We start from the raw sequence: 144,179 nt of genomic DNA, 5'->3' as shown, positions 1-144,179 counted from the left end.
ACATACAAGTGTCATTTTTAAAATCCATATTGTCACTCCTTGTCTTTGAAAATTTGCATTTAGAGTATTATTAATAGGTATATACTTATTGACATTTGTTAATATGTATGTTAATATGTTAATTGCTTTCTGGTGATTTTGTAGTTCTTCTCTGCTCCTTTCTTTTTCTCTTGCTTTCTTTCTTTGTGGCTTAGTGAGTTTTGACATTGTTATGCATACATCTCTTTTGCATTATCTTCTGTGTGTTTCCTATAGGTTTTTGTTTTTGTGTTTACTGTAAGAATCATATATAATGCACACATACATACACATTGATATCAGGTTACGCTTGAATGTATTATATTTTCTTTTAAAGAAAACTTGTATAATATACATTTTTATTTTTATGTATTTTTTAAATTTTATTTTATTTTTAAACTTTAAAAAGTTGTATTAGTTTTGCCAAATATCGAAATGAATCTGCCACAGGTATACATGTGTTCCCCATCCTGAACCCTCCTCCCTCCTCCCTCCCCATACCATCCCTCTGGGTCGTCCCAGTGCACCAGCACCAAGCATCCAGTATCGTGCATCGAACCTGGACTGGCGACTCGTTTCATACATGATATTATACATGTTTCAATGTCACTCTCCCAAATCTTCCCACCCTCTCCCTCTCCAACAGAGTCCATAAGACTGTTCTATACATCAGTGTCTCTTTTGCTGTCTCGTACACAGGGTTATTGTTACCATCTTTCTAAATTCCATATATATGCATTAGTATACTGTATTGGTGTTTTTCTTTCTGGCTTACTTCACTCTGTATAATAGGCTCCAGTTTCATCCACCTCATTAGAACTGATTCAAATGTATTCTTTTTAATGGCTAAGTAATACTTCATTGTGTATATGTACCATAGCTTTCTTATCCATTCATCTGCTGACGGGCATCTTGGTTGCTTCCATGTCCTGGCTATAGTTCTCATAGTCATAAACCCCATTGGTTTTCAAAGTCAGGTGTTCTGAGGGCTTCTCTATGGTCCCGGTCATAAGAATTGGGGTCCCTGATGGGGACACAAACCTCTTGCTCCTCAGGGGTAATTTCCATGCTTACATTTGATTCCATCCAATTGTGGGTCACCCTGTTGGGATTAGGGTATTTGGTGAAACCTTGTCTCAGCCTCTCCTACCTGACTTCATGTAGTGCTTTTATCTTTTGCTGTACAGCAGCTGTTCAGCAGACTCTTAGGTCTTTTTCAGAGTGAGTTCCATATGAAGCTGTAGATTTCTTATGCTTATGGGAGGCTGTGTGTTTTCAGGATCTTTCTACACTGATATCTGGAACTGCCCGTCCCTGACTGAAATGCTTTAAAAAAAAAAAAAAAAAAAAAGTGAATCAAGTGTTACCTAAGCAGGCAACAGATGGAGGAAAAGACATTTGCGGTCAGATCAGTACCAATGTGCCCAGCACACAATGTGATGCACAGTGTTTATCAGGAATAGCCATGAAGTTGGAAAATGAAAACTTGGAAGAAAGCTATTGAGTTCCAAACCCTTGCCAATGCCATATTGTAAACAGCCAGGACAGCCTCCAATGAGTAGCATGAATACCTGATTCTATTACAGTTTTCTAGTATTAGAGGATGCTCTGAAGTCCTTGTGCTCAGCACTAAAACCACAAGTCATAGATATCTTTTTTAAAATCTCTGAACAATATTTCCAATTAATGTACTTTTGTGAGAATTTTTTTTCCTTTTCTCTTTCCCAAGTGCCTTTTTTGAGTTTTACATTCAACATATGATTTTATCTCTCATACCTTATATGATGAGAGTCTGAACTGAATATCACAGTCCTTTCAAAAATGTACAGTTTGAAACATTGAAGTGTCTTGGGTATCTTATATTAAACTTACCCTATGGAGAACCATTTTATTTCCCCTGAATTGATGTAAGGTGGTGTTATTCATTTGCTTTTTATTGATGAGATAACATTTTCTATTTCAACTTCTTTAGAGACAGTTTTTCTCTCAGCAAAGAGGAAAAAAAAATATTTGAGTGGGTTGTCATATGATCCCATGGTGATTAATGAAATTATCTACTCAAAATGGGATTTCTAAATTTGGACAGACCTACCTCTAATATTTGTAAGGGGTGGGGAAAAAAAAGCAAATGGAGAGTATTCCATCTAATCTCTACCTCTTCAACTCTCTTTCCTGATTCCAACCTGTACTGTGGAAAGCCAAGAAAATATCTGTAGGCCACTCAGATCATAAGTCCCAGTTTTGTCCCAGACAATGGCTTCTTGAAAAGATCAACCCCTTGAATAATTCCTAGGACTTAAAGTTATGTACATTAGTGAAACACTTTGCCTTTAGGAAGACAGATGGAAGGAAAGGGACTACATGCCACAGGAAGCAGGCTTGGGACTATTTGGGTACGGAGCTATGCAGACTGAAGTATCCAGGGGACGGCATGAAAAAGGAAATAATGGGCTCCAGTTGGGCTATTCCTTTGACCCCATAGACCCCTTTTCCTATGTGGAGGTATGCAGCTAGAGAAGTGTCATGTAGAGGAAGGACCTCTACAGCATAAGGCCTGGGACACTGACTCATTTGCCCAAGTCTAAAGTTGTACTCTATATAAAGTTTACTCCTTTTTAAATGTTAGGAAAAGGAAATGAATTATCATAATTCATACTTGGACAAAGATAAGTGCCCAGGTGGTGCTGGTTGATTAATATGCTAGTTCCATTATTCTATTTGCATTATTTCCATCGAAGGGGTGGATACCCTAAGATTACCCACAATGATCCACACCCTTGTAAAATCTCCTCTCCTTGAAGATGGATGAATTCTGTACTTTATTTCTCCCCAGTAGGATATTTCATGTATGGATGTAAGAGTTGGACTATAAGGAAAGCTGAGCGCAGAATTGATGCTTTTGAACTGTGGTGTTGGAGAAGACTCTTGAGAGTCCCTTGGACTGCAAGGAGATCCAACCAGTCCATCCTAAAGGAGATCAGCCCTGGGTGTTCATTGAAGGGATGTTGAAGCTGAAACTCCAATACTTTGGCCACCTGATGCAGAGAGCTGACTCATTTGAAAAGACCCTGATGCTGGGAAATGTTGAGGGCAGGAGGAAAAAGGGACGGCAGAGGATGAGATGGTTGGATGGCATCACTGACACAATGGACATGGGTTTGGGTGGACTCCAGGAGTTGGTGATGGACAGGGGGACCTGGCGTACTGTGGTTCATGGGGTCGCAGAGTCGGATACGACTGAGCGACTGAACTGAACTGAACTGAATAGGATATTTCAAAGGTGAATGGTTTTATCACTGGTTATGTTATATGGCTGAGATGCTAGAATGTTTATTTAAAATAGATTTGGGAGGCTGAAGAGAGAGAATCTCCAGTCTTGAAGAAGCAAGCTATTATGCTATCAATTGCCTGTAGGCTGAATCACATGGCAAGGAACTGGCTAAGCCCTTTGAGGGTCACATTCTTACAACTGCAAGAAAATAAATTTTCTCAGTAACTACAGAAGTTGGAAGGTGACCTCCAACTTCAAAAAAAGATCTCAGATTTGCTGGCATCTTGACTGCAGCCTTGTAAGGCCCTGAGTAGATAATGCATTTACACTGAACCCAGCATCCTGATACTGTGAGAAAATTGTGTGTTGGTTGAAGCTACTAGATTTGTAATAACTTCTTATACAGCATAAAGAAACTAGTACTCCATTTCTTTGGAGTTCAGGCATTTGTTTTCCCTTGTCTGATTTTATGGTCTGTTAGTCACTCTCTTCCTGTGCACAGACACTTGTTTTGCTTACATTGGGTGTTGTCATTTAGAAATGCCAAATAGTCTGTATTGCTTGAGAAAATCTTTTCTTTTTTTAATTTACTTATTTGATTTACTATAACTGAACAGAGATCATCATGTTCAATGACACTCCAAAATTTTTGAAGACTTTGCTCATAATTTGTCCCATTTCCTTTCCTTTTAAATTTATTCTTCATGCGAATATTCACTCCCTTGATAGCTTCCTGATTTCTTACTTTGGCCCTTGACACAGGCAGAAATATTTCCTATTCTTCCTTTGATGTATAAACCACTTTCTTTGTCCTTTAAAGTTTTCTTTTTACTTAATCCTTTACTTAGCAATTGTATATGAGCCCTTCCTTTCTAATTAAATTATATTTTCCTAGGGCAGAAGGAGAGGCAAGGGTAAAAATAAAGTTATTTATGTCTGTATAGCCTGTCCTTAAATCCAACAGTGCCTCACTCTGCCTTAGATAGTGTGGGCACGCCTTAGCTACTTGAATATGTAAATGAAGGTGATGTTAAACAGCATAGTTTTCAGGCCAATATTCCTCAGGAAGCTAACTCACTATTTTTTGGGAATCTAGCAAAACATATCAGATGATGCATGTCTCATTAATGCTTTGGTGATCTTTTACATCCTGAAACTGACAACACCTTATTGACAAATGGGAACTTTGATTCAGCAAATCCTTGTTTACTTGGATATTCGGGTGCAATTAAAAATAGTAGCCTTATAGGGTAATTGAAGTGAATGATATAAGTTGATTTTTATAATGCACATATGAAAAATATCTACAGGCATTTTTAGAACGACAGATAAAGGCTGAAATCAACTGGGAGTCTGCGCAGGAGCTCATTTTCTGCTCCAGTTCTCTCCTTGGCTAGCAAGAGCCAAATGGAACCTCCCATGGGTTCTTGTCATTCTTGGTTGAAGCCCTAAATGTTGGCAGACTGTCCCCACAGGCAAGGTAAAAGGAAGAATTGAGACGATAATCAGGGTAATTCAGGCAGTGTGTGCACTCATAAAGAAAACAGGTGTTTGGGGCTTGGTTGACCCACACTGGAATGAATGCTCTAGATAAACGGCCTCATGCTGCTTTCTTTTTTATGGCTAGAGGCAGCTTAAAGTCTCTGCCCCGTTGATATATCTGAAAGAAAAGCCCATGTCTCCTTAGGAAAAGAATCTAGATTGCTATAAAGTTCAACCTATTCATAAAGATAATATAAACCTCAGCCATAATTGTAATATTTCCCATTAAAATTCAGACATTTGCTTTGATTTGAGCAGTTATACAAGAAATGGTTTGAGACTCAAATGTCTTGTCACAATGGGGAAAAATTATTGGAGATGCCATGTGCACATGAAACAGTGTTATAATCAATTTGACTTGAAGTTTTAAGAGCTTTCTTACTTTGGATTAAGTGTACCATTAATGCTTTGGAGAAAAAGGTGTCTTGCTTTAGGTTTCTGTGCAAAAGAAGTGGGAGAAAGGGTGGCTGATTCCAGATACCACTGTCTCCTCTTATATAGTAGATTACCCTTTGTGATGATGATTGCAACATCCACCCTGGGCTTAATGGAGATAATTTAACCAAGTTTTCTCTGCAGTAGTTCCTTAGATGTTAAAGAGGATATTCAGAAAGACCTATTGTGATATCTGCATTCGATTTTAATATACATCTGCCCTAAGTCTGGTCAACAAAACAACTTGCAATGACAGAGACCTTTCATTTATTGAGCCAGCAAATGGAAAAACCTCTCTGCTGAACTTTTTATCAAATGTAGGAGGGAGGGAGAGGTCACCCAAGATCTGTTTACAACTAGCACTTACTAATTCTAGCAGAATTCCTGGAGATTAACTCAATGTCTAGACTAGCAACAGATAACAATAAATAAATCAGGCAGACCCATCTCAGAATCACTGTGGATTTCTTTACCCTCACTAATTTTGAATGTAATTGTTGATTAAATTTGAGACCACAGTACAAAAATTTTAGTTTTCTAATTTTCTTTTAATGTAAGAATGGATTCTCTTTGGTTATGTAACTTTCATGTCTTCTTACAGTTAAATTTCAGGAAATTTCTCTTTTTTCTTAAAAAAATGTATTACTTCATTACAAGCCAAAACATTTAAAAGAATATAAAGACTTTAACAATAGCCATCCCCTGACTCCAACAGTTCTTTTTCTTAAAAGTTACAGAGGTTTGGGTGCCACTTGCCTATGATAAAAATGATACTAAAAGTCTTCATTCCTTCCCAAAGCGTAATGGCACTATCTTCATTAAAAATATAGTAAAATCTTTTTTAACATTTTTTATTCTCAGTTACAGTTATGTCCCTTTATCCTCCAAATGGCAACCCACTCCAGTATACTCTTGCCTGGAAAATTCCATGGACAGAGGAGCCTGGTGCAAGCTATAGTCCATGGGGTCACAAAGAGTCGGACATGACTGAGCAACTTCACTCACATGCTCCAAATTAAAAAAAAAAAAAATCCTATTTAACTCTATTAAAATGGATTATAGTTTGCTTCTAAAAGTGCATTGAATAGTTAAAAAATTAAATGGGGCAAAACATAGGAATTGAATTAGGAGGTGAGTTGTTGAAGTTCCAGTGTGAAAACATTGGTAACCATTGATTGGTCAATTGGTTGATTGATTCATCTTGGAATGTATATATTGAGTATCTATGTCCTAAGCATGAAGCCAAGCACTAAGGATACACTCATGCCCATATTAGACTTGGTCAGTCCCTACTTTTATCAACTTTTGGTCTAATAGACTAGAAAACATTCATCAATCAGTAAAGTGCATTTTTAGAAAATGAATAGGTAATTATGAACTGAGATAAATTCTGTGAAGAAATACCACTCTAACAAAAGAACTTGGCTTTCCTGAGAAAAATATACTTGTGATCTTAGTAAGTGATAAGCAAATTAGGAAGAGAGTGATGAAAGGGCACTGGTTGTTCCCAGAACACTATGTACAAAGGAGTGTCTGTAGAAGTTAATAGTGGTTGAGATAAAGGTGTGGGGAGATGATAGGAAAGATGAGCAGAAATTGGATTATACTATTTTGTAGGACTCCTTAAGGATCTTGTGCCACACAAAGTCTTGGAACTGTTTTAAGCAAACATTACCATAAAATAGATTGAAGCTTTGACAGTTAAACTTTGAGATGAAAACTCCAGTAAGTATTACAGATTCTACTTTTGATTTCTTGGCTATTTATTAATTAGAGACAAGGCTTAATTTCATATTCAGTAAATGTATATGTTATTGTCTGAAATTTGTTTGTGCAAAAATTGAACTGTGCCCTTACAGTTTATAGGAAGAGTTTGAAGAGAGAACAAATTATAAATATCCTAATTTTCTTTTAGATACTGTCTTTGCCAATATATTTGGAATTTTATACTTGTTATTTTATTTCATTTTTTCTTCACTTCATTTTAATGTTTAATAGCATTTTACAGATACTAAATATTTATGTAATAATATCTCTAGCTTTGTATTGAATTGATAAACCTAAAGTTGTTATCAGTAACATCAGCACACTTATTTTTTATTTTCTTTTTATTATTTTTATTTTTATTTAATTTATTTCTTTTTCATTTTTATTTATTTCTTATTTTTCATAAGAAAGACAAAGTACAATTAATTATTTATATCATTGCATACATTGACAATGATTGTGGAGAATAGACTCTTAAGGTAGCCCTAAAACTCTGGTTGCTGGTATTCATGCTATTATGTGATCCCTGAGCCCTGAGGCTCAGGGCATATACCTCTGATGTTCTTTTAACTAAAAAATATGGCAAAAACAATAGAATGTGCATGATTACTTGTATGGGATTATATAATTCAATTACATAGGATTATAGTGGTACTCTTGTTGGCGTTTCTCCCTCCCTTGCTTGGTTTGAGGAAACAAGTGGCTGTGTTGGGGAATCCTACATGGCAATGAACTGTGGGTGACCTCTAGGAGCTAATACTGACCTCCAGTCAATAGTCAGCAAAAAATCAGAAGCCCTCAGTTCTGCAACTGCAAGAGACTCAATTCTGCCAACAACAGGAGTGGGCTTGGAAAGTAAAAACTTTCACAGTTGAGCCAGAGCTGAGATTCAACCCCAATTCAATTAGCCTTTAACACAGCTTTGTGAAACCCTGAGGAGATCTAGTTTAACCATTTCTAGGTTCTTAACCCACAGACACTGTAAGATAATATATGTTGTTTTAAGCTGCTAAGTTTGTGGTAATAGTGTCACACAGCAGTGGCTCACTAATACAGAGATGTGGAAAACTGTACTGTGTGTGGCAGAAAAGATTGCCACTTGGCAGGTAAAATATTACCAGTTAGTAAATACATGAAAGATTAAATTCAACCTGAGAAACTTGACTTGGAATATATGTGTATTTCTGAGTTTGTTCCCCTAAAATAGGTTGTATGAATGCAGAAGACTAGCTGCCTTTTAACTTGTGCAAGTCATAGTTTTCCTGATCTTAGTTTTCTCATTTCTAGAAAGAGAATATTTGCTCTACTTACATAAGAATTTGTATGATTATATTGATATCGTTTAATTAAATAATTATTAAGTTTGTGCTTGTATAATCCTTTCACATATAGTACATGAAAGCCAGTGACAACTGTAAAATGAAGTATTAATATAGTGTTAATGAGTTCTCCTTTATTCTCTGTGACCTGCCATTAATTATATATCCAACTTGGATAGATTCATCACTTACTGTTTTTGATTTTCTTTCTTTGAGTTAAAAAGAGATTGGTTGTTAATGTCTTCAGTAACATTAACACTGTGATTTGTGGCCCTTCATTTTAGCAAGAGCAGGTGTATTATTTCAGTTTCATGTTAGAGGAATTCGTGTGGATGAATTACCTGCTTACTCTTAAACTCTGTTCTTGGATGCAGTACCACTGGAAATTCTCTTTTGTGAAAATTCAGTATGTTCCATTTGTTCACGCCTTGCCATTAATATTCGACTTCATATTTGCAAGCTTGTCACAAAAAATGAATTTATTTTCAATCCTTTGCAAATGTTGCTGTCACTGAAGGGTGAAGCTATAGACAGAATTTAAATGTGGAATATCTCAAATGTTTTTAAAACTCTTTTATTAATGCAGTTCACAGCACAATTAACATAAATAATAGTGTTTTTAGTCCACTGGTTCCCAAAAGCATTAAGATGCAAAAGCAGATCATTGGGAGAAGGGATTCTCAAGATGGTTAGGAAAAAATAAATAAAGATGTCAGCAACTGGGTACAAAATGTGTTCAACTGCTCCTCTAAAGTTAATAATAATAATCTGAAAAAGAAAATGTGAATTATGGGAGACCTTTTTATTGTCGTTGTGTGATTTCCATACAGGCTGATATTTCAGCTCATAAAGTAGCCTTACTGTCTGGGTGAGCCATCTGTGGTATCATTTTGGCTGATTTTCTTTCTATGTCAGTGACAAACCCACATGGGGAAGGACTTCGCATCATGAACAAAAGATCAGCTTACCGGGTATCATCATTTCATGAAAGCAAGGAGAATTGGAAAGCACTTTATTTAAATTAAGAAGTTTCTTTAGAATTGTGGTGCTTAGAAAATTGGTTATTTTAGATTTTATATTTACAGAATACAAAATGTATCCATTGTCTAGCCAATCAAGAATAGGAAAGAACATCATCACACAATTAGTGGGTTAAACATCTTAACCAAATTTTGAAGGTGCAGCTGCCTCAATAAATAGAAATTAATCGCAAAAGACTTACATCTTTATTTAATGCAAATTTCTTATTTTTGTAGAGGTAAAAACTTTTAATAAATACAGTTACAAAAATTATGGAAAAGTAATACAAAGGAAAATGCAACCTTGGCTGACATTTATTAGGTACTTACTATGTACCCATCTAGTCTCAGTTTCTACAGTTTATATAGTTTATTCCTTACTGCTAATCCTATTAGGTGTGTACTATTATTATCTCCAATTTACAGATGACAAATGTGAAATGAAACAATGAGAGATTAAGCAGTTTAACCAAGGCTCAGAGGGTTGGGATCCAAATTCAGGTTCAGATCACTTCAGTCACTGAGTTGTGTACAACACGTTGTGACCACATTGACCGCAGCACGCCAGGCCTCCCTGTCCATCACCAGCTCCCGGAGATTGCTCAGACTCATGTAGATGGAGTCCGTGATGCCATCCAACCATCTCATCCTCTGTCGTCCCCTTCTCCTCTTGCCTTCAACCTTTCCCAGCATCAGGGTCTTTTCCAAAGAGTCAGTTCTTCGCACCAGGTGGCCAAAGTATTGGAGCTTCTGCTTCAGCATCAGTCCTTCCAATGAATATTCAGGACTGATTTCCTTTAGGATGGACTGGTTGTATCTCCTTGCAGTCCAAGGGACTCTCAAGAATTTTCTCCACCACCGCAGTTCAAAAGCATGAATTCTTCAGCACTCAGCTTTGTTTATGGTCCAACTCTCACATCCATACATGACTACTGGAAAAACCATAGCTTTGACTAGATGGACCTTTGTTGGCAAAGTAATGTCTCTGCTTTTTAATATATATTGTCTAGGATTGTCATAGCTTTTCTTCCAAGGAGCAAGTGTCTTAATTTCAAGGCTTTAGTCACCATCTGCAGTGATTTTGGAGCCCAAGAAATAAAGTCTGTCCCTGTTTCCCATGTATTTGGCATAAAGTGATGGAAACGGATGCCATGATCTTTGTTTTTTGAATGCTGAGTTTTAAGCCAACTTTTTCACTCTCCTCTTTCACTTTCATCAAGAGGGTCTTTAGTTCTTCTTTACTTTCTTCCATAAGGGTGGTGTCATCTGCATATCTGAGGTTATTGATATTTCTCCTGGCAATCTTGATTCCAGCTTGTGCTTCATTCAGTTGGGTATTTAGCATGAGGACTCTGCATATAAGTTAACTAAGCAAGGTGAAAATATACAGCCTTGATGTACTCCTTTTCCAAATTGGAACTAGTCCACTGTTCCATGTCTGGTTCTAACTGTTGCTTCTTGGCCTACATATAGATTTCTCAGAAGGCAAGTTAAGTGGTCTGGTATTCCCATCTCTAAGAATTTTCCAGTTTGCTGTGATCCACACAGTCAAAGGCTTTAGCATAGTCAATGAAGCAGAAGTAGATGTCTTTCTGGAACTCTCTTGCTTTTTCTCTGATCCAGTGAATATTAGCAATTTGATCTCTGGTTCCTCTGCCTTTTCTAAATCCAGCTTGAACCTGGAAGTTCTTGGTTCAAGTACTGTTGAAGCCTAGCTTGGAGAATTTTGAGCATTACTTTGCTAGCGTGTGAGATGAGTGCAATTGAGTGGTAGTTTGAACATTCTTTCACATTGTCTTTCTTTGGAATTGTAAAGAAAACTGACCTTTTTTTCAGTCCTGTGGCCATTGCTGAGTTTTCCAAATTTGTAGGCATATTGAGTGCAGCACTTTTACAACATCATCTTTTAGGATTTGAAATAGCTCAGCTGGAATCCCATCACCTCTACTAGCTTTGTTGTAGTGATGCTCCCTAATGCCCACTTGATTTTGTACTCCAGGATGTCTGGCTCTAGATGAGTGATCACACTATCATGGTTATCTGTGTCATTAAAATCCTTTTGAATAGTTCTTCAGTGTATCCTTACCCTCTCAATATCTTCTCCTTCTGTTAGGTCCATACGGTTTATATCTTTTATTGTGCCCATCTTCTCATGAACTATTTCCTTGGTGTCTCTGATTTTCTTGATGAGATCTCTAGTCTTTCCCACTCTATTGTTTTCCTCTATTTCTTTGCATTGCTCACTGAGGAAGGCTTTCTTATCTCTCCTTGCTATTCTTTGGAACTCTGCATTCAGATGGATATATCTTTCCTTTTCTCCTTTGCCTTTAGCTTCTCTTCTTTTCTCAGCTATTTGTAAGGCCTCCTCAGACAACCATTTTGCCTCTTTGCATTTCTTTTTCTTGAGGATGGTTTTATCACCACCTCCTGTGTAATGTTATGGAAACCCAGGATAGCGTGGAATGGACTCAAGTTCTTTCCTGTATTTAGGAATACCACTAGGAAAAATGTGTACATTGCAACAATAGTTTCCTAAAGCCCTTCCCAGGAATCTCCTGTCTTTCTTTTTTCTTCAATTCTTGAAGTGTGAGTAATTAGGGAAGTGACAAGGATATTGAGAGAGTAAAGCAAAAATTCTTACTGGGCCAAGGGAGAGAGCTATCTTGTAGCATTCATCCCTTACTAGTTCTGTTTAGTTACAACATCACTGTTATCTGTTTAAAGATTTTAATGAGTATTTTGGAGACTCCTAAGTTTTAAAATGTTAGATGTTAGAGCTTGGCCTTTAAGTGGCTTTATGTTTTTTTTTTTTTTTCATATTATATAAATCTTTCAGACTGAGTTAATGCTATTCTAATTACCTCTGTGAGTAGGCATGAATGAAAGTAAATAAGGACAAGATTTCTCATATATTCACTGATGATTGTCCACCCAACTTTCAAAATGGGATTGTTGGTTTAAACAGTAAAACTGACTCTCTTATACTGTATTGATGTCATTTATGAGAAATATCAATAACCTCAGATATGCAGATGACCTGACCCTTATGGCAGAAAGTGAAGAAGAACTAAAGAGCCTCTTGATGAAAGTGAAAGAGGAGAGTAAAAAAGTTGGCTTAAAGCTCAACATTCAGAAAACCAAGATCATGGCAACCAGTCCAATCACTTCATGGCAAATACATGGGGAAACAGTGGCAGACTTTGTTTTTGTTTTCTTAGGCTCCAAAATCACTGCAAATGGTGACTGCAACCATGAAATTAAAAGATGCTTGCTCCTGGGAAGAAAAGCTATGACCAACCTAGACAGCATATTAAAAAGCAGAGACATTACTTTGCCAATAGAGGTCCATCTAGTCAAGGCTATGGTTTTTCCAATGGTCATGTATGGATGTGAGAGTTGGACTATAAAGAAACTGGAGTGCCAAAGAATTGATGCTTTTGAACTGTGGTGTTGGCGAAGCCTCTTGAGAACCCCTTGGACTGCAAGGAAATCCAACCAGTCCATTCTAAAGGAAATTAGTCCTGAATATTCATTGGAAGGACTGATGTTGAATCTGAAACTTCAATCTTTTGGCCACCTGATGCAAACTGTGTCATTTGAAAAGATCCTGATGCTGGGAAAGTTTGAAGGCAGGAGAAGGGGACGACAGAGGATGAGATGGTTGGATGGCATCACCGACTCAATGGACATGAGTTTGAGAAGGCTCCAGGGGTTGGTGGTGGACAGGGAAGCCTGGCGTGCTGTAGTCCATGGGGCTGCAAAGAGTCGGACACGACTGAGTGACTGAACTGAACTGAACTTTACTGGGTACTGGCACTTCAGTAATTTCAGAAATGAGGTACAGTTCTATTTTACCCATAAGTGATTCAAATGAAATCTCAGGGCAGGCATTTTCATTTTATCTATTGGTCTCATGATATCATCATTTTAATCCACACATCTTGAGGAGCTGTAGCCAGTAGTTAAAGTGTATGAGGCAACTTGTTTTTGTATTTTATCCAAGAATTTAACTTCCAACCAATCTCTCACTTTCACCAATATGAAATTTATATTTGGTTAAATCCATATCAAGATGAAATACAGTTTGGAAAGTTAAGCTTTCAAATAATTACTGTTTGTTTTTTTTTTGTATCATGCTTTTAATTATTTGACTTTTATAGATCTGAAAATGTGTCCATAAAGACGGAATAAAACCAACATTTAGTAAGTTCCAGAATCTCTAAGACATTATGTTAGAATTTAGCATGTAGACCATTTATATATGTTATAGTATTTGATCCTCATAGCAGTTCTTCTAGACCAAGAATAATCCCTATTATAAAGTTAAGAAATTGAACACTTGCCAATCACATATAAAGAAGGGATGGGATAGGGTTCAAACTCAGAAAGACTTAGACATTGGGTTTATTTCTTCTGTAGTTTTTATTTCACAATAATATATAATAGATTTCCTTATTCCCACATCCAGATTTCCCTATTTTTAAAATCTTACATTGGGATATTGCATTTGTCACTTTTAACAAACCAGTACTGAAGCATTATTATTAATACCATACTTTATTTCAGATTTCCTAATGCTTTCTTTAATATCTTTATGACAGCCCACACTTAAGGAGTGGGGGATTATGCTCCATGTTTTTAAGAATTCATACATTATTTGGACAAATTATTTATCCATATTTGAATGATTATATCTAGATACATTTTTAGAATTCTTCTGCATGGAAACTTGTATTCTCCCATTTGTTTTACCATTTACTTATTTATGTCAGTATTACTTACAGATATTTATTTTACAGTTTGGGTTATTCAATACTTCTTTCTTTTTGTTGTGGTTGTTGCTATTAGTCTGAAATCCATGTGTTGACAAGACCATGCTCTCTCAAAAGTCTCTAGGGGAACATTCTTCCTTGCCCAGCTTCTAAAAATCTTGTGTTCATTAATTTGTGGCAGTGTAACTCCAGTCAGACTGGACGTTTGTTCCCCTTCATTTCCTTCATCTGTTTTACCCATAACTCCAACCTGCCTTCTCTCTGGCAAACACCAGTTTGTTCTCTGTATCTATGAATCTGTTTCTTGTCATTTTTAACAGAGTAAGATTGTTTCTTCATATTCCTCATTCCATACTCAGACGTGCCAACCTCATAAATATATATTTTTTAGATTTTGCATACATACCTAAGATTCATTCTTTGGGATGTAGAGTTCTATAGATCTTGTTGAAAGCATACTGTTTTATATCCAGAAAATTTTCACTAAGAAAAGTAATCCATGACTCACCTTTTCAAACTTTCTCCCCCAACCTTTGCCCACCACTTATCTGTTCATCATCTCTATATTTTTACCATTTCCAAAAGCTCATCTAAATGGAATCAAACAGCATGTAATCCTTTCAGACCAACTTCTTCTACTTAGCAATATGCAGGCGGCATTCATTCATGTATTTGGTGGCTTGAGAGCTTGTTCCTTTTTATCACTGAATAATATTCCTTTGGCTGGATTGCACCATAGTTTGTCTATCCATTTATCTAATGTCACTTTGTTTGCCTCCAGTTTTTGGTAATTTTAAATAAAGCTAATGTATACCTTCATGTTCAAGGAACTGGCAACCCGCTACAGTGTGTTCTTGCCTGGAGAATCCCAGGGATGGGGGAGCCTGGTGGGCTGCCGTCTATGGGGTCGCACAGAGTCGGACACAACTGAAGCGACTTAGCAGTAGCAGCAGCATACCTTCATGTTCAGGGTTTTTTGTAGACACAAGTTTTCAAATTAGCTAAAATAATTAGCTAGTGAATAACTAGAAGTACAATTTCTGGATTATATGGTAAGACTATGTTTAGCTTTGTAAGAAGCTGGCAAGCTGTCCTCCAAACCTGATGTACAGTTTTGTGTTCTCATCAATTAATGAGAGATCTTGTTACTCTGCACACTCATTAGCAGCTGATGTCATATTTTGGATTTGAGCTATACTAATAGGTATACAGTGATGTCTCATTGTTTTAATTTTTATTTCCCTAATGACAAATGAGAGTCCCTTGGACTGCAAGGAGATCCAACCAGTCCATCCTAAAGGAGATCGGTCCTGGGTATTTATTGGAAGGACTGATGTTGAAGCTGAAACTCCAATACTGTGGCCACCTGATGCGAAGAGCTGACTCATTTGAAAAGACCCTGATGCTGGGAAAGCTTGAGGGGAGGAGGAGAAGGGGACGACAGAGCATGAGGTGGTTGGATGGCAGCACAGACTCAATGGACATGGTTTGGGTAGACTCTGGCAGTTGGTGATAAACAGGGAGGCCTGGTGTGCTGTGGTTTGTGGGGTCACAAAGAGTGGGACATGACTGAGCGACTGAATTGAATGACAAATGATGTTGAGCATCTTCTCATACACTTATCTTCCGTTTGTGTAACTTCTTTGGGAAGGTGCGTGTTTAAATCTCTTGCTCATTTAAAAAACTGAGCTGTGTTCTTGTTTTGGAGTGAACATCTGCTTTGAATGTATTATTTGAAATTATATTGTAGGTAGGATGATCTATATGGGCCAGGCATTCTGACACTCATTATTTAATTTCAGTCTAAACCTGTTCCTAAGAGGAAGATATTATGCTTCCATTTTCACACAGAAATTACCTAAGGGTAAGAGATAAAACATAATATTTAGAAGCCACACGGCCAGTAAAAGGTAAGGTAATGTTTTATAATGGAGTTTAAAAAGTGGTTTTCACATCTAGCATATCTAATAGCACCCTTTTAAAAGTATTTTTATATCTCATTTACTATAACAAAATAATATTTATAAATATGACCTACTTATAAACATAAAACAATATAAAACTCTGAATGTAGTATGAAGAAAAATTAGGAATAACAGTAAAATAATATCATGAATATATACATATAAATATTTATGCAGGATTATATTAGATTATAATTGTTATTTGGTTGTTCAGTTGTGTCCAAATCTTTGCAACCCCATGGACTGCAGCATGCCAGGCTTACCTATCCTTCACCATCTCCCATAGTTTGCTCAAGCACATGTCCACTGAGTCAGTGATGCCATCCAACCATCTCATCCTCTGTCATCCCCTTCTCCTCCTGCCTTCAATCTTTCCCGGCATCGGTGTCTTTTCCAATGAGTCGGCCCTTTGCATCAGGTGGCCAGAGGTAGTTGATGGGACCCATCAAGGGAAAGGAAATGCCCTCTAGGTGGCAGTAACACAGAAGCTTTATGTGGGAGACCCTCTGAATCCCTCACAGCAGGATACCATCTAGAGGTTATAGGGAACCCACGGTGCCATCTAGAAGGCAAAGAGAGTGAAGAAAGCCCAGGGAGAGATGGAGCAGTATGATATGTGCTCAGACACTCAGTTGTGTCCGACTTTTTGCGAACCCATGGTCTGTAGCCTGCCAGACAACTCTGTCCGTGAAATTTTAATACTAGACGTGAAATGAAAGTCGTTCAGTCGTGTCCGACTCTTTGTGACTCCATGGGCTGTCCATGAAATTTTGCAGGCAGGAATACTGGCATGGGTTGCCATTCCCTTCTCCAGGGGATCTTCCCGTTGCAAGGATTGAACCTGGGTCTCCTGAATTGCAGGCAGATTCTTTACTATCTTAGTACCAGGGAAGCAGGAATACTAGAGTGGGTTGCTGTTTCCTACTTAGAGATGGAGCAGAGTGGAGGCTTAATGTCTGGGTGATGTTGCTCAGCAACGTGTTAGGAAGTCTCTGGGTCAGAAAGTGCCAAAGGGCAGCATCAGCTTGGGATGTGCATGGCCCCAGGGCTTATCTTATCTTTGGTGAGCATATGCAGGGCAACTTGTCATGGGGTATGCAAAACAGGCAGGCTATACTAAAAAATATGCTTATCTGGGTTATGTTTAAGACTGAATGGGTTAAAATTTGAGTCCAGTGCCAGCTGTATTTTGAACAGCTTACAATGAAGAAACAAATAACCTAGGAGCATATGGGGGCTGACACTGGCTCGTTTATATAACAGGGATACTTTGTATGGTGAAAAGGAAGTGAGTTTGGAATCAGAGATCAGTATTTGAAGTCCTTATTTTATCTCTTATTAACTATATAACACTTTAAAATTTCATTACCTAAAGAATATCAGTTATTTCTTATAGAACAGTGGTCATAATAACCAGTTAACATGACGGAGATGAAGGTTAAATGACATAATACACACTAAACACCAGGTATATTGTACATGTTTGGTAAATATTAGCTGCCTTCACGCTCCTTTCCTGTACACTGGAGTTTGTCTTAATTTGAGTGCTCTTACATAATGGAGCTTCATCCAAAAGTCCACATGCAGGTAGTTTATTTTAGGAAATGATCTCAGGTGACAAAAATCGGGGTCTGAAGAGGAAATGCTCATGTAAAGACGTGCTCCGCAAGAGTGGCCAGCTGTTCTCTGAGGAGCATATTGAATGTGCCTCAGGACTGCTCACCAGAGGAAAAGTCAGGAGAATTTATCTGGGGTCACTTTCCTTCACCTCATCCAGCTAGAATGTCAACTCAGCTCACTTCTGGTTTGCATGCCTACAAGTGCTGGTTTCCAGCAGCTATCAAGATACTATTGTTACAGAGTCAGAGGTAAAAGGGCAAAAAGTCAGAGCAGTGATGCCCCTGGGGTGAGAGGCTTTGCAGGTATACATTCGGAGAAGGCAATGGCACCCCACTGCAGTACTCTTGCCTGGAAAATCCCATGGACGGAGGAGCCTGGTAGGCTGCAGTCCATGGGGTCGCTAAGAGTTGGACATGACTGAGTGACTTCCCTTTCACTTTCATGCATTGGAGAAGGAAGTGGCAACCCACTCCAGTGTTCTTGCCTGGAGAATCCCAGGGACGGGGGAGCCTGGTGGGCTACCATGTATGGGGTCACACAGAGTCGGACACGACTGAAGTGACTTAGCATAGCATAGCATAGCATGGGTGAAGCTAATTCTTGCAGCCATATTTGGAACACAAGGTGGGCCAAAAGAATGATGACTGGCGAGCAAGCACATGGAGTGTGCAGTCAGTGAAGGATGCTAACTAAACAGAAGAGACAGAACTACCCAGTGATGGGCAAATCTGTCTTGGAAAGAAAGGGTTATTTTTAATAAAATCATGAGCTAGCTTACTAATTTTTCGGCGCTGAAGTAGAATATTTTTGTTGATGACATACACTATTCTTTTTGAGAATTTTTGAACTGGGCTAATTTTAGATTATCTGTTTCTATGTATGAAGATAAAATGATAAAACACATGATTTCCTCATTCTTTTAGGTTCTTGTGGTTGCCAGGCACTGTGGCTTTCTTATTTAAAGCATCAGTGGTTATTTAAGAGAACCTATCATACACATGTATGATAATCCCGGACACATCTTGAGATAGGTATAGTTAACTCATGCAAATTGCATTTCACTGGCTTTTCTGAGCAAGGAGAGGAATGGAACACTTAAAATGTGTAGGGCATTCTTGTCACAATTAGATTTAATAAACATGTATCCAGGAGGGAGCCTAAACTGGAAGATAGGCATTTTCTGTTTCTTTGGTCATTTTCTCTCATGGTGACAACATCGCGTGAAGTCTTGGGGGATTCAGAGTTTAAAGAAGTATATTGTTTTCACACAAAATTTCTTCCAAAAGCAAGACAGGTACTTCATCTGGTACTCAATGAAAGAAACTGTGATTTGCTCCAAACCTAGAAGAAAGAAAATGATATTTCAGTCTCCATATTGGTACTCTCTAAAATGATTTCCAAGGGAATTTTGACTATCGTGAGTTTTTGTCTTATGCCCTCACTGCGGAATCTATATTCTGAGTAAATGTATGATACGAGTGACGAGCTGGGCTGAAAGAAGGGAAGGGAGACTAGTAACGCCAGTGCCTCTGAAATTATTTTTTTTTCTTTTTTGATGTGTTTCCCCTTCTTTACTATTGATCTTTCTTTTGCTATATGCTTCTTCTTTCTCATAATTTTAGTTTACTGATAGCTTTTACATTCAGGACCTGTCATAGATCACATTCTGGGTCAAGGCATCCTTTGACCATTCTCCTGCCAATGGCCTAATTTTGTATGGTGTCTGTGTATGTGTTTGGCTTGAATTCCTGAGACTCTATTTGACAAAACTCATCACTTATAGACTTTAATATCTCAACTGTTGCTGTCACACCCAAGAGTATCATTTTGGGGTATCAGTGTCCTAGAATTCCAAATTTCATTTAGGGATAAGTCCGCATTATGGAGTCTCCACAGACCTTTATGGGGAAAAAAACAAAAACAAAAAAACAGGCAGTTGCTAAGATGATGTTCACAGAAGGGAGCTGTGGCTCTGGCAGGTAGTCAAGGAAGTGGTCTGTTTACTGCTGCTGCTGCTGCTAAGTCACTTCAGTCGTGTCCAACTCTGTGCGACCCCAGAGACAGCAGCCCACCAGGCTCCCCAGTCCCTGGGATTCTCCAGGCAAGAACACTGGAGTGGGTTGCCATTTCCTTCTCCAATGCAGCAAAGTGAAAAGTGAAAATGAAGTCGCTCAGTCGTGTCCGACTCTTCGCGACCCCATGGACTGCCGCCTACCAGGCTCCTCCATCCATGGGATTTTCCAGGCAAGAGTACTGGAGTGGGGTGCCATCGCCTTCTCCGGGTCTGTTTACTAGTTGTCCATAAACAAAACAAAGAGTATTCTCTGCTTAGTTACCAATAGTCAGCTAATATCCAATGTTGATGAAAACACAACCAGAATGGAAGAGTCTTTATCAAGAATTCTGAATCCAAGGTTCCTTGCATTTGTCTTCTCCTCTTGCTTTTAAATTTTTACAGTTGCCTTCAGCTTAATCGACCTATTATATTTGTTCTCGGATGTTCTTATTTAACTTTTTCTTGATTAATAGTAATAAACCAACAGCAGCAAACTCTTGTTCTGAACTTCCTCAGTGGACGTACATGGAGTCAGAATAACTTAAACGTTGTAAGTAGCACAATTAACGTTCCTTCTAAAATTGAGAACATCCTAAGCTGATAAGGACAAGGGCTTAGCCTCAGCCAGATCGAGGAGGAAATATGTGGTGACATGGCCACTGAAGTCTGATCCTAGCCAGTGTGGACAATGCTTGCTTAGCTTCAGTAAAAGCTGATTATTCGAGCTATTACATCAAAGTTTAAAGTATTGTCTCTTTAAAACATTATTCCTAAATAGTGAAAGAGTATCACTTATTATTAAAAATTAACCAATTTCGTAAGGAAATTAGGTGTTTGAAAGTGAACCATGTATAAAAGAAAAGGGATAAATGAGATGGTATGTTGCATGAAAGAAGAGAGATAAAAGTCATCAAAACTTAATTTCTATGATTTTTTTTTACTCATTAGGCATGACTGAGCACGTTTTTATAGAACAGAAAATATACCTTAGGATTAAGTTACGAGGTTTTGGAATCTGTATAAATTCTTCTGCTGTGCAGGTGCTTCAGTACACAACTCATTCTCTGTGAGAGGTGGTCTCATTTTGCTCTCAAATGAACTATATCTTAATTAAATTTCACATCTCTTTCCAATGCATGCTATACTATATAAGCTCTGTTAAAGTGTTCTCAATGTCATTACAAAGTTTAATGATGCCAAATTTGAATCACTGAGACAAAATTTAAAATGTTTTCATCCAACTGTCCTCTCAGCCTTAAACAATTAGTAAATGTCCTCACTTGGCAGAAGACATATTTATGTTTAAAATTTTTGTTGTGGAGATGAGTAAAACAAATAAAAAGAAAATCATGTTTAAACAATTATAATACAAAATGCTGCTGCTGCTAAGTTGCGTCAGTCATGTCCAACTCTGTGCGACCCCATAGACGGCAGCCCAACAGGCTCCTCTGTCCCTGGGATTCTCCAGGCAAGAGTACTGGAGTGGGTTGCCATCGCCTTCTCCATAATACAAAATAGTATGTATTAAATATAATAACAAAAGAAGAAATAAATGATTTCTGAGTTAGATATGACAAATTAAATGGATGCATCACATTAGCTGGATGAATCAGCACAGACCATGATAGAATGGGTAGTTAGATGATCCTCAAGGAAGGGGTAGAAGTTTATACGTATTGGGCAAGAAGGAAGATGAATAAAGGCATGAAAAATGAGGCATTGGAGGGTGAGTCACAGAAAACTGTTTGGGGAAAGTTTATGATGAATGTGAATTTGATAAAAGAAAATTCCAAACAATAGGGCTAAAAAGGAAGACTGAGGTAAGCACATTTCATGCATTCAGTGCCATGCTAAAGAGTTTTTGGTCCTTTCCTTTCATCAGCAGACGGGGCATAAATAGGTTACAAGAAGTATCAGCAATTAATCTGCTGACATGTAAGTCCTCTTTGGTCCCTGAGACAGCATAATACAATTCAGCTATTTATTCAATCACATCTTAAAGACAGACAAAATCTTCCTCTATGAATCCAGAACTGTCTTTGAGACATTCAGTATATCCTGTCATTGGAGAGATGGGCTATTCTAAGTTCCCCCTTATTTTATGTTTTTATTATTCTTCTCAAATTAGCTGGAATAGAAATGTTTCCTTATTTGATACGATGAATCACTAAAGAGCAAATGCACACTTCATTTCCAATGCTGTCTATCTGGTTTATCTAAAAGGAGCATCTCAGTGAAGCTGAAAGTGATTATTTCCAGATCTTGATTCTCAGGAGAACAGATGTAGCTCAGAGAAAAAAATGATTGTTCCATGGGCAGTGCCTACCTGCCACCTGATAGATGCTCAGAGATTTTTGATGCTTGATAACAGGAGAAAAATCTTCACTGCCACTAACCAGGGGATATGCCATCATTAATGGGCTGTAGTCATTAGTCGTCTGGGTCTCCTAATAAAAAAGGATAGAGAAAGGCATGTAAGGAATATTTAGAAGACTGAATAAAAGAAAATTAAACACAATCAAACTTGGATACTAAAAGCTGAAAAAATTAGAGCTTGAATAGCTTTGGCAAGAAAAAAAGACAAAACAGTACAATGAAGGTAAGCTAGCCAAAGAGATACTTTGCAAGGCAAATGCAATTTACAGAACGTTTGCATGGGAGATAGTCAGCAAATGTCCATAGATGATGGTGATAATCAGAGGATGGTTGAAAACTTTCAAATCAAGTAAATGTGTTTTTAATTATTGGATTTTTAAAATAAATCTAGATCGTGGCATCCACTATTTTTAGGTTCTCATGGGAAAGTATACTGTACTGTTTTCTGGGCCTCAGTTTTCTCGTAAAATGAAAGGTTTGGACAGGGTCATAAAGCTATAGTTAAGGAGCCAAGTCCAGCTGGTTGAACGTGTTTAGAGAGAAAGTGTTACTAAACACAGTCATGTCTATTTGCTTACATATTGTCTATGGCCATTCATGTGACCACAGCAGAATAATGTAGTAGTAACAGAGATTGAAAATATAATTTTGCCCTCTTGACTGAATCTCTCAAGTTAGTTAAAACAACACCCAAGTCTAGTAGTGTATCCTGATATTAATTGGAGCTGCTATTTACTATGCAATTCATCAGTGAAGGTCTTGCCAAATATGAAACATTTGTATTCCTGACAAACACTGGATAAAGGAGTTCGGCTGTGCACATTTCACAGTCACTTAGCAAGTACCTTGAAGGCTGCGGTCTCTTCTTACAAAGCAAAACAGAGCCTAAATTACACTTGTTCTTTCTCTCCCTGGGACTGCTGAATCATTGCTGCATTAAACTTGATTAGTTCAGACTTCATTAACTTGTAGTTTGTTACAATTCAGGATGACTGGGCTGCGATATACCATTACTGCCTTTTTTTTTCTTCCTTTAAGGGTTTGCTGAAAATGTGCATAATGAAAGAAGGTTATAGAGAAATATTTCGCCTTACAAACTGAACCCTCTTGAATTACAAATTAAGCTGTTGATCACAGTGTTCCTCCCCACCCCCACTTTCTCTGTTCATTGTTGAAAGGGATCCCAAAGAATCTCTCTGAAAGCCATTTGGATTAGAGACAGAATGACTAGCGCTTTGGATTCAAATGAGCCAGGTTCCAATTCCAGGTCTGAAACTTTGTCAAGTTCCTTATTCTCTTTAAGTCTCATAGCCCCCAAATAGAAACTATGGGTGACACTTCATAGGCACCCATTTAGAAACGATGGGTTTAAAAACAGCAAGCTTGGGGGATTTCCTGGTGCTCCAGTATTTAGGACTCCACACTCTCAGTGCTGAGGACTCAGTTTCAATTTCTGGTGAGAAAACTAACACTGAACAACCTGTGAGGAAGAGCCAACAAAAATAAATAAATTAGCAAGCTTGGATGTTCAGCAAAACAGACTGTTGGTAATACTTATGTATACTATTTAAGAAAAAAGTTCAAAGAAAAATTGATATCAGTTATTTGTTTATTTGCCATAAACTCAAACAAACATTTATTAAATGTCTACTGTGTATTGGAGGGGCTTCCCGGGTGGCACTAGTGGTAAAGAAGCTGCCTGCCAATGCAGGAAACTTAAAAGATTCAGGTTCGATCCATGCGTTGGGAAGATCCCCTGGAGGAGGGCATGGCAACACACTCCAGTATTATTGCCTGAAGAATTTCATGACAGAGGAGCCTGGCAGGCTGCAGTCCATAGGGTTACAAAGACTCAGACAAGACTGAAGCAACTTAGCAAGCATGTACATGCGTTATAACCTGATATAGCCCAAGATAGCCAGCCTTGGGGACAAAAAAAGCCTGGTTTGCTTTTGGTCCAGCCAAATAATCGCTGCCTTCCCTGATTGAATAACACTACCTTTTCTAGCAAGCAATCTGTGATACAACTTGCATCTTCTCAGATCAGAAACGTATTTTCCTATATGATAAGACGGGAAACATGCACTGAATGTCATGATTTCCTCATTGAGGAGTTAGGTCCAAATGATTCCTCCAAGTTTTATCCTGCTCCTTTGGTCTGTCAGTGAACAAAGAGTTGTAGCATCTGTGTGGCAGACCTCAAGTGAACAGCAGAAGATTTAAATGCATGGTGAATGGAAGTGGTATTCTCTTATTATTATTATTTTTTAATCCAAAGCAATTCCATTTAAAGCCACATCTTTGGAGAAGGGTGCCAGTCTTGATGAGGTCAACTGTGCCTTCAGACCATTCTGTATAGACAAACTGTCTTGCACTTAAGCCTGAAAACAAGCCCTCTGGTAAATAATTCTTTGCTTTGGGATTATAATTCAACACACTATTCCTTTGGAAGACACACCAGCTTTGTGTCTTTGACATTAATGCTTCCATATGTGGTGTCATCCCAATGGTTATGATCTTTTGCAGAATTCCTAACAGATTAGAGTGGTATGGGGATGCAGAGATGTGCTGGAAACTTGAAGGAAGGTTGAATTCTGCAGCAATTTTTTTTTCTGTGAAAGCCACCTTCTTCTGCAGGCATTAGTGGGGAGAAAGGAAAATGTTGTATTTGGGGGAGTGATGGTGACTTGGGTTGATTAAGTGCCAAGCATTGTTATAGACAGCCCATGTACATTTTCCTACTTAATCCTCATGACAAATTTACAAGAGAAATATTTATAGTACATTATCCAGAAGGGGAAAGTAAGGTGTAAGTTAAGTAACTTGCTTACTGTCAAGCAGTTTGAGACCTTCTGAAGTGTGAGGATGCAGCTCTCTCTCAGGGGGAGCTGTTTAAGCCCATACATCAAGTGGCTGAATAGTGGGTGGAAATCTCTCTACAATATTCTTTTAAGAGTATTTATATGTGGTTTCAAACATTTTAAAAGTAATTTTAAAAGAAAGCATGCTCAAGTAGAAAATTTGGAGAACACTAGCTGATAGAGCGGAAAAGGCAATGGCACCCCACTCCAGTACTCTTGCCTGGAAAATCCCGTGGACAGAGGAGCCTGGTTGGCTGCAGTCCATGGGGTCGCTAAGAGTCGGACACAACTGAGCGACTTCACTTTCACTTTTCACTTTCCTGCATTGGAGAAGGAAATGGCAACCCACTCCAGTGTTCTTGCCTGGAGAATCCCAGGGATGGCGGAGCCTGGTGGGCTGCAGTCTATGGGGTCGGCACAGAGTCGGACACGACTGAAGCGACTTTAGCAGCAGCTGATAGAGAGCAAAATGAACACTGTTTTTAATTCACCACCTAGAAATAACCATTGCTGAGTTACTGAAGGACTATAATTCCTTACAATCTTTTTGCTATGCCTTTTATTGACTTAAAAGTCTCCCTCTTAACCTAGAAGTAGTACACACTTATCTCTAAATGATATAAATTTATGAAGAAAAGGTTGAAATCACCAATAATCCCACAATCCAGATATGTTAACATTTGGGGCAATTTTCATATGTGTGCATAGATTTTCATTTATATAGATTTATACATTCATGTATATATAAGCATATACTTTAAATATATTATTAGTATATATTTTCTAACAATTTGACATTATACCTAGTATAGAATTTTATATCTTTATAAATGCATTAGTATTATCTTGTTATAGAAGTCATTCATTCAAATCAGATTTATTAAGAGAAAAAAAAGAAGGGAGGGATATAGAAAAGAGAATGTGGAGGGAAGGTAAAGGATGGGAAGATATAGGAGAAACAGAGTAGGGGGGAGAGAGAGAGAGCAAACCTAATCATATTAATCATATGACTTGTAGCTTTATTAGCCCTAATTATCACTCAGTCATTTATCTTCATCTGTATCTTCAACCAGTCCATCCTAAGGGAGACCAGTCCTGGGCATTCATTGGAAGGACTGATGCTGAGGCTGAAACTCCAATACTTTGGCCACCTCACGCGAAGAGTTGACTCATTGGAAAAGACTCTGATGCTGGGAGGGATTGGGGGCAGGAGGAGAAGGGGACAACAGAGGATGAAATGGCTGGATGGCATCACTGACTCAATGGTCGTGAGTTTGAGTGAACTCTGGGAGTTGGTGATGGACAGGGAGGCCTGGCGTGTTGCGATTAATGGGGTCGCAGAGTCAGACACGACTGAGCAACTGAACTGAACTGATATCTTCATCTGTCTATGTATATAAAGATTATATATTCTATTTAATACATAGGTATGTATATATATATACACACTATAAAGTATATGGAAAGAATATATCTATATATTTAATAATACAATAGAATATATATATTCTATTTAAATTTTTGTGATCCATCAATAACAAAGATTATATACACAATGGGAATAAATTTATGTTGTACTTAATAACACAGAAACAGACTTGTAAGTCTTAGAATCATGGTACATAACCCCAAATCATGATCACTACCATGGTCATCACTCTCTGCCACTTGTTGAGTGCTTCACCTTGCCAAGTCTTCTGAATTTATATAAGGCATCTCATTTCATCTTCACCATTTATATGGTGACTCAATGGACATGAGTATGAGCAAACTCCGGGAGATGGTGAAGGTCAGGGAAGCCTGGTGTGCCACAGTTCATGAGGTCATAAAGAGTCAGACACAACTGAGCGACTGACCAACAGCTTGTAGGGAGACTTTTAAAATGTATACCTGTGGCAGATTCATTTTGATATATGGTAAAACCAATACAATATTGTAAAGTTAAATAAAATAAAATTAAAAAAATAAAAAATAAAACAAAAAATAAGTAAAATAAATTTAATTTTACAGATGGGACATTTGACATTCAGCACTATTAATTAAATTCCTCATGTTCTCATAACTACAAAATGATGCTGGGTTTTAAATCTAGGTTTCCCAACTCTTTAGACCATGCTGACAGTTCTGGAAATCAGTCTATATTGAACCTCTTGATCAAAAGGTAGAATTGTAGCTTAGGTGTTTGGTAAATAGGCTGACAATAGCATCAGAGGCCACAAGAACATAGAAATGTCACAATTTAGAAATGGAAAAAGTCTTGGTTGATAGTGTAATGTTCTTAAACTAAGTGAAGTCGCTCTCAGTCATGTCCGACTCTTTGCAAACCCATGGACTGTAGCCTATCAGGCTCCTCCATCCATGGGATTTTCCAGGCAAGAGTGCTGGAGTGGATTGCCATTTCCTTCTCCAGGGGATCTTGCTGACCCAGGAATCGAACCTGGACTCCCACATTGCAGGCAGACGCTTTACCGTCCGAGCCACCGGGGAAGCCCTCTTATACTAAACATGAGGTAAATGAAATACAGAAAAATGGAATGACTTAAACTCCTACCAAGCTATAGGCTTATGCAACTTGATTTTCAGGCCAGTATATCCTTTAAACTAAAAATAAATCATGACTAGAACGGCAGGAAGGACAGTGCTCTGAAGTAGCAGCACTGAGGCTAATTTTCAGGTTCAAATCTCATGAACTTGTCTTGCGACCTTAGTCAATTTACCTAATCTTTCAAATCCTTAGTTTTAGGGAAAAAAAAAAAGAAAAGCTTTTATTTTGTTTGTGAAAAGAATGGGATTTGGAAAAAGTGATACCTGAAAGACAAAGGTTAAAAATGCAGACCTTCCAACCTAAATGTGGAGTTCAACTCCACCAGTCAGAGATAGGTCTTCCCTTGAGTAAGTCATGTGACCTCGCTAAGCCTCATTTATCTTGCCCTTAAAATAGAGATAGTAAAAGTCCCTACTCAGGGGTTGATGTGAAGATAAAAAAATAATCTAAATAAAATGCCTGGCACATCATATGTGTTCAATAAATGATAATTATCTAAAGTCCCTTCAGTGTTCTGAAATTAAGCATTATAAATCAGGAAATAGTGAATATCTACTCTATCCCCAAGGTCACCTACCAAAATCAACTCTGAAATGCATACCGCTTCCAAAAACTCTTCAGCTTCCCTGTTAGGCCTTTAATCTGAGAAAGTAATTTTTAGTTCATGTTTTTGTAGAATCATGGAGACAGAGGGAGAGGGAACTTAAACAGAGATCATTTTGGTATCTGCCCTTCACAAGGGTAAATCCCTTGATTACGTGTGTACTAGCTCTTCTGTCTCTTTAGAATTTCTATTTGAAGCCTCTTCATTTTAAGTGCTGATCTAGATTTATGGATTGCTTTACTTCCCTGGATCTTTTCTAGTTTGACTCTTCCTTTTTCAAGGTAAAAACAAACCAGCTCTGCTATTGTTTTCATCACTGTTATCAGAGGCCAGCATTGTAATGTGATGCCCTTATCTGATATTTTTATGACCTTCTGCAGTTTGGACACATTTTGTAATAGAGTACTGCCTTCAGATAGCATTGTCCACAACTGTGGGCATATGCTGAGGCATTGTCTTAATACGTTTTTGCTTGCAGCTTTGCCCACAAACAGCAAAAGGAAAGAGAAACAATGTGGCAGTCATCATGAAGTCCGTCCTTAAGAGACCTGTCAATTCTTAAGTTTTGAGTTTTTATAAGGGTTAAGTTTTCTCTCAAAATACTCCTTGGTGATTCAGACACATTGGAAAAGTGACAGGTGCATGAGCTTATATAGTCTCCTTAAATAAGGCAGACTGTGTATTTAAAGGATGAAAAGATATCTGTTTGTTTCTCTTCTATTAAAGTGATTAATATCCTCACTAAACAAGGTTAAGGGACAGAGAGTAGACAGTGTAGGAGTATTCCCCTGCCAAGACTGTCAAATATCTTTTATTACATATGAGAAAATATTCAAGATGCCTAATTTGTAGCCAGTTCTATGAATTAAGCTCTTTCACGTGGTAGGAGGATAGAGACTTACGGGCTTTCCTGGTGGCTTAGTGATAAAGAATCTGCCCGCCAATGCATGAGACATTGGTTAAATCCTGGGTCTGGAAGATCCCCTGAAGAAGGAAATGGCACTCCACTCCAGTGCCCTTGCCTGGAGAATCCCATGGGCAGAGGAGCCTGGCAGACTACAGTCCATGGGGTTGTAGAGAGTCAGACATAACTGAGCGACTGACAGCAACAATCATTTGTAGCCAGTTCTATAGAGTTAGACTCTTTCAGGCGGTGAGAATAGACACTTATGGGAAGTAGAAATAAGGCGATATGCTCAGGAAGCTACCCCAGGAACTCACCAACGATTTCTTATTGAGAAGTAATACTTACCCAGAATACCCCTACTATAGTCTGAAGGGCATTCTAACAGTGTCATTCTCATCGCTGGGCTTGTCTTTGTCTCTGCGCTGCCTAGACTGTTTCTACAGCAACACCTAATGCTAGCTGCATTCACTAGTGTGCACTTTGTATTAGGGACCATGTGATACGTGCTGTGTGCAAGGTGCAATCTTGCCATCAAATACCCTAAGAAGTAGCATCTCATGAGGTTGGGTTAAATGTTCAACATGCAATGTGGAATGCCTTTTGGGCTGTGTTCTTATCCCAGGAAATCTCTTAAGTTAATGTCTTATCTCTAGTGACTTCCTTTATCTCAGGATTTTAACTGGTAGGTGACTGCATGATTGTGCCACAAGTACAATATAAAACACTCCATCCTTTAAGTTAAGGAAACTCTTCAATTGCTTCATTGTGTAAGAGTCATGTAACAAGTGGTTATATTGAAGTTTCTTTCAATTTAGGGCAAAATGCAAAAATTGAAGCTATTATGGCTGGTAGTACTAGCGTTATTATTACCACAATTTGCTAACAGTAGAGATTATATCAATCACCTCCCCTTATATTAAAAACTTGCTCCTTTATGTAGACAAAACTTGCTGATGTACATTTATGTCTCTGTGTATCTGTAAAAGAAATGTTATTTGTTCAAAATTCAAGGGTGGGGGGGTGGTTTGCTTGCTTTATACATGTTAATAAAGAGATTTGGGCTTTAGGAACTACCTTGATGGTTTATTCTAAATACGTGTACTCATTTCAGGAGAACAGAAAGCAGGGATGGCTAAAACTGTACTTTAAGATAAAGTATTAACAAATAGTCTCAGGGCATCTATTTGCAATTTGTGTATTCTGGCTTGGCACAAAAATCTTACATTTTGAAAAAAAAATATGTGAATGTTCTTTAAACATGTAGAATTGTCTTTTTTTTTAATTTCTTGAAAACTTCTATTCCTTTCATGTCAAATGTGCTTAATTAGCATAAGATGATGTGTGAATTTTATTCAGCTTCTTAATACAAGAGAGGAAAACTCTCAGTTGCATGATATTTAGAGTTGCAAATGTTAAAGAATGTTAAAACAAATTATCATGCATCTTAATTAACCTAGGAAATTTATTTGTAAAATGATAGAATTGAAGTTTTTTTTCTTAAATACAATTATTTGAAATGTAATGAAAATTATCTTTGAATATGAGTCAGTATATCTGGATGCTTGTTTATACTAAGCTACTGTTTTCTGTGATACTGGGAAAGTTATTTAACACTTCTTGTTTTGATTTAAGTTTCCTTATCTGCTAAATATTTTGAAATTTATTGTTTCCTCCAAGAATTTAGAAACACAATATTTTACACACATATATGTGTAAAGATACATATCTATATATCTTTGTATATATATATAGACATATGTCTTTATCTTTGAGTTGATTTCCCTCTCATCTTCACCAAATGCTGTGAGAAATGATTAACATTTAGTGAAAACACTTAGCTAATAAAAATATTAATATTTAACTTATGATTATATAAATTTAGACATGCATAGGGATTTGAGGATATATTCAGCCTCAACACGTGTTAGTGTCTTCTGGTACTTTCATCTTTCTTTCTAGAGGACCATCTTTAAAATTGGGCCTTTTAATTGAGTTTAGGACTAAAGATACCATCAGTCCACTTAATCAAGAAATAATATTTTCAGGGAAACCCTCCTACACTATCGGAAGAAATGTAAATTGATGTATCCACAGTAGAAAACAGTATGGAAGTTCCTCAGAAAACTCAAAGTAGACCTACCACATGACCCAGCAATTCTATTCCTAGGTATATATCAAAAAAATTCCAAAATGCTAGTTTGAAAAGATACATCAAATCCTCTATGTATATACAATAGAGGTGATGAACAGATTCAAGGGATTAGATCTAGTAAACAGAGTGCCTGAAGAATTATGGACAGAGATCTATAATATTTATTGGCAGGAGGTAGTGAACAGAACTAACCCAAGGAAAAGAAAAGAAGGCAAAGTGGTTGTCTGAGGAGGCTTTACAAATAGCCAAGGAAAGGAGAGAAGTAAAAAGCAAGGGAGAAAGGGAACAGTACACCCAACTAAATGCAGAGTTTCAGAAAATAGCAAGGTGAGACAAGAAGGCCTTTTTCAAGGAATGATGTAAAGAAATAGAGAATAATAACAGAAAGGGTAAGACTAGATATATCTTCAAGAAAATTGGAAATATCAAAGGAATATTTCATCCAAAAATGGGCACAATAAAGGGCAAAAGAGTAAAGACCTAACAGAAGCAGAAGAGATCAAGAAGAGTTAGAATACACAGAAGAACTGTACAAAAAAGATCTTAATGGCCTGGATAACCATGATGGTGTATCTCTCACTCAGAGCCAGACATTCTGGAGTGTGAAGTCAAGTGGGCCTTAGGAAGCACTGCTGCCAAGAAAGCTAGTGGAGGTGATGGAATTCCAGCAGAGCTATTTAAAATCCTAAAAGATGATGCTATTAAAGTGCTGAACTCAATGTGTCAGCAAATATGGAAAAGCTAGCAGTGGCAACAGGACTGGAAAAGGTCAATCCTCATCCCAATTCCCAAGAAGGGCAGTTCTGCAGAATGTTCAAACCACCAGACAATTGCACTGATTTTCCATGCTAGTAAGATTATGCTCAAAATCCTCCAAGCTAGGCATTAGCATTGTTTGAACGAGAACCTCCAGACATTCAAACTGAGTTTAGAAAAGGCAGAGGAACCAGAGATAAAATTGTCAACATTTGCTGGATCATAGAGAAAGCAAGGGAATTCCAGGGTAACATTTACCTCTGTATAATTGACTATGCTAAAGTCTTTGACTGTGTGGATTGTAACAAACTGTGGAAAACTCTTCAAGAGAAGGGGATACCAGACCATCTTACTTGTCTCCTGAGAAACCTGTATGTGGGTCAAGAAGGAGCAGTTAGAACTCTGTATGGAACTACTGACTAGTTCAGGATTGAGAAAGGAGTATGACAAGAGTGTTTATTGTCACCTGTTTGTTTAACTTATTTGCAGAGCACATCATGTAAAATGCCAGGCTGGATGAGTTACAAGCTGGAATCAAGATTGCTGGGAGAAATATCAACAACCTCAAATATGCAGTTGGTATCACTCTAATGGCAGAAAGTGAAGAGGAACTAAAGGGCTTCTTGATAAGGGTGAAGGAGGAGAGTGAAAAAGCTGGCTGAAAACTCAGTATTAAAAATACAAAGATCATGGCTTCTGATCCTATCGCTTCATGCCAAATAGAAGGGGAAAAGGGGGAAGCAGTGACAGATTCCCTCTTCTTGGACTCTAAAATCACTTTGGCCACCTGATGCAAACAGCTGACTCTTTGGAAAAGACCCTGATGCTGGGAAAGATTGAAGGCAGAAGGAGAAGAGGGTGACAGAGGACGAGATGATTGGATGGCATCACCAGTTCAATGGACATGAACTTGGGCAAACTCCAGGAGATGGTGAGGGACAGGGATGCCTGGTGTGCTGCAATTCATGGGATCGTGAAGAGTCGGACACAACTTGATGACTGAACAACAACAATGCATGCATACACATACAAGCCCAACAGAATATTACTCAACCTTAAAAGAACAGAATTTTGCCATTTGCAGCAATATGGATGTGTGGATAGACTTGGAGGGCATTATGCTAAGTGAAATAAGTCAGACAGAAGCAGACAAGTACTGTATAATATCACATATATGTAGAATCTAAAAAATACAGCAAACTAGTGAACATAACCAAAAGGAAGTGGATTCACAGACACAGAGTTGTTACCAGTTGGCGGGGCAATAAAGGAGTGGGAAATGAGGGGTGCATGTTATGGTATGTAAAGTAGGTTACAAGGATGTATTATACAAACAGGGAATATAGCCAATATTTTATCACTGTGGATGGAGTTCAGTTCAGTTCAGTCACTCAGCCGTGTCCGACTCTTTGTGACCCCATGAATCGCAGCATGCCAGGCCTCCCTGTCCATCACCAACTCCCGGAGTTCACTCAAACTCACGTCCATCGAGTTGGTGATGCCATCCAGCCATCTCATCCTCTGTCGTCCCCTTCTCCTCCTGCCCCCAATCCCTCCCAACATCAGAGTCTTTTCCAATGAGTCAACTCTTCGCATGAGGTGGCCAAAGTACTGGAGTTTCAGCTTTAGCATCATTCCTTCCAAAGAACACCCAGGACTGATCTCCTTTAGAATGGACTGGTTGGATCTCCTTGCAGTCCAAAGAACTCTCAAGAGTCTTCTCCAACACCACAGTTCAAAAGCATCAATTCTTTGGCGCTCAGCTTTCTTCACAGTCCAACTCTCACATCCATACATGACTACTGGAAAAATGATAGCCTTGATTAGATGGACCTTTGTTGGCAAAGTAACATCTCTGCTTTTGAATATGCTATCTAGGTTGGTCATAACTTTCCTTCCAAGGAGTAGGCGTCTTTTAATTGCATGGCTGCAATCACCATCTGCAGTGATTTTGTAGCCGCAAAAAATAAAGCCTGACACTGTTTCCACTGTTTCCTCATCTAATTCCCATGAAGTGATGGGGCCGTAGATGGAGTATAACCTTCTAAATTATGTGTAAAATGGAAGCACACTTTAAAGATACAAATAGATTAGAGGGAAGGGAAAAAAAAAAAAAAAAAAACACTTTCCTCTATCAATCCTATCCCCAATTCATTTATAACTTTTCTACCTTTGCTCCACAGTTGCCCTATACTTACATGACTTACAAACACATAGGAAGCTTTGTAGCAACTCTGAATTCTGAAGATCAGCTCTTACAGGGCAGAGTTTCCAAACGTTTTGTAAATTTCACCCAGAAGGAAACAAATGAAAACTTTAGCAATTGCTATAATCCCTTAGGGCTGAACATGACAGCTGTTTTAACATCTGGAAAGTCATGTCTTTCATCAGCTCAGCAAAAGAGCTGCAGACTGCCAAACATTCCATAAAGAAAGTGTGGATGAGCAAACTGTCTTAGAACTTCTGCAAGACAAATTGATCTAACAGCTTTGCTGCTCTGAATAGTTTATAGCCATGAGTTGTCAGCAGATTGAACCTAAGACCTGGGAATATTTCCAGCTCATCTTTATTCTGAAGTCCCTGCTAGAGTCTTAGATTAGGAGTGATAGAGGATATTAGGGTAATAAAAGCTCCTACTTCATAATTAGTATTCAGTTCAATTTAGTTCAGTCGCTCAGTCATGTCTGACTCTTTGCAACCCCATGGACTGCAGCATGCCAGGCTTCCCTGTCCATCACCAACTCTCAGAGCTTATTCAAACTCATGTCCATTGCATTAGTGATCTGAAAAAAAATTGCCCAGTCAATTGTGATGAGAGTTGATTGAAATACTACATGGTCACCAAGAGGGAGAGGGAGTCATAGATGGTTTTATAGAAAAAGTTATAGACTACGAAGCAATAATATACATACAGTGAACTCTTGATAAAAGCAATATGAATGGTTTTGCCTTGTTTCCTTCTCATGACCACATGTCTAAATATACCTTGTAAGATCTCATTACTTAATTAAATAATTCACATGTATTTATTCAGCACTTCTTACTATATGTCAACCCTGGGTTAAGTGCTGAAATATCCATTACCTCCTCCCTTCATCAAACCTGGTGGGGCGATAATTATTAACCACAGAATTCCAAGCAAAATGAACAGTATGTGCAGATGTCCTTAAGCAAAAGAAATGTGATGACTTGGAAGAGAGGACAGTAGTCATGCCAAAGTGAATAGGCAAAGTCAAGCCAAGACTTTGCAGGCTGCCTTAACTTTAGATTTTATCCTCAACATATCTAGAAGCTTTGGAAGCTTTAAAAGTGAAAGAAAAGGAGATATGATTAGATGTTCACTTATTACACTGGCAACCGAATGGAGATTGAGATGGGGACCTGGGGGACAAGGTGGAGGATTGACTTAGAAATACACATGAGGAAGCTTGTTGCCATGGTCAAGAAAAGAGATGATCCTGGTGGTACGCCCAGGTGTGGGGATGGAGAGAAATGAAGACTAAAGAAGCAGAATGTATGGGACTTGGATGTCTATTTGGGTGGTTGTGCATAAGGAGCAATATAAAGTATTAAATTTCTCAAATTTGGATACTTTGGAAGCAGTACTATTGCTGAGTGATAGTGTAAATAGCTACACTATATTACTAATTCCCTTGACACCTACTTTCATATGCATATTAAATCTCTCTCTCTCTGTCTTTCTCTATGTGCTTAGTCTCTCAGCTGTGTCTGACTCTTTGTGACCCCATGGACTGTAGCCTGCCAGGCTCCTCTGTCCATAGGAATTCTCCAGGCAAGAATACTGAAGTGGGTTGCCATGCCCTCTTCCAGGGGATCTTCCGAACCCAGGGATCAAACCCAGGTCTTTCACATTGCAGGCAGATTCTTTACCATCTAAGCCACCAGGGAAGCCCAAGAATACTGGAGTGGGTACCCTATCTCTTCTCCAGGGGATCTTCCTGACCCAGGAATTGAACCAGGGTCTCCTGCATTGCAGGTTGATTCTTTACCAGCTGAGTTACCAATGACTAGAGAAACTCAACTGGCCTCAGGCATTTTCTTCAAAAAGTGGATCTAGGTGTCAAATTTGTAAACAGAAAGTTGCCCACATTAGCAGATGCAAAAACTAGTATATATAGAATGGATAAATAAGGTCTGACAGAATAGCACAGGGAACTATATTCAATACCCTGGGATAAACCATGATGGAAAGAATATGAAAAAATGTAAGTACATGCATAACTGAATCACTTTGCTGGACAGCAGGAATTAATATAATATGGTGAATCAACTATACTTCAATAAAATAAAAAAAAAAGAAAGCTCCCCATGGGTTTCCCCTTCCCTGCATACAATGTGCCCTTCACAACTGCACTCATTCTAGTTGCTTTTTTGGTTCCTATGGGCACCTGTGCTTGTGTTTAAGATGCCTGCTGCATCCCCTTTTCCATTGCATCAAGTGTCAGGGCCTCCTGGAACAGGTCTGTGGGTCAGAATACGCTGATTTGTGATTCTGTAAAGATTTAGGACTGCTGGAGGGAATATACCTCTTACGGCTGCTCTCCACAAAGCCCTGTTCTTTGCATATTTAAGGGTTATCTCTTGAGATTGTTATCTGTTACATCATTATACCTGCACAATATTTACTTCTGTCCCAGTCTACCCGGTCCCTGGAGTGTAAGCCCTGTTCATTGTACTATCTACCCTTTACTCGATCTTTCCCCTAATCATACTCTATTGTTGCGCGCGCGCTCTCGCTCTCTCTCTCTCTCTCTCTCTCTCTCTCTCTCTCTATATATATATATATGAAATCTTACATATAGGGAATCTGACTCTTTCTTAAAGCTTGAATAAAAGCTGATGGTTTCAACATAATAAAAATTATATTTAAAACATAAATAGCATGTTCAGTTCATCAGTTCAGTCGCTCAGTCGTGTCCTACTCTTTGCGACCCCATGGATCGCAGCACGCCAGGCCTCCCTGTCCATCACCAACTCCCGGAGTTCACTCAAATTCACGTCCATCGAGTCGGTGATGCCATCCAGCCATCTCATCCTCTGTCATCCCCTTCTCCTCCTGCCCCCAATCCCTCCCAACTTCAGAGTCTTTTCCAATGAGTCAACTCTTCACATGAGGTGGCCAAAGTATTGGAGTTTCAGCTTCAGCATCATTCCTTCCAAAGAAATCCCAGGACTGATCTCCTTCAGAATGGACTGGTTGGATCTCCCTGCAGTCCAAAGAACTCTCAAGAGTCTTCTCCAACACCACAGTTCAAAAGCATCAATTCTTCGGTGCTCAGCTTTCTTCACAGTACAACTCTCACATCCATACATGACCACAGGAAAAACCATAGCCTTGACTAGACGGACCTTTGTTGGCAAAGTAATGTCTCTGCTTTTCAATATGCTATCTAGGTTGGTCATAACTTTTCTTCCAAGGAGTAAGCATCTTTTAATTTCATGGCTGCTGTGACCATCTGCAGTGATTTTGGCATAAACCACTTCTTATTCCTGTATAGTAGAAATAAGCAAAATATTGCCTGTGGACTAAATTCAACTTATGTCATGCTTTTGTAGGTTACTTTTTATTGCAACATAGACACACCCCTTTGTTATGATGAAGACTATGTGGCCCACAGAGACTAAAATATTTGCTGTCTGACCCTTTTCAAAAAATGTTTTCTGATTCATGCTCCGTTAGTACATGAACTGATCTTATAACATTTTTTTACTCAGTTGATTAAAACACTCTTCACTGGACATTTTACAACATGCAAAATGAATCACATTATAGAATTGGGAATTTTCTTTATTATCCATCAAAATCCTCATTGCATTAAAGGATTTAAAAAGATCCATTTACTATTGAGTAATAGTTTCTACAAAGGAGAGAAGACTTACATTCACCAGATCTATTTTAAAGGTATAATTCCATTTAAGACTCTCAAGAAGTGGAGAATTGCATAAATTTTGATACTACTCTGGATGGGAAATTCTGTCATGGTTCATCTATCTCACATTTAGGAATATCAAAGACTGTCTTAAATGTGGTGAAATAAAAGGTTAAAATACAAATTTTATATCAAATATTTATAGGTGCATTGCTTGTGGAACACTGAAAATGTTTAAATAAATCTACAGGCTTCTTTTTCACACACCCACCCCATAGCTGAGATTGGGGTATATACTTTTAATATATGTTTATACTTGGTAAAGTCTTTCTGATGATACCTAGATATCATTTACCAAAAAAGAGGGATTTAAAAAATTTGCCATAAAGGCCTCTTGTCTTGATTGCTTGTTATAAAACCATTAGCCAATGTCAAATCAATTTTACTGGTTTCCTACAAAAATAAAGTTTAGATTTGAATTAACTTTTCACCAAATGATTTTCACAAAGCATGAAATTATCTCAGTGCTGAGAATCACCAATTGAAATTATACCCTTGTCAAAATGTTCCTAATTAGTCATTACTCATGGCAACTGGCTCTTTTTTCCTTTGAACAACTGGAGTTATCTGTATTGAGGGAGCGTGATGCTTCTGCTCACCAATTATTAATGGAAACTAGTCCTATGAAAAATCCTCTGTGGCTGAGAAACTCCTTGTGGAGTGTGTTAAGCATATCCTTGACAATGACAGTAGCAATAGCCATTTTCCATTGCTAATATGTGCCATGACTTCGATGGTATACCTTAGATGGTTGCATGTATCCTGTATGTTACACCCTATATATCACCCTATATATATAGGGTATGTTACACCCTATATACCTCATTAATAATTAAAGGAGCAGTCATCTTCATATCTGAGAGACATATCTGAGTGCTCACCGTAATTTTATCTTCATTAGTATTGCCCTTCAATATCTTAAGGCAAAATTGGTCATTTTTTCATACTATGAAACTAAAAAAGATATTTTGCAAAAGTGATGTGATAAGCAAGACCAAAATAGTATTGATTTTAAAATACCAAGAGCAAATAGTAAAGAAACTTCAGTAATTCTAAAGGAGACAGGTTGATTCCCTCCTCAAACTTGAATTCATTATCTTCAGTTGCATCAGATTCTAGTGTTATTTGCTATGTTCTCATTGAAATTTAGAAAAAAAAATTATACAAGGGACCAAAAGTCTTATTAAACAAAAGGATGATCTCCATATTTCTGTTCTGTTTTTTTTTTTTTTTTTTTTGATTCTCAAATGTCTAATAAATATAAGCCATCCCTGAGAATGTAAAAGTGAATTCAGACCTGGTCTCTGACATCAATGACTAACCAACAGTTAGCCAGGAGAAGAAGGCAGATGGATAGGTCAGGCAGAGGGTACCCTGTGGGTAAAAGCTGGCTGTGAGAAAGAGAGTATGGTATGTTTTATTTGTGCATTGAATAAAATCCATGCTCTTTGTCGGCACATGCAAAACCCTTTTTCACTGAGCCCCTTCCTTCCTTATGATACTATTATTTTTTCTGGATGCAATAAATTAATTTTCATCTCCTAACCTTTGCATCAACAGTTACCCAAGCCTGGAAAGAATTTTTCAAGTATTAGCAGGCAAGTTCCTTTTTAAACTTCAGGTATTTGCTTAAATAGTGCTTCTTCAGTGAGCCATATCTTCATCCCTGGACTAACTTCCTCTTCATTGTTCTGTTAACACACCTTCTTTATTGATTTTATCACTCCTACTATACGCCATAATTATTTGGTTATTAGTTCACTTGCTCATTATCTTTCTCCCTCACTAGACTTTCAGTGCCATGATGGTAGGGAGTAGGTATATTTGATTCATAATTGTGCTTCTAGGGCTTAACACAATGCTTGATTCAAGGCGAAAGCAAAGCAAGTACTTTAAAATGCATAATTTAGAAATCTGATGGATAAAATTCAGTGATGATGCTGGATAGTTCCTCTGAAGTTGAATCATCCACACCATTTCATTCTCGGTACTTCATGTATTGTCTGCTATAGAGTAGGTAATCAGTAAATATTTATAAAATGAGGATTGAGTAGCAAGAATTTTGATACGTTATGAAGGCAGGAGGAGAAGGAGATGGCAGAGAATGAGATGGTTGGATGGCATCACTGACTCAATGGACATGAGTCTGAGTAAACTCCGGGAGTTGTTGATGGACAGGGAGGCCTGGCGAGCTGCAGTCCATGGGATCACAAAGAGTCGGACACGACTGAGCGACTGAACTGAACTGATTCTAGAGGAGTATATGAGCAGAAAGAGCTACACATTTTGGCTAAGTTGCTTTGGACAATAGATTTTAGAACTTTTACTACTGGCATGGCATATCTTTAACCCTTTGTATACTGCTGACTTGGTGAAGATTAGCTCAAGGGACAAGTTCATTGCCAAGGAAGTCAAGGTTTTGTAGTAAAGGCAAATATTACCTTATAAGCTACATATACAGGTAGATATAATTAAAAGAAAACAACAAAAAACAGAATCTATTTCCTTTATCTTACTCTGCCGATAACTCTGCCCTGACTCTTACCAACATGTGCTGATATTTATAAGATCTTTGGTGGAGAGGATCTGGTTCACCCAGTCCACTGCTAGTATTATAGACTGTGGTTTCTTATCTCTGTATTGAAGAGGATAATGGCCTCTTTATTTCTTGGATATCTGTGATATAGCTTACTTGTGTGCTGCAATAGCATAACCAGAAACCAGTCCAATTTTGAGTGTGCCAGGGTAACCTAGACTCCTGAAAATGGCCTCTTAAAGCAAAGATTAGGGATCTGTAGGCTATGGCTAACTCAGAATAATCTGCACTTTTCATCATATAGTCTGAGTATTGCACAAAGACAAACTTTATTGTTGATGTTTATGGTACATATATATATATTTATATGTATATGCATAAAACTTTGGCCAAATCAAATCATTTGAATGTGGGTTAAATCTTAAATGCCACAGAAAACACATTAGAAACTACATATTTCAATTCTGCTCTAACATTTTAAAACTCTACCGAACTATTTATTTTCAATTCCATTATTTAATCAGGAAGCCATCAGAAGATTGCCAGATTTCTTCTTAGGAGAAGTTCTTTCAATGAGCTATTCTGCTTAATAATCCAAAAAAGAAATGCTTTTAAAAATAACATCATTCCCTCCATAGTCAGAAAACACAATCTTTTAAGGAAGGAGGGTTATTTTATTTCCTTTTTGTTTGTTTGTTTTCTTAGAGTACATTTAAAACATTCAGCCCCAGGGTAATTATGGTCATACAAACCTTAAAGACAGTTTCAGCTTGACTTTTTAGGACAAATTCTATCCATTTTCATTATAGAATCTAAACAGTATTCCTCCTCCTTTAAATTGGACTTAGGGGGAAAAAACATGTTTCTATTGTGAGTTTTGTAACATAACTTGCAAAATGTTAGTATTTTGGATTGAGGAAACAATTATGTCTTGCCTTTAATTATGTTAAAGTAATGTCTGTGTAACTCTAGTCTCAGATCCATAATGATTAGAATGGTGAAATAACTTACATTTCATTTAAAGAGTTTAAATCATTAAATCCACCTTTCCCCAAAATAAACACACCATTTCTGGTCTTAGAGATGAGCAATGATGAACTAAATTAAAAAAGTACTAAATTCCTCTGGGCACAAAGAAGAAGGTTTTGGTAATGTGGGTGATACAAAGATAAAGGTGTTTTTTTGCCACTCAGGAGATTAATATCAGGTTGGAAAACAGCAAAGACATAATTAATTCTAAAGTAAAGACTGCTCTGATCAGTTTTTTTTTAACTAGAGATAGAAAAATTTTATATGTATATTGGTATATGAGTCAGAAAGCATAAGGCTACCTATATGAACTTGTGGTACTAGTTGCATAGAGAATTCTAAAGAGTGAAATCAAAATAAAGCCCAGGTGCCATGGAATATAGAACTTCACTTCCTGCTCACAGAAGGCACCAAGTATAGTTTAAATACTTCTTTTTCCAAATGGACATCATGAGATATCTGTGGCCACCAAAGTGTTAGGATGTGTCATGTATCCATTTGAATTCAGCTGCACAGAAGCTTGGAAAACTTCCTGATGTCCTCTTTTTTCTCATAACAGGATAGGTGAAGTCTATTGTAGAATCTCAGAAAATATCCTAGGAAGTTTGGGGGTAGAAACAATTTTATTCTTGACCTTTACAACTTTATTATTCCTGTGACTCTATAATAACAAGGAAGAAAAATATATAGAAGATGCCCTATTTGTGTGAACTAAGTTATTTCACAGATACTGGTAGTCATGTGGCATATTTTCCTCTCATCAATAATTGACAGGGATTTTGAAGTTGGCAAACTGAACCTCTGATTAGAAAACTAAGTAATGTTACCAAAAACTAAAATGGACTATGAAATGTTTAAAGGACCATCACCTTAATATAAAGATTTGAACCAAGATTTCTTTTCTGAAACTCAGTCTTCTTTACAGGAATATTCACTGAAAAAGGGAAAATGTCTATGTTTCAAAGTAAATACCAGGAATTGTTTTAAAATACACTTTCCTTACGTAAGCCCTAAAAAATGATCCAGCAAGATAAAACATCATTGATGATCTTTAGAGCACCTGAGAACTCATTAGTAATCTCCATGGATGACAAGAAAAAGAAGATATTTTGAGCTGCTTTAGAGGACTTCATGTTAACATAAGAATCTTCAAAGCTGCTTTCATGCAGTTATATCAAGTATAGGATGTTGAATGCTGCTGCTGCTGCTGTCGCTTCAGTCGTGTCCGACTCTGTGTGACCCCATAGACGGCAGCCCACCAGGCTCCCCCGTCCCTGGGATTCTCCAGGCAAGAACACTGGAGTGGGTTGCCATTTTCTTCTCCAATGCATGAAAGTGACAAGTGAAAGGGAAGTCGCTCAGTCGTGTCCGACTCTAGCGACCCCATGGACTGCAGCCCACCAGGCTCCTCTGTCCATGGGATTTTCCAGGCAAGAATACCGGAGTGGGGTGCCAGTGTCTTCTCTGAGGATATTGAATACCTGTCCCCAAATTTCTTTCCTGTCTTATCCTAATCCAGTTGCATTAACTCAATTATTAACCCAGTCTGTGTGGGATTGAGTGAGACTTTACATTTGTTTTTGTTCAGTCACTCAGTTGTGTTTGACTCTTTGCAACCCCATGGACTGCAGCATGCCAGGCTTCCCTATTCTTCACCATCTCCAGAGCATGCTGAAACTCATTTCCATTGAGTCAGTCAGTGGTGCCATCCAACCATCTTGTCCTCTGTTTTTCCCTTCTCCTCCTGCCTTCAATTTTTTCCCAACATCACAGCCTTTTCTAATGAGTCAGCTCTTTGCATCAGGTGGTCAAAGTATTGGAGCTTCGCCTTCAGCATCAGTCCTTAAAGTTGAATACTCAGGATAGATCTCCTTTAGGATTGATTGGTTTGATTTCCTTGCAGTCCAAGGGACTCTCAAGAGTCTTCTCCAACACCACAGTTCAAAAGCATCAGTTCTTTGGCACTCAGCCTTCTTTATGGTTCAACTCTCATATCTATACATGACTATTGGAAAAACCAAAGCTTTGACTATACAGACCTTTCTTGGCAAAGTAATGTTTCTTACACTGTCTAGGGAGTTAGCATCCTTTAATTTCATGGCTGTAGTGACCATCTGCAGTGATTTTGAAGCCCAAGCAAATAAAGTTTGTCCCTGTTTCCATTGCTTCCCCATATGTTTGCCATGAAGTGATGGGACTGGATGTCATGATCTTTGTTTTTTGAATGTGGAGTTTTAAGCCAGGCTTTTCACACTCCTCTTTCACTTTCATCAAGAAGCTCTTTAGTTCCTCTTCATTTCTGCCATAAGAGTGGTTTCATCTGCATATCTGAGGTTATTGATATTTTTCCCAGCAATCTTGATTTCAGTTTGTGCTTCATCCAGTCTGGTATTTCACATGATGTACTCTGCATATAAGTTAAATAAGCAGGGTGACAATATACAGCCTTGACGTACTCCTTTCCCAATTTGGAACCAGTTTGTTGCTCCATTCCAGTTCTAACCATTGCTTCTTGGCCTGCATACAGGTTTCTCAGGAGACAGGAGAGGTGATCTGATATTCCTGTCTCTTCAAGAATTTTTCACAGTTTGTTGTGATCCACATAGTCAAAGGCTTTAGAGTAGTCATTTACAGGTAGATAACAATAAAAAAAAGAAAATGTAGTTTTCCAAGTGGTAAAAAATAGCTTAAAGACAATTATCAAGAGTAAAAACTAATAACCTGCAAAGATACCCTATAGTTTTCTGTTGAAACATGAAATATATCCTTATATACACCCCCATTTTTGACCAAAGATAAAGATGATTCAGATAATTTTTATTTACAAGATATCTGATCATATTTGATGTGGTCTGATCATACAGACCTCATTAGATGTGGATTGATAAGTAAGTGCCATAAGAATGGTAACTGACCACATTGCCTGCTTTGTTGAAACTTTTCATAAAGAATCTCAGATTAAAATTAAAAGTGTCTGGAGTCTAGGAAACACAATCAAAACTCATTCACCTGCAGTAGCTATGGATTTTGGTGAATTTCCCTATTCTGAAGATCCCCAAAATATCCTGATTCCTTTGTCTAATTAGGCAGAGATTTTCTTTGCTCACTTGTAAAGTTAGGAACCCAGTAAGGCAGTCTCTCAACCAGGTTTCCTAAGAACATTTGTAAGCACTGGCTCCACAAAGTCGAGCCTTAATTCCTTAAAACTGGCTGGTCATATTTGAGTATATGCATCACCATTTCTAAGATGACATTCCAGTCAAAGCCTTGGCTAAATAACCAATTTTTCTAATTATGTTCTGCTACAAGGAGGACATACCCTTGTTGAACTTATACAAATCGTTATATTGCCATAAAATTAAAACACTCAGTAGGAATTTCTGGATTCTGAGAAATCAGTCAGGGAGGAAAAAGAAGTTTCATTTATTTTGACAAAAGTATAATCTACTTGTAAACTGTCGATAGTTAAGGGAAATGAGAAAGGGGTTACTTATATAGAGAAAATAGAACAAAAAACAGAAATGTCCCAAAGAAAAGCCATGAGTAAATTGTAGCCATTTTTATCCGTTTGAAGAGTGAAAGTGATAGTCACTCAGTTGTGTCTCTTTGCAACCCCATGGACTGTAACCCACCATGCTCCTCTGTCCATGGGATTTTCCAGGCAAGAATGCTGGAGTGGGTTGGGTTGCCATTTCCTTCTTCAGGGGATCTTCCCCACCCAGGGATCAAACCTGGGTCTCCTGCATTGCAGGCAGATTCTTTACTGTTTAAGCCATCAGGGATTTGGTCTCATATAATTCAGTTTTTCTTTTTTTCCTGCATGATCTTGGGCTATGAACCCATTTGACTTCTCTACTAGAGTTATAATAATTCTTATTAAATTATATGGTTTCAAAGTTATGAAGGTGTTCCATTAGAAGCCTATACCCTGAGTACCTGTCATAGTTTTATTGAACAAACAATATTAAACTAGTCTTATTTGCCAAAGATTTATTCAAATTACATAAATTTAAAAAGCATTTGTGTTGGTTTGTTGTTATATTTCTTGGGATTTTAGTAATATTTAACCTACATAAAGGACAAGGCGATGGCACCCCACTCCAGTACTCTTGCCTGGAAAATCCCTTGGATGGAGGAACCTGGTAGGCTGCAGTCCATGGGGTCGAGAAGGGTCGGACATGACTGAGCGACTTCACTTTCACTTTTCACTTTTATGCATTGGAGAAGGAAATGGCAACCCACTCCAGCATTCTTGCCTGGAGAATCCCAGAGACCGGGGAGCCTGGTGGGCTGCCGTCTATGGGGTCGCGTAGAGTTGGACACGACTGAAGTGACTTAGCAGCAGCAGCAGCAGCAGCAACCTACATAAGTGCTGATTTATCTCCAAGCCAATCAGGATAGAACTCCTTTATAGGATTTTATGAATTAATATAGTATTGCCATCCAAAGTTAGACAAATGTCACATATACACAGCATATATGCATACATACATAGAGATATAAATAGCGATCTAATAGTTTCTATTGTAAAATTTTAGCCATGAGTCAGGTAAACACAATAATATAAAACTTACTAGTGAAATAATTTAAAAAAAAAGCAATGCAATACAATAAAAACTTGGCTGTCATCTTTGTGCCAATTCCTATTTTTATCAAACTTTTGTTTCTGGCAGGTGAAACAAGGTTACCTGCTCAGTGTTAAAACTTTTTATCAATATTTGTGGAGGGGGCCTTAATATTTTCTTTTGTCCTGATATGTAGTCACTTTAGGTATTCCTGAGTCCCCTGAAAGCTCCTGGTAGAGACAGCCACCTAAAATCCAAGTTACTGTAGGGAGCTGAGGGCTGGAGTATGAAGGAAAAGGTCTGGCTGGGTGGATGGAAGCGTGTAGAAGGTAGAAGCTTGAAGGTGGACATATCGAAGGATTCAGGGCAGCTGGAGGGATGGTCAAAGGTGATAAAAGGAGGAATGAGGAGCAGAGCAAGGAATAAGGAGAGGTCTTAGAGGAGCCAGTTTGGGGAACACATTGAAGTTTCAAGATATCCTTAGTAAAATCACTCCAACAGAAAAGGAAGCAGGCGAAGTTTGTGCCTTAATGGCAGAGCATAGAGTTCTCAGAGGTCTGTGTAAATGGTGGTTTCAGTCTAAAAGAAGCTCGCATGTTCTTAAGTAACTATATCTTGCGAATAAAGGAGCTTGGGACCCACTCTAACCCAGCCTTCAGAGTATAGTCAGATTCTTAAGAATTAAAATTTAACTTTTTTGTTCTTTAACAGGCTGTCATCCAGAGCACTGTCTAAGGAGTTGGAGTCACCAGTCAATTTCTGATTAATCAGACATGATCAAAGACAGAGGTTTCAAAGATGCACACTTGGAGTTCTGGGTGAGAGACCCAGGGGTCCACTGATGAATCTGATCCTGTCTAAATCACGGTACTCTTGGAACACTTATCAAAATGGTAAGGAAGTCTTCAAGACTTTTGAAATAGAGGCATTACAGTATGGTAGAGAAACCAGGCTCACTTCTGACTATAGCAAAGACAAGTAGTTATTTAGAGCCAAGGAACAGGGGGAGAGATCGGTGGATAGAAAATTACTAAGAGGAGGCATCAAAGGCAGGGAAATTCTTGCTAAACTGACCCAATGGGATTTTGCTAAAGGCAGGTCAAGAACTTAAACATTAGATGCTGAGGATGAAGAACTTGATTGTATACCAAGTGTATCAGATATCAAAGGTAAGGGGGCTCTAACTTAACTGACTTAGCAGGATTCCTGTTAAGAGGGGGTCTTAGTTTCTTCACCTGTTTAATGGGGCTAAAATTTATAAAGACTTCAGAGGACTGTTGTGGGAATTAAGCAAAATAATATATAAGAATAATTTAGCACAATACCTCACATATAGTGAGTATTCCATAGCCCTTAACCATTGTCATTAATATCTTCCTCATGACCAGTGAGCAGTATATTAGTGGGGCTTGGTAGGTGTTCCTCAGATGAGTGTTAGTCTGAAAACTATTACTGGCCCATGATGAAATAAGTACCCAGATTGAGAAAAAGCATTTAAATAATTTTATAGCAATTTACCAGAGTAATTTTATGCCAGTTGAATCTGATGATTAAAAGGGCTTTTGTTATATATGATTTTTTATTTTAATTTTTCTAGAAATCCATCGTTACTGTATTTTATAAAAATAACTGACTGTAGTGGATTTGAAAGGGAAAAAAAAGGAATGTTTCTTTACTATGAATGCTTTGAGGATTGTTGGTCTAGACTTGAGATAGAAATTAGGGACCTGTTTGCATACTGATTTCTGATTGGCTAAGAATGTGACGGTCTGTGTTTAAAAGCTGCAATAACACAGATAAAATCTAGCCTTTCCATGTCCACTATGGGTTTCTCTTCTCTCTTTACAGTGGTTATCTACAATGTCTCTGTATACCCAGGGTAGACTATAAGCAGCGTTCCTTAATTTTTAAAATTAATTCACTTATTCATAAACTTAAGAGTTTGCTGTACATGCATGCAATCATACTGATAATAGTAATAATCGCAGACTATTTGGTGAGGTAGTACATACAGGGTATGTTTTAATTTTGACCTGTCTTATGCTATAGCATATTTGCAAACTTAAACTTGCTTGTACATTTGTGGCAAAGAAATGGTAGCTTTCCCTATCTTAAGCAGGTGAGTGAACATCATTGAGAAATGACTTAAACTCTACCTACACAATCATTGAAAATGAAATTGAGTCAAGCTCCTGTTGCTGCTTTAGCGCATGAACTGAGTTTGCCTATTCCCCCTTCATCAAGCAGTGGTTACGGCATCCGGTATGCACAGTCTTGGCTTCCCAGGTGGCTCAGTGGAAAGAATCTGCCTGCAATGCAGGAGATGCAGCTTTGATCCCTCAGTCGGGAAGATCCCCTGGAGGAGGGCATGGCAACCCACTCCAGTATTCTTGCCTGCAGAATCCCTATGGACAGAGGAGCCTGGCAGGCTGTAGTCCATATGGTCACAAAAAGTTGGACACGACCGAAGTGAATGAGCACGCATGCACAGTCTTAGTAACTTGTTCATGGACATAAGCAACCAGAACTGCATATTGGTTAAATTTCTATTATAAAATAATATTTTAAGAAATCTAAGGAGAGGGTATTCTGAGTTATACCAATTCAGGATTTAAGTTTATGATATGTAAAATATTCTGCCCTGCTTCTTGTCTCCTGAATGATTGATGTCACTTGTAATTTAGAAGGGAAACAAAGGTAAAATGCTTTTTTTCAGTGTACAATAAACTACAATTTTCCTTATACTAAATTATCTCCTTTCAAGAAAGTCTTTTTCTTTCTTCCTACCAGGAGCTCATGCTTTTTCCTAGGTGGTATTTTAATGTTTTTACGGTTTGCATTTTCTTAACAGATCTTTTCTGTAACCAACTTAAAAACACCTTTTGATCTCAGATTCATAATTATCTATGGAATTTTCTTTGTCCCCTTTTCACAGCACAGCAGTTTCTTACAGGAAACAGTAAAGAGCAGTATATTAATAGAAAGATCCAAAGTCCTTGATGAATTTAGTGTGATCGTGTGCATTATATAAAGCTTTTGTGTTTGACTGTCCTTTCTTGCCACATGGAAGCAAGGCTGGTCATATTGATTTCACTAGTGGCTTTATGTATCTCATTATCACATGAGATAATGTCTATGAAATCAATTTAGACATGCATTAAATGTATGCAAAATGCAGAATATTAATATTACATCATCAAAGAGACCCTGCAAGGTACCTTTCTGTATTTCTTGTAAGAAATTTATATAAATCAGTGCTGAGCAAGCAGTATGTTTGGATGACCTTGTGCTCTATAAGCAATGCATTAGTATTGAGAGTCTGTTCAAAGGTTGGATCTTTGCTTTATTTACACTTTTACAACCTAGAAACTTCTGTCCTATAAGCTGTAATCTGGAACCTCTCTTAAAATAAACCCTCCTCCTCCCCCACACCCTCTACCTATCTGGGGAGGTGGGTATAATATTCTTATTTATTATAAAAACCAGCTTAACTAAAAGGGAAAAAAACATTTAGGGATCTATGATTATTGAAATTTTCCTTCCATTTGTCCAGTGAGTGCCAGTTCTTATCTTCTCAGGAGTATTAGTGGTTCAACTTGGAGTAAAAATATTATTTCAGAGAGCCACTTATTTGAGGACAGAAGGAAACATTTGTGGGTGTAGAAAATAGAATCCTGTGGAAGTTTCTTTCAAATGCAAATCATCCTTTCTAATTTGGTCTCAAATGCATTTTCATTGTTTCTTGTTCTAGACCCCAGGGAACATAGCGCTGAAAAAAATCCCATGCCCTCTCGCAGTCCATGTGATAGTTGAAGGATATAGTTGTTAAATAAGATACATAAGAAGGTGATGATGCAGTGTAGAAAAAAATCGAGCAAAGTAGAGGGCACAGAATATGGGACTGGGGCATTAGAAGGAGGGTCACAATTTTAAATTAGAAAAGAGTAGACTTTGGACATGGAGAGCTGAGGAATGTGTAGAAAGAATAGTCTATCCCTGGGCAGTTTAGAAGTGAATGCTCTGAGCTGGGAGTATGCCTCATGTCTCCCCTGAAAGGGCAGAAGCCCAGTGGGCTGGAGCAGAGGGAGCGAGGGGAGAGTAAAAGATATAAATGGGTAGAAGGAAAGCAAACTGTGCAGGGAATATAGGCAGAGATTTGCAGGAGGTTGATTGGGGAGGAGGAGAGGGAAATGGCAACCCACTCCAGCATTCTTGCCTGGAGAAATCTCAGTAACAAAATGTTAGGAAGTGAGGGAAGTAGAATTGAGCAAAGGGAAATGTTAAGCCAGGATGTAATTGCAGCAGAAATTCTGCAAGTTCTAGAGGAGCTCCAGAACTAAGTTAATCCTTTAGAGTTGGCCCAGACTGAGATGAGGAGCCTGGACCCTTGAACTCCTGAATTAACTAGTCATTGGATGAGAGCTGCTTCTGGGAAGAGAGGCCAATCAAGCAGGAGGCCATATCCTTTGACCAAGGGTGATTGCTACAAAAGGACTCACATGTACAGTATTAGCAGCCCATATTCCCAGAAGCTGAGAAAATAAGCACCCTTTTCCTGTAGATCTTCTGAATGATACCCAATAGCATTCACCTCAGTGAGGTATAGGGGATTTTCAAGCCAAGTGCTGAAATTAGCTTACTTGTTGCATAAGCATCATCTGGCTTAAAACTCAACATTCAAAAAACTAAGATCATGGCATCCTGTCACATCACTTCATGGCACAAAGATGGGGAAACAATGGAAACAGTGACAGACTTTATTCTCTTGGGCTCCAGAATATGCAGGGGGTGACTGCAGCCATGGAATTAAAAGACACTTGCTCCTTGGAAGAAAAGCTATGACAAACCTAGACAGCATATTAAAAAGCAGAGACATTGCCAACAAAGGTCCATCTAGTCAAAGCTATGGTTTTTCCAGTAATCATGTATGGACGTGAGAGTTGGGCTATAACGAAAACTGAGCACCAAAGAATTGATGCTTTTGAACTGTGGTGTTGGAGAAGACTCTTGAAAGTCCCTTGGACTGCAAGGAGATCAAGCCAGTTGATAGTAAAGGAAATCAGTCCTGAATATTCATTGGAAGGACTGATGCTGAAACTGAAGCTCCAATACTTTGGCAATCTGATGAGAAGACCTGACTCATTGGAAAACACCCTGATGCTGGGAAATATTGAAATCAGGAGGATAAGGGAATGACAGAGGATGAGATAGCTGGATGGCACCACTGACTCAATGGACATGAGTTTGAGCAAGGTCTGGGAAATGATGAAGGAAAGGGAAGCCTGGCATGATGCAGCTGTGGGGTTGCAAAGAGTCAGACACGACCAAGTGACTCAAATGAACTGAACTGAAGCATCCTTCTGGGTTGATATCAAGAATAGAAATAGAGACCTTCAGTGATTATTTCAGAAATCAAGGCAAGAGATGTGATGGTTTGGATGAATATACTACTGGAACATTTCATGGACTGAGGAGCCTGCAGGGCTTCAGTCCATGGGATCCCAAAATATCGTACAGGACTGAGTGACTGAATGCATGCGCGCACACACACACGTAATAGAAGTGATGAATATTAAGAATCTGGTTGCACTTTGATGTAGACACAGTAGGATTTGAAGACAGAGCAAGTGAACAAAACTGTCATGCATGATTCTGACAAAGGACGGAGTTACCATTCTTTGCAAAGACAATAGGAGCAGCCCACTTTAGATGGAAGTTCAGGAATCCTGTTTTACACCAAGAGTATAATATTTAAGTGGAGATGTAAAGAAATCAACCCTACATATGCATTTGAAAAATAGGTCAGAATGGTCATATTTATTTGTGGCAGATGAAGCCTTCTTGCTGCTAACCTGAAGAAAGTGAGATCTTTTATTTGTCAATGATTTAAAAATCTTCAGCAATTTCCCATTAAGTGGTTCAATTTCTGCCGGGAGCCAGCACGGGAGTGCCCACCCCATGACAAGATCATGTGGGAGAGATCTGGTGGGCAAGGCGAGCCAGAACTCGAGGGGTGCCCCTCTGGGCCTGCCTGAGTGTCTACCCTGAAACCAAAATTTGTCTGTTTTACTATTTCACCACTTTCACCAACTCTTCTGACATTAACGGGGGGCTATCCCCAACCACCTTTCTCTGTAAGAAAATCAACTTAAAACTCTAATTAATAAGTTTCCTGGGCATAATAGGAATGTTTCAATTCAAACCCCTCTGATGACTTTCTAGCTTGCCTGACAGGTTTGTTCAGATTCACAGACAGGTTTGTTCAGAGACACAGGAAGCTTAAGATATTCGAACAATGCAGAGCTTCTCAGAGAGTTAAAGTTGTTAAATAGAGCTAGTAGAGGATTTCTTTGTTGAGCTAATGCTTGCTGCCAAGTTTCCATATCCCTTACCTACTGTGTCTCTGGGAGTGTATTGATTAATATAGTTGGTGTATAGAAATGTAAGTAGTAGCTTTAATGTTTGTAACCTTGGACCCTTGAGTTAATTCTTTTCTTGTTATAGCCCAACACTTTTGCCCTATAGGAATGCAACTTTAATGCTTTTGGAGGGTGAGGCCTGACTTTAGAATTACCACCTTTAGAAAAAAAAAAAAGTTTTCTGAGGAAAAGGGTCATAATATGTTAACAGGCCTACTGGCCAGAAGATGATGTAAATCACCTAAAACTTTTGCATATGATAAGTTTGCAGAAAGAAAGCCTGGCTTCGATAAAGATTAAGGACTGCTGACCTTGCGTGACTCTACCCCTTCCCCCATTATCCTCTATGCACAACTTAAGGTATAAAAAGTACTTTGGAAAATAAAGTGCGGGCCTTATTCACTGAAGCTTGGTCTCCCCACGTCATTCTTTCTTGCTTTCTGTTCTCTCCTTTTGTCTCTACTCTTCCTTCGGCCAAAATCATTGGAGCGCGGGCATCCTCTGGGACCACTTACTTGCCTGGGCTTCTAAGACCCACTGGAGAAGGTGCCTAAGGTGGGGCACCTTCCGCGATTCGAGAGAGCGCCTGCGGCCTACGTGGTCAGTTCAAGTCCCATGCTGGGGCTCTATTGATTTCCCGCGTAAACCAGTTATAATGAGCCTCTAATAAATCTCTTTATTCTAATCACCAACGCTGTCCTCCTGAGGGAATCCCTGGATCCAACCGGGGCTGGACCTGGTAAATTTCAAATATTTTAGTTTAGACCTTCTTAATAACTTGAGTATTCATATAATTTTAGTGAATTGCTTCAAATAAAAGGAAAAGTATGCAGGATATTACAGATACCTATGTCTACCACGTAATTATAACAAATCTTTTGTTTTGCCTTTTTACATTTAAATTGAACTTTTGTTCTTATTCTTGCTCTCTCTACACAGTTATACTTGCTTCTGCCTTTGTACGTTCTCTCAATATCTCTATACGTGTAGGTATAGATACAGCTCCAAGTTATTTGTATTGACACATATGGTAGTCCATTATATGGCTTTACCACAATATATTTATTCTTTCACCTGTGATAGATGCTCGGGCTGTTTCTATCTTTTCACTATAGCAAACAATGATATAATAAAGTATTATTTTCCATGTTTCCCTGAATATTCTTCATAAATTTTCAGGAGTGTGTACTTAAGAGAGGCATTACTTAATAGAAGGAAGTTACATATCTTCTACTGTACACAATATTGCCACAATACTTTTAAATAATAGGCTAAATTGCACTGTCCTCAATAGGGTGTGAAAATTCCAGTTCCTCTGTATTTTTGCCAGTACTTGGCATCAGTTCAGTTCAGTCACTCAGTCGTGTCCGACTCTTTGCGACCCCATGAATCGCAGCACGCCAGGCCTCCTTGTCCATCACCAACTCACTTAGACTTAAAAAAAAAGTCAAAGAGCTTATGGTCATGATGTATTATATTTTATTGTTTATATTTTTATTTCACAGACCTCTAGTGAAATTGAGCATATGTTAATTTTTCATTGGCTATTTGTCTTTTTTCTTCTGTGGATTGTCTAATCAGAACTTTGTTCATTGTATTTATTGATTGATTCATGTGTGTAAGGCAGAGAGATGTATATATTTTGAAATCCAAACATTGTCATTTTAGTTCATTGCTAATAGCATATCTTTAATGTGGTTTTAGGCCTTTTACTTATATAAAGGTTTGATTTTACATAGTCTTCTTTAATGCATCACTCTGCTCTTACAGTTTGTACTTTTTCTAATAGTAATATATTCTCAATATTTTGGTTATCAAATAATAGTGATCTTTTATTTTGAAAATTTTGTTTAAAGTTTACTTTTTACACTTAGATGTTTAATATCTGGAAATAATATGGAAATTATTTTTGTGAACTATTTAAACTATGGATAAGTATGAATAATTATTTCAATATTATTCATTAAATAATTCTGCCTCTAAATAATAAATAATGCAATATTTGTTATTGAATAATATTATCAAGTTTTAATATATTTGTAGTCTTTTTTTTTTCTGTGATTGCTAGTTGAATTATTGGTGAATCTGTCTATTTCTATGTAAAGCTGTTTTATTTTGATTACAATTATGTGGTGAGTTTTGATATATCTTAGGGCAAATTTCCTCCCTCCACTCTGATTCTTCAAAGTTACCTTATTATTTTTGGTTTTGTGGTGCTAGATAAGCCAGATAAATAATTAGATAAGTAGCAAAATAGATAAACTAATCAAATTCCATGAAATGCCCTGATTGGATTTTAATATAGTTTGCATTGATTTGATTCAATAATTTAATTTGGAAATCATTGGTAACTTTAACATTTTGCTATTTTCTCTATAAAGACTTGTGCATATTTTGTTAGTTTATTTCTGGGTTCCTTCTTTTTTATTGTGTTTGGTTCTAATTTAAATGTGACTTTTTAAAATCAAAAACCATAGCACGGCCCTGCTGCTGCTTCTGCTAAGTCGCTTCAGTCATGTCCGACTTTTTGCGACCCCATAGACAGCAGCCCACCAGGATCCGCCGTCCCTGGGATTCTCCAGGCAAGAACACTGGAGTGGGTTGCCATTTCCTTCTCCAACGCATGAAAGTGAAAAGTGAAAGTGAAGTTGCTCAGTCGTGTCCAACTCTTTGGGACCCCATGGACTGCAGCCCACCAGGCTCCTCCGTCCATGGGATTTTCCAGGCAAGAGTATTGGAGTGGGGTGCCATTGCCTTAGCAGTTAATATCCACACTTTAAAAATCTTTATTACATTATGACTCAGTTCAGTTCAGTTGCTCGGTAGTGTCTGACTCTGAGACCCCATGGACTACAGCACGCCAGTCTTCTCTGTCCATCACCAACTCCCAGAGCTTGCTCAAACTCATGTCCATTATGTCAATGATGCCATCCAACCATCTCATTCTCTGTGATCCCTGTCTGCTCCTACCCTCAATCTTTCCCAGCATCACAGTCTTTTCCAATGAGTCAGTTCTTCTCATCATGTGGCCAAAATATCGGAGCTTCAGTTTCAGCATCAACCCCTCCAATGAAGATCCAGAACTGGTTTCCATTAGGATTGACTGGTTTGATCTCCTTGCAGTCCAAGAGACTCTCAATAATCTTCTCCAACACCATAATTCAAAAGTATCAATTCTTTGGTGCTCTGCCTTCTTTATGGTCCAACTGTCACATCCATACATGACCACTGGAAAAACCATAGCTTTGACTAGACGGACCTTTCTGGGAAAAGTAATGTCTCTGCTTTCTAATATGCTGTGTAGGTTTGTCATAACTTTTCTTCCAAGGAGCAAGCATCTTTTAATTTTGTGGGCTGCAGTCACTACCTGCAGTGATTTTGGAGCCCAAGGAAAAAAAATCTGTCACTGTTTCCATTGTTTCCCCATCTCTGTGCCATGAAGTGATGGGACTGGATGCCATGATCTTCATTTTTTGAATGTTGATTTTTAAGCCAGCATAATCTAACATTATGATTAGATGTATACAAGTCTTTCCTTTAGTAGATTATGAACTCTTTGGATGCCATACGTGTCATGTCTTCAATAAATGTCAGATGGTTTAAAGGAATGACTGAATGACTGTATTTCAATTACTCTTGCTTAAGCCCTTTGTGGTCCATTTCTCTCTGTTGTTACCTATTCTGTCAAATTAAGTTGGTGAAAAACTAAAGATCTCAGAGTCTGTGATGGGCTATAGATTCTTTTGCCTCTTAGTGTGGACTTGACTGGCTGATCTAGAGAGTGGTAGTATAAGGATCTCTTCCACAGCACTTAGGATTTACTGCTTGAACCTGACTCAGGTCTCCAGTTCTGAGGCAGTAATGGTAACTGCTGCTTTGATGGATTCTTTATTGTGACTTATCCTTTCCTGAGATGAAAATATTTAGAGATTACCACACTGTGCATCAAGGGAAGCTGTTGAAATGGAAATGGTCTGAAGTTGAACATGGAAACACTAAATCTTTAGATGTTTCTCCAAATCTGTTCCATAAGTGGATTATTTCCAGATTTATTCTGCACTATCTCTGTTACAAATAACCTCTGGGGTGGTCTGTCTTCCTGTCAGGCGGAGTGTTTGACACATGAATTCTCCTTCCAGAGCAAGGAAAACATTAACAAATAGAAGAAAAATGCAATAGTGAAAAGAGATTTGAATCTGCAATTTAAATAAATTTGCAAATAGAGGTATTGATTTATTCTGAATGTCCTTTCAAGGTTGGGCAAAGACCTCAAGATTGAGGACTTTTGATTTTTACAGTGTTTTGTATTATGGATAAAATATTCTTTGGAGTACTAGCAATAATGCACTAAGTTTATAAAGAAACTACTTAAAAGACTTTTTTTTTTTCTTTTTATTTCCCCTGTAAGAGCCTTTCATGTTTATCTGTGTCCCCTGTCTCGGGAAGGTCAAGTTTCCACCCCCATGTTTGTAGTCTATATCTTTGGTCTGAGTGTTTTTCACTAATCCTGTCTCTAATGAATTTGATTAGTATATTTCTCATTTTATTCTTCCATTTCACTGCAAGAGATAATTAAAAGTGCTCTCATGCAGATAAGGAAAGGCAGTCATAGTATAGAAATTCTCTCCCTCAAAGTAAATGTTCTCTTTTCTCACCAAGGTGTAAGGGAAACATATTAAGGTGGTTGTGGCATGTGAGCCTGAAGCGAAGAATGGCTCTGTTCTCTTTAAATAGTCCCACATACTTTTCCCTATGGCTTCCCAGGTGGCTCAGTGGTAAAGAATCCACCTGCCTATGTAGGAGATGAGGTTTAAATACCTGGGTCGGGAAAATCACCTGGAGAAGAGAATGGCAACCCACTCCAGCAAAATTCTTGCCTGGGAAATCCCACGGACAGAGGGAACTTGGTGGGCTACAGTTCATGGAGTCACCAAAAAAAAGTCGGATGCAACCTAGCGACTAAACAACAAATACCCCATGGAGAAGGATCAGTTTCTTGTGGTAATGTAAATAATTTTCAGCAACAGTGATAAAGATCCTAGTATTAACACTATAAATAAAGAATTCCAGGTAGCATTGAACACATCCATTCTAGGAACTACATTATCTCATTATCTACTATACTACATTAACTACAGTATCTCACTAAATACAACTTTTTTTTTAGATAAATATTGTTCTCATTATTTTACAGATGAGAAAACTGAGAAACAAGTAAAATCGCCTTTCTAATGTCACACAGCTAGAAATAGCTGATGCTCTTCTGACCTTCAAACCAGTACTTCTAGTTACTGTACTTTTCCCTCGTAGCTCAGTCAGGAAAGAATCTACCTGCAATGCAGGAGACCCGGGTTTGATTCCTGGGTCAGGAAGATCTCCTGGAGAAGGAAATGGCAACCCACTTCAGTATTCTTGCCTGGAGAATCGCATGGACAGAGGAGCCTGGCAGGCTGCAGTCCATGGGGTCGCAAGAGTCGGACACGACTTAGTGACTAAAACACCACCACCACCTTCCTCATTAAAATAGTGGTAAGACTGTAGAAAAGGAACACATAGGATGCTACTATATATTTGCCCTTATGGATGCCATGAAATATCATAGAAATAAGGATTTTTTTCTATAAATTTAGGACAACTTGACTCGTTTTAACTTTTATTTCTTTGCAGAACTTAAGATTTAATTATATGTTAAGCACAAGTTAAACCATATGTAGAAGTTTTAATGGCCAGAATGGAATTTCTCATCGAGAGTGTCCCAAAGTCTACTTTGAAAAAAAAGATATTCTCTGTTAATCATTTGCAACTTTTTTGACCAGTGTGCCTTCTTTTGAATACCTCCCCTCTCTTTCTTCTTTCCTTCATTCCATCCATGCATCCATTCTTCATGACTAGAGCTATTGGATGTATACCTACCAAACGGTGGTTATTCTTGTTATGAACCCTGTTCCCTAAAGGGGTGCCATTCTACTCTTAATCTACCATAGGCAAATTCATCCTGGTTACTGAAGTACTTTCTTTGTCTCCTATGTTGGCTATATACAAATCTTTTCATGTTTACTAATTGCAAAGCTTTTAACTTACTGAGCTGGCTTGGCTGTGTACTGAGCTAGAGGCTCACCCAGGCTCATTCAGAGGGCTTAAAATAAAGCGCACTGCCAAAAGCAGTCATGCAAGAAGGGATCAGTGTGTCTGGAGTGCAGGAACCATCCACTAAGACTTTCCTCTTTCTATCTATCTCTTCTTTTCCTCTCCACGGGATGATTGTTTACTGTAGCTGAGAAAGATGTTCTAGGATGAAAAACTTGATTTAATGTAAAGGTTTAGCAAAAATCTTCCCTTTGGTAGGATTAGTTACACTTGTAACATTGGCAGAAAAATCACTCTGAAATAACTACACTATAGGTAAAAGGGCTCAGAGAAGAGGTGGGAAGCTACATATTTCAACCAAGTGTCTGAAAAGGATACCTTCAGTTTTAATTCATGTTTAGAAGCATCTTCAAAGCAAGGACATACTTTTAGTGTTTCCAGATATGAACTGGTGGTGAACTCAAGTTACAAACTGAATCACTGGGACATTGATAACTCAGAACGATTTTCTCTTATTTAATTGGTTTCAGTTGTTTTATTAAGGGCCATTATAAGGAATTAATAGAACCATCACATCCAGTGTTCAATATTCAGAGACAGAATGAATACTGAAATGTATGTATATGCTTCTTTGTTATTAGGCTGTCTATGACTTACTAATAGTTTTTCTTAATTTCTAAAGTCCAATTACAAGGAGACCAGCCTCTCTTTTTATTTTTTATATTTTTGGGGTTTCCAAAATATATGTACTTTATATGTTTTTCCTGTTTTAATTTATTTTTTTATTGAAGGATAATTGCTTTACAGAATTTTGTTGTTTTCCGTCAAATTCAACATGAATCAGCCATACGTATACATACACGCCCTCCCTTTTGAACCGCTCTCCCATCTCCTGTCCCATCCTACCCCTCTAGTCCAATACAAAGCAACTGTTTGAGTTTCCTGAGCCATGCAGCAAATTCCCATTGGCTATCTATTTTACATATGGTAATGTAAATTTCCATGTTACTCATTCCATACATCTCACCCTCTCCTCCCCTCCCCATGTCCATAAGTCTATTCATTATGTCTGTTTCTCCATTGTTGCCCTGTAAATAAATTCTTCAGAACCATTTTTTCTAGATTCTGTATATATGCGTTAAAGTACGATATTTATCTTTCTCTTTCTGACTCACTTCACTCTGTATAATAGGTTCTAGGTTCATTCACCTTAACAGAACTGGCTCAGATGTGTTCCTTCTTATGGCTGAGTGATATTCCATTGTGTATATAAACCACAACTTCTTGATCCATTCATCTGCCAGTGGACATCTACGTTGCTTCCTTGTTCTAGTATTGTAAATAGTGCTGCAATGAACAATGGGATACGTGTCTTTTTCAATTTTGGTTTCCTCAAGGTACATGCCTAGGAGTGGGATTGCTGGGTCATATGGTGGTTTTATTTCTAGTTTTTTAAGGAATCTCCATACCATCTTCCATAGTGGCTGTATCAATTTACATTCCCTCCAACAGTGCAAAAGTGTTCCCTTTTCTCCACATCCTCTCCAGCATTTATTGTTTGTAGACTTTTTGATGATGGCCATTCTGAATGGTGTGAGGTGATATCTCATTGTAGCTTTGATATACATTTTTCTAATAATGAGCTATGTTGAACATCTTTTCATGTGTTTGTTAGCCATCTGTATGTCTTCTTTGGGAAAATGTCTGTTTAGGCTTTTTTCCCACTTTTTGATTGGGTTATTTTTCTGGTATTGAGTTGTATGAGCTGCTTGTACATTTTGGAAATTAATCCTTTGTCAGTTGTTTCATTTGCTATTATTTTCTCCCATTTTGAAGGTTGTCTTTTCACCTTTCTTATAGTTTCCTTTGCTGTGAAAAATCATTTAAGTTTAATTAGGTCCCACTTGTTTATTTTTGGTTTTATTTCCATTACTCTAGGAGGTGAGTTATAGAGGATATGCTTTGATTTGTGTCATCCAGTGTTCTGCCTATGTTTTCCTCTAAGAGTTTAATAGTTTCTGGTCTAACATTTAGGTCTTTAATGTATTTTGAGTTTATCTTTGTGTATGGTGTTAAGAAGTGTTCTAATTTCATTCTTTTAAATATAGCTGTCCAGTATTCTCAGCACCATTTATTGAAGGGGCAGTCTTTGTTCCATTTATATTCTTGCTTCCTTTGTCAAAAATAAGTTACCCAGAGGTGCATGGGTTAATTTCTGGGTTTTCTATCTTGTTCCATTGGTCTATATTTCTGTTTCTGCGCCAGTACCATACTGTCTTGATGACTATGGCTTTGTACTATAATCTGAAGTCATGAAAGTTGATTCCTCCAGCTCCATTCTTCTTTCTCAAGACTGCTTTGGCTATTTGGGGTCATATGTGTTTCCATATGAATTGTGAAATTTTTTGTTCTAGTTCTGTGAAAAATGCCCTTGTTAATTTGATAGGAATTGCACTGAATCTGTAGATTGCATTTGATAGCTGCTACTGCTAAGTTGCTTCAGTCGTGTCCGACTCTGTGCGACCCCATAGACGGCAGCCCACCAGGCTCTGCCGTCCCTGGGATTCTCCAGGCAAGAACACTGGAGTGGGTTGCCATTTCCTTCTCCAATGCATGAAAGAGAAAAGTGAAAGTGAAGTCGCTGAGTCATGTCCAACTCTTAGCGACCCCATGGACTGCAGCCTACCAGGCTCCTCCGTCTACGGGATTTTCCAGGCAAGAGTACTGGAGTGGGTTGCCATTGCCTTCTCCTTCATTTGATAGCTAGCATAGCCATTTTTATAATATTGATTCTTAACATGGAGTATCTCTCCATCTGTTTATGTCAGCTTTGATTTATTTCATTAGTGTCTTACAACTTCCTGTGTACAGTTCTTTTGTCTTCTAAGGTATGTTTATTCCTAGATATTTAATTCTTTTGATTGAAATGGTGAATGGGATTGATTCCTTAATTTCTCTCTCTGATTTTTCATTGTTAGTATATGGAAATGCAAGTGATTTCTATGTATTGATTTTGTATCTTGCAACTTTGCTAAATTCACTGATTAGCTCTAGTAATTTTCTGATACTATCTTTAGGGTTTTTAGATGTACAGTATCAAGTCATCTGCAAACAGTGAGAGCTTCACTACTTCTTTTACAGTCTGGATTCTTTTTATTGCTTTTTCTTCTCTGATTGCTGTGGCTAGGACTTTCAGAACTATGTTGAATAATAGTGGTGAAAGTGGACACCCTTGCCTTGTTCCTGATGTTAGGGGGAATGCTTTTAGTTTTTCACCATTGAGAATAATGTTTGCTGTAGGCTTATCATATATGGCCTTTACTATGTTGAGGTAGGTTGTGTCTATGCCCATTGTTTGAAGAGTTTTAATCATAAATGGGTGCTGAATTTTGTCAAAGGCTTTTTCTGCAGATATTTATATGATCATATGGTTTTTATCTTTCAGTTTGTTAGTATGGTATATTACATTGGTTGATTTGCATGTATGGAAGAATCCTTGCATTCCTGGAATAAACTCAATTTGATCATGTTGTTTGAGCTTTTTGATGCATTGCTGAATTCTGTTCACTAAAATTTTGTTGAGGATTTTTGCATTGATGTTCATCAGTGATATTGGCCTGTAGTTTTATATTTTAGTGTTGTTTTTGTCTGGTTTTGGTATCAGGGTGATTGTGGCCTTATAAAATGAGTTTGGAAATATTCCTTCCTCTGCAGTTTTTTTGAAAGAGTTTTAGAAGAATGGGCTTTAGCTCTTCTCTAAATGTTTGATAGAATTCTCCTGTAAAGCCATCTGGTCCTGGGCTTTTGTTTTTAGGGAGATTTTTGATCACAGCTTCAATTTCAGTGCTTGTAATTGGGTTGTTCATAATTTCTATTTCTTCCTGATTCAGTCTTGAAAGGTTGAACATTTTTAAGAATCTGTCCATTTCTTCCAGATTATCCATTTTATTGCCATATAGTTGTTCATAATAGTCTCTTTTAATCCTTTGTAGTTCTGCATTGTCTGTTGTAACCTCTCCTTTTTCATTTCTAATTTCATTGATTTGATTCTTTTCTCTTTTTTCCTTGATGAGTCTGGCTAAAGGCTTGTCAATTTTGTTTATCTTCTCAAAGAAACAGCTTTTAGTTTTAATTAATATTTACTATTGTTTCTTTCATTGCTTTTTCATTTATTTCTGCTCAGATCTTTATGATTTCTTTCCTTCCACTAATTTTGGATTTTTTTTTGTTCTTCTTTTTCCAGTTGTTTTAGGTGTAAAGTTAGGTTGTGTCTTCAGTGTTTTTCTTGTTTCTTGAGATAGGGTTGTATTGCTATAAACTTTCCTCTTAGGACTGTTTTTGCTGCATCCCATAGGTTTTGAGTTGTAGTATTTTCATTGTCATTTGTTTCTAGAAGTTTTTTTATTTCTCTTTTGATTTCTTCAGTAACTTGTTGATTATTTAAAATGTATTGTTTAATCTCCATGTGTTTGTGTTTCTTACAGTTTTTTTCTTGTAATTGATATCTAGTCTCATAGCATCGTGGTTGGAGAAGATGCTTGATATGATTTCACTTTTCTTAGATTTACTGAAGTTTCATTTGTGATCCAAGATGTGGTCTATCCTGGAGAATGCTCCATGTGCACTTGAGAAGAAGGTGTACTCTTCTGCATTTGGATCGAATGCCCTGAAGTAATCAATAAGATCCATCTTATCTAATATATCACTTAAGACCTGTATTTCCTTATTAATTTTCTGTTTTGATGATCTGTCCATTGGTGTGAGTGGGGTGTGAATGTCTCCTAGTATTATTGTATTACTGGCAATTTCTCCTTTTATGTCTGTTAGTGTTTGTCTTGTGTATTAATGTGCTCCTAAGTTGGGTGCATTGATATTTACAATTGTTATGCTTTCCTCTTGGACTGATCCCTTGACCATTATGTAGTATCCTTCCTTATCTCTTGTAATCTTCTTTATTTTAAGGTCTATTTTGTCTGATATGAGGATTGCTACTCCAGCTTTCTTTTGTTTCCCATTTGCATGGAATATATTTTTCTATCCTCTCACTTCTAGTATTTAGGTGTCTTGAGGTCTTAAGTGGGTTTCTTATAGACAGCATATATATGGGTCTTGTTTTTGTATTCTTTTGGCAATGCCAAAGAATGCTTAAACTACCACACAGTTGCACTCATCTCACACGCTAGTAAAATAATGCTCAAAATTCTCCAAGCCAGGCTTCAGCAATATGTGAACCGTGAACTTCCTGATATTCAAGCTGGTTTTAGAAAAGACAGAGGAACCAGAGATCAAATTGCCAACATCTGCTGGATCATGGAAAAAGCAAGAGAGTTCCAGAAAAACATCTATTTCTGCTTTATTGACTATGCCAAAGCCTTTGACTGTGTGGATCACAATAAACTGTGGAAAATTCTGAAAGAGATGGGAATACCAGACCACCTGATCTACCTCTTGAGAAATTCGTATGCAAGTCAGGAAGCAACAGTTAGAACTGGACATGGAACAACAGACCGGTTCTGAATAGGAAAAGGAGTACATCAAGGCTGTATATTGTCACCCTGCTTATTTAACTTATACGCAGAGTACATCATGAGAAACTCTGGGCTGGAAGAAGCACAAGCTGGAATCGAGATTGCTGGGAGAAATATCAATAACCTCAGATATGCAGATGGCACCACCCTTATGGCAGAAAGTGAAGAGGAACTCAAAAGCCTCTTGATGAAAGTGAAAGAGGAGAGTGAAAAAGTTGGCTTAAAGCTCAACATTCAGAAAATTAAGATCATGGCATCTGGTCCCATCACTTCATGGGAAATAGATGGGGAAACAGTGGAAACAGTGTCAGACTTTATTTTTTGGGGCTCCAAAATCACTGCAGATGATGACTGCAGCCATGAAATTAAAAGACACTTACTCCTTGGAAGGAAAGTTATGACCAACCTAGATAGCATATTTAAAAGCCGAGAAATTACTTTGCCAACAAAGGTCCGTCTAGTCAAGGCTATGGTTTTTCCTGTGGTCATGTATGGATGTGAGAGTTGAACTATGAAGAAAGCTGAGTGCTGAAGAATTGATGCCTTTGAACTTGGTGTTGGAGAAGACTCTTAAGAGTCCCTTGGACTGCAAGGAGATCCAGCCAGTCCATTCTGAAGGAGATCAGCCCTGGGAGTTCTTTGGAAGGAATGATGCTAAAGCTGAAACTCCAATACTTTGGCCACCTCATGTGAAGAGTTGACTCATTGGAAAAGACTCTGATGCTGGGAGGGATTGGGAGCAGGAGGAGAAGGGGACGACAGAGGATGAGATGTCTGGATGGCATCACTGACTCAATGGACGTGAGTCTGGGTGAACTCCGGGAGTTGTTGATGGACAGTTAGGCCTGGCATGCTGCGATTCATGGGGTCACAAAGTGTCGGACATGACTGAGCGACTGAACTGAACTGTTTTTGTATCCATTCAGCCAGTCTGTGTCTTTTGGTTGGAGCATTTAATCCATTTACATTTAAAGTAATTATTGATGTATATGTTCCTATTGCCATTTTCTTAATTTTTGGGGGTTGATTTTGTAGATCCTTTTTCTTCTCTTGTATTTCTTGACTAAAACAGTCCCTTTAATATTTATTGTAAAGCTGCTTTGGTGGTACTGAATTCTCTTAACTTTTGCTTCTCTGAAAGCTTTTTATTTCTCCATCAATTTTGAATGAGATCCTTGCCTGGTACTGTAATCTTGGTTGTAGATTTTTCCCTTTCAACACTTTAAATATATCCTGCCAGTCCCTTCTGGCCTGCAGAGTTTCTGCTGAAAAATCAGGTGTTAAGCATATGAGGTTTCCCTTGTATGTTACTTGTTGCTTCTCCCTTGCTGCGTTTAATATTCTTTCTTTGTGTTTAGTCTTTGTTAGTTTGATTAGCATATATCTTGGCATGTTTCTCCTTGGGTTTATCCTGTATGGGATTCTTTGTGCCTCTTGGACTTGATTGACTATTTCCTTTTCTGTGTTGGGGAAATTTTCAACTATAATCTCTTCAAAAATTTTCTCATACCCTTTCTTTTTTTCTTCTTCTGCTGCTGCTAAGTCACTTCAGTTGTGTCCGACTTTGTGTGACCCCATAGATGGCAGCCCACCAGGCTCCCCCATCCCTGGGATTCTCCAGGCAAGAATACTGGAGTGGGTTGCCATTTCCTTCTCCAATGCATGAAAGTGAAACATAAAAGTGACGTTGCTCAGTCATGTCTGACTTTTAGCGACCCCGTGGACTGCAGCCTACCAGCCTCCTCCATCCATGGGATTTTCCAGGCAAGAGTACTGGAGTGGGGTGCCATTGCCTTCTCTGTTCTTCTTCTGGGACCCCTATAATTCAAATGTTGGTGAGTCTGATATTGTCCCAGAGGTCTCTGAGACTTCCTCAGTTCTTGTCATTCTTTTTACTTTATTCTGCTCTTCAGAAGTTATTTCCACCATTTTATCTTCCTGCTCACTGAGTCGTTCTTCTGCTTCAGATATTCTGCTATTGTTTCCTTCTAGAGTATTTTTAATTTCAGTAATTGTGTTGTTTTTCTCTGTATGTTTATTCTTTAATTCTTCTAGGTCTTTATTAATTGATCCTTGCATTTTCTCCATTTTGTTTTCAAGGCTTTTGATCATCTTTACTATCATTATTCTGCATTCTTTTTCAGGTAGTTTGCGTATTTCCTTTTAATTTATTTGGACTTCTGTGTTTCTAGTTTGTTCCTTCATTTGTGTAGTATTTCTCTGCCTTTTCATTATTATTATTTTTTAATTATTGTGTTTGAGGTCTCCTTTTCCCAGGCTTCACGGTTGAGTTCTTTCTTCCTTTAGGTTTCTGCTCTCCTAAGGTTGATTCAGTGGTTTGTGTAAGCTTGTATAGGATGAGATTTCTGCTGAGTTTTTGTTTGTTTGTTTGTTTTCCTCTGATGGCCAAGTCTGAGTGAGGTGGTAATCCTGTCTGCTGATGATTGGGCTTGTATTTTTGTTTTGTTTGTTGTTTAGATGAGGCTTCCTGCACAGGGTGCTACTAGTGGTTGGGTGATGCTGGGTCTTGAATTCAAGTGGTTTCCTTTGTGTGCGTTCTCACTATTTGATTTTCTCTAGGGTTAGTTCTCTGGTAGTCTAAGGTCTTGGAGTCAGTGCTTCTACTCTGAAGGCCCAAAGCTTGATCTCAACAAGAGGCTGAGAGCATTTTGTCAAAAATATCTTAACTTTGCTAGATCTCTATACTCTGTCCTCCAGTGAGTACTTTCCCACCCCAAAGCGGTATTTAGACAACCAGAGGACACTCCACTGTCTTTGCTGATCTTCTCTGAGGCTGCAGGCGCTGCTGAGGCTTTGAAAACTTCCCAATTGCCAAGCTCAGGACCCCCAGGGAAAAGGACATGGTCAGGGATGCCTGCAACTGCTTGTGGGGAGCACGACCTCCCTGGTAGATAACCACAGCTCTCCAGTCCCTTCTGCCAGCCAGGTCCTCAGGGACAAAACTCCAGCCTGTCTTTTTAAACCAAGCAAGAATTTACAATGCTGGCTAATAGTTCCAAAGTTTATACCACATTCTCATTCTGTATCTTTGTTTGTTCAAAGACCTATTCTTGACATCACATTCTCTGTTTATTAGAGTGGGCTTCCCTGGTGGCTCAGATGGTAAAGAATCCTCCTGCAGTGCAGGAGACCTGGGTTCAGTCCCTGGATTGGGAAGATCCCCTGGAGAAGGGAACAGCTAATCACTCCAGTTTCTGGTCTGGAGAATTCCATGGACTGAGGAGTCTGGGGGGCTACACTCTATGAGGTTGCAAAGACTTGGACATGACTGAGTGACTTTTACTTCACTTCATTTCTTAGAAATATTTCATAAAGGATGAAGAATCACCATTTCATTTTCAGGGTCCTGTTTTATTAAGTATATGATTTAAACAAAAGATAAGAATTTTGAAAGCCTCAATAATTAAAGAATAAAATTATTGTCTCAAATAATTGCTTGTCAGAATTTTAAAGAAATTGAGAATTTTCAAAGAGTTGAAAATTTTTAAGAAATTGGTTTCCACAATGCCAGGAATGAAAAATGTCATGACATAAAGGGTTGTAACAATCTCTACATTCTTTTTGACATCTCATTATAAAACTATCCTTGCCCAGTTGAAAATGAATTCTAAAACTGTTGCTTCTATAACTATTATTGACTATCCCCACCCCCAAAAATCTACCATTAACTTTCGAATTTATGTTGATTTTTCCTGGATTTGAATTATGATGTGTCTTTAGGATCTTAGGTCAGGAAGGATGTGCCACTGTGAGTGTGCGCTCAGTCACTTTAGTCGTGTCCTACTCTTTGCGACCCTGTGGACTGCAGCCCACTGTGGGGCCTTTTTAATTGGGAAAGCAAAGACTTCCTAACCCTTTCTCTCCTTTTGTACCTTTCCTCCCCTTCCCTTTCAATCCTTGGGTGAGAAGAAGTTTGCATGACCACCAAAGTCTATTATTTTCCCTTTCACCCAGTTCTTGATCTTCTTAGGCTTATAGGTCATTAATTCCTAATTCGATAACAAAAGAATTACAATGGGCATTATTGATAACTTGTTTTAACATCTTATCTTCCTTCTGGAGAAGTCCCTGATTCTGGGAAAGATTGAAGGCAGGAGGAGAAAGGGACGACAGAGGACTAGATGGTTGGATGGCATCATTGACACAATGGACATGAGTTTGAGCAAACTCCAGGAGATAGTGAAGGACAGGGAAGCCTGGCGTGATGCAGTCCATGAGGTTGCAAAGAGTCAGACATGAGTTAGTGACTGAACACTTCCTTCTGCAGAAGTTTCCTGATATTTACCTAGATATTTTTTCCATTTCAGAGATCTCTCATTTTCTTATGGAATGCTTGACAGAACTCATAGATACTTAGAACTCATTAATGCAATGCTTATTTGACAAAAACAGTAAGAAAACCTTAGATATAGAAGACATTTGTTTTTATCAAGATTGTTTTTGCATTTTCAGAAACATCATCAGTTATTTCATCTTTGCAGCATTTGCAGTGTTTGGCTGTAAAACAATCCTCTTTTAATTGCTATAAACAGTTCTTTAGAAGACCAGTGAATTTTAAAATATATATATCTATATTACAATACAGACACACACCACAAAACAAATATATACATTTGTATTATGGCTCATGTTAATCTTTAATGTACTTCTTATAAGAAAAATAATAACCCAAATTAATTTTTTATAGTTAGTCACTGAGCATTAAAGTACTCAATTATTTACAGTTTTGTAGACTGTTAAAGAGATCAACTGTTCGTTTTTAATTATTCTGCAAAAAGTTTATTAAATTTGAAAGAAGTGACCAGTTTGGTATGCATCATGCAGTCTATTTCAGCCTCATTACCTGGATTATTAGATTTCAAGCAAAGAATATTTAAATACCTATTTTTTTATCTAATTGCTAAAGAAAAGTCTGATACATTTAGATTGCTGGCAAACTGAAAAAAATAAGATAAATTGTGAAGTAACTGAATGATTGATTCATCTCCTCCAGGAGGAAAAAATAAAACATAAATGTGTCAAATCCAGTTATAGAGAATTGATGTTTTATGTAACTCCTTTTGAAGTAGAAATTAAATTTCCTTAAAAGGTTATATTAAGAAGGAGATGGGATGGAACCATGAACCAACACACCATTACTCTAATAAATCTGGGAGAAAATACGTTTTGAAAACTTTTCTGAAGTGTGGTATTAAATTGATTTATTCAGTTCTAAGCAGTAATTATGGAATGTGCTTATCTAGAAACCCTCTGCTTCTATTGATCCTCATGTCTTCTGATGAAAAGCTCATAATTCATTACATTCTTGAAGTTTAGAATTGTTGGAATTATTTATGATCCATGGTCCTAGCTGCTGGGAACTAAGGCAGTTGGAGTGATAATTTTACATTGCAGCATGCTGGCTGTTTACCTGAGTCAAATGAGTGACTAATGGATCCAGGCAGCATGTACATAGAAAATACAGATTTCTTGCAGGAATTTGAGGAATCATTTTCCTGTCTGTAATCTAAGGAATCTGCAAGAATGCTAGACTTTTATGATCTACATTTCCCCAAGGTACTTTGTCATTGAAGAAAGGATAGCCGTTATTGTACTGGTTCACTTAAAATTGTATTGCATACCATGTCCTTAACTTATGGTCCTCTGAAAGCACAGTACCATAGGCTGCTGTTCCAACAGGTCCTAGGCAGGCATATCTCTAAGCATTATAATGAAGAGGTCATACCAGTACTACATTTCCAGAGTTAGATTCATATCTTCAGTGGCCATACTCTTTAATGTAGATTAACTGTTGTTCTTCATTATGGAATTAATATTGCATTTGCAACCATCCCAAATCTGTTTCTTCTTTACCATTTGCTGTTTCTGATGGTGGCACCCAAGTCTATATACTTGCCTAGTATCCGACTCTTTGCAACCCCATGGACTATACAGTCAATGGAATTCTCCAGGCCAGAATACTGGAGTGGGTAGCCTTTCCTTTCTCCAGGGGATCTTTCCAACCCAGGGATCAAACCCAGGTCTCTCACATAGCAGGTAGATTCCTTACCAGCTGAGCTACAAGGGAAGCCCTTCCTAGTACTAAGCCATAATATCTTCTTTGACTTTCTGTTCCTTCATCTCTTCTATCCAGTTAGTCACACAGTCCTGTCAAGTCTGACTCCACATGTGTCCTCCATCTGTTCTTTCCTTTCTATTCCCATGGTTACTGTCAGTTTTAGAATATCATTACATCTCATTTAGACAATAGCAATCTTCTCCTAGTCTCCCTGCTTCCAGTCTCTTCCTCAGTCAGTCCTTCTTGCTGCCAAATTAATCTTCCTAGAGCACAGTTCTAATTATGTCATTCTCTAGCTCAAAAATTGTTAATGGCTCCCCTTTTGACTCATAAATTAAATTTGAAGTTGTCCAATTGGCTGCCATGATTCTGAATAATTTGAATATACCACCCTCACCTCACAGAGTCCAAAACATGAACTCTATATTTTACCAACCAGATCAGTAGTTTCCAGATTTGGGGATTTCATGGATTTTTATATTATCATTGTTATTATTAGAAAGGAAAGACATTACTTGACAAACAAAGGTCTGTCTAGTCAAAGCTATGGTTTTTCCAATAGTCATGTATGGATGTGAGAGTTGGACTGTGAAGAAAACTGAGCACCAAAGAATTGATGCTTTTCAACTGTGGTGTTGGAGAAGACTCTTAAGAGTCCTTTGGACAGCAAGGAGATTCAACCAGTCCATCCTCAAGGAAATCAGTACTAGATGTTCATTGGAAGGACTGATGCTGAAGCTGAAACTCCAATACGTTGGCCACCTGATGCAAAGAGCTGACTCACTGGAAAAGACCCTGATGCTGAGAAATATTGAAGGTGAGAAGAGAAGGGGATGGCAGAGGATGATATAGTTGGATGGCATCACCAGTGTGATGGACATGAGTTTGAGTAAGCTCCGGGAGTTGGTGATGGACAGGGAAGCCTGGAGTGCTGTGGTCCATGGGGTCACAAAGAGTCAGACATGACTGAGAGCCTGCATCGACTGATTTTGATTATTTGAGGCTGTGGAAATGCCATTACTATATATTATAACAAAATTAATATATACAGTGAAAGCATATAAGAATGCCATTTTCTATAATTTTGTCAATATTATTTCATAAAAGAAAGACTTTTAACTAAAAAAAAATCAAAGATGACAAATTTGTAATAACTGACTTTGATCAACTTGACTTATAAAACACTAACAATTATGTACTTACTTCCCTTATTTTATCAACAACCTGTAAAGAATTCCCATACTGATATGGATACTCCAGAACCAATCTATTCCCCAAACACATGCTGTGACTTCCACCTTAGTTGGTGTTATTCTGTATGTTGATCATGCTTTGAGGGTAGGGATTGAATCTCATCCTTTTGTGGATTACCAAAGCAATACACTTGAAGAACCTGTAAAACTTCCCAAGCGTAGCTGGCTGATTCATACCAGGTAAAAAGTTATTGAAGAAATAGACTCATGCATCATCCTTAAGGGTGTTTTACTATAAATAAAAAGGGTATTTACTATAAAAAAATTCTCTGGTCATACAGTGTTAAGTAAGTGTGGATCACAATTGCATTCTTCACTAGGTTTTGAATGAGAAACCAGGACTTGATGAATAGGAAATTCCTATTCCAAGTGCCCATTGAATACCATGAACTCGATTATTTTGAGAAGCAAGTGATTTTATACTACTCCGATGGAGATTTATAGTTAACACATGTTTTGCCAAACAATGAGGACATATATTCAGAATAGAAGATAATATTAGAAATGAGCTCTGTCTCAGAAAAACACAATTGTTGTAGAGGGGCTGCAAACTTTTTCTGTAATGGGTCAGAAAGTAAACATTCTAGGTTTCTTGAACCTTACACTCTCTGTTACAGCTACTTGGCTGTAATGGGATGAGAGCACCCGTGGATGACATGTATTTGAATATGCCTGGCTGTATTCCAGCAGTACTTTGTTTAGGTACACTGACACTTGAATTTTCTATCATGTTTACATGTTGTTAAATACTAGTCTTCTTTTGAATGTTTTTCAACTATTTAAAATGTAAAAACCATCCTTAGCTCATGGGTCATGAAAAGGTAGTCACCAGGGATTCCCTGGTGGCTCAGATGGTAAAGAATCCACCTGAAATGTGGGAGAGCTGGGTTCGATCCCTGGGTTGGGAAGATCCCTTGGAGAAGGGCATGGCAACCAACTCCAGTATTCTTGCCTGGAGAATCCCCATGGACAGAGGAGCCTGGAGGGCTGCAGTCATGGGATTATAAAGACTCCGACATGACTGAGTGACTAAGCACCACACAGCATCAGGTCAGATAGGGCCCTTGGGTCATAATTTGGTTAGACTGTTTACAGATGTAGCACTAGCTCAGATAGCTAAGCACAAAGATGTCAATAAAAAGAGCTTAAATAAGAGTCATGTAACTTTCAGTATTATCAACTTTAAACAAGGGAGATATTTTTAGATGCAGATTTTCTATCTGCAGCTATTTCTGAAATGGTCCTTAAATATTAAAACACCATTCAGGAGCTATCTACAGGGTGGATTTGGGAAGAGGAGTTTTTGATAGACTAGAGAATTAGTCAGAGACCTGGGAAGACTAACTTAGGTTGCAGGGGAAGACCACCTTTTAAATTATTCTTCTGGTTTGTTTGATTTTATAAAGACTCCCAAGTGGTTTGATAGTCTATCTCCAAAGGGATATACTGTATCTAGATTTTAAATATTCACTTCAGGAAGAAGGACATGGACAGGAATTTCTATTATGTTTTCTTAGGAAAAAATTGGTAGTATCTTTTTTCCCCCTATTTGAAGCTTTCCATACTTCTTTTAAGGTACATTTTTAGGCAGTATCTTGGTATTTTTATGCCCTTCTCCTGACAGTGTTTTCCTTGGGGTCTTCTGTCTTTGGTAAGAAGATCTAATTCAGCTTTAAAATATTAATTTCAGTCTCTGGTGAAAGAATAAGTTCTTTCTTTCTTTATAATTTATTTTTTATTGAAGGATAATTGCTTTACAGAATTTTGTTTTCAGTCAAACCTCAATATGAATCAGTCATAAGTATGTATGTGTGTTTGTGTGTGTATATATATATATATATATATATATATATATATATCCCCTCCCTTTTGAACCTCCCTCCCATCTCCTGTCCCGTCCCACTCCTCAAGAATGATACAGAGCCACTGTTTGAATTTCCTGAGCCACGCAGCAAATTCCCATTGGCTATCTATTTCACAGATGGTATTGTAAGTTTCCATGTTACTCATTCCGTACATCTCACCCTCACCTCCTCTCTCCCCATGTCCATAAGTCTATTCTCTATGTCTATTTCTCCATTGCTGCCCTATAAATAAATTCTTCAGGACCATTTTTCTAGATTCTGTATATATGTATTAGAATATGATATTTATCTTTCTGACTCACTTCACTCTGTGTAATAGGTTCTAGGTTCATCCACCTCATCAGAACTGACTCAAATGCATTCCTTTTTTATGGCTGAATAATACTCCAATGTTGGAGAAGGCAATGGCACCCCACTCCAGTACTCTTGCCTGGAAAATCCCATGGATGGAGGAACCTGGTAGGCTGCAGTCCATGGGGTCACACAGAGTCGGACATGACTGAGCGACTTCACTTTCACTTTTCACTTTCATGCACTGGAGAAGGAAATGGCAACCCATTCCAGTGTTCTTGCCTGGAGAATCCCAGGGATGGGGGATCCTGGTGGGCTGCCGTCTATGGGGTCACACAGAGTTGGACGTGATTGAAGTGACTTAGCAATACTCCAATGTGTACATGTACCAGAACTTCTTGATCCATTCATCTGTCAGTGTACATCTAGGTTGCTCCTAAGTTCTAGCTATTATAAATAGTACTGCAATGAACAATGGGATACGTGTCTTTTTCAATTTTGGTTTCCTCAGGGTGAATGCCTAGGAGTGGGATTGCTTGGTCATGTGGTGGTTTTATTCCTAGTTTTTTAAAGGAATCTCCATACTGTCCTCCATAGTGGCTGTATCAATTTACATTCCCACCAACAGTGCAAGAGCATTCCCTGTTCTCCACACCCTCTCCAGCATTTACTGATTGTAGACATTTTGATGATGGCCATTTTGACCGGTGTGAAGTGGTATCTCATTGTAGTTTTGATTTGCATTTCTATAATAGTGAGTAATGTTGAGGATTTTTTCATGTACTGGTTAGCCATCTGTATATGTTCTTTGGATAAATATCTGTTTAGGTCTTTTTTTTCCCTCTGGTTAAAAAATAAATTCTTATGCCTTAAGGATATCTATAAAAATATATGCGCAAAATGTGAACATCATTACTTTCCTATAGGGTTCAGATCTCCCTAATTCCAAATCCTTGGAGGTGAAAAGAACCATTGTCTTTGGTTTTAGATTATTGCTTAGGTTAGCAGTTCTCTATCATTAAATGTTTAATATCTTGGACTATTTAAAACCTTTTGTGAGTTACTTCATATTTTAGAACATACATATTTCATATAAATAGCAATAGGAAAAGAAGCCACCTGCTTCATATTTTCTAAAAGTGTCATTTTTTTTTCCCATGATACTTTCCCCTCCATCACAATCCTTCTCTAAATCTTTCTATCTAAATTCCTGCATATGGAGCAATCATTCTTGGATTTCTGTCCTTTTAATTATTATCTAAAATTCAGTTTCTTAAAGTACTCCCTAATGTGACACAGAAAGGAAAAGATTCAAATATAGGCAGACACAAAAGTATCACTTTTCCCAAGTGTTCTAGCTTCAACTACTTATACTTAAATACATAAATATAGCTTTACTCTTTTGAAATTATACTTTAAAACTTGTGTTTTAGGAGATGTATGATATGGAAAACAACCATTTATTAAGCATATGATAATAGCCCAGTAAAGATGGGTCATGGTGGAAAGTTCAGACAAAATGTGGTCCACTGGGGAAGGGAATGGTAAGCCACTTCAGTATTCTTGCCATGAGAACCCCATGAACAGTATGAAAAGGCAAAAATATAGGACACTGAAAGATGAAATCCCCAGGTCTGTAAGTGCCCCATATGATACTGGATATCACTGGAGAAATAACTCCAGAAAAAATGAAGAGATGGAGCCAAAGCAAAAACAATACCCAGTTGTAGATGTGACTGGTGATGAAAGTAAAGTCCGATACTTTCAAGAGCAATATTGAATAGGAACCTAGAATGAAGAACCTGGTCCATGAATCAAAGCAAATTGGAAGTAGTCCAACAGGGGATGGGAAGAGTGAACATCGACATTTTCAGAATCAGTGAACTAAAATGGACTGGAATGGGTAAATTTAACTCAGATGACCATTATGTCTATTACCGTGGGCAAGAATCCATTAGAAGAAATGTAGCCATCATAGTCAACAAAAGTGCCTGAAATGCAGTATTTGGATGCAGTCTCAAAAATGACAGAATGATCTCTATTTGTTTCCAAGGCAAACCATTCAATATCACAATAATCCAAGTCTATGCCCTGAGAAGTAATGCTGAAGAAGGTGAAGTTTAACAGTTCCATGAAGACCTACAAGCCCTTCTAGGATTAACATCCAAAAAAGATGACCTTTTCATTATAGGAGACTGAAATGCAAAAGTAGGAAGTCAAGAAATACCTGGAGAAACAGGCAAATTTGTCCTTGGAGTACAAAATGAAGCAGGGAAAAGGCTAATAGAGTTTTGCCAAGAGAACACACTGGTCATAGCAAACACCCTCTTCCGACAACACAGGAGAAGACTCTACACATGGACATCACCAGATGGTCAACACCAAAATCAGTTGATTATATTCTTTGCAGCCAAAGATAGAGAAGCTCTATAGTCAGCAAAAACAAGATGGGGAGCTGACTGTGGTTCAGATCATAAACTTCTTATCGCCAAATTCAGACTTAAATTGAAAGAAGTACGTAAAACCATTAGATTGTTCAGGTATGACCTAAATCAAACCCCTTACAATTACACGGTGGAAGTGACAAATAGATTCAAGGGATTAGATCTGATAGACAGAGTGCCTGATGAACTATTGACAGAGGTTCGTGCATTGTACAGGAGACAGGGATCAAGACCATCCCCAAGAAAAAGAAATCCAAAAAGGCAAAATGGTTGTCTTTTTGGAGGAAGCCTTACAAATAGCTGTGAAAAGAAGAGAAGCAAAAGGCAAAGGAGAAAAGGAATGATATACCCATTTGAATGGAGAATTCCAAGGAATAACAAGGAGAGATAAGAAAGCCTTCCTCAGTGACTAATGGAAAGAAATAGAGGAAAACAATAGAATGGGAAAGACTAGAGATCTCTTCAAGAAAGTTAGAGATACCAAGGGAATATTTCATGCAAAGATGGGCACAATAAAGGATAGAAATGGTATGGGCCTAACAGAAGCAGAAGATATTAAGAAGAGATGGCAAGAATACACAGAAGAACTATACAAAAAAGATCTTCATGACCCAGATAATCATGATGGTGTGATCACTCACTTAGAGCCAGATATCCTGGAATCCAAAGTCCAGTGGGCCTTAGGAAGCATCACTACCAACAAAGCTAGTGGAGGTGATTGGATTCCAGTTGAGCTAACAAATGATGCTGTGAAAGTGCTCTACCAACACACCAGAAAATTTGGAAAACTCAGCAGTGGCCACAAAGCTGGAAAGATCAGTTTTCATTCCAATCCCAAAGACAGGCAATGACAAAGAATGCTCAAAGTACTGCACAATTGCACTCATCTCACACACTAGCAAAGTCATGCTCAAAATTCTCCAAGGTAGGCTTCAACAGTATATGAACCGTGAAGTTCCAGAAGTTCAAGCTAGGTTTAGAAAAGGCAGAGAAACCAGAGATCAACATCAGTTTCCAACATCCTCTGTATCACTGAAAAAATGAGAAAGTTCCAGAAAAACATCTACTTCTGCTTTATTGACCATGTCAAAGCCTTCGACTGTGTGGATCATAACAAACTGTGGAAAATTCCTAAAAGTGATGGGAATACCAGACCACCTGACCTGCCTCCTGAGAAATCTCTTTGCAGTTCAAGAAGCAACAGTTAGAACTGGACATGAAACAACAGATTGTTTCCAAATTGGGAAAGGAGTACATCATGGCTGTATATTGTCATCCTGCTTATTTAAGTTATATGCAGAGTACATAAGGAGAAATGCTGGACTGGATGAAGCACAGGCTGGATACAAGGCTCATGGGAGAAATATCAATAACCTCAGATATGCAGATGACACCACCCTTATGGCAGTAAGTGAAGAAGAACTGAAGAGCCTCTTGATGAAAATGCAAGAGGAGAGTGGAAAAAGTTGGCTTAAAACTCAACATTCAGAAAGCTAAGATCATGGCATCTGGCCCCATCACTTCATGGCAAATAGATGGCAAAACAATGGAAACAGTGAGAGATTTTATCTTTTTGGGCTCCATGATCACTGCAGCCATGAAATTAAAAGACGCTTGCTCCTTGGGAAAAAAAAGTTATGACCAACCTACAGAGCATATTAAAAAGCAGAGACATTACTTTGCCAAAAAAGATCCATCTAGTCAAAGCTATGGTTTTTCCAGCAGTCATGTATGGATGTGAGAGTTGGACTATAAAGAAAGCTGAATGCCCAAGAATTGATGCTTTTGAACTGTGGTGTTGGAGAAGACTCTTTAGAGTCACTTGAACAGCAAGAAGATCCAACCAGTACATCCTAAAGGAAATTAGTCCCAAATATTCATTGGAAGGACTGATGCTGAAGCTGAAACTCCAAATACTTTGGCCACCTGATGCAAAGAACTGACTCATTTGAAAAGTCCCTGATGCTGGGAAAGACTGGAAGCAGGAGAAGAAGGGAACAATAGTGGATGAGATGGTTGGATGGCATCACCAACACAATGGACATGAGTTTGAGTGTGCTCCGGGAGTTGGTTGTGGACAGGGAAGCCTTGCATGCTGTAGTCCACAGGGCCACAAAGAGTTGGACACGACTGTGACTGAACTAAACAGAACTGCATTCATAGTACTCTGTGGCCATTTCTACTTTTCATAACCTTAAACAGACACTTTCTAATCATTAAGCAATAACTCCATTTATTCCTCTTCCTGTCTACTTCTAGCTCCTCTAATCTATTTTCCAATCTAATCTACTTTCTTAGCTACTGTACTGAACTGAACTGATAGACCAGTAATTTTGCAGGTTCTGAATAATACAAAGTAAAAAGGAGGAAGGTTCTGCTTTTGAAGTATATGTAATGCAGTGAGCAGAAGGACAAAATAAAAGGATGTGCTCTGGACTAGAATTGTTGGTGTATGAATTCCAAATTCAGTTAGTAGTTTTGTAATCTCAGGTATATTATTTAACATCTCATCACCCCAGCTTCCTCATCTGTAAATTGATTGAAAACTCCAACTTGTGTACTGCGTTTTGAGGAAGAAATAGAATGATGGATAAAAATGTCTTTGTTATAGAGTTCATCACAGAGTAAGTCCTGAAAGATGAACTCCTTTCTTTTCTATTATAATTATTTTATTACCATTATTATTATCATTTAAAAAAAGCAAGTAACAATAGAATTGCCCAGTCAGGTTTAAAACTTGCAGGGTAAAGTATTTGGGATAGCTTTTTGGAGGGTATGATGTCTAGTTCATGTTCAAATTTATAAGGTTGCAAACAAGTCACTTAAATGACTTAACAGGTCTTTACCTACTGAAATGGAGTTAACAAATTCCACCTGGAGATATATTATACCCAGCAATGTTCTTTTCCCTCCTTCCTTTTTATCTTTACAACATTATTATACATGTGGTTCAAACCTGTATGGGTCTGTCCAAACTTTCTGGCTTGATTCTGAAAGTGCTTTCCTTAAGCTTCCCATAAAGACATTTAGAAAACAGGATTGAAATGGAAATGTCAAAATAAACTGGAAATGAAACTTCTTTTAAAATCAGTAGTCTGTTTTCAAGTTTGGATACTATTCAGAATTTCTAAGTTCTCATGAAGATTAATAGCCTGGGGAGGAGAAGGTATAACTTCTGATAACAGACAAAATGAAGGTTATCACAGGTCTCGGTAACTATTAGTGTGCAGATTACCTAAAAGGACATTATGGAAATGTTCACAATGCATATTTTTCCAAATCAGGACAAAATTCTGGACAAGGTAGATAGGATTCTCAGATACCCTGGATGACAAAGATCAGCTTAGTAATTGAGCATCTTTGATTCCTCATTCATGTTAGCAAATGTTACTTTTGTCTAGTGAAAATGACAGGGTACTTCCCACTGGGAGAGGTGAGATGAGTCTAAATGAAACCAATACTTCGTATGATTATAGCTACTACAAATGAAAGAATTTGATTTGCCAGGAAGCTTAATAATAAGCAAGACTATAGGGGTAAAATAGCATAGATTATTCAAATCTTTTCTACATTTATGGAGAAAAATCTGTCTTTTATTTCTGCTCAGAGCCACACAGAGAAGCTAATGTTTCCACTCAGTCTATAATGCCCACCAACCCTACTCAAACATGTATTTGCATAGATACGGTTCTCTCTTCTAAAGGCTGATTGTGTTAATAATTCTGACAACGTTTTCTTTTGTTCTCAGCTTTGTCTTTGATTCAAATTTGTTTTCCTGAATTTGATTAGCAATTATTTTGCTACTCTCTTTTTTCCTAAGCATCCACACTGGAAGACAGTTTCACTTTTAGGCCTCTGTAACCTCAAATGTAAATCATATGTGGCCAAGACTCCTTTTAAACTAACATCGCATGTTTTTCTTCTGTAATTCTCAAGGCAGCATTGGACACTGGTTTTCTTTTTGTACTTGAAGCACCTGGTGGCAAAAAATCCAAATTAATATTATATCATAAATTTAAGTATTTTTTCTATAAGAAAACAGTCAGTAAAAGGAGATATGTAGCTTTTCAAAATAATAACTGCCAGTTTGTCTAATGTGAGGCAATCAAATCTATTTTTGGAGAGCTAATTCTGCATTCATTTTGAGATTTAAAATAACAATAATATATTGTTTTCATTATTAATTACGTATGAAAAACAAACAAAAAAAAACTAATGAGCAAAATTTCACAAATTCTGAATTTTAGAGTAGCTTGGAAAAACTCCCAGGAATTTAGATGAATATATGTTATTGTTGCAGCTCATAGGTCATCTTTTAATGTTTGTAAAAACTATTTTTTAGCTTTGCCAATATTGTTATTCTTTTATTGTTCTTCTCCCTTTACCTCTTTTTTGAAAATGAATTTGTTCAGTTTCTGCTTCTCTTATTCTTCTTTCTTCTAGTTTCTATTGCAGCTCCCTGGCCATTCCTCAAATGAATTCTCTTTCTCCAAAACTTATCATAAATAGAATCTTTTCAGGATTTATTGTCATTTGTATAAAATAGCAAGAAAGCTTGCATTTTGTTCTTTTTCCTGGGAGCTTAAAAAAATTTAAAAACTGTAATCATTGTTTTCCCAGGTAAAGACTTTCCCTATATATTCAGTTATAAGTATCTCTAGTCTATATTCATGTGGATGTATGTGTGCTCAGTCATCTCCAACTCTTTGTGACCTCATGGACTACAGTCCAGGCTCTTCTGTACATGGGATTTCCCAAGCAAGAATACTGGAGTGGGTTGCCATTTTCTTCTCCAATAGGTATTCTTAGAATCAATTAAACTATTTTTGGGCTATAAGAGCACAGTTTCCATGGTGAAGTCATTAATTAATGGCTGGAATAGGGGAGAGGTATAATTCAGAGCCAGGTATAGAGACTCCAAAGTGCACATATGGTCTATCAGTATCTTTGATCCTAACAAGCCCAAGTATATCAATACAGTCAATTTTAGGAATTTTAAATGTCTGTGGTAATTAAATACTACTCTTTGGCAGATGGAAAATTACCTTTGTGTCTTGCTTCTTAATAGGAATAATTTATTTTTTGGTGCAAAGAATTGTCAACCAATTAAAAATTAAAGCATCACAAGAATGGGAGTACAAGTGATGCCCTGAGTATGGTGTTAATGTGATTTTGCAGCCCAGAGTCTATTTCTTCACAAGACAAATATCTGTGCTTTCTTGAGGCTTGCAGGTTTATCATAGCATTATTAAACTGCAAGCAAACGTTCTTCTCTTGCTCTTTACCTTCTAACAAGATTATTTTATTATTCCAATTTATCTAAATCGCAGAATAACTCTACTTTCCTCCAGATTATGATACGATCATCTACCATCTACTAGAGAGAAATGAAAACTCTGCCTCTCTCTCTGCTGCTGCTAAGTCACTTCAGTCGTGTCCGACCCTGTGCAACCCCATAGACGGCAGCCCACCAGGCTCCTCCGTCCCTGGGATTCTCCAGGAAAGAACACTGGAGTGGGTTGCCATTTCCTTCTCCAATGCATGAAAGTGAAAAGTGAAAGTGAAGTCGCTCAGTCATGTCCGACCCTCAGCGACCCCATGGACTGCAGCCTACCAGGCTCCTCCATCCAAGGGGTTTTCCAGGCAAGAGTACTGGAGTGGGGTACCATTGCCTTCTCCGGCCTCTCTCTCTAGCGACACAGATTTCATTAAGTTTTAATTTCTGTAATTGCAAAAGGAACACTGTTGTCTTCTTAAAGCAGACATAAAACTGTATTTTTATGTTTGATTTTTCACTTTTTAAAACTTTCTCCCTTAAGACCTCCAAAAGCAAGAGACCTAATTGCTACACTTGACTCTATGTAGACACAGTGTGTTTCAGAAGCATAAACATGTAAGGTATCTTATTATAGATTATTATAAAAGAGAGGAAGCAGCTTGAGCAGCATTCTAAATAAGGAATTCATTGTTTCTAGGTAAACCAGAATTGAAGATCTGATTGACATATCTTTTGTGGACTTTAAGATTATGCCCCAGAATGATCTGAGGCACCCGGTTACCTGTCTTATACCTGAGCTACATCAATTGTCATTTTTACCCCAAAGGTATAAGAAACCTATTTTAGCTGACTCCTGTGAAAAAAGACTCACTCACTGAGCTACATTTTTGTACGTTTTGTTTTGAAGAGAGATGGCATCACTATAATCTTGGGTGGATTGTGTTGTGGCTTCTCCTTCAAATCAGTTAGTGGTTTCTCCTCATACGTAGGTGAAATGGTGGTCAAGTGGCTTTTCTAAGAGCAGAGATCTGTAATTATGTGTACCGAGTATACTCTAAAATAACGCTGGCTTGGGTAAATATCATGAAGAGTTGGGAGGGACTTTCTTGCAGAGTTCCCATAATATTAAAGCTGAATGCTCCCTCTGTGCCTTAATAGTGAATTAGATCTCAGAGACAAAGTAGAAAAGAGTAGCAATATTACTTGCCAGGCAAAGGGGCCATGGTGGGCTCATGTCTTCAAAACTGTGTGTCCTGACCTGGAGTGGGTAGTGAGGAATTTTATAGTAATGGTTCAAAGAGGGCATGATCAACTTGTGGGCTTCTGCTTGATTGATGGTGAGGTAAGTGGGAGTGAGCATTATCAACCTTCTGATTTTAACAGGTCTTGGGTCTACATGCTTGTGGGCAGCATACCATTAATACCCTGGTGGGGGTTTTAGCTTCTGCAAAACAACTCAAAGATATTGTTGTGTGTATGCCTTGTGAGGGAACCAGGACCCTGCCCCAAGCCTGCCCTTTTGTTTCTTGACTGTTCCTCCCTTGTCTTTGCTGCCCTTTTCTTCCCTAATTAGCAACTGCTTGAATCACCTGACCCTTGGAACTCAAGGATGGTATGGAGGCTGAAGGAAGCCTGTTTCCTGCTCACAAGAAAACTGGCGTCCAGAAAGGCTTTTGTGCCTAGAAGCCCCACATGGTCTTGCTTGGTTTCAATATCTGTGTGAACTGTGAAATTTCTTTAAATTTTCCCACAAGGTTCACTCCAAAATTATAGACATCTATGAAATAAAAGGGGCTTCCCTGGTGGCTCTGATGGTAAAGAATCTGCCTGCAATGCAGGTAACATAAGGGATGCGGGTTCAACCCCTGGGTCAGGAATATATCCTGGAGCAGGACAGGGCAACCCACTCCAGTATTCTTGCCTGGAGAATCCCACAGACAGAAGAGCCTGGTGGGCTACATTCCATAAGGTCTCAAAGAGTTGGATATGACTGAAGTGACTTAGCAGGCAGGCATGAAATAAAAGCCATTGTAAATATGAGACTGTTTGCCTCAGAGGATTTATTAAATTTGCTATTTCTTCCAGCCCTTGCTTTTCACTGAAGTTACTTACCATCTAACATATCAGCTGTCTTCATTTTCTTACCTTCATAGCTGAACTCTTGGCTTGTTCTTCCTAACTCATCCTAAGTTGGGAGACTGGTTATTCAGACCCAGATTAATATGGACTAAAAACCCATAAAAAGGGGAAATAGACCTTTGTAACCTCATCTCATTTACTGACCATAGTACATGGAGGCTGTGGATCAGATAAGTAACACAATTATAAATGTCCCATGGGAAGATTAAGCATATACTCAGAGTCTCAAGTATAATGCATACAGTTAGAGAATATATGTTTTTATTTTGCTATGGAAAGTAGTCCCATAAAACCGTAGGCAACGTCAACTCTAGTTAAATAAAAATAAAATGTAGTTCAACCACTAATTTAGGATAGAGGATATTGGCTAACATAAATTATAGGATTATCAAACATCGGTGTGATCTCTTTTTGGGGAAAATAACAATTTTTAATTAATTTTTTTACAAAAGGAAAAATAATCCTGCCAAAGTCTACTTAACTGAGAGAAAAATGCTATCCACATTCTAAAGGAGATAATTTCATTATAATGATACTGTGAAAAAATCGGATAAATACTAAATCAGCATTTTATTTTCTGTAAACAGAAAGAAGTACTTGGAATTTTAAAACTTGATCTTAGAACAAAAGCATTGTACATATGTGTTCTTGAGATATATCTATTTAGACATGTATATCTACTTAATACTTTTAAAATAGTATTTGTAGATAAGTAAAGTAAGACTCAGAAATTAAGCAACATTCCTTGATTCTTATAGTTAAAAAGATAGAGTTAGACTGATATTTTTAAATTAATCAAAATTTGAACTCAAGTCTCCACAATTCCAAAAGTCACTTTCCACTGTATCAGTTCAGTTCAGTTCAGTCGCTCAGTTGTGTCTGACTTTTTGTGACCCCATGAACCGCAGCATGCTAGGCCTCCCTGTCCATCACCAACTCGTGGAGTTCACCCAAACTCATGTCCATTGAGTCGGTGATGCCATCTAACCATCTCATCCTCTGTTGTCCCCTTCTCCTCCTGCCTTCAATCTTTCCCAATATCAGGGTCTTTTCAAATGAGGCAGGTCTTCACATCAGGTGGCCAAAATATTGGAGTTTCAGCGTCAACATCAGTCCTTCCAGTGAACACCCAGGACTGATTTCCTTTAGGATGGACTGTATCATGTCTTCCTAATACAGAAGTTTTGATGAAGAGCCTGTCAGAATTTTCCAGACCGTTAAGACATTTGATGAAAAGGGCAATATAGCCAGTCACTTCCAAAAATAATCAAAAATCCATTTTCAGTGAGCCAGCTATAGCACTGCCAAAAATAATGGTGTCCTTAACGGAGAAGGAGAGTCTGAAATGGCAAAGAAGTCAAGTATGCTTGGGATCCTCTGACAGGCTGAATAACATCAAACACTTAAGCTATTTTGCCAAAATTGAAATGTAATCAGATTTGCTATCCTTTGAAATTAAGTGTTCATAACTGCTATCTTTTCATATTATTTTATTTCATGTTATTAAGATGAGTAATAATAGTAATACTAACAGCAAGACAAAGGAAATACTCCATATATCCAAAGAATAATTAATACCCCCAAATCCTCTATGGGCTGGGATAAAGAAAAGATGTAAGCTGGTCAGGAATGATTTCAAATCATTGGATTTGGGGCACAGAAGCAATCTCCAGTACATCCCAGGAACAGATGGTAATAATAAAATCAGTCTTCCGATTTGGTTGCATGTAATTTCAGATCAGAAATCATTACTGTTCTGAGGGAAATAGCAAAGATATTTCGTGGGTTTTGTGTATTAGACTTAAAAGTCAGTACTGCAGTTTCTACCTCATAGTTCCACCTCACCAACGTTAATGGGTAATTGAAGTAAAACTGGCTCATTTTTGCTCTCACCATGGAATACCTTGGTCTCAGCACAGTGGTACAAACAAATGGCCACATATCAACTCTAAAATATTTGAAAAAATCATGTACATCTTTACCAAAGCTTTTCTTAAGGCGACTTCAAAGGGAAACTGCACAACACAGCCCAAAGCAAAGTGTGCTGAAAACCCTCTCTACTCAGTTACCTCCCCCAAATTATGTCCATCATGAAACAGTGCCTTATAAGGCACAAGTCTGCTAACTAAAGACCCAATCTGCACATCAGGCTTCACTTACCACACACTTTGGAGATGGCAGGCCCATTAATACTTTGAACATTGCATGAACATAGCACCAGTTGGAGAAGGAAATGGCATCCCACTCTGGTACTCTTGCCTGGAAAATCCCATGGATGGAGAAGCCTGGTGCAGGCTACAGTCCATGGGTTGCAAAGAGTCAGACATGACTAAGTGACTTCACTTTCACTTTCAATTATGAATTAGGCATGGAAAGATCTTTATCATTGCATTTTTTAAAGTTTTATGATTGTATAATTATTATAGTTTCCTTTTAATGGAAGTAGACTACATGGCTACACAATATTTCCCTTATTTAGGGGAGATTCTGGCCCTTATTACCTACCTTGCTCAATGTCCTAACACCTCACAACATGAACTTGATCCCTTGAGACATGTGTCTATGACCGTGATTCCTAACACTGCAGCACAGGCAATCTTGGTCTGTTAGTGGTGTCCTAAGCAAAGAAGAAATACATTTAATGACCTCTGTGAAACCTATACTTTCAATCGCATTTATATTCCAACAATACAAATTGAAGGTTGTATCTCTGATTAAAAAAAAAAAAAGATGCGTAGTTTTAGTTATTTCTGTGTGGACTTGAAGACATTATACACAGGAAGGTTACAGAAAAGCAATACATGGTAAGTGGCCCTATTCCCAAAAAGCACTGGCCATTTCCCCAGCATATGGTGCTTTCCTGCCATCCTCTTCTTTTCCTCCTCTTTCTCCTCTTCTCCTTATTTTCTAACTTGACCTAATAATGTCTAGGTTTTCAAGAAAAGATAGTAAAAATGTTTATGAGGTTATTAAGAGAAATGTCACTACTATGGCTGCATGTATTCTTGAGATGACAGAGGACTCTTGCAGGGCGCACAGCAGTGCTGGAAACTTCCCAGTTGTTCACATTCCTCTTCACCTTCTCTTCTCTTCAAAATGTTATGTGTTTTAGGGTGTGGGTGCACAGGCATGTCTTCTGTTTTTGAGTTAAGGGGGAGAGGAGAAACTGTAATCCATGTGATATAGCGCTAAAGAAGACATTTGAGAACCGCCCACCCTTTTCAAGTAACACATGAGAGAGCAAAAGTTGAGAGAAGTGAAACAGGTTACTCAGTGTCAAACAACAGAGCAGGAACTGTCTTTCCATTTACCGTCATCCACAGATACCTACTTGCGCCTGGTACATAATACGCACTTTATAAACGTTCATCTAGTAAATAAGCTGATGAATGAATTTGTTAATGGCATGGCTGGTAACAGTACTCAGACTCCCTAAGTCCTTCTATTTTTCCCTGTTCCAGCTCACATCAACAAAATTTCACTTGGGTTGTGATCCCCTTTGAATCCCCCTTGCATATGAAGGGAATGGTCATTAGGGTAAGATGACAGACAATTGAAAGTCAAACAGTTTACAATTTTGGGTGGAATGATTGAATGTGAGTCACAATTGTAGGAAAACTTCTCAGGACAAATGGAATGAATTAAAATTAGAAGACTTGCTAGGCTTGAAACTGGGGTGAAGAGTTAAGAAAATGGTAAATCTATGATAATGTGAAAAACCATGATAGACATTTATACCTCAGAAATACACTCAGATTAAAGACCAACTTCAGATGTGTAGTGAACATGTGTGTGAGCTTCACTTAGTTTTACAGAGGCACATGCCTAAGATATTATTTAAAATCAGATCATAAGTGAAATAATGTCTAGAATTAGACATTAATTATTATTCAGTTCAGTTCAGTCACTCAGTCATGTCCGACTCTTTGCCACCCCATGAATCACAGCATGCCAGGCCTCCCTGTCCATCACCAACCCCCAGAATTCACTCAAACTCACATCCATCGAGTCAGTGATGCCATCCAGCCATCTCATCCTCTGTCATCCCCTTCTCCTCCTGCCCCCAATCCCTCCCAGCATCAGAGTCTTTTCTAATGAGTCAACTCTTCGCATGAGGTGGCCAAAGTACTGGAGTTTCAGCTTTAGCATCATTCCTTCCAAAGAAATCCCAGGGCTGATCTCCTTCAGAATGGACTGGTTGGATCTCCTTGCAGTCCAAGGGACTCTCAAGAGTCTTCTCCAACACCACAGTTCAAAAGCATCAATTCTTTGGTGCTCAGCTTTCTTCACAGTCCAACTCTTGCATCCATACATGACCACTGGAAAAACCATAGCCTTGACTAGACGGACCTTTGTTGGCAAAGTAATGTCTCTGCTTTTCAATATGCTATCTAGGTTGATCATAACTTTCCTTCCAAGGAGTAAGCATCTTTTAATTTCATGGCTAATTATTAATTATTAGTAGAGAATAATCATAAGAACAGTAACAGATGATCTAAACTCATAGTACTTTGATATGTAGTCAAAATATCGAATTGTAAGGCATAAATGCATTATTTTTATGTTTTATTATACATGAACAATGTATTAAATTTATATAAATTAGTATACTTAAAATACATGCTGCTGCTGCTAAGTCACTTCAGTCGTGTCCGACTCTGTGCAACCCCATAGACGGCAGCCCACCAGGCTCCCCCATCCCTGGGATTCTCCAGGTAAGAATACTAGAGTGGGTTGCCATTTCCTTCTCCAATGCGTGAAAGTGAAAAGTGAAAGTGAAGTCAGTCCGTTGTATCCGACTCTTACCGACCCCATGGACTGCAGCCCACCGGGCTCCTCCATCCATGGGATTTTCCAGGCAAGAGTACTGGAGTGGGTTGCCATTGCCTTCTCCTAAAATACATGAGCATGTTTTAAAATACTAGAAATGCTACCCTCTATATAAAACTACTGCATCTGTATTTTTACTTTTGAAAAATTAAACTGTTAAAATATCAAATTCCTTTTTACCCTCTCTTGTTTAGGGTCCTTCCTATCTTCTAATTTCACTGGTACATGAGCTTGTTGTTTTGATAACAATCAACTGGTGTGAGAATACTAATGAAGCAATTATTCTTATCCTGAGAAAGGCACAGTTCTTCTGAACTCAGTCATGCTTTCATAAGAAAAAATACATATTCTGAGTTTAAATGTGTGTGTGTGTATGTAGCTGTTTCATTTTTTAATTTCTAATTAAACATTTCTAATGAAGTAGATATTGAAACATTTTTGCAAGTTCAACGTATGAAAAAGGGAGGTCAGGATTAAGAGTGAAAGAGAGTTTAGAATTAAACATTTCCCCCTAGATCATCTATAAAGTGAAAAATTTAGAGCTGAATGTGGTAGAATATTTATTACACAAATTTAGATTCCTTATCTCTAAACTGCTCAGCGATTTGGTCACAAGCAGCTTTCAAGTAAGGAAATGAATTCACTAATGAGTGATAGCAGACTTTCAATCAGGGCCTTTGGAGCAAAAGAGGAAAAATGAACATCTACTATCTTCAGGAGACCATGTTGAATATTAATGCTGCTGCTGCTGCTGCTAAGTCGCTTCAGTCGTGTCCGACTCTGTGCTACCCCAGAGATGGCAGCCCACCAGGCTCCCCCGTCCCTGGGATTCTCCACGCAAGAACACTGGAGTGGGTTGCCATTTCCTTCTCCAATGCATGAAAGTGAAGTCGCTTAGTCGTGTCCAACTCCTAGCGACCCCATGGACTGCAGCCCACCAGGCTCCTCTGTCCATGGGATTTTCCAGGCAAGAATACTGGAGTGGGGTGCTATTGCCTTCTCCGGTTGAATATTAATAGTTACTTTTAAATTGTTTAATAATAAGTGTAATAAAAGCTCAATTGCACTAGTGATTTTTCAAGTGCTCAATAAGCCACCAATGGCCAGTGGGCATCATATAGGAAAGTGCAGATTTGAAATATTTCCTCAGTCCAGAAAGTTCTATGGACAGAAAACTCTATTGAAGAACATAAAACTCATATCCTCCATAGTACAGCTGGAGGGAAAAGATACTGTGAATATGTGCCAAGTCGCTTCAGACTCTTTGCGACCCTAGCTGTGGACTGTAGCCCACCAGGCTCTTCACCAGGATTCATGGGATCCTCCAGGCAAGAATACTGAAGTGGATTGCCTTGCTCTCCTCTGGGGGATCTTCCTGACCCAGAGATCAAACCTGCATCTCTTAGGTCTCCTACACTGGCAGACAGGCTCTCTACCACTAGCGCCACCTAGGAAGCCAAAAGACACATACTATTTTAAATGCCAAAGGCATGAGAATCATTTTAGCTAAGGTGATGTCAATCCATGGAAGTCTGTAATTAAAGTTCAGATCTCATAGACCAGATCACACTTGAAGTGGGCGTCAGAGAAAATTTTGATTCGGAATAGTAGAGAATAAGGTGAAGGTTTACAGAGTGTGGATCCAAGGACAAAAAGGAGGGACTCACACTAAGTATAAGAATTTGACATTTTCTTGTCTGTGCTTATATCATGAATTACTTTTTCAATCTATGATATCTTTCTACAGATTTTTAAAGTCATATAGACATTTCCTTGTCATTAGTAAAATTAGCTGAATTTTTATTAATTGTCTTAACTGGACAAGCATAGATTCATTAAGTTGCAAAACACGGAAAATAAAAAAGGATTTTAAGGTGCCTGTATTAAACCCATTGACTTTTTATTTATTTATTTATTTATTTTTAAATTTTATTTTGTTTTTAAACTTTACAAATTGTATTAGTTTTGCCAAATATCAAAATGAATCCGCCACAGGTATACATGTGTTCCCCATCCTGAACCCTCCTCCCTCCTCCCTCCCCATACCATCCCTCTGGGTCGTCCCAGTGCACCAGCCTCATGTATAATATCATGTATGAAACGAGTTGCCAGTCCAGGTTCAATGCACGATACTGGATGCTTGGGGCTAGTGCACCCATTGACTTTTAAAAGTCACCTTCTCTATCAGGAAATCTCTCTTTGCATATGATGAGTATCCACAACAACAATAATCAAAACAGCAATGTAGGAACGCATTTGGGTCAGTTCTAATGAGGTGGATGAATCTAGAACGTATTATACAGAAGGAAGTGAGTCAGAAATAGAAAGATAAATACCATATTCTAACACATATATACGGAGTCTAGAAAAATGGTACTGAAGAATTTATTTACAGGGCAACAGTGGAGAAACAGACATAGAGAATAGACTTATGAACATGGAGAGAGGGGAGGAGAGGGTGAGATGTATGGAAAGAGTAACATGGAAACTTATATTACCATATGTAAAATAGGTAGTCAATGGGAATTTGCTGTATGGCTTAGGAAACTCAACCTAGTTGGGATGGGGAGGAAGAAGGGAGGGAGGTTCAAAAGTGAGGGGATATATATATACCTATGGCTGATTCATGTTGAGGTTTGACGGAAAACAGAAAATTGTATAAAGCAATTATCCTTCAATAAAAAATTAATGAATTTAAAAAAAACAGCAATGTAAAGATCAGTAAAGCTTACTTTTTATTTTTTAATAAAAATAAATACAAATAAATTTAGCAAAGTAAAGATTAGTAAAGTGTACCTTTTAATTTTTTTATAAAAATAGATAAAAGTAAATTAATTCTAGTATTTTCTTCCTTTATCCCAGGTTGAAGACTACTTCTAGAGAGATACAATTGGAGTCCTTGGCCCCACGTATAACTCAGGTAATCATTTGCTGCAGTAAAATGGTGCATGTCATCTATACTGTAGTAAGATTTAATTACCTTTCATGATATCAAGAAAACGTGACATTGAATTGTCTTTCCTAAGAGCTCAGAGAAGCAAATGAAACATTGTATGAAATTGCTGCACATGAAATGTTTCTTTCAAGAGAACCAATTGCTGTAATTGAAACATCTCATAATATTTGATTTGCTTTTGCCCTATAACCAAATGTTTCAATTAAACTGATTTGTCTTTGCAAGACTGGAGATCATTTCCAGTGCTTTGTCTAAATTACCACAGACTTCAGCCTGGAATCTCAAACTCACACTTCCGAGGACACTGCCCAAGCTCTGGGCAGCTTGTGGACCAAATGTAACAGAGATCTTTATCATTGCTCTATGGGAGTGCTCCTTAGTAACTTACACGCATTTTTTTTTCTTTATACTTGAAACAGAAATTCTTCCACAGAGAGCTAATCAGCAGCTACAGCCCCGAATGGAATTCCAAAGCAGTTTTTCTATTTAAAGAGGTGTCTGGTTTCACACATAGTAATGGAAAATGAAAACACTCTTTTTGCTTGCATTTTGGAGCTATTCAAAATATTGAGATATTGTTATCTGCAAACAAGAAGTTGAAGTTCAACACTCTCTTTCAGACCCCTTAACTGTGCTTCCCCTAAAGTATTAATGAGGACTAAGTTCTGAAATATTTGTCCAATTATTCTGAGATCTGGAATTTTATCCATTATATAAATTAAAATTTAATCACCTGGCAATATTATGGACTACGGGGCATCCTAAATTGTGCCTAAATGTGAAGGAATAGTCCACTTCCCAGGAGCTGTCCTAATTTGGCTATGTAGCATATCAACAGCATAAAGAGACCTCAGTGGAATACGGTGGTCTGCATATTTACTGGTACTCACTGCAGTCTGGCACCATGAATCACAGACTTAAAATTCAAAGAATGTGAGAATACAATCTGTGTTCCTCTAGATGACAATCTTAGGCCACTGCAGGAGAAATGCCTTTGGTTCGAGGTTGTAAAATTGTTCTCAAAGGGAGTCAAGACTAGAATCAAGATCTTAAGGACCTCCATCTTGGATGTCTTTGAAATTTGTTTCTCTCTCTTTTTCTTCCCCTCTTCCCATCTCTTCTGTGAAATGTCAGAAAGGATTTTGAAGGTTTTACATATTTTGATTCTTTGAGTTCGGGAGCCTAACCCTCATCTCCAGTGCTCCAAAACCTACCAAGCAAAGGTCGATCTTGTGATTGAAGTTTATAAAGACTCTTTGCCTGAGCAAGAAGCTTTTGTCTTTAGTAAGTAAAGATTGTGTAGAAGAGCAGCCCTTAGATCTTCAGAGCTAGGTTCAATACTCCCAGGACAATTTTGTTGTCCTTTCTTTTAAAGGCTAGACAGAATCTCTAATCTGGACTCTTTCCCCGTAAACAATAATTTTGTTCTACTATGGGTACTTGACCAATTTTTCCCTGATTCCAGAGAATATTTCATAATTATCATTACCACACAGGAGTTATCATTTGGAGGAGGAGAAACATAGAGGTTAAAGATTGTTGGGCATTAATTTCTGTTGACCAAACAAGATAAAAAGGCAGTTAGTTCCTAACTGTGATGAGTGGCCAAAACCTAAGCAAATAGGAAAAGCTATTACTGGAAATAAAATATACTCACATTGTAGAAGGCTTATTTTCTTATTTTTATTTTTCTCCTATGATTTCTGCATCATCATTAGTTGATCCATAGAATGTGATTTCATGACTGGTCATCTACATAAAATTAATCACCAACAATAAGCACGGGATCTATAACTGAAGGTTGTCAAATATAATAGGAAAAAACTATTAGCTAATATGACTTTTGGTCATGCTAAAAAATCACATGAGGTTATTTTAAAAGGTAACTCTAATTTCTATATTGAGATTGTTCTTCAAGTGAATCCACCCCATCACCCTTTTTCAGTCTTGTTTGGAATAGCTTCAACATTAATACAAATTTCATCAAGCCAATCAAAGTCAAGCTGCATCAGGGTTTTATAGATCTTATTACAGCCCCAAATGCTTGCTTTTATTTGTTCTTTAAAAGCAAAGATAACTAGTTGGCTTCATAAGGGATCCTTGTTTCTTAAATTATGATATTGCAGCAGGGATTAGCATGTTTAGTCTTCCTTGCAAACAAAGTACTCTTTTAGTTAAGAAAATCTCTATGCAAAATTCTGGAGAGACAAAGCAGTAATGATTATTAGTTTGTTGTTTTGGTTGAAAAGATATTCATGGAAGGAAAACTCAGCTGCTGGAGTTTTTAGCATTCATATTATCCAAAATTATGAGACAATCTAAGGAATTCTGATAACTTTCAGTTCAGTTCAGTCCAGTCGCTCAGTCGTGTCTGACTCTTTGCGACCCCATGAATTGCAGCACGCCAGGCCTCCCTGTCCATCACCAACTCCCGGAGTTCACCAAGACTCACGTCCATCGAGTCAGTGATGCCATCCAGCCATCTCATCCTTTGTTGTCCCCTTCTCCTCCTGCCCCCAATCCCTCCCAGCATCAGAGTCTTTTCCAATGAGTCAACTCTTCGCATGAGGTGGCCAAAGTACTGGAGTTTCAGCTTTAGCATCATACCTTCCAAAGAAATCCCAGGGCTGATCTCCTTCAGAATGGACTGGTTGGATCTCCTTGCAGTCCAAGGGACTCTCAAGAGTCTTCTCCAACACCACAGTTCAAAAGCATCAATTCTTCAGCGCTCAGCCTTCTTCATAGTCCAAGTCTCACATCCATACATGACCACTGGAAAAACCATAGCCTTGACTAGATGGACCTTTGTTGGCAAAGTAATATCTCTGCTTTTTAATATGCTTTCCTTCCAACGAGTAAGCGTCTTTTAATGTCATGACTGCAGTCACCATCTGCAGTGATTTTGGAGCCCAGAAAAATAAAGTCAGCCACTGTTTCCACTGTTTCTCTATTTGCCATGAAGTGATGGGACCAGATGCCATGATCTTAGTTTTCTGAATGTTGAGCTTTAAGCCAACTTTTTCACTTTCCTCCTTCACTTTCATCAAGAAGTTCTTTAGTTGTTCTTCACTTTCTGCCATAATTCAGTATTTTTATAGATTATGCTCCATTAAAATTTATTACAAAATAATTGCTATAATTCCCTATGCTACACAATATATCCTTGTTACTTGTCTATTTTATAGATGATCGTTTGTATCTCTTAATTCCATACCATTATTTTCCTTTTACCCTTTCCATCTCTCCTTTGGTAACTACTCGTTTGTTTTCTATGTCTGTGAGTGTGTTTCTGTTTTGCATATATATTCATTTGTATTATATTTTAGACTCATGTATAAGTGATATCATATAGTGTTTATCTTTTTTGTCTAAATTACTTCACTAAGCATAATATTTTCTAGGTCCATCCACTTTCTGCAAGTGGCATAATTCCATCCTTTTTTATGGCTAAGCAATATACCATATGCTTTTTCGTTATCCATTTGTCTGTTGATGGCTACTTAAGTTGCTTCCATGTCTTAACTATGATAAATAGTGCTATTATGAACATTTGAGTGTGTGTATCTTTTTGAATTAGTGTCTTTGTTGTTTCCGTATATATAGCCGGGAGTAAAATTGCTGGATTATATGGTAGTTCTCATTTTAGTTTTTTGAGGAACCTCCATACTGTTTTCCATAGTGGCTGGACTAATTTACATTCACACAAAAGTGTAGAAGAGTTCACTTGTTATCATACCTTCTCCAACATTTGTTGTTTAGGGACTTTTTGATGATAGCCATTCTGACACATGTGAGGTCATATAACATTGTTGTTTGATTTGTACTTTTCTAAAAATTAGTGATATTGAGCATTGTTTCATGTACCTGTTGGACATCTGTATGTCTTCTTTGAGAAAATATCTGTACAGGTCTTCTGCCCATTTTTTGATTATTTGGTTTCTTGGTTCTAATTTTTAAATATTGTAACTCATTACTACATTTGTGAAAATGGTTATGGAGAATAAAACAAGGAAACAAAGTTCTAGAACCATAGTGCATGGATAAATGAATTAACCCTCACATAGACACAGTATTCTTCCATCTGTTGTCTCATCTGATATTCTATGTTATATGAAAAGCCAGTTATAGCTATTACCATTTTGAAGATTGGAAACTAAGGTCCTGAGAGAACCAGCATGCGTCAGAATACACTCAGGCATTAGCCTGGTCCTAGGATAGCATTAGGTTTGGTACATTGCTGGAGCTATTATGAACCAAGAGGTAGAATTTGAGATGTTTGGGGAGAGGGGCTCTGGTTTTAAGGAAGTATGCGCTCTAGGAGAGGATACTGGGTTAAGTTAGCTTGCTTGAAAAACAGTAGTAGGAACAGGTTCACTGGCTACTGAAAAGCACCAACTATCTACCATATAGATATGCAAATATCCACACAGTCTCTAGCACTGATGAGATCTTGTTGTTGATGTTCAATTCAGTTGCTAAGCCGTGTCCAGCTCTTTAAGACCTTGTAGACAGCAGCACACCGGGCTTCTGTGTCCTTCATTATCTCCTGGAGTTTGCTCACATTCATGTCCATTGAGTTGGTGATGCCATCCAACCATCTGATCCTCTGTCACCCCTTCTCCTCCTGCCCTCACTCTTTCCCAGAATCCAGGTCTTTTCCAGTGAATCGGCTCTTCACATCAGGTAGTCAAAGTATTGCAGTTTCAGCTTCAGCACCAGTTTTTCCAATGAATATTCAGGGTTGATTTCCTTTAGGATTGACTGGTTTGATCTCCTTGCTGACAAAGGGACTCTTAAGAGTCTTCCCCAGCACCTCAATTTGAAAACACCAATTCTTCGGTGCTCAGCCTTGTTTGGGATTTTAGTGAATGCCAGATAGAAATCAGGAGAAGGCAATGGCAACCCACTCCAGTACTCTTGCCTGGAAAATCCCATGGACGGAGGAGTCTGGTAGGCTGCAGTCCATGGGTCACCAAGAGTCAGACACGACTGAGCGACTTCACTTTCACTTTTCACTTTCATGCATTGGAGAAGGAAATGGCAACCCACTCCAGTGTTCTTGCTTGGAGAAACCCAGGGACGGCGGGGCCTGGTGGGCTGCCGTCTATGGGGTCGCACAGAGTTGGACACTAGTGAAGTGACTTAGCAGCAGCAGTAGCAGCAGATAGAAATCAAAGAATAATCAGGATGTTAAAAGCAAACAACCCTGATGAATTCAGAGACTTCAACTACAGTTAACCTGAAATGATCACTTACCTTTCCGCCACAGAGGAATTCATAGCATTAGGTTTGATATATTCTTGGGACTATTATGAACCAACAGGTAGAATTTGAGATGTTTGGGAAGCGGGCTTCTGGTTTTAAAGAAATCTGCACTCTAGATTTTTTTTTTTAATTCTGGCTGACAGCCCTGGGAGATTTACTGGGCCTTTGGTGAGGAAGGGGGATTCATTTAAAACATTTTCAAGGAGTCTCAGAAGTTACAAGAGAGATTTCTAGATCTCTGCAGGTTAGTTATATGTGAAATAAAACAGTAGAATAAGTCCAGAGGCTTTTCTAACTTCTCACCCTGTGAGATATCAGCCTGGACTTTGGGAGAATCTTCCATTCTTCTTGGTGTTAGTTTAAGTGCCACTCTTTCTCTCTTAAAAGGTGTATTTCCAATCACAGATACTCCCACGTGTCATCCTTTGCATTTCATCCTTGCTAAAGCAGAACATAGCAAGGCGGATAGTCTCTCCCATAATGAACTTGTAAGAGAATATTGTAATTGTGCAAGAACAACAACAAAAAGAAGTATATAGTATATTTTGTATATTTATATAGAAATGGGTGGAACAATGTAAGAAAGAAAATTTGTAAATGAATATAAATATATAATGTTGTTTAGTCACTCAGTCATGTCTAACTCTTTGAGACCCCATGGACTGCAGCACGCCAGGGTTCCCTATCCTACACCATCTCCCAGAGATTGCTCAGACTCATGGCCATTGAATTGGTGATGCCATCCAACCATCTCATCCACTGCTGTCCGCTTCTCCTCCTGCCTTCAATCCATCCCAGCATCAGGGTCTTTTCTAATGAGTTGGTTCTTCACATCACATGGCTAAAATACTTGAGCTTCAGGTTCAGCATCAGTCCTCCCAATGAATATTCAGCGTTGATTTCCTTTAGGATTGACTGCTTTGATCTTCTTGCAGTCCAAGGGACTCTCAAGAGTCTTTTCCAATACCACAGTTCAAAAGTATCAATTCTTGGGCACTCAGCAATCTTTGTTGCCTAAACATGGCAACATTTCAAGGGTCATATAGTGCGTAGTGCAGCAAGCAGTTATTGTGCTTATACACAAATTTACTAAGCCAAGTTTCATGCTTTATTCTAATTTAAAAGGTTTCCCTGGCAGCTCAGTGGTAAAGAATCCACCTGTAGTGCAGGAGACCCGGTTCCATCCCTGGGTTGGGAAGATCCCCTGGAGGAGAGCATGGCAACCCATTCTAGTACTCTTGCCTGGCAATCCCATGGACTGAGGAGCCTGGCAGGCTGAAGTCCATAGTGTCGCAAAGAGTTGAACACGACTGAAGCAACTGAGCATGCAAGAGGCTGCCACGTGTATGGTACCACCTAATGAACTTAAGTAGTCATGTCTGTTATTATCTATAACTAGTTTGCATAATGACCCCTAACACTGAAAAGTCAAAAATACCTAGCACAGCATTGTTATGGTCTCCAAAACGTATGTATTTTTGCCTCTTCCAGTCTTATTTCACTGTCCCTTCAACTTCCTCTGCTCCAGCCATGTTGATTTCTTTTCACTCCTTGAACATACTTGCATTTCCCCTGAATCTGGGCCTTTTCCATCTGACGTCTTTCTTCCTAGAGTACCTGTCCTCCAGATTTTTTATGTCTGGATTTCTTAATATTCAGATTTCAGCCCATGTATCACTGCCTTCTAGAGATTTTCCATAATTAGCTCTATTAAACATCCCCTCCCCCAACACAAACACCAGCAGTCCCTCGTTTCCCAGTTTTATTTTTGTAACGTTTACCACCATTTGAAATTCCTAATTTTTAGTTTTCTTACCATTTATCTCCATCTGCTAGAATTTAAACGTTATTAAAATAAACATATTTGTATCTTTTTTAGTGTCATTACCAGAATTCAAAACAGTGCCTGGTACTTAGTAAGTGATTAAAGTTTGAATGATTACAAGTCTAACAAAATAAACTATACCATTATTGCTATGAATGATCTAAATTAGGAATTTCTGCCAGATACTCAGAAAATTGTTTCATCAGCTAGGTGTTATGCTTTCTCTAAGGGCTCTTCCTTTATTCTATACCTTTGGATCCAATAATTGAACATATCTAGGTTTTGTAAAGAGTTGAACTTAGTAGGGTGCAGTTATAAAATCAATGTTTTTTTCCTCTCCTTTTCCCACTAGTCTTGCCTACAGATCCCCTCTTCTTCAGTATCTGGATTAATCTCAGTCAGGCCTCTTGGCTTTCTCAGTCAATTTTAGAGAGTAAAAAGGATCTTTGTTCATGTTCAAGCATTTATGATGTAACATAACACTTCTAAAATCTTTCAAAGTTAAAACTTTTTCTCTTGCTATGCTCCTGTGTGGTTCACAATTGGGAGACTGCTGTAGGAACAGGGATCTTGGCTGGCTTCTTTCCTTTCTTTATTCACCACCTCTGCTATTAGCTGGTTTCTGATTCTTCACTTTCCAGGGTTGAACCTCTGGGAGAAGAGTTTAGTAGGAAAAGGGTAAAATTTCACATGGAAAATACAGATGCCCTGGCACCCTCTAGGCATGGGTTGACCAAAGCTGACTCTTCTTCAGGAACATTTTGCAGGGCCTTCATATTTCTTCTAGGCTTCAGTTCTCTCATCCTGAGTAATGCCTCCCCTGTGTGAGCCAATTATGACTCATTCTCCACTTAAAATATTGGAACCCTTTTATCCCTCTCTGTGGTCTACTTCTGTAGGACTCTGTAAGTAAACCTCATTCCACTTCATTTTCTGAAGAGCCACATCAAAGTTTTAAAATATCTGCAGATTTTTTCCCCTGTAAAATGTGCGGGAAAATGCAACTTGACTCTCCACACAGCCTTCCACACTGCAGGGTTTAGAATGGGATACTCCACAGCTTCCTCCAGTGCACCCCAGGCAATGTGGAGCTACAAGTGCTTGCATGGATAAGTTTTAGGTTTCTCTATGTACGTGTGTGTGTGTGTATGTACATATACATACATACATACATACATACATACATTTCTCTGTAAATACAGAGTAAGTTCTCTGCTGGTGGAGACCATGGTTTTGCTGCCTGTGTATTCTCCTTGTTGGGTAGCTCTGGTGAATAACAATGCATCGCTATTCATTTGCTCCCATTCTTCATTCTGCTTACCCTTGATCTAGAAGTAAAAGAGCTCAAATTAGATATTGTAGAGGAAACTAAGCCAACATCATGTTTGAAGCATCTACTTGTCTAATCATTACTTGCTTGATTCTCTAAATTTACTCAACTACTTTTATTCTAGTTCAAGTTGAAAAATCAGACACATGTGGAAGTATTCAATGCCATATCTGTAGTCAACATTTTTTTCCATAGTTCTATTTTTTCTTGTTCTTATTATTCTCAAAGCCCAGAGAGTACATTCTAAGATAAAATTATAAGACAACCTCCTTCTCTTATGTAAATTTTGTTGTAAGGGTCTTTTGGAATATGATCTTTTTCCCCTATTCACAGCTTCACTTACAATTTTTTTTTAAAAAGTATATACATTCACAACTTTACTGGGTTATCACTACCTCTTATTCTCACATTTAAAACTGACTTTAAAAAGTATGATATCTAGGAAGATTCTCATGAGTTTTCCCATCAACAGGGTTACGTATTTTTTTGCAGTGTAACAGCTTTGGAATACAAAGACTTTTGAAATAGGCATCCTTGATACAAATTGCAGATTACTTTCTCACTACTCTTGGCTGTGTACTCCCAAATCAATAGAAATTCATGGGATCTGAAAATTAAATCTTGCGGTGCCTTCTTTCATTCTGACTTTATTGATAAGGCTGTAATCCTTCTGCACCATTTTAGCAAGTTCAGGTGGAAAAGTATTAACATTGACATTTGAAAATGAATGCGTTGGGTCGGAGAGGTAGAGGAGATATTAGGACTTCACAGCCCAATTACCTAGGTCCTGTTTAAATTTCATAGACTACCCTAAGCACATCAGAGATACTGCTGAAATCTTTGCACATGCCCAGTTGGTTCCTTTTGCAGTACCCAAATGCAATGGGCTTAGACTCATCAAAAAATGTTGAAGTAAAAAAAAAAAAATGTTGAAGTAAAGCTTAGTCTTTTCCAATGAAGGAACTGCTGATCAAGATCATCAATACTCAGCTGTCCTGCAAAATTGAGACCAGTTTCATAATTATGATGGCTACAGACTCATTTCTGAAGGTTCAATGTAGTGACTCATTTCTGAAGGTTCAATGTAGTGTACTTTATTAAAAATTAAAACCCTGTATACGAGACAGCAAAAGAGACACTGATGTATAGAACAGTCTTATGGACTCTGTGGGAGAGGGAGAGGGTGGGAAGATTTGGGAGAATGGCATTGAAACATGTGAAATGTCATGTATGAAACGAGATGCCAGTCCAGGTTCAATGCACGATGCTGGATGCTTGGGGCTGGTGCACTGGGACGACCTAGAGGGATGGTATGGGGAGGGAGGAGGGAGGAGAGTTCAGGATGGGGAACACATGTAAAAATTAAAAAAAAAAAAAAATAATAGATTCTGAATTTAAACAGAATCTTTAGAACTCCGTATGTTCTTTTGGCTGTAATATACCATGTAGTGACATTTCTGTAGCTCTTTTCTTTCTTGGTAAATCACCCATCCATGCACTGTCATATGGACAATGATTTATCAGCTGGTCTCAGGAAGAGGATTCCATTAGAACCATTTGGAAATAACCATTTTTCACTATCCTTGTTTGTCTCTGTCATCATTAGAGATTTAAAATTCTCTGTTTATCCCTACATAGATTTTTTTTCTCATTGTAAATACATATATCCTCCAATTTTATTCAGTTCCATGCTTGTCTTCATTCCCCCCACCCCAAGCTCTCAAAACACACCAAGTCTAATAATCCGTCATCATGAAAATCCCCATCTCTTTAATTTCTTCAGTTATTGCTCTGTCTCTTCTTGCTGTGGATAGGTTGATGCTTCTCTCCTGAATCCATTGCTTCACCTGCAGCTCATGAAGTCACCACTGTTTTTTGTACTCCCACAGTCCTTACACAAGTTCCAGAAATTAGACTGGGGCTAAGATAGCATCTGGATTATTGTCATTTCCAGACCTTTCTCCCTCAAACACCCCTGTTCCTTTGCGACTTGACATCACATTTAACTACCTACCACCCCTTCTTGCTATGCTCATCTACCAACCTTCCAGTTTAAGCACCAAGCTCACTGTTTTTCTTTTGAGCCCTGGGCTCTCAGATTTTACCACTCTGCTTCAGCCATCCAGTTCTAAATTCATTGCTTAGTATTTATCAGTTATAGTTATGTCATCTCTTCCAAATCTCTTTCAAATCCTCTGACTGCTGTGTCTTATTTTTTATGCTCATGTATTACATTCCATCCATGGCCACAGCTTGACTCCTTTTGGAATTCTAATCCATTTACCCTACCACTTCCTCTCTTACACAGCTTAGGTTCCATGGTTCATTATTTTAGTTCCTTGCTTTTAATTCCTATTGAACCTATTCCCACCAACAATCTCACAAAAGTCCAATGGTTCTTAAACTCAGCTCTCTCCCTGCTCTGTTCCTGCTCCCTTAAAGCAGTGTCTAAAGAAATCACAAAATCTTATTGGTAGGATTCAATTTAAATTTGCAATAACAATTTAAAATTAAGGAGTCAAAACCTCTCAGAAGTGCCCAATACCCTTCTATGTTTTCCTTGTTGTATCACTTTCACTTTTTCCAGAATATTTCATGTGTTTTTTTTTTTTTTTTTTCCCTTCAAACTTCATATCCTCTACCAGATCACCTCACTCTCAGTGAAGAATTCATGGAAAATGAGAAATGTTATCTTCCACCAACAAATCTACCAATGTGTGTACAACGACCCTCACACTCGTAGCGTTCTTCCACATTGCTGTGTATGGCACACCTCTGCTTCTGACACTACCAGACTTTACACTCAAGCTCTGAGTCCTGTGGTTTCTTGTTTACTTAAGGACTGTATGCTGCTCTTCCTTCTCTTTCTTGCATCGTCACTTCTTCCATGTCTATCAGAGCTTTGTGAATCAGTATACAACAGTGCCATGAAATTTGGAATCTAAATAAGTAAGTAAATAAATAAGGAAAATCAGCTCTCTACGCTTGATAAGTCCCTTCAATTGGAATCTCATATTTCCATGAAACATTATAACAAAAAATTGGGGGAGAATTTTGCTTATCATTTCCAACCTCTGTCTCCCATTCTCTCTCTCCTCAACTCTTCATTTTCATTGCTACTACTTTATTGAAAACATTCTTGTCATATCAGCAAATCTATCCTTGCTGAATCCAGTGGTTAATTCTCAGTTCACAATGGAATCAATCTCAAAACAGCATTTTTATGCAGATGATCACTGTCTCTTAATAAAATTCCTCCCCCCACCCCAATCACTTAGCTTCCAATATAGCATGCTCTCTGTTTTTAGATGGTGATGATAACTGTACAACCTTTTGACTGTGGTTAAACTCATTGATTCACACATTTTAAAAAGACTTTAATGGCATAAGAATTGTAGATTTAAGAAATGAGAAAACAATTGCAATTGGAGAAAAAACAAGACAGCATTCTATGAACAATGCTGCTATGAATGTTTGTGTACCAGTTTTTGTGTGAACATATTTTTATTTCTCTTGAATATATGTGTAGAATTGGAATTGATGGGTCACATGGTAATTCTGTATTTACCCTTCTAAGGAATTGCCAAACTGTTTCTCACAGTAGCATTTTACATTCCCACCAGCAAAATATAAGAATTGCAATTTTTAAAATATATCTTTGTCAGTATTTGTTATTTTGATGAATTTTTTCTTTTTGTTTATAGTCATTATAGTGGTAGCTTATTGTAGTTTGATTTGCATTTCCCTTAAGTAATTATGTTGAACACTTTTTCATGTTTTTCCTTATTGATCATTTGTGTATCTTCTTTGGAGAAGGTCTATGCAAGTACTTTGACCATTTTTAAATTGGGATAGTTTTAAAATACTGTTGTTTTTTAAGTTGAATTGTTATATTTATTTTGGTTTTCATTCTTGTATTCTACATCATATATTTTGGATACTGTATACTTTTGAGGTATATTGTTTGAAAAAATCTATAAATTCCTTTCATTACTTAATAATGTTCTTAGAAAGCACACACATTTTTTTTTTCTTTTTTAGTTCAGTTCAGTACAGTCACTCAGTCGTGTCCAACTCTTTGCAACCCAATGGACTGCAGCATGCCGGCCTCCCTGTCCATCACCAACTCTCGGAGTTTACCCAAACTCATGTCCATTGAGTCGGTAATGCCATCCAACCATCTCATCCTCTGTCATTCCCTTCTCCTCCCACCTTCAATCTTTCTCAGCATCAGGGTTTTTTCAAATGAGTCAGCTCTTCGTATCAGGTGGCCAAAGTATTGGAGTTTCAGCTTCAACATCAGTCCTTCCAATGGACACCCAGGACTGATCTCCTTTAGGATGGACTGGTTGGATCTCCTTGCAGTCCAAGGGACTCTCAAGATCTCCTCCAACATCACAGTTCAAAAGCATTAATCTTTGGTGCTCAGCTTTCTTTACAGTCCAACTCTCACATCCATACATGACTACTGGAAAAACCATAGCCTAGGCTAGATGGACCTTTGTCAGCAAAGTAATGTCTTTTTCTTTTTAATGAAGTCTAATTTATCTGTTTTCCCTTTTGTTGTTTTGCTTTATATGTAGTATCTAGGAAACTATTGCTTAAACCAAAATCATAAAGATTTACAACAGTATTTTACCCTAGCAGTTGTTTAACTTTTCACTTAAGTTTAGGGCTTTGATTCATTTAGAGTTAATTTTTAAATTTGAATGAAGTAGAAGTCCAAGTTTATTGTTTTGCCAATGGATAGCCACTTATCCCTGCATCATTTGTTGAAAAGACACTTCTTTCCCTATTAAATGGCCTTGATGCTCTTGTTGAAAATCAATTGACCATCAACATATGGGTTAATTTGTAGACTCTTATTTCCATATAATTGATTGTTGTATCTGCCCTTATGCCAGTATCATACTGTCTTGGTTACTGTAGCCTTGAAATAAGTTGCAGTTGGAAAGTATAAGTCCACCAAATTAGTTCTTTTACACAATTGTTTTTGCTATTTTGGATTTTCTTATTCTCTACATGAATTTCAGGATCATCTTGTCCATTTCTAAAAAAAAAAGGTAACTTTGATTTTGATAGGAATTGTCTTTGATTCTAGTTCAATTTGGGGAGTATAGGCACCTTAACAATATTAAGTCTTCCAATCTGTAAAATGATATATTTCTGTATAACTTAGATCTTTTAAATTTCCTTTACTATTTTGTAGCGATCAAATACATGTCCTCTACTTCTTTTGTTGAATTCATTCCTAAGAATTTTATTTTTAATGCTGCAGCCATGTCTCAGAGATATTGCAGGTCCAAGTCCAGATAAGTGCAATGATGTATTGCAATAAAGTGAGTCACATAATTAAAAATAAAATTCTCAGGGAATAAAAAAAAAATGTTGCATTTACACTATACTGTAGTGTAGTAAATGTGCAATAACATCTAAAAATTACCTACCTTAATAAAAAATACATTATTGCTAAAGACTGCTAACCATCATCTGAGTCTTTAGCAAGTTATAATCTTTTTGCTGGTGAAAGGTCTTTCCTCAATGTTGATGGATGCTGACTGATTATGGTAGTGGTTACTGAATGTTAGGGTGGCTGTAGCATTTCTTATCAGAGAAGGCAATGGCACCCCACTCCAGTACTCTTGCCTGGAAAATCCCATGGATGGAGGAGTCTGGTAGGCTGCAGTCCATGGGGTCTCGAAGAGTCGGACATGACTGAGCGACTTCACTTTCACTTTTCACTTTTATGCATTGGAGAAGGAAATGGCAACCCACTCCAGTGTTCTTGCCTGGAGAATCCTAGGGACGGGGGAGCCTGGTGGGCTGCTGTCTATGGGGTCACACAGAGTTGGACACGACTGAAGCGACTTAGCAGCAGCAGCAGCATTTCTTAAAATAAGACAATGATGGCATTTGCTGCATCAATTGAGTCTTCTTTCATGAACAATTTCTCTGTAGCGTGCTATGCTATTCTATAGCATTTTTACCAAGAGTAGAATGTCTTTCTAAATTGGAGTCAATCCCCTCAAAACCTTATGCTGCTTTATCAAACTAAGTTTATGTACTATAGTTTTTTGTGGTCATTTCAGCAATTTCACAGCATCTTCACCAGGAGTAGATTCCATCTCAATAAACCATTCTTTTTTGTTCATCCATCAGCAGTGGCTCTTCATTCTTTAAGGTTTTTATCATGAGATTGTAGCAATTCAGTCCCATATTCAGTTTCCATTTATAACACCAGTTCTCTTGCTATCTCCATCACATGTGTAGCTGCTTCCTCCTCTGCTATTTTGAGACCCCTCAAAGTCATCCATGAAGGTTGGAATCAATTTCTTTCAAACTTTTGTTAATGTTAATATCTTGACCTCATCCTGTGAGTCACACATTTCTACCTTGCATCTAGAATGGTGAATCATTTCTTGAAGGTTTTCAATGGACTTTTCCCAAATCCATCTGAGGAAACACTGTCTATGGTGGCTATAGACCTACAACATGTTTCATAAAGAATAAGGTTTGTAAACCATGGTCATGGGCTGCAGAATGGATGTTGTGTTAGCAGATATGAAAAAAAAAAAAAAAAAGAACATACTAATCTTGTCATACAGCTCCATCCGAGTGCTTGGGTGACCAGATGCATTGGGTAACCAAGGGCAGTATTGTTTTTTAAAGAAATCTTTTTTTTTCTGAGCAGCACTTCTCAACAATGGGTTTGGAGCATTCAATAAGCCATGTCATAAACAAATATGCTGTCGTACAGGCTTTGCTGTTCCATGTATAGACTACAGGGCAAGTCAGTTCAGCCTGATTCTTAAGGGCTGTAGGATTTTCAGAATGGTAAATGAGCATTGGCCTCAACTGCAAGTCACCAACTATATTAGTTCCTAACCGTATTGAGTCAGCCTGTCCTTTGAAGCTCTGAAGGTAGACATTGTTCTTTCTAGCTATGAAAGTCCTACATGGCATCTTCTAATAGAAGGCAGTTTCATCCGCATTAGGAATCTCTTGTCTAATGTAGCCACTTTCATTAATTCTCTTAGCTAGCCTTCCAGGTGGCTTGCTGTAGCTTCTACATCAGCACCTGCTGCCTCACCGTGCACTTTTATGTATGCAAATTACTTTTTTTCTTCAATCTCATGAACTGGAATTCCCTGGCTGTCCAGTGGTTGGGACTGCATGATTCTGTTGTTGGGCGTTGGATGCAGGTTTGATCCTTGGTTGGGGAAATAGAATCTTGAAGGTGATGTGGCCCACAAACAAACAAAAAATACCTCACAAACCAACATCTGTTAGCTTTAAACTGCTTTTCTGTGTTTCCTCACCTCTCTCAACCTTCACTGAATGGAAGACAGTCAAGTCCTTGCTCTGGATTAGACTTTGGCATAAGAGAATGTTGTGACTGGTTTGATCTTCTGTCCAGGCCACTGAAGCTTTCTTCATATTAGCGATAAGGCTGTTTCACTTGATTTGTGTGTTCACTGGAGTGGCACTTTTAATTTCCTTCAAGAATATTTTTTTGCATTTACAGTATGACTAACTGGCCAAGAGGCCTAGATTTCAGCCTGTGTCTGCTTCAATGCCCCTTCCTCACTAGGCTTAATTATTTCTAGTTTATGATTTATAGCGAGATACTCCGGCCTCTTCCTTTCCCTTGAATGCTCTGAGGCCATTGTTGGGTTACTTTGTGCATGTGTACTCTGTTGCGTCCAACTCTTTGAGACCCCATGGACTGTGGCCTGCCAGGCTCCTCTGTTCATGAACTTTCCAGGCAATAATCCTGGAGTGGGTTGCCATTTCCTACTCTAGGGGATCTTTCTGACCCAGGGATCGAACACATGCCTCTTACATTGGCACACGGGTTCTTTACCACTGTGCCACTTGGGATTTCAAGTGTATAATTTATAGTGAGAGACTTGTGACTCTTTCTTTCACTTGAAAACTTTGAGGCCGTTGTTGGGTTATTAGTTGGCCTAGTTTCAATGTTTTTGTGTTACAGGTAATAGGGACTCCTAAGGAAAGGGAGAGTGATGAGGGACCTGCCAATCGATGTAACAGTCAGAACATACATACAGTTATCAATTAAGTTCACCAACATATATGGGATCAGCTTGTGGTGCCTTAAAACAATTACCATAGTAACATCAATGATCACTGATCACAGATCATCATAACAAATATAATAGTTAAAAGGTCTGAAATATTGTAAAAATTAGCAAAATGTAACAAAGATATACAAAGTGAATAAATGCTGTAAGAAACACGGTGCCAATAGACTTACTGGGTGTAGGGTTACCACTGATCTTCCAAAACAAAAAAAAATCCCAAACACAGTATTTGTGAGTTGCAGTAATGCAAAGCAGACTAAATGAGGTATGCTTGTCTTGTAATAGGATAAAGTGTAGTGAAATTTCTTCGTTTTATGCTTAGAGTTTTAATCTACTAGTGTATTGATTTTATTTCTATATCTAACTTATATGATGTAAACTTGCTAATCTTTTTAGCTGTAACAATTTCTTTTGTGTGTGGATTCTGGAGCATTTTTTATATAAAACATTATGTCTGCTATGGATAGAGATAGTTTTAGTTCTTTCTTTTATTTCCATATTCCACTAGTGCCCCACTATGATGTTGAATAGAAATGGTGAGCGCTGACATTCTTGTCTTAAAGGAAAAGCTGTCAATCTTTTACCACTAAATATGATGTCAGCTATGGATTTTTTCATAGCTGTCCTTTATCATGTTGAGGAAGTTCTCTCCTATTTCTCATGTATTGAATATAGTTATAATGTAAGATTGTAGACTTTTGTGAGATGATTTTTTCTGTTATTGAGAGGACTATCAGCTTTTCTCCTATATTATATTAACATGGTATATTACGTTGATTTATCTCCATATATTGAACACACCTTACATTGTCAGGATAAATCCTACTTGATTATACTATATTATCATTTTATGTATAGCTGGATCTATTTTACAAGTACTTGTTGCAGGTTTTTGCATCCATTTACATAAGGGATTACGTTAGTCCAAGTTCTCCAGAAATTTGGAGAATAAATATATATGCAGATATATGTATATACCCCCATCTCTCTCTCTCTCTCTATATATATATATATATACACATATACACATATATATGCATATACATATGTATATATACCCCTATGTTTATAGTGTGTATATATACAGTGTATCTCCGATTGTTATATTTTTATATCTATATATATCCTATTGGATGTGTGTATGTGTATCTTATATTCTATTGTGATAGGGCATGTATGAGAGAGAGAGAGAGACTGATGTAAGGCTTTGGCTCACATGATTGTGGAGGTTGGCAAGTCCGAACACTGCAGGGTAGGCCAGCAGGCTGGAGTCCCAGAGAAGAGTTGATATTTCAGTCTGAAGGCAGTCTGCTGGCAGAATTTCCTCTTTTCAGGGGAGAATTTCAACTGATTAAATAGACATCCACATTATGGAGTGCAATTTGCTTTACTCAAAGAGTACAGATTTAAATGGTTTATCTCATCTAAAAAGTACTTTCTCAAAAACACTGAGATAATATTTGGCCCAATATCTAGGTAACATAGCCAAGTTGACACATGGAATTAATTATAATAGGGATATTGATCGGCTTTATTTCCTTGTGCTATCTTTGCCTGGAATTTACATCAGAGTAATACTTGTCCTAAGAGAATAAGTTAAGAAGGATCCCTGTTTTGCTTTGTGGAAGAGTTTGTGAATTATTGGCATTAATTATTTTATAAATATTTGGTAGGGTTTGCCAATGACACTATCTGGGTTTTTCAGAACAGAAAAGTTTTGTTTACTAACTCAAGCACTTTAATTGTTAAGGGTCTGTTCAAATTTTCTATTTCCTTGAGGTCATTTTAGTAGTTTGAATCTTTCTAAAGGTGTGTCCATCTCATCTTGATTATTTATACATTTTAAGTGTACAGATAGTTTATTTTTGGTAAATTTATATCATTGTACAGCTATCATTTCAATCTAGTTTTTGAACATTTTCATCACAAGAGTTCCTTCTTACTAGCGGTCAGCTCCCTACCGACTCCTAGACCCCAAAACAATTAATATATTTTATGTTTCTATAATTATGCCTTTAAAAAAAAAAGAGTCTTCACGTAAGTGGAATTGTGCACTTTATAGTCTATTGTGTCTAGCTTCTTTCACTTAACATACCATTTTTGAAGATACAGTCGAGTTGCTTGTAAAAAGAGTTCTTCATTTAATGGAGAATGTTATTTCCATTGAATTGCTATATTAAATTTTAGTTACTTACCCTTTAGTTGAAAAACATTTTCTTTTTTAAAGGTTTTGGGAATTATGAATAATGGTGCCATAAGCATTTATGCCAACATATCTCGTTATATCTTTGAAAAGAAGGATATAGAGTAGAATTGCTGGGTCATATGTTGTCAGAAGTATATGTTATTTTTTTCCCCTAAGAACTGCCAAACTGTTTTCCAAAATAGCAGTATATTTCCACTTGCAGTTTAAGAGTTTTACTTCCACCATACTCTCACTGACAGTACTGTCATTCCCTTTGAAATGCAAATTAAAACCACAATGAGCTAAGATTAAGCAGCCACCAGGCTAGTAGTACCTCATTATAAGTTTAATTTATATTTTCCTAATGACTAATGATGTTGAGCTTCTCTTCATGTTCTTATTAACCATTTGCATGTCATCTTTGGTAAAATATCTTATGTGGTGAAATTAAATCTTATATCAATATTTTTAAAATGGAGTTTTTTATTTTATCATACAGTTTTTTAAAAATATAATCTAGATATACGGCTAAGAGTCAATATATGATCTGCAAAACTGTTCTCCTACTCTATAGCTTATCTTCTCATTTTAAATTGTTTTCAAAGAGCATATTTTAAAAATTGTAAGTGACTCCAGTTTATCTTATTTTTTTTTTTTTAACTAGACCATGTTTTTGGTGTTATAGCTAAAAACTTCTGAACCCAAGGTTATGATAACTTGTTTTGTGCTTTCTTGAATAACGTTTATGTTTTGGATTAAATTATTCTTTCTCGATCAAGTCTGCTGTTAAATTCCTCTTTTTAATTTGTTAGTCGTCTTATTCTACAGCTGCAAGCTCTCTGTGGTTCTTTTTTAATGGCTACTCTTTTTGTTAAGCTTCTGATTTTGTCCATGCATTATTTTTATGATTTTGCTTAGTTGTCTATTAGTATTCTCTTGTAACTCACTAAACTTCTTTAAGATCTTTACTTTGGACTCATTGCTTGGCAAATGTAGGTTTTTCTTTTTCCTTCAGTGTCAAACACTGGAGCACTGTTTCGTTCCTTCATTCTCATCTTCTTTGAAGCCTTGCTTTCTTGTCTCCACGTTACTGACTCTAGCCCTTACTGACTTGCTTTGGGAGAGGCAGATCTTCACTAGCTAGTCCATCTAGAGATACTGATCTCTCAGAACTTTTCTATGGATGTACTTGCTCCACTCTTCTTGTTTTGTCTTGAGGGTGAAGTTTTAGGATTGTTTGCCTTCTTTGATCCTGCAAAGCTAGCCTGAACTGGCTGGCATATAGAAATTCTGTTTGTTTTTCCTAAGGTTGTATCTTGAAGTATTTAAGGTTGTACACATTCTCCCAATCGGGCAGAGTTGAGAGTAGCAGTAGTGTTAGTTGCTCAGTCATGTCCGACTCTTTGTGACCCCATGGACTATAGCCCTCCAGGCTCCTCTGTCCGTGGATTATCCAGCAAGAATACTGGAGTGGGTTGCCATTCCCTTCTCCAGAGAATCTTCCCAACCCAGAGACAGACCCTGCTTCTCCTGTGTTGCAGGAAGATTCTTTACCATCTGAGCTACAGGCAAGTCCCTAGAACTGAGATGTCTGTTGATATTTATTTGATATTTTCCACAGGACTTCATACATGCCATCTGGGAAGGTTGGCACACACCATCTGTAGAGATTCCTTTTCACACCATCTGTGGAGAGTGATAGGTCAGCAGTATGCAGGGTATGTACAGTACCAGGAGCACAGGTTAGATAGCTGGGGGTGCTTGGTCGTTAAAGAGTCATCTGGGGTTCATGGGCAGGGCTTTTAGTGAGGACTGTGGATCACTGAGTAGTACCTGAGGCTGATGTCACGGTCCATGTGCTGTTAGCTATGGGTCCTCATCTCTTTTCTCTGTTCCTGCCTGTTTCCAGATTATTCAGCTGTGCCAATTACCTCAGTGTTCTGGGTGGAGAAAGTCAGAAGAGGGTCTTCCAGATAGTTCCCTCCAGGTCTGGGGAAGCTAGGAGAACACTTGGTCTTTACTTTCCCCTCTGGGAGAAGCTGTGGGCCAAAAGGTTCTCTTCAGGGCCTGAACTCTGCCACCTTAGGAAAGAGGTGATATTGATGAAGTGAAACTGTTCTTCTTACTCTTTTCAGTGCAGCTATTCTTGGACATTTTGCCCTTCTGAGGTACTGGGATCTCTCACCTATAGTCCTGGCCTCCTATAAAGTTATTCTCATCCATGGTGGTTGTTAAAAAATCAGTGTTTATTTCAAGGACAGGAGAGCCAAAACCTCCTATTCTGCCATCTTGCTGATGTTCTCTGAAATAATGAGTTTTTAAATCAGGCACCGTAAATCCTAGCTTTCTAGATCCTTTGAATTTTCATACATATTTTAATTTTTAAAATTTCTAAATAGAACATTCCTGGCATTTTGGTAAGAAATGTTCTGACTCCAGAGATTGCAGAGGACAAGATGTTTGGACGGCATCACTGGCTCAAAGGACATGAGTTTGAGGGAGCTCTGGGAGATGGTGAAGGACAGGGAGGCCTGGTGTGCTGCAGTCCATGGGATAGCAAAGAGTCAGACACAACTACGAGACTGAACAACAGCAACAACCAGAAATCAGTTTGTGGAAAAGTGATATTCTAACGGTATTGCATCTTCCAAATCATGGGCTTAATACAGATACCTATAATAAAATAGTTTAGTTTTACGATTATTGCTTTAATTTAAGCCTAGTGAGAAGACTATGACCCCACCAGTCCCCAGGATAAATAGTAAAGGGACATGTACTTCCTGAAGCCTGAATGCATGCAAGCTTAGTTGTATCTGACTCTTTGAGACCCCCCCTGAACTGCAGCCTGCCAGGCTCCTCTGTCCAGGGATTTTCCCAGTGAGAATACTTGGAGGGGTTGCCATTTCCTCCTCCAGGGGTCAAACTCACGTCTCCCACATCTTCTGAGTTACAGGAGGCTTCTTTACTGCTGAGTCACAGGGAAACCCCTCCAGACGCCTGAAGAAGTGAAAGTGTAAGTTGCTCAGTTGTGTCTGACTCTTTGCGACCCCATGGACTATACAGCCCATGGAATTCTCTAGGCCAGAATACTGAAGTGGGTAGCCTTTCCCTTCTCCAGGGGATCTTCCCAACCTAGGGATCGAACCCAGTTCTCCCGCATTGCAGGCAGATTCTTTACCAGCTGAGCCAGAAGCCTAGTTTAGGTTTATTCACATTGTTCTCATGATAATTTCAAGTTTCCAATGTAACAGACACAAGACCTGAGGCACAGGCACATCTAGAATCTCTGCTTATACCACATTTGCTCCATGCATGTTGACTAAGTTACAAGGCCAGAGTCAAGGGATTGAAAGGAAAAGTCGAGTGAAAATTGAATACAGAAAAGGGAAGAATTTGTGGAAAGGTGGTAAAACCTCATAAGGAAGGAAATGACCATGTACTAGACACACGGGGCCTGAGGCAGCCTTGCAAACTTTTCCAGGGCCTCAGCAGGCCCCAGAAGTATCAGGAAGATCCCTTTGTACCTATAAATGGCACAACGTTAATAGAAAAACTGGTTAATGTAAAGGGGCTTTGTGGACAGACACAAAAGATGACTTAACAATGACGAGGTGAGCTAACAGCTTGATGAGACCTCATGACTTGGTATTCAGAGTCAATCCAGAGAGAAAAGCTGTGAAGGGCAGATAAAATGAAATAGATTGAGTATTCCTAGTTTGGAAGAAATGGGGCTTGAAACAGAAATTTAGTTGCAATACAGAAAATTGAAGGGATGTTCTATTTTTTGCAGTTCTTAATTTGTGGTCTAAGATTCATTCTGCTAGTTTGAGTTTTCTCTGTTATTCATCCACTTTGTTCCCTAGTAAACAATGATCACAGTAGAGCTTGGCCAGGGAAAAGGCTGCTTTCACATGGTGAGGATCAACCCACTGCTTTTTAAAAAATCTTCTTTACTTATTTGAAGGAGTTACTCTTCCAAAATGTCACTGCCTTTGGCAATACAGTTCTAGAGCTCTTGCCATGTCCAGCAGCTAAGCAGCAACTTAACCGAGTCCTTGATGAATTGCACCTAAGTGAGAAGGCAATGGCATCCCACTCCAGTACTCTTGCCTGGAAAATCCCATGGGCAGAGGAGCCTGGTAGGCTGCAGTCCATGGAGTCGAGAAGAGTCGGACAAGACTGAGCGACTTCACTTTCACTTTTCACTTTCATGCATTGGAGAAGGAAATGGCAACCCACTCCAGTGTTCTTGCCTGGAGAATCCCAGGGATGGGGGAGCCTGGTGGACTGCCATCTATGGGGTTGCACAGAGTCGGACACGACTGAAGTGACTTAGCAGTAGCAGTAGAGAACATTATGGGCCCAGTTGGCCAGGACTGTGTTACAACTTACTTAATGAACCCTTTGGAATAATATTCTACCAATTTTACCTTTTAATAACTTTGTTTATTTTTAGTATTCACTTGTTTTCCTCTTGTAGCCCATTCTAAACTTCTTTTGTTCTCTTTCTTTTACATTTTTTCTTTTCTTTCTTTTTTTTCTAACCCATATTTTGTAATGACACAGATAGCTTTAGGGATAAAAGCTATGAGGTCCAAATTGAATGATCAGATTTAACACTGCTTAAAAAATCGTCCTTCATATTACATGGCAAAGACATTTTCATATTAATAGCATTCCTTCACTTGAAATATAAAAATTTATTTAACTGACATTTAAGTTGCTTCCAAGATTTTGCCAATATAGAATGAATAATGATGTAGTGAATATCTAGTTCTCTTTTATCTATGTATCTATTTTAATGTATGTCACTGTTTATTTACTGGGTAGGTAAAGACAATTAAAAATCTTGTTTAATAAGCACTGTTAAATTGCTTACTATTCTTGAGAATGTCTTTGTAATGGGGGTAGAGGTACTCTTTAGTACTGAAACCTCTTCTAGGCTTAAAGAAATAGAAGTGCATAGTTGAGGCAGGCTATAAAGAAGTTCCTGTTAGGAGCTCCTATGGAGTATAGCCTGGGCATTGGGAGGAAAAACCTGAAACTCTTGAGCTAATTCTATAGTTAGATACACAATCAGAATCACAAGGTAATACACATATTAAGAGAAAAGAACATGCCCATATATACAAGCAAGCGATTTCAAGATACAGTAATCATGAAAACACTACTAGAAGATAATGAATTGGAAACAAAATCTGCAGGGTATGAATGGGAAAATTCAGATGAGGGGTAGTCCATTGTTTGCCATGGGAAAAATCCCATCTACTGCTGCCCCTTAAAATCTGGGGCAATGGATCTCAAACCTTAATATGTATCATATTCACCTGGATGTGGTGGTTTGGGTGAGGGGGTTACTTAAAGGACTCCCTCCTGAGATTCTGATTTAGTATAGCTGAATTGGGATCGATGTGATCCTGGGGGAGATGGTCCTTCAGGGGCATTCATTTCAAATAGACCGATCCCTGCAATCCCTCCACAGACACTCAAGAGTTCAGTCCAGATCCTTTCAAATATATGTTTGAGGGGCTTTGAACTGTCACTGATGGCTTGGGTGTGAAGAGGTGAATAAGGCATCTACAGCTTTCCTCCTGAGGAATTTATCCCAGTGGGCAGCTGTTATCCTACCTACTTTTAAAACATTGTCTGACCATGAGCAGTTGCTGTGTACTGAGTCTGAGAGCTCAGTTTTTGCTCATCATTTTGCTTCTCTTTCTATGCCCCCTCATCTCCCTCCCTCCTTCGTACCCTCAGCAAGGACACTCATTAAATGACATTCTGTAGCCCAGCCGATAAAGCCTGATTTCTTGGAGCTGAAAGCTGCCTCCCTTCTCTGAGAACGTGTTCTGAGACACTGTACACAGACAAGCAGCATTAGCATCTGATCTGCTTTATCCTGCAGCAGCAGAGCCCTGGTGCTCTAAGGCAGAAAGCTATTCTGCAGTGCAACACAGGAAGATAGGGAGCTTCTCCATGCTCAGCTTGTCCAGGATCCACGCATAAGCTTTGTTTCTGTAGTGTTGTCTGTGACAAACGCCTCCCTAGAAGCAGACAGTAGGGCTTTACTGATGCCCAGCTCACATCCTTAAGATTTTGATGAACATGTACCTTTTAGGTATCCGCTGAAAGAAAAGCTTTTTGCAACGGAGCTAGCAATGGAATCCATTGTTAGTTTCAAACTTTCTTGGAAAGTGCCAAAATATATGTGTAATATTATGCAGATTTGGTGTTTTCTCATGTCATGGTTCTTTGACAAGCCAACAGAAGGAAAAGAGAAAGTAACTATTTCTTCTGCTTGCCTATGAGGTAAATGAGATTCTTAGGTTAGCTAATTGCAAAAGAGCCAGAGAAGCACAGAGCAGGATGAAACCCTGGCTAGAGCTCACTTGGATACAGTCATGTCTCTGCTAAATGGAACAGCTGGATTTAACCTTGTCCAAGCAGGACCCTCGGAGGATGAAGTGTGCGGTACAGTAGTAGCCTTACTTGTGAATACTGAGATGTAAAGCAATCGAAATTTGAGTCAGCAAAAGCTATTAGGAGTGTCCCCACACTTGATCATATTGTCTGATTTCACACACTGTCTAACCTCTGCCTGCCCTTGTTGTCTTCAGCTCTGCCTCTCACCAGTATTATGGTTGCTTCCTAGTCTGAGTTGGCATGAGAGTCTTTTAGCCTATTCTCTTTAGAAAAGAAACCGAGGTCTTGACATTAGAAAAAAAAAAATTACTAACAATGCAGAAAAGCATTGACAGAACGTACAAACAGAACTGAAACAAATTCCCAAAGATGTTCTACTAATCCCACAATCAGCATCTCTCAGACTCAAGAAAAATCAAGGTAGACTTCCATGCCATTTCTGAGTTTCCAGTTATAGTATCAAGTTATTATCAAATGAGAAAAGTTAATGCAAATTGGGATATTATTAAATTTTTCATTTAACAAACTGCCACTTTCTAAAAATTTTCAGCGGCTACATATATAACCTCTTATAATGTTAAGACCAAAAGTCTGAGGACAACTTTGGTGACAACTAGTCTCAGCACAGGTCTCCTTGCCTCCTGTCTTGCTGTGTTTGTGCCTAATGGCTGATACAAAGACTCTCACCAGCCTGGGCTCTCTTAGCTTCTCAAATATCTCAGCATCTTATTTCACAACCACTGTGCAGGAGTTAACCGCATCAGGACTGAGTCTGTATTCCCACCCAGAAAGGAGGCAGATTGAAAACATCCAGATCCCTTAGACTCTTGTTTTTCAGGCTGAGGATACAGGAGAGTGATCTCTGTCTTCAAATAAGATCCACATTATCCACCCCTGCTCCTCCCCATCCAAAGAGAGGCAAATCACTGAAGTCACAGCAGTAGGAAACCTTCAGCATTTTAACACCAGAGCCTTGTATGACAAATCCCTGCATACCCTGCAGAACAAGTCACTCCCTCACCAGCAGTCTCTACTCCCAGCAGAGTGCACCAGGACTCCTGCATCACCCCAGGTTACAGGAGGGTTGACAGTCAGTCTTTGAAGTGCCACCTGCAAAAGGCACCATATCACAACCCTGATACAGAAATTCAGTGTTTTTGTATACTTCCTCTGACTCATCAATAGAGCAGCATACCAAACAGAAGGATTTCATCATAAAATAGCTGTCTTTTCCTAACAGTGACAATTTGTTCAACCTTGTGTCAGGCTCAATTACTTGAGTTACCCAAAATCGATGTGTACACACACACACACACATACACAAAACCCAGATTGTTTCATGTAAAATGATTTAAGCCTTTCCTTATCAAAACTTTTCACGATGACATTGCAAGCACCAAGTGGGCATGAGATACCAACTCACTCCTTGTCACTGTCAAGCATTGTTAGGCTGTAGAAAGGTTAGGGGTTGGGGGGCTTTGCTATTGCAACTCTCACAGGCAGCTCCTTTTGCTGCATCTTCTGTAGGTAGCTAGTTACCTCTGACATGGTAGAGTTCTATTGTTTCTAGGTAAATAGAGCAGATTTTTATTGTACAAAGGAAGCGTGGATTGATGATTGAGGATTATGGCTAACTCATCCAATACGTAAACTTAACAAAGCTTAGTTGATGTGAGTGTTAACCATGTATGTGAAAACTATTTCCATGTTATATTCATTCAATGCACATTGAATCCCTTAATTTGTTTTCATTTAACTTAATTTTCAGTGACATACATGGTTTATTTTTCCATGGTCTTCTCAGAATCCATCATGGAATCATCAGAGATCAGTTTATAGTTACTCATCATTCTTCCAACAGGTACTTGTGAGACATCTATTGCGTACTACATTCTATTAGGAGATGTGGAGACAAACGAAAACACAGGATGACCTGAGTCCTAAAGAGGGGTTTAAATTCTAGAAGGACTTCACTTAAATGTTATATGTTCGTATTAAAAACCTGCTATCATCCTGGAATCTTGACTTTGCCACATGTTAGCTGTAGGAACATGGGAAAATTTCTTAACGTACATAAACCCTCAGGATTTTTTTTTTTAATTATAGAGAGGGATGATAATAGTGTTCACTCAGTGAAACAGGTTACATGGAAATATTGCAAAGCATAATGTTTAGAAAGAACGTAATATATAGGGAGTGTCACAAAAGTTTGGCTGCTTTTAATAATTGCAATATTATAAACATATGCATGTAGGTATACACATAATAGTCTTTTATCATTTGTCTTTTAAAATTACATGTGTGATAGAATCATGGATATGAAAGAGTATAAATTTCTTGAAAATAGAGAGGCCACCTTCATTGTATTTAGATCTTGAATTGTTCTTTAAAGGCTTCAGAATAGGTGACTCTGTTTGTTTGTTGATTTTATATACTGATTCATGGATTACATCAGAATTTCTTCCAAAAGCCTGAGTAATATTTCTAAAGAAGCTGGAGATTGTAAGAACTCAAAGATAGTGGTGAGTTTGATGCCTTTAGACCCAAGAATGGTTAGAAGTCTACTCGCTTGCTGTTTGGCCTGAGGCAGGCACCTAAAGATCAGTGCCTTCATCTGGAAAATTACATTAATACTGCTTCCCCCAAAAGTGTTGTTTTTAGGACTGAATATAATTATATGTATGAAAATGTTAATGCTGTGCAAAGCAAACATGTAAGACTTGGCTGTTCTTACTGTAAATCTGGGCATGACCCATCAGTGTTAAGTAAATCACACACACAAATATGTCAAGGCCGTGTGAGTGCTGGCTGTTATGTAACTGAAGAGAACTTGGAGATAGAGTTGAGAAGATTAACAGGCAAGAATGGAAGGTGGGGTATGAAGAAAACTCTTTCCTTCCTTTGAGGTTTTAAGAATAATGTGGGACCATTTTTGGCTTGATGGGCACACTCTAACTTGTGTCAGAAAGAGAACAGTTGCTGGCATCTGTTCATCCTCTGTTTGTACTGGGCAGTATGTGAAGTTCCTTAAATGGGTTTTGCCACTTAAAATGTATGGCCAGTTTAAGGTAGATACTGTTATTATACTCCTTTTATAGATGCTTCATTCTGCTCAAAGTCTTTCAACTAATTAAGGCTTATGAGGAGGACTTGAACCTAGGTTCTGTCTGACCCTAGGTTAGAAGGAGCCTGTCCTTCTAACCATTATATTATACTCTATTTACCAAAACAGGAGATATAGTCCTGATATTTGTTTTTAAGGTTTATAACCCTTAAGTCTATCCTATGTGTAATTTATGATATTCAGAAAAAGTATAGCCAAGTTCAAAGCAGTAAAATTTCTCTGTTTTTGAACTTCTAAACACTTAGTTTAAAGAATAATAAACATAGCTTGAGATTTATGACCAAGAGATGGTAACTGACATATTTGAACCTTCAGTTCCTTATTTCTATGTATCTTGTTTGATGGATGATGACCTGGAAAAGAGAATAGTAAGGCCGTTTGTTATTCGTTCGTTTGAAGAGGCAGAATACAACTGTTTCTGCTCTCTCTCAGGCATGCACTTAACAGTAGCCTTTGACGTAAATTAAAAGATCTTTTTTTATTTTTAATGGACATGGTGAAGGAGTACAAAGAAAGAAAAAAAGAAGAAATGCAAAACATGCTCATACCTTTAAAAGAAGATTTTGTGCAAAACAGTTTCAAATGCCACTATATTTTTAATCTTCTTGATAGCAACACTTATATTGCAAGCAGAAGACTAAAAGTTTGTAGGGTTATTGTAAACATTTTATCAGAGATGAAAAGCATGAAAAAACTGAGCATGATTTAAAAATAGAGTTTTATAAAATCTACCTAGTAACACTGATGCCAAGAGATTTTACAAAATTTTATTCATAGCATAGACTTTGAAGGAACAATTACATTTTTAGCCCTCATTCACAAGTTAAAGTATGAATGAGGAAAGACAGAAAAGTATTGCGTTTGTGCCATGAGAAAGATGTACACAATTGTTTTCAAGTGAGTTAGGAAATAGGCTTATACTGTGTTATTTAAGAAACTAAGCTTATTAATATTTCTCAGAAACCATGTGTAAATGTTTGGCCATGTTTGACCACAGGAGTCTAGTGGTCAAAATATGAAAAGCATTGACAAACTTAGTATTGTCAATACATGAAAAACATTCAAAGTTAAGTACGAATTTGAAGCAATAGTATTCCCAGCATTTTGCCTTGCTATGTTTTGTTAACTATTCCTTTCCAAATTTTGGACAGTTCCCATGGGTTTCCTGTCATGTCTGGATAGCATTTAATTGAGGTAATTTTTTTTTTTAACATCACAGCCCCCTCCCCTGTCATTTCTTTTTTCCTTGGCTCAGGAACTTGCTCTGAGGATAAGATTGGTCAGTGTCTTACTTATCCCCCATCTTGAACTTCAGTCCTCACTTTAGTATTACAAATTTCAGCATTATGTGTATTTGCAGAAAACTTTTGGGGGGTTGGTTCTAGAGACAAAGGAATGAATCTGTCCTTTACTCTTAAAACACTCATAGTCTGTGGGAAAGAAAGACATTAGAACAATGCCATTATAATGCCATGTGATATCAGTCTCAGTGAAGGGACAAATAAAGGGAAAACAATCATGATTATATATGTCAGCTGGCCACAGAGTGGATTTCAGGGAAGAGACCATAGAGAAGTTGGAGTTGTGTTCTGGAATTGACTCAGAGGATCAGATAGAAAAACAGCATTCTGGAAAGCATGGTTAAGATACAGACAAAAAGGAAAGATGTAGTCTGATATTTCAGAGAATGCAAGTAGGTATTATGTAAAATAAATGAAAGCCAAAGTTAGTAAAGTATAAACTAAAAACAGTTATTTAGTTTAGGGACCTAATCTCTAATGTGAACATTCCATTACCATGAGTTTCTCTTTGTGATATAGTGAACATGGCTGAATCCAACTGTTATAGTATCAATCTAGTATGAGAACTTTGGGAAATTCAGAAAGAAAGAACCATAGCAAAGGTGTTCTTAAAGGAAATTGAAACTGTATTGAGGTGATATGTATCTACTCACTCTCTTGTGCTATGTATTGTTGCCAACTATGTGTAAGCTACATGGCACAGTTGCTCTTTTCCAGAAACTTGCTGATGTAAACAATGTGGGAAGTGCCTTAAGAAAGGGATAGAAAGCAAGGGTTTCAGAAGAAGGAGTCATTATTTCCAAGTAAAACATTAAGCAGGGCTTCCCTGGTGCCTCACTGGTAAAGAATCCTCCCTCAATGCAGGAGACCCAGATTTCAAGCCAAGGTAGGGAAGATCCCATGGAGAAGGGAATGACAACCCACTCCAGTATTCTTGCTGCAGAATTCCATGGACAGAGGAGTTTAGTGGGCTACAGTTTCTGAGGTCCCAAAGAGTTGAACAGGAGTGAGCAACCAACAGAACTTCAAGCAGATAGCTTCCTTTTAGCTTTAACAAATGGAACTTGACTAAGTCTTCAAAAGGTGAGTACAATGTTGATACAAAAATAAGTATAATGTTGGTAGCTTATGGGTGACAAGAGCTTATGGAAAGCATGGAGGTAGAAAAAAAAATACACAAGACTGGAAATGGTCAGTTTTCATTCCAATCCCAAAGAAAGGCAATGGCAAAGAATGTTCAAACTACTGCACAATTGCATTCATCTCTCACACTAGCAAAATAATGCTCAAAATTCTCCAAGCCAGTCTTCAACAGTATGTGAACCATGAACTTCCAGATGTTTGAGCTGGATTTAGAAAAGGCAGAGGAACCAGAGATCAAATTGTCAACACCCACTGGATCATCGAAAAAGCAAGAGAGTTCAAGAAAAACATCTACTTTTGCGTTATTGGCTACGTCAAAGCCTTTGACTGTGTGGACCAAAACAAACTGTGGAAAACTCTTCAAGAGATGGGAATACCAGACCACCTGACCTGCCTTCTGAGAAATCTGTATGCATGTCAAGAAGCAATAGTAAGAATTGGAACTGGGACAACAGACTGGTTCCAAACTGGGAAAGGAGTACATCAAGGCTGTATATTATCACCGTGCTTGTTTAACATATGCAGAGTACATCATGCAAAATGCCAGACTGGATGAAGCACAAGCTGGAATCAAGATTGCTGGGAGAAAATCAATAACCTCAGATATGTAGATGACACCACCTTTATGGCAGAAAGCAAAGAAGAACTAAAGAGCCTCTTGGTGAAAAGGAAAGAGGAGAGTGAAAAAGCTGGCTTAAAACTCAACATTCAAAAAAAGAAGAACATAGCATATAATCCCATTACTTCATGGCAAATAGATGGGAAACAATGGAAACAGTGAGAGACTTTATATTTTGGGGATCCAAAATCCCTGCAGATGGTGATGCAACCATGAAATTAAAAGCTGCTTACTCCTTAGAAGGAAAGCTATGATCAACATAGGCAGCATATTAAAAAGCAGAGAGATTACTTTACCAACAAAAGTCTGTCTAATCAGAGCTATGGTTTTTCCAGTAGTCATGTATGGATGGGAGAGTTGGACTATAAAGAAAGCTGAGGGCCAAAGAATTGATGCTTTTGAACTGTGGTGTTGGAGAAGACTCTTGAGAGTCCCTTGGACTGCAAGGATATCCAACCAGTCCATCCTAAAGGAAATCAGTCCTGAATATTCATTGGAAGGACTGATGCTGAAGCTGAAACTCCAATACTTTGGCCACCTGATGCAAAGAACCAGCTCATTTGAAAAGCCCCTGATGCTTGGAAAGATTGAAGGTGGGAGGAGAAGGGGATGACAAAGGATGAGATGGTTGTATGGCATCACTGACTCAATGGACATGAGTTTGAGTAAACTCCAGGAGTTGGTGATGGACAGGGAGGCCTGTCATGCTGCAGTCTATGGGGTCGCAAAGAGTCAGACATGACTGAGTGACTGAACTGAACTGATCACAAGGGTTCTTCTTCCACATGCCCTGTAAGAATGATACAGAGGAAGAACGTTGAGTAAAGCACACAAAGAACCTGAGTTCTGGTTCTGTTTCTCCTATTAGCTAGACATGCAATCATTATCAGTCAGTTCAGTGTCAAAGCTTAGAACCAATAGAGAACTACAGAATGGTAGAGCCAAGAGATGTTTATAAAGAAGCTTATTTTATCAGATCAGATCACATATATGTGTGTATACAGTTTATATTTTAAACATAGTAAGCACTTTATCTATAATTGCTTTTATTATCAATATTATACAAAATTATTTGCTAGAAGATTCTTGCCACATTCGCTTTTCATTCACCCCTAATGGACTAGTGCTTAACTGTCAATGGTCAACTTTGAAACCACGTACAGATCCCTGGGGATGGGAATCAATCGTGACAGCGGCTAATTGTGGTGCTTGAACATGGAGAATCTCAATTGAAATAAATCAATGATATCAAGGAATGGGATAAAGGCCCAAATGGAGAGGTTTAAAATGGAAAATAACAAGGGCTAAATTGCACTTTAAAACTTTCGATCCAGTCATCATCCTTTAGAGCAGAGAGTGTTTTATTAAAGAAAAGTAACCAAGCAACTATTGTACAGAAAGAAAACTATGTTGCAGGAGTTGCTGATGGTGTTGAAAGCACTTCGCTAACATTAAGCCCATTAGTGATGGGATATGCTCTTCAGTCACTTTAGCCAGGACGAAGTGAAAAGAAGCTATTGAGTGCTGAGAATATGAGAGGAGGGGGAGAAATCATCTTCAAGGTCAACTGCTAGTAATGAACAAATTCAGTTTGTTTCTCAGTTCTTTGCCTTTTATTTGCTGCCTGCTCTTTCTCTTTACCCTGAGCTCACAGTAACTTCCAGCTCTCCCAGTCACAAATATCCAGATTGCTGCAAAATAGAAATCACTCATGAATCTTGGTACATAGCAGACAATAGGGACAACATTAAAAACAGAAAAAAATGGTTTGGGCAGGGTATCTCAAAAATGAACGAGCAATCTTATTCTAAATTTTGAAGATCAGCATTTGCTTACTCAAATAACTCTTGTCATTTGGGTTTCTGCTTCTAGTGTAGCATCAAGGTCAACAATCAATAAACTCATTAGGCCTTACAAGTGTCTTTGATTAATATTCCTTGTCTAATTCCCTGAGAAATGTACTATATCTTCTAGCTTAATGAAGACAAGGCTGAGTTATTTAGGTGTGTGTTAGTCAGGCTTATTTGCATATAATTAACTAGATTCTTTGTGTTTATAGCAAGCAGTAAAAAACTTTATACCAATAGATGTTCTTTTCACCAAGTTGGTTAAACAAATTCTTTTGTTCTATGAGAAACTCTTCATTTGAAAGGGCTTATTTTACTATGAGTTAAAATCAGACATACCCTTGTAAAAATTGGCTGGAGGCTTTCTTGAGAGCAAATTTCATATTTTTTCCTTTTAAAATGAATAAAGTTTTTAAAAGTAGTTTTAGGTCCACAGCAAAACTGAGAAAAAAATGATAAAATTGTCATATACCTCCTGTTCCCACACAATACAATTTCCCTTACTGTCAACATTTCCACATCAAAGTTTTGTTATACACGTGCCATAAGCTGTGATCCTACACTGATGTTTATTACCACCCTACATAGTTTAAATTGGAGTTCACTCACAGTGGTGTACTTTTTGTGTGCGTGTGTGTGTGTTCAGTCGCTTCAGTCATGTCTGACTCTCTGCAACCCCATGGACTATAGTCCACCAGGTTCCTCTGCCCATGGGATTCTCCAGGCAAGAATACTGGAGTGGATTGCCATGCCCTCCTCCAGGGGATTTTCCCAACCTAGGGATCGAACCCATATGTCTTATGTCTCCTACAATGGCAGGCAGGTTCTTATCACTAGAGGTTGGACAAATGTATAATGTCATATATCCACCATGGTAGATCATATAGAATGGTTTCACTGACTTAAAATATATTTTGCTCTGTCTATTCATCCCTCTCTCTCCCCTAACTCTTGGAAATCACTCATTATTTTACTGTATCCACAGTCTTATATTTTCTAATATGTCACATAATTGTAATCTTACAGTAATTTTCAGATTGACTTCTTCCACTTAGTAATAAGCGTTCTAAGTTTTCTTTATTCTCAAGGCTTTTAGCACTGAATATTCCATTGCCTGGATGTCTACACATTTATTTATTCTGTTTAGGATCCATTTTCATGCATTGGAGAAGGAAATGGCAACCCACTCCAGTATTCTTGCCTGGAGAATCCCAGGGACAAAGGAACCTAGTGGGCTGCTGTCTATGGAGTCGCACAGAGTCGGACATGACTGAAACGACTTAGCAGCAGCAGCAAGGATCCATTTATTATCCATGTATTTAAAGTTTGGTTGCTTCCATAATTTTGAACAGTTATGAATAGAACTGCTATAAATTGCTTTATCATATTATGAGTATGTTTAATTTTCTAAGAGCCAAACTGTTTCCAAAGGGCTATCCCATTTTTATTTCCACAAGCAATGAACGAGGATTCCTATTGCTCCATATCCTTGCAAGTATTTGAGGTTCTCAGTGTTATACATTTTAGTATTTTAATACGCTGTGTGTGGTAGTATCTTGTTATTTTAATTTGCAATTCTCTAATGATACATGATGTTGAATATCTTTTTATATGCTTATTTGGTATCTATATATCTTCTTTGATGAGGTATCTGTTCAGGTCTATTGTTAATTTTTAAAAAGTATGTAGTTTTTTTTTAAATTTTTGAGTTATAGGAATTCTTTGTTAACTTTGGATAATAATTCCTGATCAGTTCTATCTTTGCTGATAATTTTCAACTAACCTATGATTTCTCTTAATCTCTTAGCATTGTCTTTCACAGAGTATAAGTTTTTTATTTAGGTCCGTGATCCATTTTTAGTTAAGGGCATAAGATATGAGTCAAATTTCACTTTGCTTGCAAACATATGTTCAGTTGTTCCTATTGTGTTACCTTTGTTCCTTTATTAAGGATCAGTTGACTGTACATACATGGGGGTATTTCTGGGATCTCTAGTCTATTACGTTGATCTATTTGTCTATTCTTTCACTAATACTGCACTGTCTTGATTACTGTAGCTTTATAATACGTCTTGAAGTTGAATAGTGTCAGTCCTTGGATTTTGTCCTTCTTCAATATTGAGGTAGCTATTCTAGATCTTTGGTCTGTGTGAGCTTTCTTAAAATGCTATTTATTTATTAATTTGGCTTTGCTGTTCTTTTGTTGCTGTAAAGGGTTTTCTGTAGTTGTGACAAACAGGGGCTGCTAGCTAGTTGCCATGGCTTCTCTTCGTGGCGGCTTCTCTTGTTGTGGAGCATAGGCTCTAGAGCATTCAGGCTTAAGTAGTTGCAGCACTTGGGCTCAGTGGCTGTGGCTCATGGGCTCTGGAGCACAGGTTCAGCTCTCCCAAGGCTTATGGAATCATCCCGAACCAGGGATTGACTCTTGTCTCCTGCATTGGCAGGTGGATTCTTCACCACTGACTGACCAGGGAAGTCCCTCTGTGTGAACTTTGGACTCCGTTTTTTTTTTTTTTTTTTTTTTTGTGCAAAATCACTTGGGGATGCATTGAATCTATAGATTAAGCTGGGAAGGAATGAAAATTCTTGGAGTGTTGACGCAATAGCCAAGAATTGTTTGCTTTCCTGGAACACAGAATGCTTTTAACTTCAAGTGTTATCTCAAAAATAAGTTTGAGTATTGCATAATCTAACTTTGTTTTACTACAAAATGAAATTTTGCAATTCCTGGGTAGAATGGATGCTGCCAAAGATGTGTTCTGTTTGTTCTGTAGTTCGAGGAATCTCTAGTCACCTGAAAAGTACCAAGGAGGGGGTCTGTGTTTTCTCATTTAAAAAGCACATTAAAAATCTCATTAAAAAGAGTAAGATATCATTGTTATAAATTTATATCGTAGAACTTTGGGCTCATATTATAAACCATAATATTCACTAAAAAAAGATGAACATTTATCACCCTGCTAAGCAAACATATCACATGACTAGTTTATCAAATAATATCATATATAATTTAAAAAGCTGACAAAAAACTTTTATAAAATCTGCCCAAGCCAAACAATGTTTCTTAACAGCTTTTAGTTCTTAATTTCTTTTGAGAATGTGATGAAAGCTATGAACCCTCTCCTGAGAAATAATGGTTATGAGCAGATATACTAGAAATTTTTCATTCAATTTTCATGTATCCTCTGTGGGTTTGGACTCCAGACTGAGAACTCCTACTATGTCGATTATTAAATGAATTAATCATAATGATAGCATATATGAGACATTCTGAAGTGAAAGTGTGACGTGTGGCCTCTATCTCTTTTCTCCTCCTTCTCTTTGAGAGAAAATATAGGTATTATTGTCTAAATACGATGGGTTTTATATCTTAATATGAGCATGTGGTAAAAGCTACTAATGGTACAAAAGGTTTTACAGTGAAAATGTTCTATCCCTCAGAGGCTGCAACTATGGTCAATTCCTATTGTATCTGTCAGGAGATGTACTATACATATATAAACATATGTTTCATACGTATGTAATATATACATATAGTATACACACATATGCAATATTTGCAAATTTTGCAGACTTTTCTATGTCTTCCTTTTTTTCTCCCACTAGCAGTGTATCACAGATACACTCAGTGATTTTTAATGTTGGCAAAGTGTTCCATTTATGTAGCATTGTTTATTATATTAATATCTCTAATTGATGTAGTTAAGGTACTATAACTGTACATCAAGGCCATCTCCTATTGACATGCATTTAGGTTGTCTATGATCCTTTGCTACTTAAACCAATGAAGCAATAAGCATCCTTGTACATATGCATTTGTTCACATGGGAGTTATTCAATTTTAAACATAATGAATGACTCAAATTTTTTCTCAGACTCACCACATTCGGCACAGCACGTTTAGTCATAAGAATGCTGTGGGGAAATTATTTCATTATGTTCATGCCACCTCAGGGTACCAATCACCCTTTCTATTCTTGCTTCTCTGTCTTTCATTGACGCTTGATTCTGTAAGGGAACAGAAATGAAGCTGATTATGTTTCATATCTAGTTTGCCTGAATTACAGAAGGACAGAAAAACTTTCAGTGCTCTGTCCCACCCTCATGGCACATCCTTCCCTTCTGTATTATGAGACTATTCTATTCTGGAGGGAATCAAGCATTCCAGACACTTTTAGTCTTAAGCCATAATGCATATCTGTATCAGTGCCCCTTTGTTACTCACGGAGGCTTGCCTGATACTTGTGCACATGACAGATAAAAGCTAGTTGTTGTTTGAATTGATATCCTTTTCCTCATTATGCTGGTTTCCTATTTGATTTTACCCTCTGGCCAGCTTCCTTAACTTGCACATGGTCATTAGTTTGCTTCTGGTGCTGGACCCACTCCTTTATGTGCCCCAACTGGTGATTCCAGGCTTCAGATTGTTCAAAAAACTTCTGATTCACAGTACTTCTAGATGTTTTTCTGAGTCCATCTGGCCTGTATTCTTTGGATGAGCTTTATTCCTGTACTGATGCTTGTGCTGTTTTATGTATTCACAACTGAATTTAGATATCAGGTGAGAAGTCACAATGGGAACATAAGAAGCAGAATGGGGAGAAATCACCCAGGTTCAGAGGTCAGAGTAGAACAGAAGTTAGGTAAGGCAGACTCAGAGTTATGAGAAATAGTGGGCCAGAAAGCAGTAAGTTAGATTACTTACTGCAAAGAAGATCCAAAAACCAGACTCGGGCAAAGTGAGAGAGCTTACAGTCAGGCTAGTTGACATGGACTAACAGAGCTATGGATGTTGGAGTGGAAGATAAGAGATGAAAAGAGATGAGGAACCAATGCCTTACCACTCACTCAATACATATGAGATGTTCCTTCTATGTATTGGCAACTCAGCTAGGCATTGGAGATGCAATAAACTATGAGGGAAAAAAAATACAAAAATCCCTTTTCTCATGGAGCTTTTCTGGAACAGTGTTTCTTTAATTAAAGGAAAGAGAGGATTAAGTCTTTTTGCATGAATAACCTGATGTTTGTGTATAGGAAAAAACTACAATTCTTGGATTGTATAGGGAAATATTTCTTAAAATATTTTTGGCATAAAATAATTCTTTAGAAGAATTGTTTTTTAAGTTCTGTGTTCAAATACATTTAATAAATGCTAGCAAACATTAGATTTTTCAAAACTGGAATTCTTCATGCCACTAATTAATTAGAGGGTCATGCGAATGTACAGAGAAGTCATACTTTAGAGTGTTCTCCAAACTACATATTAATAGAACCCTTCTTTAATTATCTTCTGGAACTATAATTTATAGCTCTTTTTGATAAATGTTAATGTAGGGAGAGTGAGTAGGATAAAAAAGATAACTCTCGTCACCTGATGCCTGCTATGATTCCATTGGTTCCCCATGCTGCTCCAGTGCCAGTACCTCTCAGAATGTTATCAACTCTGTGTGGGAGCATCTTCACCAGCTTAACTTCCCTCCCCTCATCTGGCATGAGAGTCACTGGGTCACGTGAAGAAAGTCTGTGGAATTATTTTCTGTAGCATATGGAGAAGTTAGATGCTAGTAGAAAAGATGGCAGGTGCCTTCCTTCTAGCTGAAGTGGCTGTTGACTTTGAATATGAAGAAAGCGTTACCATCTGTCCATAAAATCAGCTGTCACACCAAATGTGAAAATGTGTGAAGTGGCTATCCCAGACTGCCATTCTGTTTTGACAGGTGAAGTAGTGGAACATTTTTTTCTTTAAATCTGCATTATAAAATTCTCTTTCTAATGTAAGTCAAACCCATTTCATTGCTTCCAAGTAAAATCCCTTTAATCTATATCTAATATGTATCCCCAACGTAGAGTCTTAATTTTGAGGGAATCTCATAATTGTTTATGCATTTTCATCACATATCTATTTCTTTAGAATAATTTAATATTGTGGGTAAAATGCATATAACCCCCTATATTAAATGTAAAATGCATTTCCCTGGTGGCTCCATGGTAAAGAATCCACCTGCAGTGTGAGAGACCTGGGTTGGAACTCTGGGTTGGGAAGATCCCCTGGAGAAGGGAATGGCAACCCTTACTCCAGTATTTTTGCCTGGAAAATCCCAGGGACGGAGGAGCCTGGCAGACTACAGTCCATGGGGTTGCAAAGAGTCAGACACGACTGAATGACTTTCACTTTCAAAATGTATATATGTAAATGAAATATTAGTTATTTTAATTGCACTTGTTAATTTATTGAAGACAAGAGAAAGAATAACATGTTTTGAAAGTTATGCTATTTTTTACTTTTGTAAAAAAAAGTCTTATAACTTAGTTTAGTATATTTTTTCATTAGTTTCATAATTCCAGAAAGAATTCATCACATAATGACTCTGATATATAATTAAAAAAAGGCACTTGGTCTTTATATTCAAGGTCATCAGAACAGAGTCCTTCAATGAAATATCCAGTGCAGCAAAAGATAATGTCATGAATTATGTCTGATATTTAAAAGAAAGAGAGGATGCCCTTATTGCTAGTTTGATTGAGGTATAAATGTTGTTTCAGAAATCATGAGCAAGGAAGAATGCTTTTTTTAAGAGCACATTAATTTGGTATATTTCTCAGCTTAGTAAGTCTTGATGGAACATGGTTAACCTCATTGTTCAATCAATTGAAAGTAAAATGAGATGATGCTTAGCCTTGGTATCTGTGCAATTCATCTGGGTATGCTGTGAGTCCATATCCAGTCTGACACTAATTAATGTATAATTCATAGGAAATGGGAGTTCAGCGGCTAAATATCCTAATCTTCACAAAAATTTTCTACTTAGGATGACAAGAAGCAGAAACATGGGGAAATCACTTGTCTGTAATGATAAACATCACGGTGAATGAAGATCAGAATGTGTGCAAAAGTAATTAACTGAAGTAGACAGAACCCTTCTTCAACATCCTGTCCTTCTTCTTGGAGATGTTAAGGCAAAAGGCAAATGGAGTCCACACAAATGTAAATAACAGGAGATACCTGATGTACCTTTTGGAATGCAGCTTAGCAGGGTTATCCTAGGTTAAAATCTTAGTTCTAGTATCATTTTCTAGAATGATACTAGAATTTTCTAGAATGATACTGTGACCTTAGGCAAGTTTCAGAATCATCATCTATAAAGATGTGTTTGCAATGAGGTATCAGCTCACACCGGTCGGCTGCTATCCAAATGTCTACAAACAATAAATGCTGGAGAGGGTGTGGAGAAAAAAGAACCCTCCTACACTGTTGGTGGGAACGCAAACTAGTACAGCCACTATGGAGAACAGTGTGGAGATTCCTTAAAAAACTGGAAATAGAACTGCCATATGACCCAGCAATCCCACTGCTGGGCATACACACTGAGGAAACAAGAACTGAAAGAAACACGTGTACCCCCAATGTTCATCACAGGACTGTTTATAATAGCCAGGACATGGAAACAACCTAGATGTCCATCAGCAGATGAATGGATAAGAAAGCTGTGATACACACAATGAAATATTACTCAGCCATCAAAAAGAATGCATTTGAATCAGTTCTAATGAGGTGGATGAAACTGGAGCCTATTATACAAAGTGAAGTAAGCCAGAAAGAAAAACACCAATACAGTATACTAACGCATATATATGAAATGAACTGAACTGAATGATAACCTTATATGTGAGACAGCAAAAGAGACACAGATATATAGAACAGTCTTTTGGACTCTGTGGGAGAAGGCGAGGGTGGGATGATTTGAGAGAATAGCATTGAAACTTGTATATTATCATATATGAAACAGATTGCCAGTCCAGGTTCGATGCATGCAACAGGGTGCTCAGGGCTGGTGCACTGGGATGACCCAGAGGGATGGGATGGGGAGGGAGATGGGAGAGGGGGTTCAGGATGGGGAATATATGTAAACCCATGGCTGATTCATGTCAATGTATGGCAAAATCACTACAATATTGTACAGTAATTAGCCTCCAATTAAAATAAAGAAATTTAAAAAATAAAGATGTGTTTGTTGACAGAAGGCATATATAATATATAAATGAGAATGTATAAAACAAGTTGGGCATAGTGATTTAATGATTCCCCAATAATAATAAATGATTTATTCTCTAAACCTCACATCACATTTGTATTTCAAACACATTCCTGTTCTACACCTCTGATTTTTTTCTTGGTTGTCAAAATCTCACTTTTATATTCAACTGATTGCACATGCTGTGCCTTATGGCATGTAAATATAAATACAAATATGCCTGCATGCACCGTAAGTCACTTCAGTCGTGTCTGACTCTGTGGGACCCCATGCACTGTAGCCTGCCAGGCTTCTTTGTTCATGGGATCCTCCAGGAATGAGTTGGAGAAGGCAGTAGCAACCACTCCAGTACTCTTGCCTGGAAAATCCCATGAATGGAGGAGCCTGGTGGGCTGCAGTCCATGAGGTCACTAAGAGTCAGACACGACTGAGCAACTTCACTTTCACTTTTCACTTTCATGCATTGGAGAAGGAAATGGCAACCCACTCCAGTGTGCTTACCTGGAGAATCCTAGGAACGGGGGAGCCTGGTGGGCTGCTGTCTATGGGGTCGCACAGAGTCGGACACGACTGAAGCGACTTAGCAGCAGCAGCAGCCAGGAAAGAGTACTGGAGTGGGTTGCCATGCCCTCCTCCAGGGAATCTTCCTGACCCAAGGATCAAACCCACAACCAACATCTCATGTCTTCTGCATTGGCTTGTGGGTTCTTTACCACAAGCACCACTCTGAGGCCCCTAAATACAAGCAGGTATGCGTGTATGTATATATATATCTGGTTAGTGTTGTTTGGAAATGCATAGCAACATGAATCCTTTTCTTTACATTTGCAGTGGCACTCTATTACAGTATAACTTTATAGAAATAATAGGACAGCATGCATCATATTTAATGGTTAAAGGCTAAAAAGGAAAATAATATCTTAGAAAAATTTTAAATCGTTCAGTTGATGATCTCATGCCTGTATTATTCTATCATAGTGATTCCTTTTTTTCTGTCAGCTTGGTGACTATAATGTGCATGCCTGAATTCAATCTCTATCTTCTTTTTCCAGTTGCCTTTCCCTATGGACACACACGGCAGCCTGACCTAACCCAGAGAGCACAGATTGGGATAAACTGCCACTCTCCGGGTTTCAAAATAGCATCATTAGTGCAGAAATGTCTATAGCTTTTAAAAATAATTTAAAAAGCCTTTCGTATTTATTTCTCATTCTATCTTCCTATCTTTTCTTATAAATATGATGGCTTTTACTTTCTTCACCGTATGAGGATACAAGAGCTAGACAAAGAGGTAACTTCCTTTGAACACCAAGCATTAAAAATAAGGTGGATGTGAAAGCTCCTGATTTACAGTTGTACCTTTCACCACTCCATCTTCTCTTGTGAAACCCAAAGTTCAATTCAAAATTTGAATGGAAGTCTAAATAGAAGGCTCTGGAGTGGGAGAACATGATAAATTCTTCCATATCTGCTTATCTGTGTTTATTGACTTTAAACATATAATTGAGTTGGTTGACAGACCAACTGAAATATGGTTAGATTTTATCCCTGGCAGAATCCCACCTTTGAGACTCATTTGTTGAGAGCAATAATCCTTCTTTGCGGTCCCATCCGGTGGGCTATTCAAAGGTGAAGGTCATTTTACTTATTTATTTATTTTTTTTTTTTGCCAAAACCTCAACAGGAAGAATGAGTTAAGAAAGGGTGCTCAATTTTGATTTAACATGGAATTGCAAACTTTGTTCATTCATTTTATAAATTTTAGTAGTAAAAGGAAAACTACTTTGAATTATCATCTAATTCAAAGTATTAGTTGCTCAGTCAAATCCAACTTTTTGTGATCCCATGGATTGTAGCCTGCCAGGCTCCTCTGTCCGTGGTATTTTCCAGGCAAGGATACTGAAATGGGTTGCCATTTCCTTCTCCAGAGGATCTTCCCAACCAAAGGATCAAACCTGCATCTCCTGTATTGTGGGCAGACTCTACTGTCTGAGCCATTGACGTGAAAGTGAAAGTGTTAGTCACTTGCTCATGTCCACCTCTTTGCGACCCCATGGACTGTAGCCCACCAGGCTCCTCTGTCCATGGGATTCTCCAGGCAAGAGCACTGGAGTGGGTGGCCATTTCCTTCTCCAGGGTGTCTTCCCAACCGAGAGATCAAACCCAGGTTTCCTGAATTGCAGGCAGATTCTTTATCCTCTGAGCCACCAGGGAATCCTGTCTGAGCCATTAAAACCCCTTATTTCACAGAGGGAACTTGGTCCAGAATGTCAGTCAAGCTACCCAGAAAAGTCAATAGCTCATGGTGTTTTTGTTTTTTACTGGAATCTAGACAGTTTGACTCATAACCTTAGGGTCAATATTCTTTTTTTCTTTTAACTGTATTTTACTGTCAACTTAACCCAAAGGATATTTTTAAAACATATATATCATTATAAATTGCCTCATAATTTATAATCTTTAATATTATCTTTTGATGAAGTGCTAAGTTCCATGAAATGTACATGTCTTTTTTTTTGCTGTACTACTCTTTCTTTATTGAAGTATAATTAAACTAAAATGTATGTTTCAAGTGTAGAGCAAAGTGATTCAGTTATATATATGTGTGTGTGTGTGTGTGTGTGTGTGTGTGTGTGTGTATTCCTTTTAGGATTCTTTTCCATTATATGTTGTTACCAAATATTGAACATAGTTCTGTGTAGGTCCTTGCTATTTATCTATTTTATATATTACAATGTGTATAAGTTAATCCCAAACTCCTAATTCATTACCCCTTCCTGTTATCTCTTTTAGTAGTCACAAGTTTGTTTTCTATGTCTGTGAGTCTGTTTTGTAAATAAGTAAGTTCATTTGTATCGTTCTTTATATTCCACATATAAAGGATATCATATAATATTTGTCTTTAATTTCCTTCTCTTCACGTGATAATCTCAGTTCAGTTCAGTTTCTCAGTCATGTCTGACTCTTTGTAACCCCATAGACTGCAGCACACCAGCTTCCATGCCTTTCACCATCTCCCGGAGCATGCTCAAACCCATATCCATTGAGTTGGTGATGCCATCCAACCATCTCATCCTCTGTCATCTCCTTTTCCTCCTACCATCAATCTTTCCCAGCATCAGTGTCTTTTCCAATGAGTTTACTCTTCACATCAGGTGGCCAAGTATTGGAGCTTCAGCATCAGATTTTCCAGTGAATATTCAGAGTTGATTTCCTTTAAGATTGACTGGTTTTGAAACATGTAAAATATCATGTATGAAAAGAGATGCCAGTCCAGGTTCAATGCATGATACTGGATGCTTGGGGCTGGTGCACTGGGACGACCCAGAGGGAGGGTATGGGGAGGGAGGAGGGAGGAGGGTTCAGGATGGGGAACACATGTATACCTGTGGTGGATTCATTTTGATATTTGGCAAAACTAATACAATTATGTAAAGTTTAAAAATAAAATAAAATTAATTAAAAAAAAAAAAGATTGGTTTAATCTCCTTGCAGTCCAAGGGACTCTCAAGAGTCTTCTCCAGCAACGCAGCTCAAAAGCATCAATTCTTCGGTGCTCAGCTTACTTTATGGTTCAACTCTCACATCCATATGTGACTACTGGAAAAACCATAGCTTTGACTAGACGGGCATTTGTCAGCAAAGTATTGTCTCTGCTTTTCGATATACTGTCTAGGTTTGCCATAGCTTTTCTTCCATGGAGGAAGCTATGTCCATCTATGGTGCTGGAATTGGCATTCTTTCTTTTTTTTCTCTTTAATGGCTGAACAATATTCTGTTTATTCTATTTAATATACTATTTAATGGCTTAGCAGTATTCTATAATTCTTCTACAGAGAAGAACCATACAAAAAAGATCTTCATGACCCAAATAACCACAAAGGTGTGATCATTCACCTAGAGTCAAACATCCTGGAATGAGAGAAGTCAAGTGGGCCTTAGGAAGCATCACTATGAACAAAGCTAGTGGAGGTGATGGAATTCCAGTTGAGCTATTTCAAATCCTAATGGATGAGGCTGTGAAAGTGTTGCACTCAACATGCCAGCAAATTTGGAAACTCAGCAGTGGCCATGGGACTGGAAAAGGTCAGTTTTCATTCCAATCCCAAAGAAGGGCAATGCCAAAGAAGTTCAAACTACCACACAATTGCACTCATCTCACACACTAGCAAAGTAATGCTTATAATTCTCCAAGCTAGGCTTCAACTGTACGTGAACTGTGAACTTCCATATGTTCAAGTTGGATTTAGAAAAGGCAGAGAAACCAGAAATCAAATTGCCAACATCTGCTGGATCATCAAAAGGCAAGAAAATTCCAGAAAAACATCTACTTCTGCTTTATTTATTATGCCAAAGCTTTTGACTGTGTAGATCACAACAAACTGTGGAAAATTCTGAAAGAGATGGGAATACCAGACCTTCTTACTTGCCTCCTGAGAGATCTGTATATGGGTCAAGAAGCAACAGTTAGAACCAGACATGGAACAACAGACTGGCTCCAAATTGGGAAAGGAGTACATCAAGGCTGTATATTATCACCCTGCTTATTTAACTTGTATGCTGAGTATATCATGAGAAATGCTGGGCTGGATGAAGCACAAGCTAGAATCTAGATTGCTAAGAGAAATATTAACAACTTTGCATACACAGATGACACCACCCTTATGGCAGAAAGTGAAGAAGAACTGAAGAGCCTCTTGATGAAAGTGAAAGAGGAGAGTGAAAAATCTGGCTTAAAAACTCAACGTTCAAAAAGTGAAGATCATGGTATTTGGTCCCAATGCTTCATGGCAAATAGATGGGGAAAAAATGGAAACAGTGACAGACTTTATTTTCTTGGGCTCCAAAAATCACTGCAGATGGTGACTGCAGCCATGAAATTAAAAGATACTTACTCCTTGGAAGGAAAACTATGACCAATATAGACATATTAAAACATATGTTAAAAACATGTTAAAACATGTTAAAAACAACATATTAAAAAGCAGAGACATTACTTTGCTGACAAAGGTCTTGTATTCAGAGCTATGGTTTTTCCAGTAGTCATGTATGGATGTAAGTTGGACTATAAAGAAAGCTCAGCACTGAAGAATTGATGCTTTTGAACTGTGGTGTTGGAGAAGACTCTTGAGAGCCCCTTGGACTGCAAGGAGATCCAACCAGTCCATCTTAAAGGAAATCAATCCTGAATATTCATTGGAAGGACTGATTCTGAAGCTGAAACTCCAATACTTTGACCACCTGATGCAGAGAATTGAGCCACTGGAAAAGACCCTGATGCTGGGAAAGATTGAAGGCAGGAGAATAATGGGGCTACAGCAGATGAGAGGGTTGGATATCATCACCAACTCGATGGACATCCTGGAGTATCAGCAAGTCTGGGAGTTGGTGATGGACAAAGAAGCCTGGTGTGCTGCAGTCCAAGGGGTTGCAAAGAGTTGGACATGACTGAGCGACTGAACTAATATTCTATTGAGTGTATATATACATATATATAAACCACATATAATGTATCTGTTCATCTGCTCATAGACATTTAGGTTACCTCCATATCTTTAGTGCTGCTATGAGCATTGGGATGTAGATGTCTTTTTGAATTAAAATATTCTCCAGAAATATTCCAGAAGTGGGATTGCAAGGTCATATGGTAATTCCATTTTGCATTTGTTTGGAGGGTCTTTAAAAACCGAAAATAGAGAACACTCATTTTTGATCACCTGTAATCTTTGTTAAATTTTTTGATGTCTAAACTAGCCTTTGGGCTTTCCTCATAGCTCAGCTGGTAAAGAATCTGCCTGCAATGCAGGAGACCCCAGTTCAATTCCCGGGTTGAAAAGTTCCCCTGGAGAATGGATAGGTTACCCATTCCAGTATTCTTGGGCTTCCCTGGTAACTCACACAGTAAAGAATCTGCCTGCAATGCAGGAGACCTGGGTTCGAACCCTAGGTCGGGAATATCCCCTGGAGGAGGGCACAGCAACCCACTCCAGTATTTTTGCCTGGAGAATCCCCATGGACAGAGTAGCCTACCAGGTTGTCATCCATGGGGTTGCAAAAAGTTAGACACAACTGAGCGACTAAGCACAGCACAGCACACAAAGTAGCCTTTAAATCCAGTCATATGATCATTTTATAATGCCTTGTTATTGATTTATTGAGGTATACTTATAAATTTGCATATATTTAATGAATACATTTTGATGAATTTGTATGCATGCTAGATATTGATATTGACCAGGGGCTTAGCCTTCCTTAATCTATAGAAATTGATAAAGGCCAGACAAAAAATTGAGGAAGGCTTTACTGGGGCCTCTGCTGCAGCAGGAGGGAGCAAAACAAGTAACAGGTTTTCTTGTCTGCTCCCCAAGAAAGACCAGCTGGTTCCTTACCTGAGCTGATGTGAAGATTGGTCCTGAGGTCAGGTCTGAGGGGTGGCTTAGGTGGTTTGTCCACCCCTTTGGTGCTGTTAAGTGCAGGGGGGATGCACAGTACCCTGCTTTTGGAGCTAACATATGGCTCTTTCTCCTGGCTCTTCAGAAGCAGCAGTTGAGTTTTTTTATTCTTTTAGTATCTTGTCCATAATTTGGCGTGACTGTACATGCACCCATTATTTTTAGTCCCACATAGTTTCTTTGCATATTGTCTAGGTGCAAACACTGCAGGAAAAGGTCCCAGGTCCCAGCCTGTCTCAGTATAACTTTATAATCAGTAAAGAAGGAACATACATTTCCTCATTATTCCCTGCATTCTTTTCTACTATATTTGCATATTTCTTTTGTTCTTAAATGATTATACATAGGTTTTGGAAATGAAAGACTACTTTTAGCAATTTACATATCAATAAGCATGAACATCTAGATTAACTTGATACATTTTGGGAAGTATAAAATGCCAAAATTAACTGAAAATGAAACAATGATAGTAACAAAAATTTAATTTAGTAATGAAACATCTAAATCCATTTCCATCAAAAATTTTGCACCTATTTTAAATGGGAGTTCTGCTAATTTTTCAAAAAACAGATAACCCAAATCTTATATAAGAGGTTATAAAAGATAAAGCAAAATGAAATAATGAAGGGAATTATTCAGTTGCTTTAATAAAGTTAATTTTTATTGATACCCAAACAATTTAAAGATAGTATAAGAACAGAAAGCATAGGTCGGTTTCACTTTTAAATATAGATGTAACATTTTTGAGTTAAATAAACCTAACAGAAGCAAATAAAACCATTGTTTAATGGAATATTAAAAAAATACATCATGAACCAATAGTATATTACAGAAATGTAATTATGTTTTAACATTAGAAAAATATAACTCTAGTTAATAATGAAATATAGGGGAGAGATGCACATAAATAGCTGAAAATTTGCAGAAACATAATGTTCTATGTGACTTTATAATAAAACTGGTCAATTTTGAACAAAAGATATCTTTCTTAGTTAAAAAATTGCAAAATTACAAAATTGGCATGTATTAATGTACTGATGAGACTATAATAAACTTTTGTATATTGCTAGTGGGTGATTAAATGGTTCATTGTGAAGAAGAGATGATCAGTGCCTAGGATACAGGATGTATTTTTATATCATTAACATCAAGAAATTTTGTCCCAAGGTTTATATCCAAAAAATAAATAAATAAATAAAAACCCTGCATAAATTTATAAAAAGACATGCACAGGTTTTTCATATCAACCTTCTTTTTGTGATGATGGCTGTCACTAGTTAGAAGCAACCTATATACCCATTCCCAGGGGAATGATTAATTAAAATATGGTATATGCACAAAATAAAATATGATGCAGAGTCAGAAGCAAAGAGCTAGATTTATTGCAATTAGGCTACATCTCACAAACATGTTAATAAGAAAAGGGAGCAAGAATAAGATTTATAGTTCCATTTATGCAAATTAAAAACACATGTTAACACCATATATTTTTCCAAGGATACACATATATCTAAATAGGTACACAGAAGGGAAATTGGAAAGATATATATTAAAAACACTAGTGTGAGTACCTTTCAGAAGCAGGGCAATAGCAGTAGGGATGAGAAATGAACGGGAAAATAATACAGTGAAACAGAGGGCACGAATAATGTAATTTAACTCTGTGCACCTAAAGTACAGATAAAATTAAAAGATAAAAGTAAAATCGATTATGTGATATATGTACAAATTTCTTTTATTTTTTGTGTTCTTTGCAAGGCTTTCTTATATAGCAAGTTCTCCAAATGCATTTAAAATAGGATTGAAATTTTATACCTTTTTTCTGTGACCACTTCTGTAGCAGTGTTTTCACTAGTGGTGCTCTGAAAAGTGGTTGTTTGCAGGGACTCATAACTTTTCTATCTTTCCTTAACTGGAGGAAAGAGGATTGAAAAGTTTGCCTATTTCCTTTGTTTGTTCAGAAAGTAAGATAAAAGAATGTCTGTGGTTTTTAGACAAACTGAGTTGACCAGCTGCCACCTTGTATCCGAATCAAATTCTTAAGTGTCAGGCTGACAAAGTGAATTAGTTGATGAATATTTTTACCTGATACTGAATTGGCTTGAATTGAGGACCCAGTTCTAAGGCAGCCCCAAGCTCCTATTGCCAAAATGTATATATAAGAAAATAAATGCAAATCAAGTAAGAAGAAGAATAAAAATACAGCTTTTCCAAGAGTAAGTATTATTTTACTAGAAACTGAGGCACGGGGAGATGTAGTGACATAATACTCCCAACCACGGTGTGAATAAGAAAAAAGACAAAGAGAAGTAGAACCACAGTTTCCTGATTCCCAGCCAGTACTTCTTTCACTATTGTGTTTCCTCTATAAAGTGTTCAATTGCTCATGATTCAAAATACAATAACAAAATCGACCATCAATATTCAAGATTCTTCTTATGAGACATTTCATAGAGTTTGGAGGCTTACTGGAAGATGCAAAGTAGCAATTTGTGTTTGCGGTAGAGACATTTAAAATGACTGAAGTTTTAATTAACCACGATTTTTTTTTTTCTTCCTGCAGTATGCACAGTAAATTTTATCTGTTTGCTGTCTGAAGCTTTCTCTGTGTTTGCAAATTAGAAGTGCCTACTTTTTTTCATTTTAATTAAAAATTGTGAGCTTGACATAATCAACTTCTTTCCCTTTTTGGTTGTTTAATGAACATTAGTGAAACAAAATTAAAGTGCTATTTAACATTCGACCAATTTATTAATGGTTAGGAGGGATAACTTTGTCTTCAGGGACTGGAAGTGAATTTGAATTATTGAGGGAAATTAACTTTTTCACTAGTATTTAATGAAACCACAGTAGACGTGGGGCCTGCAAAATCAGGTCAACACACTGTTGATGTTACTGTTTGTATCGAAAAGACATCTTGAAATCAGAGAAACCATCAGAAGTTTAATCAGCAGTTGCTTCTGCTTGATTAAAGGGATTTCTGATGAGGATAGAGTACCGTTTTCTCATGGTAGTGCTATTGGCTACTCATATGTTTCCTCTATTAGCACATGTGATTTCCAACTATCTTTTTGTGCATTTACTGCTCACATGTCTTCTTGATACCTGGCCCTACCCTATATTTTAGATACTTTTGACTATGTATTTATTATACTCAAAAGTTGTTTTTTAAGTCTATGAAAGGTAATATAATAGAGTGTTTTCTGATAAGCACTCATACTTTGACAACAAGAACAAACCTCCTTAATTTGAATCGTAGGCTTGCCCCTTACCAGACATGCGAACTTAGGGCAAGTTATTATCTTCTTTGATTTTCAAGTTTGTCTCATCTGTGTCTGCCTCACAGAAGTTATCATTTAATCAGGAAATACTTTTGTGCCAGTTTTCGTAATAGGCTTGCATTCATAAGGATGAACATAAGGAAGGTATTTGTGCTCCCATGGAATTTACTATTTAGTAGGGGAGAGAGACTTGAAACGGTAAATCACACAGAATGATTAGTAAATTTTTACCAGGTTTCATGAAATCCTTAGAAGTCTGGAAAACATGATAGTCTTCCCTAAGGAAAAGAAATATTAAACTAAGGAATGAGTGATGAGTAGAAGTGGGCCAAGAGCAAAGAAAGGAAGAGCGTTTCAGGGAAAGGACAGGGCAGATGCAAAACTATGGAAAGAAAGGAGATTGCTTTTCATGAGCATCTGAGGGAAGTTGACACATACAGACAGAGGGAAGGTCGTGCAAAACCCTGTAAGCCAAACTGAGAATGCGAGATTTTTCCTAAGTGCCACAGAGCATTGAAAAGTTTTAAGGAGCACAGGAAAGAAGAGTGTATTCAATCCTATTGCTGTTCTAATAAATTACTGCAAAGTTAGTAGCTTAAAGCAGCAAACCTTTTTTTTTTTTAAGTCTTACAGTTTTCTTGATCAGAATCACAACATAGGTCTCACTAGCTTGAAATCAACATTGGTAGGACTGTTCTCCTTTTTGGAGGCTATAGAGAAAAATGCATTTCCTTGGCTTTCCAACCACCATTCTTTGGCTCATGTTCAATGCCAGCAATAGCAGTTGGATTTCTTCTCACATTTCATCACCCTGACTTCCTCATCTACCTTCCTCTTCCACATTCAAGGATGTTTGTGATTATAATAGTCATACCCAGATCATGTACTGTAATCTCCCTATTTAAGATCATCTGATTAACAGTATATCCACTTAATCCAATCTACAACCTTAATTTCCCTTCTTCACCTGATGTAACATATTCACAGATAATTCTGGGTATTAGGATATGGACATTTTGAGGGGTCATCATTCTGCCCACTACAGGGAAAAAGCCAAGAAAGAATGTGATTTCAGAAAAAGTCCTCCAGAGAAACTCAGGGGTTCACTTCAGAGTTATTCCTTATGGGTTATTCCTAAATTCACTTCAGAGTTATTCCTAATGGGTCACTCCATTTTAGAGAATTGAATTCCTAGGACACAGTTCTTAAGAAAAGGGTAAGAGAAAAGTAAATCAGGGAAGGTACAATATACTACTATTTCACATATATGCTGGTAATGAACTGACAATAGTCCATCAATTGTAACATGTTTCTTGATTTCAACTATGACACAATGTGAAAGATGTTCCTCTTACAATCAATAAAACCAGAAAATGATGTTAAAATTTATTAATCATTTCCCTGGTGGCTCAGATGGTAAAGTCTGCCTGTAATGTGGGAGACCTGGGTTCTATCTCTGGGTCGGAAAGATCCCCTGGAGAATAAAATGGCAATATACTCCAGGACTCTTGCCTGGAAAATTCCATGGATGGAGGAGCTGGTAGGCTACAGTCTATGGGGTCACAAAGAGTTGGACACGACTGAGCAACTTCACTGGTTCATCTTAAATAAGATCACCATTTCCTTTTATATTTTTCACATTTGCCAATATAGAGTATGTTGTCAAGTTGTAGAGTCCCATTTTTTGACTTCCTTTATTCTTCTTATTCTTCTGGTTAAACAAAGTATTTGTGTCAGGCTCATCCATTAATTTGGACATGGCGAACACGAGGTACATATGCTGCGCTGCCAACTCTCCCAGCTTTTTAAACCACTCTTAACCCTGGGGAGACATCACAAATCAATCAAAAACATTCTCACAGAGTTGTAGGAGGACTTAGGATCTTTCTTGTGGGTGAGGTGACAACATAATTGATTGTTGAAGGTAGGGCTCTTCAGAGAGTCTCAGAGAGAGCTATTAATAAATGCTTGAATTAAAGTATGAAATGAGAACATTCTAGGCAAAATGGAATGCA

General features: G+C 37.9%; 1 long non-coding RNA gene across 1 annotated transcript; it reads left to right on the top strand.

Moving 5' to 3' along the window:
* The first annotated feature begins 46,268 nt into the window (after positions 1-46,268).
* Positions 46,269-131,426, top strand: LOC107131335 (uncharacterized). The gene is made up of 3 exons (XR_009493061.1): positions 46,269-46,958; positions 91,141-91,198; positions 131,208-131,426. It is a non-coding gene; the product is annotated as an uncharacterized lncRNA (long non-coding RNA).
* Positions 131,427-144,179: the final 12,753 nt, after the last annotated feature.

This window comes from Bos taurus, chromosome 26 (assembly GCF_002263795.3).
Source record: "Bos taurus isolate L1 Dominette 01449 registration number 42190680 breed Hereford chromosome 26, ARS-UCD2.0, whole genome shotgun sequence".
NCBI lineage: Eukaryota > Metazoa > Chordata > Mammalia > Artiodactyla > Bovidae > Bos > Bos taurus.
The sequence above is the reverse complement of the archived record's forward strand: the minus strand, read 5'-3'. Positions and strand labels throughout refer to the sequence as shown.